At 42.4% G+C, this 144,179-nt stretch overlaps 4 protein-coding genes and 1 pseudogene across 4 annotated transcripts; all 5 read left to right on the forward strand.

Moving 5' to 3' along the window:
• Window positions 1-37,492: 37,492 nt before the first annotated feature.
• On the forward strand, window positions 37,493-40,102 carry LOC147418439 (uncharacterized). Its single transcript, XM_086507108.1, has 5 exons — window positions 37,493-37,628; window positions 37,743-38,022; window positions 38,195-38,968; window positions 39,065-39,672; window positions 39,795-40,102. Exons 1-5 carry the CDS (start codon window positions 37,493-37,495, stop codon window positions 40,100-40,102), a joined length of 2,106 nt encoding a protein of 701 aa, XP_086363234.1.
• A 7-nt stretch (window positions 40,103-40,109) lies between these two features.
• On the forward strand, window positions 40,110-41,507 carry LOC147418440 (uncharacterized). The gene has a single exon (XM_086507109.1). It carries the CDS (start codon window positions 40,110-40,112, stop codon window positions 41,505-41,507), a length of 1,398 nt encoding a protein of 465 aa, XP_086363235.1.
• Window positions 41,508-41,604: 97 nt separating this feature from the next.
• On the forward strand, window positions 41,605-51,520 carry LOC147418441 (uncharacterized). Its single transcript, XM_086506603.1, has 4 exons — window positions 41,605-41,662; window positions 41,749-41,821; window positions 41,899-42,116; window positions 51,420-51,520. Exons 1-4 carry the CDS (start codon window positions 41,605-41,607, stop codon window positions 51,518-51,520), a joined length of 450 nt encoding a protein of 149 aa, XP_086362729.1.
• A 418-nt stretch (window positions 51,521-51,938) lies between these two features.
• LOC147418442 (uncharacterized) lies at window positions 51,939-87,195 on the forward strand. Its single transcript, XM_086506513.1, has 10 exons — window positions 51,939-52,259; window positions 52,681-52,775; window positions 52,878-52,945; window positions 53,031-53,074; window positions 53,865-53,942; window positions 54,028-54,181; window positions 72,219-72,344; window positions 72,665-72,733; window positions 86,586-86,651; window positions 86,875-87,195. The coding sequence occupies exons 1-10, from the start codon at window positions 52,111-52,113 to the stop codon at window positions 86,956-86,958; spliced, it is 933 nt and encodes a 310-aa protein (XP_086362639.1). The 5' UTR covers window positions 51,939-52,110; the 3' UTR covers window positions 86,959-87,195.
• A 44,188-nt stretch (window positions 87,196-131,383) lies between these two features.
• LOC147418443 (uncharacterized) lies at window positions 131,384-132,655 on the forward strand (annotated as a pseudogene).
• The last annotated feature ends 11,524 nt before the right edge of the window (window positions 132,656-144,179 follow it).

Below are 144,179 nucleotides of genomic sequence, written 5' to 3' on the forward strand. Positions count from 1 at the left end.
TGCAAAAAGTTTGTCAGTGCCGTTTTTTGCATAACATGTCCCTTATAGTCTTCTACGGTTTGTGTTATATAGCATGTGTTGTTCCCACTTTGTTTCTCCTCTTTTCGGGCAGTTTTCACATCAGGTGCAGCATTTACCATGGCTAACAACAACACAGATGTGTTCAAGATGTTTGCTGTTGAGGACAGATTGGATGGGGACAATTACCCTATGTGGGCTTACATGATGCAACATGTTCTTGTGTCAAAGGGCGTCTCAAATATTGTGTAGGGCATTGATGTATGTCCTAGGACAGAGGATGTAGGCGATGTTGAGGATGTTGCAGGACTTGCTACAAGGATTGTTGTTGTTAGAGTTGTTTTGCCTACGGCAGAACAAGATTGTTGGGATGTAAAGGATGCGCCTGCTCATGTGTTGATTGTGTTGTCTATGAAGCGTACCATTACTCCTCACATTCGTTCAACGAAATCTGCAAAACAAGCTTGGGATATTCTGACTGGTCTTAATGCAAGCTGCAATGAGGCAAAAATTTCATTGTTGCGTAAAGATCTACAGTTGAATATTATGCACGAGGAAGATGATATGGACATTTTCCTTGTTGGTGTCAAGGATATCAATGAGCAAATTATTTATGTCGGTGAAGCCATTTCAAAAAGTTCCCTTGTGTAGACTGTTATTGATGCCTTGCCAGATTCTTACCAGAATTTTGCTAGTACTTGGAGACTTATGACCCAAGGAAATCCTGAAGTTGTCAATTTTGATGCATTATGCACATTGTTGTTGCAAGAGTCGCTTTCTAGAAAAACAGGACTAGATAGTGTGCAGTTGAACAGGCCTTTATTGCTACTCAAAGAAAAGGTGGTAACAGTAATGCAGCCACTTCTCATGGTTCTTCTGCAAGTGGAAAATCACCTATTCCTAATGCTTCTGCTGGCAGCAATTCGTCTGGAAATTCTGGTGATAAGAGCAAAAAGAAGATGCGTTGACATTATTGTAAAGCTAATGATCACTTGATCAAGGAGTGTCCTAAGTTGAAGGCCAAAGAGGCTAAGAAGAAAGAGGGTGGTTCTACTGCAAATGTTGGTTCCACTACAAATGCAGTTATTGTTGAGTCTTTCATGAAAGGAGACTATGATGTTGATGTTGATGTAGAATGGACTTTTAGTGCAGAGTGTACCTATAATCCCGATGTCCATGATGCATGCATGTCAATTGCTGCAGATTCAAGTGTTGGTATTTTGACAGTGGTGTTACAAAGCACATTACCTCACATCGTGATTTGTTCACCTCTCTTGAGTCTATCCCTCATGGAAATTTAGTTGCTTGTGCCAACAATGCCTCTTATCCGGTTCAGGGAGTTGGAAAGATTGTGCTTACTACTACAAATGGCAGTTCTTTCACACTTGTTGATGCACTTTATCTACCTCGGATCAAGAAGAATCTTTTGTATGTATCTGCACTTGGTAGATTGTAGTCAAAATTTGTGGATGACAGATGTACAGTACATGATCTCAATTTCGATGATGAAATTTTTGCATCCTGCATTTTATGTCGTGGGCTATATAAGCTCACTTTGTATGACAAATGTGGGCAAAATTTTGCAAATGCAGTTTTGGATTCAAAGGCTATTTCAGATGCAAATCTTTGGCATGCACGTTTTTGTCATCTGAATTTTGCCAGTTTGCTGCGTTTGCAGAAGTTTGATATGGTTGCTTCTTTGCCGCCTCTTGAAGCACCTGTCAGACACATTTGTGAAGGTTGTATTTTGGGTAAGATGCAGTGTTCTAAGTTTCCAAAGGATGGTTTAGTTAGGGCCACATGTAGGTTGCAGCTTGTGCATAGTGATGTTTGTGGGCCCATGCAAACTCTGTCCTTGGGCAATTACCTTTACTTCATGACTTTCATTGATGATTACTCCAGGCATGCATGGGTATTTCCGCTTAAAAGCGAAGTCCGAAGTGTTTATATGCTTCAAACAATTTCTAGCTATGGCTGAAAATGACTCAAAATGTACTATGGGCTCTCTACATTCCGATTGAGGGGGGGAGTATATTCCTCATGAATTTAATGCATTTCTGGCTAGTCGTGGGACCAATGTACGGTGCCTTATATGCCTCAGCAAAATGGTGTCGCTGAGAGGAAAAATAGGTCACTTACGGAAATGGCACGATGTATGGTCAAAAGTCAACCTTTGCCGCATTCTTTTTAGCTTGAGGCCATCATGTGTGCCACTTATGTACTAAACAGATGTCCTAAGAAAGCTTTGTAGTCTATTACTCCATATGAAGCATGGCATGATAGAAAGCCTTCTATTGAGCACATGCGTGTTTTTGGTTGTTTGGCATATGCTTTGGTGCCACAAACACGGTGCAAAAAATTGGATGATAAGGCTGTCAAATGTATTTTGGTTGGTTATAGTGCTGAAAGAAAAGCTTACAAGTTGTATCATCCACAAACAAAGTGTATTCTCTTTTCATGGGATGTTCTGTTTGTGGAAGATTCTGTTCATCCCTTCCTGTCATGTACTAGAGACAGTAATGTAAGCTCACAAGACATTTATGACACTTTGTTGCCTCTTTTCAATGGTGGAAGTACGAATGTAAATTCCAATGAGGCAAATGTACAGCCTATGGGGGTTTCTGAAAATGTTACAGATCAATGTATCATTGATGCAGATGTACATGATGTACTTGATGAGAAAAGGATTGAGAATGAGCAAGCTAGAGGTATGCCTAAATGGCTAGTGCATACTTTGCATGACAGTAAATTGGATGCACCTTTGTCTAGTCGTACTCGTTCAAGTTATCACCATGCATCTTATGCATCAGATTGTTATGCTTTGGCTGGGTCTAGCTTACATGATGTTGAGGAACCTCTGTCTTTTGATGAAGCACAGAATTCAAAAAATTGGATGGCTACCATGCAATCAGAATATGATGCACTTATAGAAAATGACACATGGACTTTATGTGATTTGCCTCCTGGCAAAAAAGCCATTGGTGCGAAGTGGGTTTACAAGTTGAAACGCAATCCGGATGGTGAGATTGATCGCTATAAGGCTCGACTTGTTGCAAAGGGTTATGCACAGCAAAAAGGCATAGATTATGAAGAGACTTTTGCTCCCACTTGTCGTATGACTACTGTGCGTTTTCTATGTGCATTGGCAACTCATTTTGGTTGGGATGTACATCAATCAGACATTGTTACCGCTTTCTTGAATGGTGACATATTTGAGGAAGCTTATGTAACACAGCCTCGCGGTTTTGTCAAGAAAGGACAAGAGGATAAGGTGTGCAAATGTAACAAAGTTTTGTATGGGTTGAAGCAATCTCCTCGTGCTTAGTATGAGAAGGCTGACACTCATTTGTTCAAATGAGGCTTTCGTAACAGTTCAACAAAAAGCACATTGTATGTAAAGCATGAGGGTGATGTACTTCTCAGTGTGGTTCTTTACGTAGATGATTTGCTGATCGTTGGACCAAATGAGAGACATATTGTTGAATTTAAGACTGATTTGAATGCTACTTTCAAGATGAAAGATTTGGGGTTGTTGCATCATTACTTGGGTATACAATTTAAGAAGTGTGATGGTGGTATTGCCTTGTGTCAGAAAAGTTACATAGAGACATTGCTATGTAAGTTTGGACTTGAGGATTTCAAACCTATTGCCACTCCCATGGAAACAAGTTTAATATTGAGTCTTCATGATGTTGGTGATCATGCAGATGTCACTCTTTACCAAACTGCTATTGGATGCCTCATTTATGTATGCAACACGAGGCCGAATATTCAATTTGTAGTCTCACAGGTCAGCAGATTTATGCATAGCCCAGGGTCTAAGCATTGGTACGTTGTGAAGAGGATTTTTCGCTACTTGAGTGGCACTTTACATCTTCGCTTGTTTTATCCGGGGGGGGGGGTTCATTGCCGCCAGACTAACATGCTTTTTCGGACTCAGATTGGGCTGGTTGTTTTGACATGAGAGTGTCCACAAGTGGTTTTTGTTTCATTCTTGGTAGTTCATGTATATCATGGTTGAGCAAGAAGCAACCTACTATGGCCACTTCTAGTTGTGAGGCTGAGTACAGGGTAGTCTTCAAAGCTACGGTTGAGTGTGTATGGCTCAGACGCCTTATGGTTGATTTGGGTGTTGGACAGTACAATGCCAACACTATCTACACTAACAGTCAGAGCGCATTGGCAGTTGCGAGGAACCGAGTTTTTCATGCTCACACAAAGCACATTGAGGTGCATTACCACTATGTCAGGGAGAGGCTCTCAACAGGAGAGATCAGCTTGGCTTATGTGCCAACACAAGACAACCTTGCAGATCTTTTCACAAAGGCATTGTATCGTGAGAAGTGAGAAGCTTTTTGCAAAGCTTTGAGCTTACTCCCCTTTGTGGACTGATCATATCCTCCGGGCATGGCACTTCCCTTTACTCATGTGCCAGCTCTCGTTCACCGTATCACTCAAGCGGGAATTTGTCACCATATACATGTGGTAGTGATGTGTGTGAACACACTTAGGACTTGCGGGGCATTTTTTCCCTCACTAGGAGGTTTTTTCCCCCGCGCATTGTATATACGCCCATCATTCTAGGGTTATCCATATTTCCATTGCACACTAAGTAATACACTCTCTATTGTGTGCCTTGAGCTTCCTTCATCTTCTCCAAGAAGTGTGTGTTTTCTTGCAACCCTAATTCCAAGAGACTTGTCAGATAAAGAGGGTTGCCATATGGTGTGATTTAATAGTCTTTTTGACCAGTATGAAAAGCCTTTGCTCGGGACAAGGCTTTTGGTCCACCTATATATGCATCCACCCATAGGTAAAGCCCTTGAGGTCTCCAAGTTGTCTTTCTCAATCCTCCTCTTATCCCACTAGCTTTTTTTCTCCACCTTCTTATCTAGGGCTCACACACGCCCTGTAGCTATTCTACTTCTATCCAATCTTCTTTGTGTTTTCTATTTTTTTAGTGTGGTGTCCAAAAAACTTCTTTGTGAGTAAAATGAATTCTATGAGTGCATTATATGTAGTTGATACTCTTGTGTGAGTTGGCACTGAAGCAATAGGAAATCAATTCAATTATCTACACTTCATATTTACTTGATGAAAGATATGAGGGAACCAATACAACATCTGAATAATCCAATAAGGCTTCTATAACTTTTTCTAAATACAAAGGGGATTGGACTTGAACATGATCCAAGGAGCTTTCCTTAAGTGACTACATCTTGCTAGCTACCCCAGGGTGGTCACTCATCAAAAGGTCTTTATATCACATGTGTTCAAGAGATTATTGATAATACCCTATTTACATGTTATATTTACATTGTATGCCTTTTTTTTTTAAACCCTCCCTCCTCTAATGTATACATAAGAGTAAACATTTTGGAGTAACCCTCCCTCTCGATAACTCGCATGATACGATACACATTTTAAAAAGTAACCACGTACCCTGGGCCTTAGACTAATTGACATGGACCTCCTCAATGGGATCAATGGTCCCTATTAAAAGGCGCGGGTGATCTACAATGTGATCCTCATGTGAGCTACACATGGGGGTGATCCAAATGTGATCCATGTGTAAACTAAAATGTGATCCCTGTGTAATCCTCAAAATGTCAAAACCCGTGATTTACTTTATATTTTCTATTCATGCTATGTCCATCACGTGTCGCGAGCAATAGCTTATTGGTAAGGTGGTCGCCTAATAGACTTATGGTGGTGGATTCATGCCCCAGTGTCCCACCCAGATGGCGTTTTTTCCTTTCTAAGGGAAAAAAGATTCCCTTGTTATTCTTAAATTATTCCCCTTGTTCATCTAACGGTCTTGGATACAGATTATCTCCACGTCATTGATCCCCACTAGAATTGGGGTGTCAATTAGTCTGGTGGACCCTGAGGATAGCTAGTGGGGACCACCACCCTCGCACCAACATTGCCCTATTTGACCAAGTTCATAGGGGCATTATTTGGGCACACTCTTTTAACACAAGCTTGGTAGCAATAGCTATTGTATGAACAATTTAAACATTATAATTTATGTGTGTTCTTGAATATGTGATTACATTCTAATAAACATTTGTACTAGTGTGACGATTCTAATTATAGTAACACTTTGTGGTACTTAAACATGTAACATGTGGAGCGCAATGTCCAGGTTGGTCTTTTTTCCCTAAACGGCTAGAATTCATCCTATAAACATACAAGTTGGAAATACAAATAGAATGTTGAAAATTTGCAAGATTTTTGAACTATTTCCTCCCATTTCTACGAGTTTTTCTTCGTGTTGAAACGAGCTAATCTAGATTCTCAGCATGATCTAAGCTAAGTTGAGACAAACCTTTCCCAAACAATGGTGGAAAGGACATGGAGATTACTTCAACAACTTCAAAGTTAACTATATAATTACTTCATCGATGGGGAAGATGTGGGGAGGTCAATGAAAGGAAGATAATTTTAGCATTAACTAGCATTGAGAGGCATCTCTAAATTTCATGCAACAAAGAAAGTTTGTGGAAATATTGTGCTCTTGAGAAGGCAAGGTGGGGGGACATTGATTAACATTAAGATTAATAAAGCTAAAGACATAATCTTAAATTAAACTCTTCTACAGAAGACGAATTAGATGAATATGGTGAGCTTGCATTTGACAGCATTTCCTGTGACTCATCTGGATCTTCGGGAATCGTTGGGAAATGGACAGGATTTCTACCGTCCTCGCCTCCATTGAGCCGCTGCCATTGGTGCTGGCACAGCTCAAGGCCGCGGCCATGGCTGCGTCATCTTCTCTGCATAGATCGCTTACCTTGCCGCCGTTCAAGCAGAGCAAGATAAGGATTGCGCTTTTGTGCATCCTTGCCTGCAAGATTGTGATTGAGCTGCCTAAATTGGATACAATGAGAAGGATTAAGCGTGAATTTCAGATAGCCGGTTCCTTAATCACTGAACCTTTATATTGTGGCGTACCCAAATGTAGAGCAAGATTGAGACCAAATGAGCGTGCCTCTTCTGGAGCAAGCACCTCCTTATATTATGCTAGAGAGTTGGTTACAACCATAGCATGTCTGACCACACTAGGTGGCCGGACTCTACCTACACGACCTACACACCATAGCACTCGTGCGTGCGCGCACACACGTCATCGTCATCTCTCTCCCTTTCAACAAAACAAAGGCTTCAGATTCGAACCCACCTCTAGCCTAAGAGAATTTTTAACTTAACATTGGTGCATAACACTTGACCGCATGCGGATCTGGTCATCGAACTAAACACCGGATATACAAAAGAACTCGCCTCTTGGCTTCCCCGGCTCCTGCACGAGACATGCACCCTTTTTTTGCCCCCTCACCCTACACATGCAAGGCAAAGTAGCACGTCTTCGCGTGGCTAGGAGGGTGGGCCTCCACCTTTGAACAACAGCCCATTGGGGTGGCCCTCAGTGCGATAGCCCATGAGTGTAGCCCTGCTCTGCTGCGACATCCCATGAGAGTGACCATGCTACGATAGGCCATGAGTGCTCCCAATATTTTCATTACTTTTTCTTTGCCATAAGCACGCTTTGAATCAATTAGAGATAGACAAAATGGTACTTCGATTGATTTCAAGGAACATTCTGTCAGGTTATCATTTTACAAGGGCTCAAAAAAGAGGGAGATTGCGTAAGGTTGTAATACACATCACCAACATTATCCATTCATAGCTAATGTTATTAAAAAAATTCATATAGGGGGAAGGATAGAACCAACATTCAAAAACCATTCGGTGCAAGGGAGAGCATTGAGCTCCATTCGTAGACTACTTTATGCTCTTGCTCTTCAATCACGGGTCCATTCATCCATGTGGGCATAGTTCCCATCTTCGATCCGCTGCACCTCAGCCTTCATCTTGCAAGGTTTCATAGAGCTTGGCCATATCCTTGAGAATGACACATCTCCAAGTTTGAGAGTATTTTTTGATGGTATATTCTTGCAAAATAAACAACTATGTGAGGGCTATATTCGAATTTGAGTCTACTAAGCACCTTCATACACATAAAAGTTTCTCTACCTCCAAGTAATCCACAAGAACTTTGATCCGACTTTGTTCCAAAAAACACAAAGAAGGCCAACACTGTCTCCTAAAGTAACTATTGTAAGGAAGGATGAAATCCTCGCACTTTAATAAAGGCATCAGTAATGGGTTGATTGAAGTGACAACTCATGAAGAGATGAACAATATCCTTAGAACCTAACTTGCATCGATAAATGGCTTGCCCGATGCCCACCATTTTTTAGTAGCCTGAATCATGTCCAGAGAGATTTATGCATGATGAGCCATAGGAGGACATATCTCTACGGGTGAATGCATGTAGCCCATAAACTCTAAAATTTGAATGACCACAATTTCATGTCCTTCTTCCTAAGCCATATCTTGTTGAGAGTGGTATGAATAGAGGGGGTAGGGTGAGACAGGCCAACATGCAGGTGCTTGAGTTTTAAATCCTCCTCCCCATATGAAATCCTTGAAGGATAGAGGGGCTGAGTGTGAAGAGTCCACAACATATTTCCAGGGAAAAGGACTCATATGGAGCACATATGGACCTTATGAGCTGGATTTCCCAAGGTGTGAGACTTAAATGTGGAGATAGTTATATGGCAATGATCTATGGACTCATAAAGGGGACCCAAATATCTCCCGACATCCTGATTAATCTTTGTTGTGAAGTTTTAAGCCTTGTATGAGAGGACCCTCCCCAATCTCAACAATGTGGATAGTGGGCCACCAAATAGAGTCCACCATAGGGACTGTCATACTATCATGGGAGTTCGAGTTGATACTCGGTTTGTCTTTGTGCTTATTTCATGGGTAGGACGTCAAATTTACTAAACAAGAGGGAAGTCAAGGGAGAGATTTCCATCCCTTGGCTTGTGCTAACTTAAACTTGTCTAGACTCCTCAGAAGGAGGATAGACCATTTAGCTTATGGACTAACCAAAGTAGAAGTAATATTCTTAATGGCCATTTTGTCAATGAAAATATTGACATTTTCTATCCCAATACCTCCTTTCTCTTTAATGAGATAGCAATATCCCATTTGACCTTTGTAGATTATGATGAGAATCGATCCTAAGTCCACAAAAAGTTCATACACACCTCAGTGACTTGTTCAAGATCGGAGCCTGAAGGTCTCCAGTAGGCCAAAAAAACCACATATGTGAAGTCGTGGAGCGGATCTTAGATCGAATCACACACACACACACTCACAAAGATACACAGACAGAGAGCTTACATAGTACGCAGAGAATTCTGTTGAAGGGTTATCTCCCAAAACCTATTATTCACACAAGTATAAGTGAGTATATACAAAGAGTTTGTGATAATCGAGTTAGGCGGCCGGCCGGCCATATCCATATAAGAGTCCACTTGGGCTTTAATCCCAACAACCTCCCACTTAAAGTCCAATCTGGCACTTTAAGTAACTGTAAATCTATGAACATAAATGTACAAAGATTTACATGGCTGCCATCTATCTAATGCCCAATAACTCACGACAATGCACAAAGCCCTCTCCTGGAAGTCCCTTTATGAGTAGATCAGCAAGATTGTCCTTGGTGTGGATCTTTAGCAGTTGTATCTGTTTGTCTTCAAGTATTTCCCTAATGAAGTGATATTTCACATCAATATGCTTAGTCTTCGAATGGAACACTAGATTCTTTGCAATTGTATAGCACTTTGACTATCACAATATTACTCTGGCATATCTACTTTGATTCCCAAGTCTGCTACCAATCTACCAAGCCAAATAGCTTCTTTGCATGCCTCATTTGCTGCAACATACTCAGCTTCTGTAGTAGACTGCGTAATACAATCTTGTAATTGAGATCGCCATGATATGGCACCTCCAGCCAATGTAAAGACATAGCCTGATGTAGATCTCCTCTTATCCAAGTCTCCTGCATAATCTGAGTCAGTGTATCCTCTGACACTCAAATCCTGACTACCATAGCATATGTGCATATTCTTTGTATTTTTTAAGTATCTTTCACTGCCTCCCAATGTTTCTTGCCGGGATTTGACATATATATGCTAACCACTCCCACTGCAAATGCAATATCCAGACGTGTAGCAATCATTGCATACATCAAACTCCCACATGCAGACGCATACGGCACTGTATCCATTTCAACCTTTTCCACCTCAGACTGTGGACAATCTTGGTTGCTTAGTTTCACATATGACGGCAATGGTGTCATCAATGCCTTTCCCCTGTCCATATGGAAACGTTGCAACACCTTTCAATATACTCTTCCTGAGATAAGTAAAGCATCTTCTTTGACCTATCTTGTTGGATACGCATACCCAGTATATGACTTGCCTCGCCCATGTATTTCATGTCAAAAACTTTTGCCATTTTTTACTTAAGAGCTGAAATTTCTGCCATTTGTCTACCAGCAAGTAACATGTCATCCACATACAAGATAAGGATTATCAAGCTACCATCCTTAGCTTGTCGAGTATGCAGGCAATGATCTGTCTCACTTCTCTTGTATCCTTGAGAAAGCATAAATTGGTGAAACTTCTTGTACCATTCTCTTGGTGCCTGTTTCAAGCCATAGAGACTCTTTCTCAAACAACATACCAATTTCTCTTTGCCTTTCTCAACATACCTTTTGGCTACTGCATATAAACCTCCTCATGCAAATCTCCATGAAGAAATGTCGTTTTCACATCCATCTGATGTAAATGCAGATCATGTTTGGCAACCAAAGCAAGTACACTTCTCAATGTTGTCATCTTGACAACTGGTGAAAAGACTTCATCAATATCTATTCCGTGTTCTTACTTAAAACCCTTAGCAACCAACCGTGCTTTGTATTTTGGTTGTCCATCATGAGGAGTAAGCTTATACCTATAAACCCACTTACAAGGTAGAGCTTTCTTGCCCTCTGGCAATTGCACCAAATCCCACGTTTGATTCTTATGCAGAGCCGTCATCTCTGATTGCATGGCCAGCTGCCATTTTTTCGAGTCAACCACTTGTAATGCCTCCTTGTAAAAAGATGGTTCTCCACAATCTGTGAGCTTGACATAATTTAGAGGTGGCACATAACGATCAGGTGGTTTGGAGACACGCTCAGAACGTCTCACCACAACTGATTCTGCCTCTCTAGCTATGATAGGTTGTTCCTGAGCCTAACCATGTTGTCTTGATGTGCTAGCACTAGGTCCATCTTCCTTGAAGACAACTCTTCTGATCTCCTCTGTCTTCTCTGGCTTAGCGTGAAACTTGGCTTCATTGAAATGCACATCATTGCTACGAATAACTTTTCTAGACTCAGGATCCCAAAGTTGGTAACCCATCTCGCTTGACTCTCCATAGCCAAGAAATATACACTTCTTGCTCTTTGGTTCTAACTTATTCCTGAACTCCTTAGGAATATGGCTATGAGCTTCACAACCAAAGACTCTGAGATGCTTATACGAAGGTGCCTGCTCTGTCCATAGCATCTCGGCCACTTCACTCTTATCCAGAACCTTACTAGGAGACCTGTTGATCAAATAGACTGTTGTAGCCACTGCTTCCGCCCAAAATCCATCAGGAAACTCAGCATTTGACAACATGCTTCTGACCTTCTCTTGTATGGTCCTATTCATACGTTCTGCAACTCCATTTTGTGAAGGATTTTATGGTGCAATAAGTTCCCTCTTTATCCCTTTTGCTTCACAAAAGTCTTGAAAAGCCTTGGAAACGTACTCTCCACCATTGTCTGTCCTTAAGCATCTCAACTTGTGACCACTTTGATTCTCCACAAGTTGCAAGAATTTCTTAAAGACCTTGAGCACCTCATCCTTGTGCTTCAAGAAGTAAACCCATACTTTGCGAGAATAGTCATCTATGAATGTACAAAAGTACGCTGCTCCCCTTACTGACAAACTAGGCATTGGTCCGCATAGATCACTGTGCACAAGAGCTAACCGTTCGTCCCTATGATTCCTCTTTGATCTGTGTGGTTCCTGTGTTTGCTTACCATAAACACAATGCTCACAAAACTCGAAATTGTGAAATGAAAATCTAGGAAAATAACCATAACGAGAAAGTATTTACATTCCTCTTTTTGACATATGTCCCAGCCTACGATGCCACAGTGACACACTTGGCTGCTCAATCACATTAATTACATGGTTTTTAACCTCTGAAACATGTAAAGTAGACAGAGTTCTTGACTTGTTGCCATGTGCCACAGTCATCGAACCTTTGGAGATCTTCCAAGCGCTGTTCCCAAAAACTGTCACATAACCTGCATCATCCAACTTCCCTGTACTGATCAAGCTCTTTCGGATTACTGGAACATGTCTGACATTCTTGAGCCATAAAGAAGAGCCATTCTGAAACTTCAACTGCACGTCTCCCACTCCAGGTATGTCACAAACCTGCTCATTGCCAAGTCTCACATAATCTTTAGTAGCCACATATGATGTAAACCACTCTTTGTGCGGAGAAACATGTAAAGATGCCCCTGAGTCGATAATCCAATCACTCATAGCATGTCCATCCTCTGCAGTCAAGAAAATAGAATCAAGATTTCTTGTGAGGAAGATGTCACCAGCTTCTATACCAGAATCACTGTCTGAACCAAATCCTGTGACATTCACCTCTTCAATCTTCACTGAACTCTTCTTTTCATCTTGCTCAGAACTCTTTGTTTTGCCTTTTTCTTGTTTCCACTTCATACAATCTCTCTTCATGTGACCCTTCTTGCCACAATGGTAGCATTCTATGTCATCCTTTGACTTTGAGTCATGAGACTTACTTCGGTTTTGTGCCTTCTTACTCTTCTTCTCTTTAGACTGTTGTCTCCCTCGAACAACCAAAGCACTATTGCCTGTGTCAATGTTCTTCTTGTTCACTTCCTCGTGAGCAAGCTGCCTTCTACATTGGCACTTGTAAGACCTTTTGGCACGACAGAATTACTTAACGTTGTGCGAAAAGTATCCCAACTGTCTGGCAAAGTGATTAAGAGAAACATAGCCTTCAATGAATCTGGAAAGACTATCTTCTGTGTTGTTAACTGGCTGAAAATTGTGTGAAATTCATTGAGATTATTTGACATGGCTGTCCCTTCTTTCATCTTCAAATCCACCAATTTCTTGAGCCAGTAAATGTGAGAAGCAGCACTTTGTTTCTCGTACATACCACATAGCTTTTGCCATACGCCATACGCTGTAGTCTCTTCTACTACATTGAAGTAAACATTTTCTGCCAGTGTCAGCATGATTGTGGAACAAGCTAACTCGTCAAGCTCTTCCCAGTCATCTTCAGCCATACCTTCTGGTCTCTCCCCTTTAAGCTTCAGTGGCTTCACTTGTTTTTTCTGCACCAAAACCTGCCAAATCTACTTCTTCCAGAATGGAAAGTTTGTGCCATCCAGCTTCTTTATATTGTAAAGAGTCTCACTTTGAGAAGATGCCATATCTGCCAAACTGTTTACTTTTGGGAAAAATTCGGCAGAGTTTCCCCTGTAAACTAGTCTCTGTACACAATAAACGAGCTGCAAACAACAAGCTGAACACCTCTCCTCAAGAACTGTCAGTATTTTGAAAAATTTTGACAGAGTCTCCCTTGTAAACTGAGCTCTGGAAACCAAAAGATAGCTCAAAAACAACCATAAATAGCTAACCAATGACAAATCTAAAAATCTTTGTAATATGGTATCCTGTAAGCATACACTGTCTCCTATCTGGGCGATGACAGAACCTGTATCTGTCTCAAGACTGAACCCTGAACAATGCCTCAACGGCCTGACGCATAAGATGCAATCCAGTGTCTACACAAAGTCATACATCCTATGGGATAAAAGTTGCCAAAGAGGATGTGTGTAGAGGGGAACTCCAGCAACCTAATCCACCTCACACTGGGTAACCCAGCCCCCAATGCTTGGCTTCAAAAAACCTCACACACGACCCTCTCAGATGGCTCAGCAAACTGCCTAGAACTAGCATACATCCTACAATAGACCAATCACTGTCCTATGACCGTTGTGGTGGTCTATCTACTAGCGTGACTCACAACTAGCAGACCCACAATCACAGTATATCAATCTGCAATACATGCCAGTGGTGTCAAGCCGTCGTATGGCCACACCTCCCCTGGAACCTGGCAAGCACAAGAAGTAGCAATGCAGACTGCAATATATATATACGTGATTATATATATGTGAACCTGGTCTATAGATGATGCTTTGAAGACTAATGAGTGATGTATGTCGATGCCGATATTGATGCCGACCACCTCCTGCTTGCCAATCTACACAAGACGGGTTTCTTTGCGGCTGAAACCTATCTTTTGATGTAGTGCTCAAAACGAAATTCTGAGGGCATAAACAGCTTCGAAAGGGGGGTAAAACCTTAGGTCACCTTATGGAAATACTCCCGGAGCGCCGAGTGTGAATTTCTAAGCTCTGGATCCAGAATCTGCCTGAAAAGTGCGCGCGCGCGATTATGTGAAAACGCACTGAACCTTGCTCTGATACCAATTGAAGTCGTGGAGCGCAGCTTAGATAGACTCTCACACACATTCACAAAGAAACACAGACAGAGAGCTTACATAGTACGCAGAGAATTCTGTTGAAGGGTTATCTCCCAAAACCTATTATTCACACAAGTATAAGTGAGTATATACAAAGAGTTAGTGATAAGCGAGTTAGGCGGCCGGCCGGCCATATCCATATAAGAGGCGACTTGGTCTTTAATCCCAACAATATGCAACTAGAACATGGTTGATGACCATGACCCTTCCTACCATGGAGCCTTGGAATCCCACCCACCAATTAAGTTTCCTCTCAACATTGGTACACACACCCAATTCCAACATTGTTTTGAAGATATCACAAACACCATAGGAATCCCCAATAGCCTAAATAGTTTTCCTTCTCTGATGGCAGAGAAACCTTCATTGACGGACTACTTAGGAATATTACAATTACTAGCATACACTCCAGTCTTGTTGTGTTTTATCCTGGATCTTGAAAAAGAGTAGAATGTGTCAAGGGCTGCCTAAAATATCCTCAAGGAGTTGGCATCATTGGCCAGAAGAGCATTAGTATCCTTCATAAATTTTGATAAGACATTTTGATTTGTTAGAGTTGGATTCCATTGACCAAACCTCTAGAGATTTTTATCAATGATGAGATAGTTGAGACCATCATGTGCAATTGAATATAGGAGAGGGGCTACGGGTCAACTTGTCAAACCAACCTTTGAAGAGAAAATGGTTCAGATAGAACCCCATTGGCGACTAGTCTTGACCAAGAGTTGCCGAACAATCAAGCAAACAATGTACATATTCTCTAAATTTGGGGTCAAAGCCCATTTTTTCCAAGGTTTCCAATATGAAAGAGCATTCAAGTCCATCATAGGCTATGTCAAACTCATTCTTGAAGAATAGAATCTCTTAGGAAGATTCTTGTGCATATTCAATGCCTGCTGAAATAGAGATGGATGCTTTGACAAGCTTTCAACCTCTTCTAAAGCCTTCTTATTCTGTAGAAATCCATTTCATCATATGATTTGATATTTTAGTGGCTAAAGCTCAACCAAAGATTTTGTAAGCAATGTTAAGCATAGTCAAAGGTCTCCAAGTAGCAAAGTCTTCCTTAGGCCCTCGTTTATACAAAATCTTGATGACTCCCCAATGTTGATAGAGCAGGGGAGGGTATGATGCTTCAAAGATTCCTCCCAAACATGGAGAATAAGGACATATCAAGGCTTTGAAATCTTTGAAAAACTCAGTCGATAGCCCATTTAGACTAGGAGTCTTCTTGAATTTGAGGCCTTCTATAGCTACTTGAATTTCAATGGTAGATAGGTAGGTCCATCAATATGGAGATGCAAGGAGGGATAACATTTTCTAGGGTGGTACGTATACTCTCTCTACTTGCTACCTTGTCTACAAAGATAAATTCCAAAGGGTTGAGTCTGAAAAATCTCCTTGGATGGTTTGTCCATCTTTCTTGCCCACCACTCTTTTCATGTCGGAGGGAAACCCACTATTCACCACACTTTTTCTGCTTGTTGTCGCTCTTGCATGAATTTAGCATAGTTGGATGTCTCTTTGAGTAGCCGATTTTTGTGCAAGGAGAAACCCTCTATTCAACTTAATTTTTTTTGCTTAGTGTGGCTCTTACACAAATTCACCTTAGTCGAATGGTTGTTTGAGTCCCAAGGTATCGACCATGGAATGATTATAGTACCACCTAAATGCATGGAAGGGGGGGGGGGGGGGTTAAAAGGCTACATTAGTTTATAAGTTAGGGTAGGCCCCTAGAAATTAACCTCCTAAAGTTGAAAATAAGGAAGGGAGTGGTTAAACTGAGAAAGAGGGGAAGGAGGCAAAGAAATGGATTTATTGTGTCTCATAAGAATGGCTACTCAAGTGAGAAACATCCCTCTCCTCTAAATTGTTTGATAATATAGGCGTGTAGATACAAAGGGTACTGGTGTCATTTTGTATCACATCCACTTTGTTCCCCCAAGGAGTTCTTGTTTAGTTCATAATTTTTCAAATGACTTTCTTGTTTCTTCTTGAAAACCGTCCTTTGTAAAACAAGTGAGAGGGTCACGGTGGCTTTCTAAAACAATAAGAAAGTGATAAAATCATTAAGTTGAGTTCAACTGAAAATTAAGTGTTCGGGAAAGGAATGCCTCAGCATAGCCTTTAGCCAATTGAAATTCGAGACTGCTGGTTGCAAACCATGGTAAAGAAAAGAAAAATCGGTGAAATATGTGAGAAAATAGTTCAGCAATCATGCAAATTTTAAATTTTTGCTAGTATTTCTAGTTTGTTTCTTTGTGAGGAGGAAACTAGGCCAACGGTCACTTAATAAAAGGGACTTTCCCAAATATTGACTAGAATTAAGTTATAGAATGCAAGAAAATTCAAGCCATGGAAGGTTGTGAAATGAATGTGAAATAAAAAGAACTTATCAATATATATATGTTTGTGTGTCTGTGTTTGTGTGAATATAAATATGTGTGTGTGTGTGTGTGTGTGTGTGTGTGTGTGTGTGTGTGTGTGTGTGTGTGTGTATAGAATTTACTAGAATTATGCAAGGCCATGAAGCTTCATTTTAACATTCTAAAACTATAGAATGCAAGAAAAGTCAAGGCATGTCATATGTGAAATGAAAGGTGAAATAACAAGTGAAAGGGTCACGACGGCTTTCAAAAACCATAAGAAAGTGATAAAAGTATTAGGTTGAATTAAACTGATATCAGTGTTTGGGAAATGATTGCCTTAGCTTAGTCTTGAGCCGATTGCAAATCTCAAAATTTATGTTAGTATTTTCGATTTTCTTCTTTGTGAGGAGGAAACTCAATCAGCAGCAGCCGCTTAATCAAAAAGACTTTCTCGAACGTTAACACTGACTGGAATCAAGCTATAAAATGCAAGAAATGTAAAGGCATGTGAAGTTGTGAAATGAAAGGTGAAATAAAAATAACTAATTAATATATGTGTGTGCGTGTATAGAATTTATTAGAATTAAGCAAGGTGAAGCTTCACTTTAGCATTCTAAAACAATAGAATGCAAAAAAAAAACATGTGTGCGTGTAAAATTTACTAAAATTATGCAAGGCGAAGCTTCACTTTAGCATTCTAAAACAATAGAATGCAAGAAAAGTAAAGACATGTAAGAATGTGAATTTTGAAATGAAAGGTAAGTCTCCATCATGCACTAAAAACTATGAAAGTCTCCCTAACCCACCGTCCACCCAACACTAAGGGTTTCTTTTAGAAAGCCAAAAAGATTCATTTACTATTTTATAACTAAAATCACATTTAAAGTAAGTCTCAATCATCACTGAAAACATTGAAAGTATGCCTGACCCAACTCCTCTCTAAAGCTTCTTTTAGAAAGCCAAAAAACGCCTATATATATTTATTGTACAAGGATTTCCACTTTGATTCATCTTGTTATGTAAATTCACTGGAGTCCAACTCTTATATAATAAGTCAAGGGTATAATAGTTCTTAGAATTGAAAGCCATGTAAGCGTTCTCAGACTATCTTCTTGCAGATGGCATTCCCTTTTTGGCTTTCTAAAAGAAACCCTTAGTGTTGGGCTTGGTTAGGGAGACTTTCATAGTTTTCGGTGCCTAATGGAGTCTTACCTTTCATTTCACATTTTGACCATGTCTTTACTTTTCTTGCATTCTATTGTTTTAGAATGCTAAAGTGAAGCTTCACTTTGCATAATTTTAGTAAATTTTACACACACACACATTTTTTTTTTTTGCATTCTATTGTTTTAGAATGCTAAAGTGAAGCTTCACCTTGCATAATTCTAATAAATTCTACACACACACACACATGAATTAGTTCTTTTTATTTCACCTTTCATTTCACAACTTCACATGCCTTTACATTTCTTGCATTTTATAGCTTGATTCCAGTCAGTGTTAACGTTCGAAAAAGTTTTTTTTATTAAGTGACTGCTGATCAAGTTTCCTCCTCACAAAGAAGAAAATCGAAAATACTAGCAGAAATTTTGAGATTTGCATAATTTTTGGACAACTTTCTCACATATTTCATCAATTTTTCTTTCATTTACCATGGTTTACAGCTAGCTAGTCTCGATTTTCAATTGGCTCAAGACTAAGTTGAGGCAATCCTTTCCCAAACGCTGATACCAGTTTAATTCAACCTAATAATTTTATCACTTTCTTATTGTTTTTGAAAGCCGTCGTGACCCTTTCACTTGTTTATATAGAGAGGATCTTTCGACATCCGAGTAGCCTAATTTTGTGCAAGGGAGAAACCCTCCATTTAATTTATTTATTTTTCTTTGTGTCTCTCTTGCATGAATTTACCTTAGTAGGATGGCTCTCCCAATAGCCTAATATTGTGTAAGGGGAAACCCTCTTCAAAAACAATAAAAATTGGTGTCACTCTTGTGCATATTCACCTTAGTTAGATGGCTCTTTGAGTAGCCTATTTTTGTGCATGAGGAACCCTCCATTCAACAAAATTATCTTAACACACTTTTTTAATGGTATCCTAAGTTGAACATTAAAATAAAGTATTATCATATAAGTGATCATTATTGTCACTTATGCTTTGATCTTCATTGATGTTGCAGGGGGTAAAATTTGATTAACGTCAAGACTCAAGGACCAAGCAAAGTGCTAGGAAGGTCCCAAAGGTAGACATTGGTAAAGAGGAACCACTTGATGAGGACAAAGCAAAGAAAGAAGAGGGATCAAAGCAAGCAAAGAAGCCTCCAAAAAAAATAAGCAACCAAAAAAGGGCACAAAGGATGATTCACACAATGCAAGTGATACATACAAAGATCCCAATCAAGCGTGTTTCAAAGGAGTGAAGGTTTTCATATAATGGCTATGGAAATTCCTAGGCTTCTTTTTTAGAGACTTTCCAATCAAGGTGGAGAGCAATTCAAAATAGATATGAGATGGACAAGGAGTGCATTGAATTCATGCACGAGGCTGTTGAAGATTTCTTAATTGAGATTTTCCAAAATGCATACATATGTGTAGCTCACTTCCATAGGGTTTCACTTATGGATAAAGACATTATTATCATGAGGTGTTTAGTAAAAATCTAGACCCCACATCCTTATCCATAAGTGAATTCAAGAAATGGCTCTCCAATGTTGATTTTGCAACATGCGAGCTTATTTTTTTCCCTTATCATGAGAGGTATGTTTATTCGCAAAGGCTATCCCAATTTGATGGTTTCATCTTTGATTTTAACCAACTACTTTACTTTGGTCACATTTCACATTAGAGTTTCATGGACATTGATATCATTGACAAGACATACTACATTTTGAACTCTCTTGAAGGAGCCCATGGAATGGATATGATGCTCGGGAGGTTACTATGTATAAATTGTGTATATCGTTTGCATTTGAGGACTATTTCTAAAACTTCTTGTCTGTGAAATTTTGACATATAAAACATCCTTTTCCTATTCAATATGTAAAAAATGTTTCCACTTCCATTCTATGGTACCCTTTTGTATGTGAAAATGTGAGAAAAATGAAATCAAATAAGCCCTTCTGTTGTACTAACATGATAGTGGCATAATTACAATGTGACCCCCCTGAGCTAGGATGTAACACTTTCAACAAGCACGCATGTCTACTAAGCCATCAGATTTCAAACTCGTTGCATTTTGAGACATCACAATCTAACTCTTTTTGAAGCTATGTCAACTCTTCCATTCTATTAGAGATGCCAAAAAAGTAGTTTGCAATCCCATTTACCAAAGAGTCAATTTGTTTAGCATAAGGTAGTTTTGTTGATGTGTACGATGTGGCTAAATTGGTTGAGGAAGAATCAAACTCAAAACCATCCTCAAACTCATTTTCCTCCACAATTATTATTTCTAAAGATACGTTTCGATGTATGTCCACGACCTGGTGTTTCTTTGCCATTATAGACAAATTTCCAAACTTTAGCATTGTCTTTTATTTGTCTCTCTTAGAAACTTTAAGATCCAAAATCCAATGCGTAGCTTGTTATGATAATGAAGCTTGTCTTTAGAAGAATAAACTAAGAAAGTCTTCCAAAGGATAATGTATACCTTTAGTGTCTCTATTTTTTATTTTACAAATGACATCCTTCAATGTACAGTATGAGGTATGAGGATAAATTGCATTAAAAAAATAAAACACATTGTTAGCTCCATGTATGCTAGTTGTGCCTCTCTAGCATCTCATAAGAATGCTAGAACATGCAAAAATGCAGCTTGAGCATGCCAGCTATAAGCTGCAGGCTATCCATGGGCACCCTGGCCTTGCTACACCCTTGCCTTGAAGTAGCAACGAGTCATGCAAGCCTCGTGCAACAATGCCTAATATTGTCCTATATGGGAACACCCTTGATAAAGATGTAGGGAAAATAGGTTGCTGACAGGCCACCATGAACAGTCAATGGGAACTAGGGCATGTTGTTCTCCACCCAGCCTCTCTCTATATAGACCTTGGCTTAGAGACCCCTGAACTGGATGCTTCGCTTAGGACCGTGGCTCCCTCTTCCCTACCATTGCGCTAACACTACTCCCCCTTGGAGAAGCATTTTTGTTTTTGAAAACAAAAGTGACATATTTCTTCTTAAGAACACTAATGTTTTCCCACTTGAACTATACCATGATAGTCAAGAATATGTTTAGGGTCATGTGGTTGAGTGAGAGGTTCAATGAAAACAAAAATAACATCTTGATTGATGACATTGTTGTCCTTATGCAGTGTTTACATAAACGGCTTACATACAAACCTGGATGAATATGAGAGTGTATACACAAGATCTCCAACTCACTTGAGTATTTTGAATGGGTCAAAACACCTAAGAGGTAACTAGATGGATGACCAATTTTTTAAAAATTTGAAGGCCCTTGAACACATAAGAATGCCTCTTCTTGACTTTCAATGAAAGTGACTTGCTAACATTTCTCATTGACATGCTTCTTGTATTTGTATGTGGTTGTCAAACATTTTGACGAGCAATTTGTAGCACATCCATATGGTCTTGGATAAAGTCCTTGACTTACTAAATCTTCTTCGTAACCAACCCCACTGTAACTGGTGATCTAGGTTGAAAACCTTACATAAGCATAAAAGGACTAAACTTGGTCGTAGCACGCTTTGCACTATTATAAACAAACTCCAAAATAAGGAGATAATCTTCCCAATTGGATTTAGTCTATATAATCTATACAAATTATCAACAAATAGCTTGGTCAACTCTAGAGTTTTGATAGTGGACTTAGTTGGATAAAGTCACAGAGTTTTAGTCAACCTATCTACAATCACCCATATTGAGTCATGTCCTCGTACGATGGTTGGTGGACCCACAATAAAATCCATAGAGATACTACACTTATCGTGCCTAAAAAGTTGAAACAACGATCTATGGATGTTGTTTACAGTACTTGTTACATTAACAAGTCTTACTACATATCCAAAAATATCATGCCACTAAAATTGTTCTCAATATCATATGCATAAAACGGTCTAATCAACGGATTCGACTAGCACACATAAGGATTGTGTCGTGACACATAACGAAGAAAAAGGTGCACGTGTTAGTCCCAGAGATGCATATTCTCCACATGTGGAATATGTCTCATATAGTATGTCAGTAGATGTGAAATCCATCCAAGTGCAGTAAGTACTTGTGTGTGGAGGTAACTAGAAACACTCAGCGAGACAGGAGTGAGAGGGACCCTCATAAACCTTGCTCCACACTAGCTAAATCGAACTCCATGAGTTCATAAACCATGTTGTACACCTTGTGTTTGACAACGCTTGCCAAAAATGATCCCTACCTCTTAGGATGATGATCGTCGTAAGAGAGGTAACCACTAAAAGAGTAGATAATATCCAAAGTGGACGCTCGATTCCATCATAAGGAAAATTAACAGGGATAAGGAAAAACTATCATAGGAGGTACCCGATACAATAACCTCTAACCCTTCCTGTAAATTGTTACCATGTAGTGCCCCCTAGTCCTACCATTGCTCATGTCGTAGGCTAGTGGAAGGCCAAAATGATACTGCTTAAACCACTAGGTAGAGGGGAACCATCATAGGCTGCCTTACTACCATTAGTGGTTGTAAACTGACCGATAAAATGAACTGAACTTCTGTCACTTGATAGTTCATAACTTCTTTCCTTGAAAGCACAAGTATGAAGGGTCAATCAAGGGACCATCCACACTGATTGAGTGATTGGTCATTTACAAGTTGGGTCATACCCAAGAAATGCTTCTTCTATAGATACAATCGGTTCTATAGAATAAAAATTAGATCTTCTCAAGTTGGAATCTTATTCACAACTGATCATTAAAACAATCATAGCCTCCATTGAAAGAAGAGGAAGATTCTCAATAAACAACAAAAACTAGTCGGACGAGGTTTTCTCCAAATATGCAATAAGAGGTATGGCTGACAACATATCTCAATCATGAATGTGGGATTGCAAGTCCATAGATTCATAAGCAAACCAAGAGATGGCCTGCCTCGAGGCTCTCTGGAAAGATCCATGTTATCACATGAATATGTTTCTTGATGTATAATTTGAACAAATAAAAAATAGAACTTGAAAATTTACGCATACCATGTTTGCAACATTTTGCGGATATCACCTCATTGAGTTTGATCAATAACCATTGCAAAATGAGATCCTTGAAAGAATCAACAATTGTGTAGTGCTTTTGTCGGCTTCACCAAAGCACATCAAACCTTGTCATTTTTGAGTGGTATGCACAAGAACTCAACAAATGCCTTGATAGGCCATGTGGCTTGTAAACTTTACATGCCCCAAAAAATCTCATGAGATCTAAGCCTTGCTATATACAAGCAGTTGATGCATATCGTGCTTGAATTTTTTAGAACTGTGCAAAATTTAAAAAGTTCAGCATGTTTAAACTCTAAATGCATCTATGGAAAGTCCAAAAGAGAGTTCCTTGCCCTTGGTTTCCATGAATTTGAATCAAAAGCTCAGCTTCTTTGCCCTTAGTTGCCTTGGTTACCATGCCTTGATGGAAACTCCTAGCTCCAGCTCTTGTTGCCACTTGCTTGATCAGATAGTCCACTAGTATCACTCAAATACCGCGGCAAACTTACTTTGAATCCTTGAGTTGAAACCTTACTGCCCAACTAAAGTTGAGACTTATGATGTCCAATTCTCAAGACTGGCCCTCTTCTTCGACACCTTGTGTCCCTGGCTTATGTACGTGCTTGTCAATTTTTTGCATCACCTAGTGCCGCCATTGCTTCCTTTAATTTCGCTTGCTATCGCATTTCAACAAACAGTTTCACATGGCCTTTTTTGCTTGTTGCACTTTTCTTTCCAAGGTTAGAGTGTTATCCGCCTCCATTGTACGACCTCACCTAGTGTTGTCATGTCATAAAATCTAATATCTAATATCTAACCAACCCAAATGATTTCTCATATTAAATTGATCACTTAATGTGGGAGAATAAACGGGAACAAGTGTTAAGATATAGACATGTGCTTATAGATCTATCTCAACACGGGGCCAATGGTAAAGGGGCCAAAATGAGAGATGGTCTATCAAAGAGCAAGGCTAACAAATGGAGCATAAGACCTTAGGGTTAGCTTCATTGAAGACCTCCAATAATGTGTATAAAAGTCCTTTGACCTTAGGTAAGCTAGGGTTGAGCTTGAGGCGCGGGAACCCGACCCAGCTCGAGGTGCTTGTCATGCTTGATGACTAAGGTGCTTGAGGTGCTTGATGATTGAGGTGCTTGAGATGCTTGAGGTGCTTAATGATTGAGATGCTTGAGGTGCTTGACATGCTTGAGATGCTAGGGTTGCACTTGAGGTGAGAACCCACCCCAAGCTTAAAGTGCTTAAGAGCCAAGCTTGTGGTGGGAACTGGGCCTATGCATGAGGGGCTTGAGGTGTCAAAAAGTCAAATATTCAATCCCTACAAGGAGGGGGTGATCCCTACATGAGGGGGGATGAGAGAGAACACCCACACACTCACACAAGGTATGCATGGTACAAAGAAAGCAAAAGGGACACTTGTCAAGTTCCTCCTCATGTTGCCCTCATGGTGTGCCTGAAGCCTATTGGTTGGCCACCCAAGGGGTCCAATGATAATTTAGGAGATTTAATTAATTGATTTAGCATTTATCTAGCCCTCTCTCTCAAAGGGGAAAGGGGGACACTTGTCTCAAGGCTACCCTTACTGCTTGTAATGCCTCCTGCTTATGATTGGCTAGGCCTGGAAGGGTCCAATGAGCTTCAAGCATGAGCTACAAGGGGGGGGTCGACCCAAGCAAGCTAGGGGGTTGCTTAGGGGGTATACTCACCCACACACACTCACAAACACTCTCATTGTGTGCTATGCAAAGTGCAAGAGCTCCCTCTCCTTCTCCAAGCAAGTAGAGGTTGAGAGCCTACACCAACACTCTTGGCTATGGAGTGCAAATCCAACCAAGAGCCTTGCTTCAATGCTTAAGCTTTCCATCTCCTTCTTCTTCATTACTATGCTATTATGTATGCTAGCAACAAGAGTTATGATAAGTGAGGAACTAATTCTTTCTCCTATGAAATGTTTCTTCTTCCTCTTCCCTACCCTCATTCCATGCTAGCTCTCTCCACCTTCGAAGGTGTTTGAGGTCTTGGGATTGAGGCTTGGGATAGTTAAAGATTTCTTCAAGTTTATGTTATGCTTGTGATGCATGAAGCTTTCCATCTTCATTGCATCACCTAGGTCACAAGGAACACAAAGATTGTATTGTAACAAGTCTCTCTTAATGGGAGAAACCATAATACAAATGCCTATTGGAGGGGGGACCGGCTCCACATAAATCCGGTCCTCAATTGTTGTCATGTTCTCTAAATTCTCTCTCTTGCAAAAGTATTGATCATGCCAAGTTAACTAATTGCTATGATTATGTTGCTATCTTCAATTATGTTCACCCGCTATGCTCACAAATTCATTTCTCAAAAGTACTCTCATTAATTTCCGCTACTCTCAAGTTAGATAGGCCAATTCCATTACATGTCATGCCTTTTGAACCTTGCATGCCTTTCCCTTGAATGGAAAAGACCCCCCCTTAAAGGGGTGGCCACTTAACCAACCCAAAAGGGCACCCCAAAACCTAGTAATATGAACCAAGTGCTACAAACGGAGAACGCGGTGGCCCTGCAAAATATTGAGAACGACATACTACAAGCAATCAAACCGTGAATTTGCATACCTAATGAATCGCATAACCATAATCAAGATTGCACACGACAAAGAGAGACAAAGAGCGGTAGCGATCGAGAGGGCACGTGCGGATGTACCTCCTAGAGTGGAGTGCTACACCGACACGGTGAGAGAGAGAAGAGAGGAGAGGAGAATAACACAGACACTGGGTGCAATCTCCCCCCGTGCAAGAGTGAGCATTTTCCTCTTGCACGTATTTCATTTATAGATTCTTCAATGCTCAAAATATGAGTACACATTGGCCGGCCGACATAAATGACCATAGCCCTTGAGTAATAAATGTATAGATCCCATATCCATAACATGCATTTTCCTCGTGCATGTATTTCATTTATAGATTCTTCAATGCTCAAAATATGAGTACACATTGGCCCGCCGACATAAATGACCATAGCTCCTAATGAGCACTTGAGTAATAAATGTATAGATCCCATATCCATAACACCAAGAGCCGTTGCTCTCGCCATGGCGATTTCGTGTTGTGCAGAGAGAGAAAGTGATTCACTCAGGGTTATGGAAGTTGTTTCTACGCTTGATGCAGAGATGCAATTTGCTAGGCATGCCGAGACGCCCACATTCAGCCCCACACACATGCATTTCTGTGCTGCTCGTCATCAACTTGTCATGCCCACGTTGCAACATCCGAGAAGAAACCCCACCACGCAAACTTCCTTTCCCGTGTTACTCCACTCCTCCTTCCTCACCATCAAAGCTTCCAAAGGGAGAGCGAGAGAGAGTTCATGCACATGCAAGGGTCCATGACACCCATCTTTTCTAGAGACTCTCCCTTGCTCTGATACCAATGAAAGGGCAAGGGCCATGTCCCCTTAGTCCTACCATTTCCCGGGGCTCATTTAAGACCTTGGGCCCGAGTGTTCGAGAAAAGTGTGTCTTGACTCTCAGCTTAGCCTTAAGGCAACTAGCAATTAACCCTTTAGCACTTTCACTCGCATGTCAAAAGGAAGGTGGTGAAGACGGAATTTTAATAAAGTAGGAAATGTGAAGGATGGCAAGGCATCCAAAGGGAGATATTTTTCAGTAAAAATATTTGATAAGGAAATATGCCTTTTGATAGAAGGACACAAAGGAATTGAGACCCCCCCCCCCCCCCCCCCCCCTTCTCTCTAAACAATACATGTGTGTGTGGTATTCTGTAGAGGTTATAGAGCTTTTGAAAAAAGTTTAAAAATTAGAATAAAGATAAATAAATTAAATATTTGGATTATGCTCCATGGGGATACTATATGTTGCCACACCTTGATGCGGCTCAGCCATCACCACAAGATATCATATCTGTCCATTTCCCTCCCTTCAGCTTCCTTTAAAGTTTGAACTATTAAAATGGCACCATGCAATGCTTACTAGCCTTGAGCTCACACATGAACCATCATCTCCACGCTCCAAAAGCTCTCATTTCCCATCCCTATCTTCTCACTCTTACACACCTTTGCACCCTCAATTACAAGTAAGTTTGGCTCTTGAGCTTTGGAGGAGAAAATCTATACGAGCTCAGTTGGGACTCAAGAGTGCCTCCCAAAGTTGAATCTCGGTTTTGGGACGTCTGTATGTGATACACGTTGGTTGTTTGCTCAATAATTACTTTTGTGTGTGTGTGTGTGTGTGTGTGTGTGTGTGTGTGTGAGTGAGAGAGAGAGAGAGAGAGAGAGAGAGAGAGAGAGAGAGATAGATAGATAGATAGATAGTTCTATTATCGTCCTGGGAGGTCAAATATGACCTATGGGACCAAATGAACATGTCACGTGGTGTGAGTGGAGTTCATAAGTGACTCTCGATGCTCAAAAATGGCTGAAATGAGCGTCGCAATAGAGAGTCCACATCGTGGTTGGGAGAGGAAGGTATGTAGGGAGAGCTCATGGCTGAATATATGGGGAAAAGAGGACCTAATGTGGTCAAAAGCTGAGCACTCAAGTAGTGTGTGGTACTCACTCTCTCGCACTTGACGAGGGCATAAGGTGCAAAGTCGATGACACTCCTCGCCAGTGCCCCAACGTCCTGTCTCGCAGCGTAGAGAATGGGAGCTAAGACGAATGGAGGCAATGGTGCGGATCGCACTCAACGGAATGGGCTCAAGGATATAGGAATGAGAGAGAGAGAGAGAGAGAGAGAGAGAGAGAGAGAGAGAGAGAGAGAGAGAGAGAGAGAGAGAGAGAGAGAGAGACCACCCTAGTTGTTTCTGAGTTTAGAACTTTTATCATCCATGGTGAGCATGATAGGATAGTGATCTGAGATGCAAGTATTGTATCTATGTTTGGCTTTAACTCTGGAGAAGGAGTTTACAATAGAGACATCTAGGTAGTGCCTGTCAAGCTTGGCTTTCCTTGCTAGATTACCCTTGCCATAGTTTTGCTAGGTGAACTCTCCTATCGTCCCAGCATCCCACAAGTGATTACCTTGCTTTAGGGACTCCAGGCTTTCTACTCAGCCCACCTGACTGTAATGCCTTTGGCCAGAAATCTATCATCCAGGGATTCAACCATGTTAAAATCCCCGATTAAAATCAGGGGATCTTGAAGGACAACAAGAGATTCCCAATTTTTGGTATAGTCAGCCATCGAACCTCCAACGTAGACCCCAACTAGTATGGCATTAACTGGGTGAGGGATGAAAGCTGAGCACCAGTTGTGTCCTGAGAGAGGAGCAATTTTGGAGGACCGAAACTCTTCGGGGATACCTAGGACACATCCACCCGATCCGTGAGAGTGAGAATCATGGATCCATGAGTGTTTGTTAGATATGGCATCCAACATAGAGGTCAAGTTTTGACCAGAGCTCTTGACTTCTTGGAGGACTAGAAACTCTGAAGGATTATTCTGAACCTAGGAGGCAATCCTCTTCACTTTGTTTGGGTCTGAGAGGCCCTTGACATTCCACAAGAGGACTTTCCTTTAGTAACTCTCTTATTTTTGTTGTTGCTCGCTTGCCTAGGTGGAGTCTGAGCCACGCTGACATGGTTTCTTTTGTTGTCCTTCAAAACCTCCATGGGGGAGGGACCATTTGGGATAGGAACCAGGGCCATTTCATCAACAGGAACATTCTCTTTATTGAGATCAAGAAGAGATTGGTTGTCAAGTGCATTAACTTCATCTTCCAGACTTGTATCTACAGGAGGTTGTTGAGCTTGAGTGGGGGGAATGAATTCCCCAAAATCGTCTGAATCAAAGTCTATGAACTCATGCAGTTTGGCCAGGATAGCAAAACGATTGGGGGGTTTGCTTTTGAGATCTTGTCTCTTGGCTGAATTAGGTTTATTAGTAGACTGGTTTGTACGAGGCCTCCCCTTGTTCGGGGGGTTGGCCGGGTGAGCAGATTCAGAGCTTCTGACTGGAGGGTCAAACTGTGCTTGAGGGTTAGGTGCAGGGCCCGAGGGATTCACTCTATATATAAAATGGGACGCCACGTGCGAGCAGACAACTTTGATAAAACCCCTATATACGACTCATATTAGGGAATATGACCCCCCTTTCTACGCTTATACGACAATGAATGCAGAAAATTATCATACCCCTATCTTACATATAGAATTTAGTTCTCACATGATCTAACTGAGTAAAAATAGTCAAAGAGCGTGTAGCATAGTGACTGGCAACGTACTAAGGAACCACTTATGTTGATAACTAGATGTACCCTCAATGTGTCTTAGTTTGACTTTCAAATTATGTACTCGTTCAGCTTGCACTCTAGCTACTCATCCAATTTTGTCCGATCTAAATTACTCAGAAAACATTGTCATATAGTTGTGCTAGGTTCTTTGTGTAAATTTGCATCTATCCCTCAACAAATGAACTGTAATCACAAAACAAGCAATTGATACAAAGAAGTGTTAATTCTTGCATGGATCTTTGTAGCTATTGACTCAAAAGTTCAAGGGCAAACTCTTTTGGGAAGCCATGATTTTTAAACACAAAAACAACCTCTCATTTTTTCCTTTTCTCACTTTCCCTCCCCCCAACCAATAAATATGATACCCCCTCCCTTATTTTTAAGTTTGGGAGATAAACTATCGGGGCCTGCCCCTAACTTATACGCTTATGTAACTTGTTTAAAAAAAACCCTCCCTTGCACTTACGTGGTGCGGTAAGTTTTCCATGGTGAATCCCCCGGGGGTGCAAGGGGGGCCGGGGGAGCTTTGAGAGGGCACGCTCTCACAAAGTGGGCTCGTTTGCCACACAAGAAACAAGTGTCTGGCAGATACTTGTATTCAATGGGCTGGTCAATGACTTCACCATCATCAATTCTAATTTCGATTGAGGGAGGAAGCTAGTATGGCTGGGAGCTGTCCATCTCCACTAGAACCTGAGGGTGCCAGGCTGGGTTATAAAAGTCTTGTCTTGGCCGGCCTCCCAAGACTTTACCAAGCTGACCTTCAATCGGGCCCAGATGGCAGTATAGATGCAGAGGGAGATTAGTAAACTCCACCCAGACATGGTAGTTCCTGGATGGAGAGACCTCAGGGTTGAACTCTTTATTCCATCGAAACAGACAAAGCGGGGAATTTCTTATTACCCACTGATCGTAGCTCAAGGCTTGAACGCCACTTCCGACCCCCAAAAGACAAATAGAAAGTGGTTCTTGGGGAGACACTGGATGGATTCGACTTCCAGACCCCTAGACGTCCTTTGGTGCTTCACCCAGGCCTTGTGAATGTTGACAGGGGGACGGGGGCCTGCCAAAAGCCCTACCAGAGCCTTGCTTTCCAATTCCCTTTTGACTTTTCTGACTTGAGCAGACGGTAAAAGAATCGAGGGCTTACCTTCAACAGCTTGTCCATTGCTAGTCTGAGGATTTCATGAGCCTGGTCCCATTGAAACTCCAGGGGGGACTGATGTACACCTCTTCCGGGAGGAGTTCCAACAGCTTCTTGATGTCCTCCTGTTGGTTGGCGGGGAGGGACGGTGCCATCGTGGAAAGTTTTTTCCTGCAGGAGCTGGTGACAAGCACAAAGGGCCTGGACAAGTTTCTCTTCTAACTCTGGGGGGAGCACCTTTGCAATCAAAGGATCAGCGCTTGACAGGTCTTGGGGAGGGCCGATGGGCGCCAGGTGGGCAGATGAGACATTGGGGAGTAGAAGTGATGTACGATGAGGAAGAGCGTTCACCGCGTCCCATGCATTGGAGGAGGACAACGCATGTGATGGGAAAGGGGGGGCGCTAGGGTAATGAAGAGGGGAACATCCTGCCCTCACAGGCAGGTACGGAGGGGAAGGCAGGCTAAGCCATAGCTAGGCCTCGCTAAGCAAGGGTAAGTTTGATTTCATCGTCTTCTGTTGTAGAGGTCTTGCGTGGGTTTGCTTGTCAAACTTTTCATTTCACATTTATATAATCTAAACGAGCGCCCATCCAATGACCAAAAGGTAGACAGTTGAAGACTCAGTCTTTTTTTTTTCCAAAACTCACAATTGTGAGTGAATTATATTAATCAACCCAAAAAATTACAATGTCTTGTCATGCTCGTGTTGAGCCATGACATCATCCAGGGACCATAATTACATCCCAGCCAACTCGCCCCCTTATCCTTGATACAAAAGGTCCATTATCATGTTCTTCTGAGATCTTTTAATTACCGATAGCCAAGATTTTTCCCCATCCTAGGCATACCCTCTGCTGACATCAAGGCACAAGTAGTCCTAGACCAATCCTCCGAGTGTTGCTTGTGCCTGAGCGTCCAAATTAGCACTTTTCTTTCTTGTATAATTTTGGCGAAGCTTGCCACCTCAATACCTCCTTCAAACACACGGCGGTTCCTTGTCTGCCATACATTATGCAAGACTCAAAGTCTTAAGTCATTACTGAAGTTATAACTTATCTATACTCTATATGAATGAGACTAATATTCAAGCTACTACATGTCTTCAAAAGCACATTCCGGCTCAAAAAGTACAGGCGGGCAATATGAGGAGTTAAATTGCAAGAAAACGTTAGGCGAGCACTTCAGCCAACCTTGCAAGAAAACAAGAAGAGAGAGACCCTTCAATTCACCTGGCCGACGTGCTATAAAAGCATTGATGAGCGAAAACTTTTGTTGCTGCTAACCTACGACATTGTGCAAGGTGAGCTAGATTATAGAGTATAGATAGATTTGGCTCTCTCCCGCCACAGTATGCAGTAGCCAACTAATGTTCTTTCTGTTGCTAGGCGGTTCTCTCCATTGGCTTCTGTTGCTAGGCAGTTCTCTCCATTGGCTGTAGGCGGCTCGCTTCTCTCCATTGGCACAGCCACCTGACCTACAACGACCAGCTGCCCAGGTTCTCTCTCTCTCTCTCTCTCTCTCTCTCTCACACACACACACACACACACTCATAATGTAAAGATACTCTGTCGGGAGGGAAGTAGGAGCCGCTTATAAGCCTTTCTCAACCTTTCTCTCTCTCTCCTCTCCCTTCGGCCAGCAGGGGAAAGAAAAAAGGCAGGCCCCTGCAAGCCTTTCACTGTGTGGTGGGAAGCTGTCGCTTGCCACTGCTTTCTAGCCCTAGCCTTTCGTTTTTTAACTTTAGGGCTATGGCGCTGGTTTTGGATGTTGCCTTTTGCTTCAGTGAGGTCCTTTTCTAGGCCTGGTTGCCCGTCCACTTTCGAAGCTGTGAGGAAAGAGGGAGGACGCAAATTGAAATGACTCATGAGGATGCTGTCTGCGCGCCAATTCCAAGCAAAACACTCTACTGGCCTCTACAGTTCCACTTCTACTTTGGAGCCTTGGCGGATGACGGAGATGGTAAACGCGCAAACCAACAAGACGAATGCGCTTTTCAGCACGAGCCAGTAGGGGCACTTCAACGTAGGGGCACTTCTCTCCGACAGTGAGGCGGCATCTTCTGGCTGCTATAACTGCAGTGACGGATGTCGGCTCCATCTGCAGCAGCAATATTTCTGGTTGCATGGCAGCACGTAGGGGGAGGTATCAACCAAGGCAACTGGCCGTGGCTGTGTGTGGGCAGCTGCTTCGTCAGTGGTGTGCGCGTGCGCGGCTCGGTAGAGTAGGGAGGTGCAGCGAGTGTTGGGCTCCGGCAGGCCTGCAGCGAGATGCCCTTGCATGGAGGAGGGCGCTCCACTAAACCCATGCGGCCAACGCCGCTGCCACCCCAGCTGTAGCATGCGCCCATGAATTGCTTCATTATTTTTAGTGCACTCAGTAACGAAAACGAAAAATAATGAATTGCTTCATTATTTTTAGCACTAGCGCACTCAGAAACGAAAACGAAAAATAATGAATTGCTTCATTATGTTTAGCACTCATTATTTTAGAATCTCAAGAATAAAGTCTTTAACAATCCAACCAAAATAAAAACAAGGGTATTTTGGGAAAAAAAATGAAATTTGAAGGGTATAGTGGGAATTCCTACAAATCAAAGGGATATTTTGGTAATTTTCCCTAAATGTAATTATGGGCGGCACCCACATGTGCGTTCTTGCGAGAGTAGAGGAGAGAGAGAAAGCCTTTTGCCAAGCCAATACTGGGTTCATCGAGGGGTGAAGAGGCAAGATTAATTATATTATATAGATAATATATAATATGGAAGCTCATATAAAGCAGTGTCCTACTCCTTGCTCTCCTTCAACCACTAGACTGCTCACAATCCCACGGAGCACTATTGAAGGCGTTCACTCCTCAGCATACCACACCCTCTCCTCAAAAGATCACACAATCCCATGGATGACGCCATCTCAGCAATCCCAAGGTGCACTATTGAAGGCATTCACTCCCCCCCCCCCCCCCTCTCTCTCTCTCGCAGGTGGAAGAATAAAGGTTACTTCTGCACAAAAGGTACAGCATTGCCCGTAGGTCCACCATTCCACTAGCGAGCCCTCTCCTCAAAAGATCACACAATCCCATGCATGACGCCATCTCACAATCCCACGTTGCACTATTGAAGGCGTTCACTCCTCAGCATACCACACAGTCACATCCCCTGGTCTCCAAGCGTACTGTCAAGCTCCTACACAGTCCTTAGCAAAGCAATCGAGCAGTGCAATTTGTTGCCATGGGTTTGCATATGGGCAACCGTGTTGTTTTAACTCTCTCTCTCTCTCTCTCTCTCTCTCTCTCTCTCTCTCTCTCTCTCTCTCTCTCTCTCTCTCTCTCTCTCTCTCAAGTCCTTAGGACTAAGTAACACCTATATTTAATGCGGAGCCGGGTAATGGGATCGACGGTCGGGGTTGGGGGCAGGATCTCGAGGCACACTAAACCTGGTCAGCACGAAAAACGAGGCGCATCGCCGAAAAAATGGGGGGTGCTAAACTGGGCCAGCACGAAACTCTCTCTCTCTCTCTCTCTCTCTCTCTCTCTCTCTCTCTCTCTCTCTCTCGTCCTTGGGACTAAGTAACACCTATATTTAATGCGGAGCCGGGTAATGGGATCGACGGTCGGGGTTGGGGGCAGGATCTTGAGGCACACTAAACCTGGTCAGCACGAAAAACGAGGCGTGCCGTCGAAAAAATGGGGGGCGCTAAACTGGGCCAACACGAAAATCGTCCACGTGTCTTGATGAGGCAAGGGTTGGCGCAAAGATGCCTGCAGCATGAATCTTTCTATACTTATGCTGCCAGAAAAATGGGGGGCACTAAACTGGGCCATCACGAAAATCGTCCACGTGTCTTGACGAGGCAAGGGTTGGCGCCAAGATGCCTGCAGCATGAATCTTTCTATACTTACTCTATGTATGTAAGTTAGCTCAAAAAAATAGATAGCACCTTGGAGCTACTCTAAGCAGTGGGATGTTGGGGCTTATTCCTTTCCTTCGGTTTGCCAAGAGGAAATTTTCAAAAATTAGGGTTATTTTTTGGGTTTTTACACTATTTTTCGTATCCTTTTCCTCTTGCCCTCAATCGGCATTTTTGAAATAGTTGAGACACATTTTTCCCAAACACTATTGTTCACTGTCCAAGTTGTTATATTGTGATGATACGATCGCAAAAAAATGCTTAGTGCTCATTTCGAGTAGAACTCGAAGATGTCAATGGTCATGGTGGAATGCATTTTGAGACATCGACAAGGTAATAATGACTATATATACATATGGGATAGGCTCAACACTTTGTATAGATGGTATTCATGACTAAACACTTTGTATATATGGTGTCATGGCTTGAACCTATCCCATATTAATTTTCTTCAAACGAGACCCAAGATCTTGCTTTGTTTAGTCATAACGTTTTGCACAATGCCATGACACCAAAAATTAGTTAGCAAGTCGTGAAAGTAGATGATGGATTTGGCCTAGAGTCCGCCCGCTTTGTTTGCATTTTTCTTGTCAAGTAATACTTTGAAACATATTCCATGAATAACTCTAGGCCCGACTAAGTTTAGCTTAAGGTTTTAGGAGAGAAGTAGGTGAATCTCTACGATGGCCAGACACCTAAGTTTAGTGTATTGTGACCTGTTAAGTTTAGTGTACTCTAATCTGTTAAGTTTTTGAAAATAAACCCTCAAAAAATTAATAAACAATCAGGAAGAGTAAGCTTATATAATTTCTACTTCATTTTCTCTACCCATGAGAAATACTACATCTAATGTCTTGCAATGACAAGTTTGTCCCTCCCTCTCTCTAGACAATGACAAATCTCTTTCTCTTTTTATACCCAGATTTTCCCACTTTATCATAATTCACTTATACATGTTTCTCTCTCCCCCCCCCCCCCCCCCCTCCATCTATCTTTCTATCTCCCTCTCTATATATATCCATGTTATATGAATCTAATGAATTTGTCACATGACGGGCTTCCCCACGACTGTCCGCGTTGCTACAAGAGAGCGCGGCCGAGCTATCTATCTATCTATCTTCCTCTGTATATATATGCATCTCCATGACTAAGCAGTGACAAGTGTCTCTCTCTTTTTAGACCTAGGTTGTTCCACTTCATTATAGCTAGGTTGTTCCAATACATCATAATTTGTTTCTACTTAACCATACATGTTGTTACCAACATACATTTTCACGATCACTTGCAATTAATTGATGCATATATTCTCTTTCAATGATGGATAGCCCTTGTTTTGAATCTGGGAACGTTTCTCAAGGAGATCATGATGTAAATGAAGTCATCATGCCTACACCTCCAGGGCGCAATAGCGTGCGAGCCGCAAAGCAGTTGGCCAGATCCGGGGGGAAATTGAATTGCGAGGGTCCTTCAAAGCGTTTACAAATCATTCATAGACTTTGTGAACGCAACGAAGCTATCCAACAAGAGTGCAGAAACTTCTTACAAAAGGTTTGCAAACAAGTTCAAGGTGAAGAAGACCACATCACCTTTCGAGAGGAGGTGATTTTGGCATTACAGGGTATCAAGGATGAAACTGCACGTTTAGAAATCAATCAACATGAACTCTATACATTCATGGAAAATTTCCAGAATGAGGTTGTGCAACAATTGTCTTTGTGCTTCAAAGAACACAAGGACCAAGTTGAAGCCTTGAAAGCACATGTAATAGGTTTGGGGTTTGAGATTAGGACCTTTAAAGAATACAAGGAGCAAGTCGAAGCTCTAAAAGTGCATGTAGCAGATTTAGGGTCTGAGATGAAGAACTTAAAAATTGCAATTAATCGCTTGAATGCCATCGATAGGAGACTTAGTCGTGTTGTCATGCCTAACGCACAGGGGGGTGTTGTTGCATCCTATCCTAAAATGTAATGTTTTTTGAACTATCCTATCCTAAAATGTAATGTTTTTTGAACTAACGATGTAGCAAAACTTCAAATTATCATTGTAGTAACTCTCTCTCTCTCTCTCTCTCTCTCTCTCTCTCTCTCTCTCTCACATGAACACATGCCCTGTGAAAACAGGTGTGTGTGATGTAGCAAAACTTCAATTTATCATTGTAGTAACTCTCTCTCTCTCTCTCTCTCTCTCTCTCTCTCTCTCTCTCACCCCCCCCCCCCCCCCCCCCACACACACACACACAACTTTTCATGCATGTGTTCATGTGAGAGAGAGAGAGAAGAGGAGAGAGAGAGAGAGAGAGAGAGAGGGAAAACATAAAAAGATATAGGGAGGGGTAGAAAGACAAAGGGACCAGGTAGCAAGATGGGGAGGAAAGAAGATATGGAATGAAATGTAATTCGTGCCATATCTCCTATTTAAAAGACACAAATTTATTGACAACCTTTTGGTTGGTGTTAAACCGGTCACCTTAAGTGATTACTTTTTAAAACTTTACATTTACCACAGATGGTGTCCGGACCACGGATTTTGTCCCCAAGACACACACATCGAGCTAGATTGTGCAACATTTCTCGAAAAGCTAGGCGAGAAATAGCACGGGCTAGGGCCCAACAATCTTTGCAGCGGATCCCATTGGGTATTTTAGGAGATTGTGTGAATATCATGCATCTAAGGCATGGTGGTTAACAAATGGATGCAATGGCTATGCATGTTGAAAATTGTACTACAAATTCTCAAAGCACTAGACCTTTTAGAAGTACCTTCCGTTATTGGAGTTGCCAACAATTGGGAGGGACAACAACATCCTTGCATTGTTTTTGAAGAAGGAGGATTCTCTAAAATTGAGCATCACTGTCTATCTATTTGTTGCATTTATCCAAATGCAACAATCTTGAAGTATGACTCTATGCTTGCCCTCTACCATGGAAAATGCTTGGTCCACAACCTGGGTGGCTTAAATTTTGTGGTGCATGTGCTTGGAAGGTTGAAGGTAGGTCTATACGCACATTTATAGGTAAGTATTGTTGCTTATCAGGAAAAGTCAAATTACTTCCTTTGAGTGATCCGCCAATGGAGCTCAAAGAATTGATGCAAGGTGCTACTACCAAGAGCAAAAAATTTCTAAAACACATCAGAGCATATAATAATGTATTGGCTTTTCCTTCTTTGGGTGCTCATGTTGATGAGAAACTTACGCGAGGGAGAGGTGTGTGCACATTTAAAGTTCACGGTGCCATCTACCATAATATTGGGCCCATGACACCTTGCGAAAGAGTGGATCAGATCCCTCACTTTGCACAATTGTACTTTTTTGACACAGAGAATGAGCTCAACAATAGATTGCATCATGTGCCAGATTTAGATAGAGATTCCTTGCATAGTTTGCAGGCTATGATGCATCGTATTAACCCATATGCAAATGCCTTTCGGTTTGCTGCTACAACAATGGGGAATGAAGAAATCCCAAACATGAAGATGGTAATTACTGAAAAGCGTACAAATGGTTGGCAATATTTAGCCCCACGTGGATCTGAGGTTGCAGCAATTATGCCTTGGCAAGGAGATGAGAGCACCATCGGCCATCGTGATATTGTATTGCAGTATTGTGATGGGGGGCTTAAAAGGATCTCCAACCTACATCGATCATATATGCCAGTACTATATGTTCTATTATTTCCTAATGGAGAGGATGGGTGGCATCCATATATACCGCAAACTCCCAATGAGCAGCAATTTGTTACACAAAAACAATACTACACTTTTAGGTTGAAGATTAGGAGTGACCACAAAATGCCTTTTACGTGGAGGACGATTGTTGCAGCAGTACATTGTTGATGCCTACAGTACTATGGAGGAGTCAAGGTTATTATGGTTTAGAAACAATCAGAGATCAATTCGTGCAGAAGTGTATCAAGGCCTTGCAGACATGGTTGCTTCCAGTGACAATGCGCATGGGGTCATGGGTGTTAATGTTGGAAGAAGAATTGTATTGCCTTCATCTTTTGTGGGGGGACCTCGGTACATGCAGCAACTCTATCAAGATTCCATGGCAATTGTACGTAAGAGAGGAAAGCCTGATCTATTCATAACTTTCACATGCAACCCAAAGTGGAAGGAAATACAAGATGCGTTATTGCCAGGACAGACTGCTTCTGATCGTCCTAACTTGACTACACGTGTCTTTTATCATAAATTCAAAGATTTGATGGACTTGATTCTTAAAAGGGCTATCTTTGGAAAGGTTGTTGGACATGTTTGTGTGATAGAATTTCAAAAGAGAGGTCTTCCCCATGCTCATATCTTATTGATTCTTGCATCCGAATATAAGCCGACAGAGATGTGGCATTACGATAGAATGGTTTGTGCTGAGGTTCCAGATAAAAATTTATTTCCTGATTTGTATGATGTTGTGAGTCATTGCACTGTTCATGGTCGATGTGGCACATTGGATCCAAATGCTCCATGCATGGTGGATCGAAGATGTAGATTCAAATACCCACGTGAGTTTTGTGAATCTACTTCTGTTGATGGTGACAGATATCCAAGGTATATGCGGTGAGATGATGGTCAATATGTGGTTCAAAAGCAAGAGAGACTTGATAACAGATGGATTGTTCCCTATAATCCATTGTTGTCTCTAAGATATAAAGCTCACATCAATGTAGAGATATGCTCAACCATATCAGCGGTGAAGTATCTCTATAAGTATGTGTACAAAGGACATGATAGGGCCACAGTTGTGCTCCAAGATGGAGAAGGTGTTCTTGATGAAATCAAGAGTTATTTAGATGCACGCTATGTATCCGCATCGGAGGCAATTTGGAGAATTTTTGGATTCTCATTGCATGAGGAAAAGCCTGTTATATTGCGTTTGCAAGTGCATCTCCCGCAACAGAATATGGTTGCTTTTGGAGACTCTACTGACATATCCAATTTGGTGAATAATGCTGATAATAGGAAGACAACACTTACAGAGTGGTTTGTAGCGAATCAACAATATCCAAAAGCAAATGATTTATTATATATAGATTTTCCCTCCGAATGGGTTTGGAACCCCACTAATAAAGTGTGGTCACATAGGCAAAGAGGTGATACCATCGGGAGAATGTACAATGTTGTTCCCAATGCTGGCGATCTTTATTATTTGCGTATGCTACTTACAATATGCAAGGGTTGTAAATCATTTGAGGAGCTTCGCACTTTCAATGGACAAACATATGCCACTTTCAAGGAAGCTTGCAGTGCCAGAGGTTTGCTACAAAATGATGATGAATGGTTTATGTGTTTGCAAGAGGCATCATGTACAAGTACCGGCTTGCAATTACGACAACTATTTGTTGTGATCTTGGTATTTTGTTTGGCTCATGTCCAGGTACATTGTGGCACCGATTCTCCTTGGAGCTTTCTGAGGATTATGTCTATGATTTGCATGAATGTACAAGTGATGAGGGTGTATGTCATGAGATAGCTAAGAATCAAGCATTATGTAACTTAGAGTCTCTGCTTCAATCATATGGGAAACGACTTTGTGACTACTCTGGGATGCCCGAAGTAGACCGTTCTGTATTATCTGGATGTGGGAGTGGTTTGATAGCAGAAGAGAGGATGTTCAATGCAAACGAGCAAATGACTTTAGCCATTCATATGGAACTTGAATTGTGGACAAAGAGCTGCTTATAATGAAATCATGCAAGCAGTTGACTCATCAAATGGGATAGTTTTTTTCTTGGATGGACCCGGTGGGACTGGGAAGACTTATCTCTATAATGCACTACTTTGTCGTGTACGTGGTCAACAGAATGTCTCTTTAGCATGTGCATCCTCGGGAATTGCAGCTTTACTCCTTAGCAATGGACGTACAGCACGTTTGAGATTTACGATACCAATAGAAGTGCATTCTGAATCAACATGCAACATCAAAGTAAATAGTCAGCTTGCAGAGCTTTTGAGATTAGCATCATTGATCATCTGGGATGAGGCTCCCATGGTCCATCGTTATGCTTTTGAGGCCTTGGACATGACATTGAGAGATGTTATGCAAAGCGATGCATTGTTTGGGGGAAAGGTGTTTCTCCTTGGGGGTGATTTTAGACAAATTTTGCCAGTTGTACCCAAAGGAAGTCGAGCAGATATTGTTGATGCCTCTTTGTGCCGATCTTATGTATGGAAACATGTGAAGACTCTAAAGCTAATAGAGAATATGCGTGTACTTCATTGTTCCAATGACTTGGTTGAGAGAGACTTTGCAAAATGGGTACTAGACATTGGCAATGGGAATGTATGTCATGGGGATTTACTTGATATTGTAGCATTTCCAAGTAGTATGATACTCGAAGATAACAATGTTCAAGGCCTACTTCACAGTATATATGGTGACTTACAAAATGTCAAAAGACATGCAAGCTTCTTTAGAGACAGAGGTATTCTTGCACCACGCAACAAGGATGTTTCCATTATCAATGACTTGGCTATGTGTAAAATGAGAGGACTTGACAAAAAATACTTGAGTGCAGATTCTCTTTGTACATCAGATTGTAATGGTGGGTTATATCCGATAAAGTTTTTAAACTCATTGGACCTTGGTGGTGGCTTCCCACCACACTGCTTGCACTTGAAAGAGAATGATCCAATCATGCTCCTTCGCAACCTGGATCCAAGGCGTGGTTTATGCAATGGGACAAGATTGATATGTAAGCATTTTTATCAAAGGGTCATCGAGGCGGAAGTAATCACATGTTCTCGTGTTGGAGACAATGTGTTCATACCAAGGATCGACTTTATCATAGGGGGTTCTCAAGGATTACCTTTTGAAATGAAGCGCAGACAATTTCCTGTGAGACTTGCATTTGGAATGACCATCAACAAGGCACAAGGTCAAACACTTGGATTCTTAGGTTTATACCTTGCTACACCTGTTTTTACTCATGACCAGCTCTATGTAGCAATGTCTCGTGTGCGTTCTTCTACTGCCATAAAGATTTTGATAGATGGTAGTCAAACATCGATAGCAAATTCAAATGCAAATCCAATGGCTTGCAGCCCAAACATTGTCTACAAAGAAGTGCTAGAGGTCAAAAATGTTTAAGGTATCATACTATCTTTCATCCATGCATTATTCTTTGTCATTAAATTTTTGTTAAATGAAGTTTTATATTAATCCTACTTTTTTTTATTGTTTATAGATGGCCAGCCGATCTATAATCAAATACACAATGGATAGGGTATCTGAATATATTCGAGGTAATTTGTTGAAACTTTCCAAAAAATGAGCCTCACTTTAAAGTTTGAATGATTAAAGCATACTAACCATGTTGTATGAAGCATAGATCCACTTTTTTGGAGGGGACCCATACCTGCAAATGATGTTGTCCATATCTTAGAAGACTTTGATGTCATAAGGTATGGCTTTGAATTATTATTATTTATGTCTTGCAATAAGTTTGGATTTTTCTTAACATACTTTTCCTTCTTTGCAGAAAACACTATTATCCGGCCCATCTATTGGTAGGTCTATATGAGTCCACGTGCTATTTAGGACTCATAGGATACTATCATGTTGCCTTAGAGCTAGCCGAGGCAGCAGGACGCGATCATGTCTCTCTTAGAGAGATAGGGTATCAACGACCCATAAATGCACTACCTTCCTTTGGATTTGAAGCAGAGAATTGGAAAGTGAGAATGTATGTTGTCGATGATACTTGTTAACCCTCACGGCTCACGGACTCGCTATCACCTACAACGGACGTTGTATTATTTACTTTGTAGAGTGAGGTACCGTGCTTGTCGGTCCAATAGGAAAAGGGTAAGAGTGATCGCCGATGAGAGGCGCACTCTAATTGGAACATTCAAGGGATTAGTTGGCTAAGCATGGGCGCCCAAGTGTGAATGGGGCGAGCTCATATAAAAGTCAACTAAACCTAAAATTCATTTATTCTCTCATTTGTGCAATTGAAGAGTGCTCTTGCTCCATCTCCATCTTCTCCTTCTTCTTCCTCTCCTTGTGTGTGTGTGTGTGTATGTGTGTGTGTGTGAGAGAGAGAGGGAGTGAGAGAGGGAGAGAGAGAGAGAGAGAGAGAGAGAGAGCTTGTGAGTGCGATCGAGCATTACGAAGGCACGACGGCGGCGAAGCAATTGAGCGCGGCATGACTGCAGCTTCTTCTTCATCGTGGCGAGGAATCCACCACGAAGGCGAGCGTGGAGCCGTGAGTGACACACCCTTTGCTCTCTCTTGAGCTTACTAGTTTAGGCTAGTTGTGTGCTTGGAGCCATTTGTGGCTCGCACACGGTGTATGGTAAGTCCCTTGCATTGACACGTGCGACACACGCGCACATTTTTGGCGCCACTGTCGGAGAATCGCCCTCCACCAAGCTTGAGAGGCACTCTATGCTTCTTATGTGAGTGTTTTTGTTAGGAAAGAAGAGGAGAAGAAGTCAATTCTTGCAAGCTTTCATTTCATGTATAATCTTTGTTTTTTGTCAATGCCTAGTTGCACATAATCTTTTGCACAATTAGTAGTTAGAATGTTAGTATTGAATGAATGTTTTGTTTCAATTTCTAGTTACACAGTTAGTAGACAGCTTGATTTCTTTCAATTTCTATCTTTACACAGTTTTTTTATTTGCACAGTTAGTAGTTAGTGTGTTAGTTAGTGAATGAGTAAGTAGTTACTTGTAGTGGGTAACTTCATAGTTCACTGTCAGTTAGTAATTAGAGAAGAGAAGAGTAGTTAGTTGTTGTAGGTAACTTCACAATTCACTGTCAATTAGTAATTAGCAGAGGTGTTAGTTGTAGAAGAGTTAGAAGAGAAGTTTAAGTTAGTGGGTGTGTGTGTCCCAAAAAAGACCATTGAAAAATTAGTGGTGTGTGTGTCCCAAAAAAAATACCATTGAAAAGTTAGGAGAGGTGGAAGGTTAGTGGGTGGGTGGCCCAAGGCCATTGAAACCGCGCAGCGCAGCGCGACGACCGACCGACAAAAAATAAAATAAAAAATAAAAACTTTTAAAAAAAAACTTTTAAAAAAAAAAAAACGAAAAAGTAAAGCGCGAGTGCGGTCAGCATGGTCCACTCATTCCTCCAAGGCCAAAAAATAAAATATTTTTTTTTAAAATAAAAAAAATCTGAAAATTAAAGGGTGAGTGTGGTCTACTCCCTCAAGCCCAAAGAACTCACCCTTTGGACTTACTAATTTTAGTCCTCTCCCCACTAGGAAAAGACTAATTTTAGGATTCCGAGGGTTGTACGTAACCGAATCGGACGCTGTAAAGCACGACGCATTCCTCTAGCCAAGACGCTCATTTTGAGCTATCGCACACCATATTTTGTGGTTCGGTTAAAAAAGGGACAAATTTATATTAAAAATTTGGGTTTTGTAAACACGCTAAAAACTAGGTGAGCGGCCTTCACGGGCACTCACCAACACCTCTAGTGTGTCGAGGTCATATGCACCTACGCTTTGGTCGTGTGCTAGAGGACGATCACATTGAGAGTGTCTCCATTTACGCAAACACTCATTATTCCTCTACCTTAGGCTCTAGGCCCTCAGCAGGAACTCAAGGTAGTACCACTCAGGACCCGCATATAGCGTCTAGTGACTCTTCTTCTGACTACGACGTCATGGAGGGTTATCCAATGCTTAATCCTAATAGCTCAAGCGAAGACATGCATGCCATGGGTCCACGGTCCGGGCCGAGCGTGCTTAACCGCTTGAAGGAAACCTTTAGTAGAGCCACTCGCTCCGAACATGAGGCTAATGATGTAAAAGAGGGGGGTGGGGAAGTAAATTCTCCATTCGTGACCAACACGGACCCTATGCCCTTAGAGAGTGTGCACGTAAATACTCCATTCACTGCACCCCCTCACTTTTCAGAGCAATTTCCCTCCAAGGTTATATTACCTGATGGTAGAAGCCTTGCCGAAGTACAAGAAGTTGAGTGGTATATCATTGCGGCTAGGGAAACAGAAATCGAGAGCTTACGCAAGGCGGAGCAACGAAGAGAGCTAAAAGCAAAAGCTCCTATGTCGATATCATTGCTAGGAGAGCGATCCAGTGCTCCTGAATTAGCGACCACTAAGGGTCAACCTATAGAGAGCCATATTGCATCTAGTTCAAAAGACACCCCTAGCACCTCAATCCTAGATGGAGCGTTCTTAAATAAGAACTGGGAGTACGAACTACAAACAGAAACTCTAACCGACCTATACACAGGTCACACCTATCACGTGGGTTGGTTAGATGTCCTACAATCCACAACGGGTGCTACTAGTGTGGAGGATCAACAACAAAGGGTTTGTGAGGTCATCCATAGGGTTATTGAGTTAGAGAGACGGAACAAGGGGATCCATATGCCTTCAACGGGTCTCATGAGATTCTTGGATACAGGGAAGGCTAAACAACCGACCTTATCGCAAATGGCGACTCCCTCGGTAAGTCCGATGGATCCTCCATATGTGGTTTCGCCAGGGGTCTCAATGCAATCTGAGCCCACAAGTGATAGCTTTACCTTTCCAAGTCTAGCTCATCTTTCCCTTGATGACACCACGGCTACCATGCCTACCCCAATGATGGGCATGCCGAGAAACACGCCATGGACTTCATTTGTTAGTAAAGTGCCGCTACATGGTAGCTCAACTCCTGCAATAGTACCTACAAGTGTGTACCAATTGTATACACCTATGGGTCCACGTACTCATGTAGTTCCTACCCCTTCCATTGTTTCAACAACATATGCTCCACAACCACAACACCCAAGCTCCTATTACCATGGGACCATACCGGCTAGCATTAGCATGTCACATCCGACGTCTGCTATGCCTAGAGCCACACATATGAACTTTGGGCCGCCACATGGCACAACACCGTACCAAACATGGAACCCAAGGGCTTCCTATATGCCAAGCCCAATGCCAATACCTACTCCACATGTAGTCTCTGGAGCGCCTTCACCCATGATGCCTGCTCACTTAGGTGACTCGGCAACATTTGCTCAAGGTATCGGACGATTTATTGCTGAGAATATGTGTAACACGCCTGATAGAGAGCCTAGAAGTAAGGCAGTACAAATAGCCAAGCTCACACAAAAATTTAGTGGAGACGGGGATGTGCGAAAGCATATCGAAGTGTTTGAACAGATATGTGATTCTCTAGGAGAACACAATGACTTGCACAAGAGTAATGCTTTAAGCCTAACCTTAAGTGGGAAGGCAGGGGATTGGTATAGAACCCTAAGGGTGGAAGAAAAAACGATTTACCCTACTCTTAGGAGACTATTTTTGAAAGAATACATACGAGAGGGAGTGCTTTGGGGTGTAGCCTCTCAGCTCTAGAAAGCCAAACGAGAGGAAGGAGTGTCAGTGAGAGACTTTATTAGTCGCTTGAAGCATTTGAATTATTGTTGTAATCCAAATGAGCGCTTCAATAATAATCAATTGCTTGATAGATTCATTAGAGGATTACGACATGAGGATATCTACAATGGCCTAGTCATTAGAGGTATCACCACTTGGGAAGCAGTCACCACCAACGCTATCCAATTGGAGGATAATTTAATGATTCAAGGAGAAAGAGTGTTTGTTGAGCCTAAATCTTTTAGCTCGCAAGCATCGGGGCATCAACCAATGACCCTAAAGCCTATTGCTAAGGAGCCAAAGATATCTGAGATGACTTTAGCAGATCTCACCAAGGCTATTCAAGAGAGTCTTAAAGACAATCGTGCTCCGCAAAACAATCACATGTATCCAAGAAGGGAGCAGCAATGGTGCTCAGTATGCTATGGTCCGCATAGTACCAGTGAATGCCCTACTTTTAGAGTGAAATTCAATGGGAATGGCAATGTCTGTGGGAGGTATGGTCATCAAGCTAAGGATTGCATAGTATTTAAGCGTGCGATGGCCAATAGACCAACCTTTGCCTGGACAGACACACCTAGAGTGCCTGCATTGATGCCGGCCTCACCTCTTGAACAAACGTCACAACACATGGTCCCTAGGGCCCAAAATGTTGTTCAAACAACACCCTTACCACCTCCAATGCTAGGACCGCAACCACCACATTCGAGAATCACTTCTGTGAATCAAGTGGGTTGTGAGTCATCTATTTCTTGTTTGGAAGGTTGTGAGGAAGATATAGACCCTAATATTTCCTATGGGATGTATGCGCTTGAAGAAAGTCCACAATACTACATGGAGGACTATTGGGGACAAGTCAAACCTGTCTATCAGGTAGCTGCTCTTGCTGCAAGAGGCCAAAATATCAATTACACTACCAAGAGACCACCTCTTCAATGCTATGAGTGTGGAGGTCCACATCATGTGGCCGAGTGTCCTATTAGGCTACAAAAGAATGCCATATTAATGCAAACCAATCAAGTGAGCACGTCTACAATGCCGATACTTATGTGTAATCGATGTGGCATAGATCATTTGATTTCCCAATGTTTGAATAATCCAAATGCGTTGAAGATCACACCATTAAACTTGATTGAGGTTACTGAGGAGCCATCACAAAGTACACCTGTGGTACCAGTGAACATACTCACACGATCGATGCTCCAAAAACAAAATTTTATTCTTGAAGAAAGAGACACAGCATCAATTGTCCAATCTCAGAAGAAGAAGAAAACACGAAGGAAGAGATCACAAAAAGCAGCAAAGTCAGACCCTAGTTCAAAGACCAACATAGGAACTGGTGACGACCCCGTATATATGAACGACGCTGAAGAGGATTCTGATTCAGGTGAAACCATAGAGACCAAAACAACCACTAGGAAAGAAACTAACAAGGAAGATTGTCATGAGCCACAATGGCCACGATCCAAGAAGAAGATAGGAACTTACCCAAACCCTACAGAGGAGATCGAGCGAGTCAAGCAATTAAGGAGTTTGGTAGAAGATACCCAAAGGGATCTAGAGCCAGCACCTAGGCAGATCGAGATTACAGACACAGTGTTCCCTACGCAACAACAACCTCACAAAGTCCATAGACCCCTAGCCATACCTAGTGTCATCCAAGAAGAAAGTGACTTAAAGTCATGGGAAAGTGGGCGTACTCACTTCTTGTTGGAAAGAATGTTTACAGAGGGACTACCTGACCCTATCGAAGAAATGGAGATCCCATCTTCCCCACGTCAAGGGACTGAAGCCCAAAAGGTGCCGTTAAATATTGCCAAATTGATGGATTTCATGGCTTCCGAAGTTAGAACCACCATCATGTCCAAACTATATGGAGACCCTGAGCTATTCTTAGCTCTTCGAGCTTTCCTCAATGGAGAACTGAAGGTCGGGCTACCACAATTTGCACAGATGGATGGAGCTAGGGAGACGCCAATAGAGGAGGAACACTTAAATCCACAACCCAACCTAGATGAGAACCCTATTGTAGAAATACCTCTTAACAAGTTGGGACAATACTTTGAGGGAGATGAATCCAATGCAACCATACCAATCACTACCAAGGGATTAACTGTGAAGGGAATCCTTGATGGTGGCGCTGGGGTTAGCATTGTGACTAAAAACTGATGGGAAACTATGGGAAAACCTCCCCTTGGAACCACAACCATAGTAGTAAAGATGGCCAATGGGTCTACTGTTAAACCTATTGGGATGCTAGAAGATCTCAAGATCAAGGTATTTGGACATAAAATAAGAGTTACCTTCATTGTTATGGATTTCTCCAAGCACACTATGGCATCTGAGATGATCTTAGGACGTCCTTTCATGAGGGAAGCAAAAATGGTGGATGACTGGTCTAAAAACCATGTCTACTTGCAGTTCCAAGACTCTGTTATTCGAGTAGATCTTGTAACTGGTCGAGCACATCCTCTAGGAAACAGGTTTATAATTGATCATAGATCTGACACCACAGTTCACTCGGCCACATTGCAGTATTGTTACACGTGTAAAGCTGACACTGATGTTGGGGAAGATTCTCCTTATATGGATGTACTACCTGGGATGACTGAGTCGGACAATGTGGATTGGGTCCACCTAGCAGCAACCATAGACACTTGGGGAAACAGGGGGACGACCTGGGTAACACCTGAGGGGGATGAAATGCCACCACTCGTACCCTTAAATATGCTACAAGCAATGCATATAGCTTCTGACAAGACTCATCCTAATATAACGAAGAAAATATACAAGTGGGTCCCTAAATCTTCCTTAACGACCATAGCTAGTGCTAAAAAATAGAAGCCTTATAAGGAAAGTCCCACTCGCTCCAAGAAAAGTAAGAAAATGTTGCGATGGATTCCTAAAAACTATTGGAAGCCCAAGGCTACTATGAAGGGAATGATCAAATATGGGTGCCAAACGTAAATTGTGCTCTTACCGGTCACCTGACCCATGTGAGTCCAATCCTGTAGCTTCAAAACAAATTAACGATCGCGGAAAGAAAAAAATCACGGAATGCTACATACCCGTTCCAGAGCTAGTTTGGGTACCAAAGAAAGAACGATTTGTTCCATCTAGCTCAGGAACAGGGAAGTCAAATGAAGCATCATGCTCTTCATGTAGTTCTTATACGGAAATAGAAGCTTCAACACAATCTTCACCCACCATTGTACATATCCATACAAATAAGAAAGAGTTTGCACCTCCCGTTGCAAGTTCACCACCTACAAAAACGTTGCAAATAAAATCATGGGAGAGTACCTTACCACCCTTGCAACTAGATGAAACGCATAGGGAGGTCGAGAACTATTGGTTAAAGCCTTTACCCATAACAACTTGGAGCAATTGGTTTCAAAAGGTGACGACATCATTCCAAACGGTATGATCTACCCAAGGAAGGGGGGAGTGTTTGCTGATAGTCATCATTCACTTACTCCCCTCTCAACCTTTCTCTCTGAATTCTTAATCTCCAATCTTAGGGAATGTATATATAAAGCCTTATACTCACAAAAAAGAAAAAAAAAAAAGAGCAAGAGCAATTAGCAAACGAGTATGCACAATAAAAGTCATAACATTGACCAGACCTACACATTCACATCCGGTACACTGAAATAGAAACCAAGGTCATCAAACACCTTTGATCCTCATCACTCAAGTGATGGAGGGTAGGTAAGATTAGTACAATGGGAGTGTTTCTGTTTTAGAGTTGAGTGATTAGCAAAGTTCCTTTTTCCCACTGATGTGCCTCCTAGAGGTACTCTTTGTGTTTCCTCGTGTGTACAGGAACGTGTTACTGTTGTTAGGATCTGGACCTTCATGGAATCTTTATCTTGATCCACTTTTCAAATCGAGGGGGCGATCATCAAACAAACAGGTGTTTCTTGTCCATTAGCATTGCCCCTTATCTCTTTTGCATCTATGTTTGTCTGCTTTAATTGTGATTGGTAGCATTATATTCACCGCATTTGCTTAGTATCAAACATTTAATTCAATGCAATTTTTTGTCATAATCACTTGTCTAGGTTTAAAAAGCAAGCAGTCTGACTAAGCTAGTTTGACCAAGCTAGGCGTTAGAGATCTTCTCTTAATACCATGGGGAATGCCTTCCTAATAATCAATGGCTACTTAGGTTCTTAATCCGATTTAGGCAGCATTGTGTGAAATGTACTAGGGCTTAGTTCCTATTGACCTTTAGCTTAAGTATTATAAAGAGAGTTTACTAGTGTGATGAGCATGGGGAGGGTAACAGTGTTATATGACCCCCCAAAGTTACAAAATTAAAATGCTAAAAACGAACAAACAAAAAATCAAAGTGCCACAATGTAAAATCTGAAGCTGGAAGAGAAATCTTAGCTTGATTTGGTACTTCACTCACATGTATCGCCTATGGTACCAGAGCCCTAGAGGTTCCCAGTGTGGGCACTTTTCCTTGAAAAGCAAAAAACCCAAGGCATACAAAATAAGCACACACATCGAAATTGAATCATTGTGAAAAGACTTGGGGGGGTCAAAGAAAAGGAAATAAGCTAGGCGATGATTTCATGAGAAATTCCTTTTATCGTAGCTTAACTACAAGGTCTTCTAGGTATAGCCTCTAGTCAGCCCTCGAACATGAAATACTTGGCTCTCGCGATTAAACAACTTAATTGACCAGAGAAAATCAAGAAGCTTACCCATGGTATTAATAGTCGATCTCTAGTACCTTTCAACCGTTAAATTAGCGACCCCAGATTGTTTACTTTATACCTTTACAGCTATTTATGCATTTGATTATATTGTAATTTAATGTTTATTGCTGGCAAATGGTTTAAAATTCTGTTACCAATCAATTTGTCTGCCTAAAACTGCATATGCTTTTTAATTGTATATGAGAATGCAATTACTGTGCCAATGTTGTTTGATTTTGCAGTGACTGAAGAAGGCTAAGGACATTCATCTCAAATGCTCTTCCACCTCGACGAACGCGCCACAACTCAATAGCTTCCGAGGACGGAATCTACATCAGGAAGGGGGGCATGTTAACCCTCACGGCTCACGGACACCCTATCACCTACGACGGACGTTGTATTATTTACTTGGTAGAGTCAGGTACCGGGCTTGTCGGTCCAATAGGAAAAGGGTAAGAGTAATCGCCAATGAGAGGCGCACTCTAACTGGAACATTCAAGGGATTAGTTGGCTAAGCATGGGCGCCCAAGTGTGAGTGGGGCGAGCTCATATAAAAGTCAACTAAACCTAAAGTTCATTTATTTTCTCATTTGTGCAATTGAAGAGTGCTCTTGCTCCATCTCCATCTTCTCCTTCTTCTTCCTCTCCTTGTGTGTGTGTGTGTGTGTGTGTGTGTGTGTGTGTGAGAGAGAGAGATTGTGAGTGCGATCGAGCATTACAAAGGCACGACGGCGGCGAAGCAGTTGAGTGCGGCACGACTGCAGCTTCTTCTTCATCGCGGCGAGGAATCCACCACGAAGGTGAGCGTAGAGCGGTGAGTGACACACCCTTTGCTCTCTCTTGAGCTTACTAGTTTAGGTTAGTTGTGTGCTTGGAGCCATTTGTGGCTCGCACACGGTGTATGGCAAGTCCTTTGCATTGACACGTGCGACACACGCGCACAATACTCCAAGGCGGCTTGGACAAAGTGTGCGACACATTGGGCCCTGGGTGTTACGGGTGCGAACCCGTGTCCATCGCAAGCTTCACTTTAAGTCTAAATAATGCCTTCTACAATGGGCTTGGTTTGGTGGTGATCTCTTTTTGGGTTTGGGACTCCTCTCTTATCAAGAAGCTTCTTTTTTGCAACAGAACTATTGGCTCCTATTTGGAATGAAAACCATGTTGCACTCTTTGTGCGTGTGTGTGTCATTAATTTAATTTGTGTCATAATAAGAGCGAACGAGACCCGCTGATAGGCAGGTCGCGCAAGCTAGTAGTAGGTAAGGAGTTCCCCATAGTTCAGTGAAGACCCCTCCCCAAGACTTCGCACATGTATTAACTTTGTTTTGTTTTCGGAGTCGGGAGGAGCAAGCCCGGCCCCTCCCCAAGACTTCGCACATGTATTAACTGTGCAGTGTGGACCAGGCACGTGGAATCTATACTTTGAAGTTTGTCCCATCTAGGCCTAGGTATGATCTCAGCCTTTTCTGCAGGCCATGGGTCACATCGCCTGGGCTGTCGAGCCCGCCAATGCCGCCATTTACATCGAGTCTACGCATCTCGCTGCATTAGCGGCGCACCATTTCAAAGTGGTATTCGTCTTGGAGGGGCCGGGAGGGCCTTGATGATCTGCAGCACAGACAGTAGTCTACATGGAGCATTCTCAAGGGACTGATGGCAATGATCGGCCTTGTGTTTTGGTCACCAACGATGACGGTATCCATGCACCTGGATTGAGAGCTTTGGTGAGTGCCTTGGTCGACAGCGGCGCATGCCAGGTCTTTGTCTGTGCTCCTGTCCGGTAAGCTTTTCACGCTGGATGTTCTTCTTTTCTAGTTAAATGTATACTCAATACATGCATGTGCATGCTCAAGATGTGCATGAGTCACCAAAATGAAGCTCTCAGGGGACATGTGGGCTTGTGTGTGTATGTGCATGCGTGCCCACACGCACTGTAGAGACACCAAACATAGACAAAAACAAGAAAACTAAACAATACGGTGAGTGATTTGTGTTGACGTTTTCACAGTCATTAATTCATGCGTGTGCGTGCACAAGGCCAAACACAGATGTGGGACATAGACACAAACATGAGCACATAAACAGATGCGTGCATCCCAGTAAGGGCTTTGTGCTGCAAAATTTTTGTTGCCCGTGTAATAAGGCTGAACAACATTAAAGCTACTTGAATAACGCTGAACAACATTAAACCTACTTTGCAGGGATCAATCCGGTGTTAGTCATTCACTCACAATTCATGAAAATCTGGTAGCTAGGTCCATCGAAATCAAAGGAGCCATTGCTTATGCAGTCTCTGGTTAGTATCCACCTTCCTGTCCTGTGTGTGTGTGTGTGTGTGTTTCCCCTTTTTATGGTTCGGTGATTTGCTATAAGCATCACATCTTAATTTAATATTCAGGAACACCTGCTGATTGTGTCTCTCTCAGCTTGTCTGGAGTTCTCTTCCCTCCAATAAAACCTTCTCTAGTAAGGATTTTCTATCCTATGCACATCCAACATGGTTGGTCATGTCGCAACAATATTCCTTACTGTCTGGATTTTATGGCATTAGGTTCTCAGTGGGATAAATAAGGGATGCAATTGTGGATATCATATGTGGGTAACTGGCTTCATACCTTCCATAATGTTAATTCTAATCAGAGATTTGCATTGACTGTTGAATTCTGGGCAAACTTGATTTTGGGTTATTTTGATGCTCTGGTGCAAAGGAACTTGTTCTGATCCATATGATGTGCACGTTCAGGGTGTAGCTTCTACATGGTCCTCACAGGGTATTTGGTAGTGAGAAAGGAGTGCTTGGACATGTGACACTGTGGGGCTCCATATGTAGTAATCAGAGGCCAGGTTGAGCAAACACATAAATTTTCAAAATACCCTGCTGTCCTTAAAAATGGGAAAGTCTGAAAAATGGTGAGAATTGTTAATGTGGACAAATCAGATGTCAATCAGGTGTCTGCCCAAGTCTAGGTGGTCAGTCTCCAAGAAGTACCCCCCAGTTCCTAAAAAATGAGAAAGTTTAAGGCGGCAGAGTCCACACGTGTGTGTACTATTATGTGCACGAAGAAACCACTGCTTACAAGCCCACGTGTGCCTGGTTCACAACCAAGGGCTGCATGTGCCATATAAGACCAGGAATGGAGGCATTTGTAAGGTCATCCACATCTCGTTAGTGATGAGGCATTGACCTAACTTGACTTCGTTCATCCTTTTGCTCAAACTAATAAACAGCATACATAAATGGTTGAGATTCTATTTTGAATATTCATCCATTGTTAGACCTCCTGGGCACCTTCGACACATTTGTTGTTGAGAGGGTTGTTGAAGGTTCTTATTAGTTATGTTTCTCAAGGTGTTTAATGTTGTTGGTGGTATGCCAAAACTGCAGATATTATTCAGGAACAGTAGCAGGGGCTCGTGAGGCGGTCATTTGTGGGGTGCCTGCCATTTCACTTTCACTGAATTGGTAAAATGGCCACCATAATATGTATAAATTTATGAAAACTGATCTGCTTAAGGTGTATGCTCACTTTAGTGCTGGAAATAAGCAGGAATAGAAGGGAAAGTGTTCCAAGCGACTTTGCAGCAGCTGCAGGCATTTGTCTTCCTCTAATCAAGGCAGCCCTTCGTGACCTTGATAAGGGCATTTTGTCTGCTAGTCTTTTTCTCAACATTGACATTCCAACAAGTCCTTCAAATCATAAGGTCGTGTTAAAATCGTGTTCTTGCTTGAATGTCAGGCTGGTTGCATGAGTGTGTATATTGTAGGATGGAATGTTCAAATCTCCACCTTAATTTTCATGGCACCTCACACACTATAAAGGCAAAGATATGATACATTCCAACATTTTGGTGGCACATTTATGGGTGTATGTGTGTGTGAGTGCATGTTATGGAAAGAAACAAAGGTTTTATTGAAACCTTTATATAGGGCCAATAAAACTCTCCTATAAGACAAATCCATATGGAAGCACTCTGGACATGATAAAGGTACAACAATAATAAACAGTTCCCTCAGGGGTGTGGGGCAATAGAGTAATCAATGATTAAGTAGGGAGGGGGATGGAGCTATTTTACTAATACAAGGCTTGACTAATGATCGGTCAGAAATCCGGTGTGGATTAGGATATGCCCTAGTGCATGGTTAGTAATTGTGCTGTCCTGTGCAATGGTCAATGGCATGTTTACATGCAGTGAGTGTCTACCTCTCACGGATGTCTCAATGTACTAAATTCATCATTATCAATATCCCCCCTACTGGTGAACAGAATCAAAATGTTGCAAAATCTCTACCTCACACACTCAGACAAACATGCAAACTTGAAAGAGTAAACACCTTTCACTCAGTTCCATTTGATATCGAACCATAACATTTGTAGAATCCACATCTTAGTCCCCTCGGAACTTCAGATGCAAACTATGATCCTCAAACAATCCTTTAGCCATCTCATCCAAGCCTCCCGGGCTCTTCCTATATGGCTGATCGGGTGCGGTCCTGGACATGATTGAGAGAGAAGAAGCTTGCTGTTTTTTTTTGGTTTTCTCCAAGTTTGGGTATGTGGAGGCCTTGGATCTTCGTCTACGACTTCCCCGCCTTTACCCTTGATTACCCCGACCTATCTTCACTCCAGGATGTGTAGCAATGCTGGATTGCTTTAGTTATCCCAAATGGAGTCATGTTACCGTGCTTTCCCGCAAGGAGAGCAAGCATGCGGTTGTTTGATCCAGAGGGGGAGCTACTCATTTCCGGCTTCTTCTTCAGAGAGAAGTGTTTGGACGGCAGTAGGATCTTCTTCATTCCTTTTGGAGGAGCTTTCTATGGCTGTGTTTTCTTCGAGAAGATGGAGTGGCAGATTTGCTTTGCCTTTTGCAAATGCACGTCTTTCTTGGAATTGTCGCTGGAGTTGTCTATCCCATGGGTAGCGGGTTAATGATTCAATTGCACTTTTGTACAGATTGCGGATAGTGGATAATATCTTTCCTTATTGAAGTAGGGATGTTGAAGTCCCAATTCCGGCTTTAGGTGACTCGGTTATCTGGTATGCAATAGTTCCGACGCATGTTACAATGCATGTGTCAGAGTTGGCTTTGACAGGCAAAGGGGGATACTTCTATCTTCAGATCCACTTCGTATTTGATCATCCGACTTCCATTGGATGAGGTGTAGAGGTGGAGCATGTGGTGCCAGACCGTTAGCCAACAATGACAAGGGTACGAGGAGGTTATGTTGGAGTATGGACCTTTCCTTTCTCCACGTTTTCTCCTTTCCCCAATGGTAGTGTGGCCCTACAGATTTGGTCACTTACTTGTCCTCTTGTGAGGTTGTCAGTTTCAATTGTGGGACAATTTTCGATCCTTGTCAGCTAGTCTACACCAGTTTTGGGACAGATTTTCAACCCTTTACATTCTTCAAAGAGGGGAGACAATCTTCTTGCTTCTTCCACATTTGGTTCCAAGTTCCACAGGTATATCATTATTATCATTTTTCCTTTCGGATACACCTATCCGTCTGGTGGTTCCATGTGCAGCAGACAGGATTGACAGTCTATTTGGTTGCTTTCTACAGCACCCTGTTCTTCTCTTGGAGAGCTTGGGAGGAGGATCTTCCTTTGATCTTCCTGTGTTAGCTGCTGTCTCAGTATTGATGTGTGTTTCCATTCTGATGGATGTTTGTTCCTGATTCACTGTGAGAGTGGGGTGATATTTCTCGAGTGGTGTTCCAGACAGATTAGTTACAGTTTCACTCTCAGTTCTGATGAAGTTTCTTCAGATATAGTTTGTAGATCATCATTCTATATGGTGGTTGGTGCAGTTTTTTGGTTCCTCATCATTGGACATATAGTTCCATTGGATTGTTCCCTTCTTTGGACTTCTGTGGCAGCTTGGAGTTTCTGGCATGTGGTATATGACCAGAGGTGTAGATTTTTGACTCTTTCCTCGAGGATGGAGTACTTTAGAGTCGGGAAATAATCCGGATACCATTCTTTTTGATGCCTTTTACCCTCAATTTAGATGTATACTCTTGGAGCGGTCAGTAGCAGTATCTTCTGCAGATGTTGGTTGTGCGACTTGTGAGTCGGTTGGCTTGAGAAGATTCTTCATAGAGTTGGATTTACTTTTAGTAGACAACAATATACTTTTCGAACGTCTTTTGGGAGTAGCGATTGGATGGTATACTGGCCAGGTACTATTCAACCTCGGAGTTCTGTAGCAGATATCCTCGTCCATGAAACCCTCTCTTTACAGTTGCAGATTGCTCACTCCAGCTCCTTGGATCCGTTTCTCGTCCAGGATCTGAGAGGGGGTGTTAAGAGTTCATATTCCTGTCTGGTGGTAGCTTTGGTATCTCCCATGAGTAGATTAGGGAGTGGGGGCTGTTTTGTGGCTGTGCCAGGCCAGTGTGAGGTTGTTCACTCATGTCGGGTCATGTCTAGCCATGTTTAGCTCGGGTTTTGGCTTTGTTCCATGGTCATATAGGCACAATGCAGTAGCCCTAGTCAGGGGCGCCCTCTCCTGGGCACCCCATGGGGCAGCCTGGTGTTTTCTCATGCTGGCAGCCCTGGCGTTCCTTATAGAGATCAACCAACGTTTATGCATGGATCAACCAACGTTTTTCATGCACATCAGTACAACCCCAACGTTTTTCCTTGGGTAGCACATCATGGGCAGTAGGACCAGTTCCCTAGTGTTTTTCCCCCTCATAGCTTTACCACGAAGACGACATGATCACCATGATGCAGAGCACCACAACAGAGGTGTAGGCACATGAGAGGAGGTTCATGCTCTCTACTCGAGACATGTTTACCTCTTCTCTTCGGATCGGTTCTCTTACTAGGAGGAGATCCCGCGCCTTGGTGCGACAGGAGGCTAGGGCAGCCCATGACGAGATTGTGGCAGTGGTCTCGTGTACAGGAGCAATTGGCAGTGTCAGTAGCAGTCGTAGTTGTGTGTGTCCTCGGGTCTATGCATTGGCATGTCAGTTCTATGTCGGACCACCCTTGGTCACTTGTATGAGCAGATTGTTATCAGCATGGAGAGCCTTTCTTAGATCTCTCTCTCTCTTTCTCTCTCTCTCTCTCTCTCTCTCTCATTCTCAGATGTCCTTTCTCATTCTACTTATGTGATCTCTCTTCTCCACAGGTGTGCCTTGTTCATGTGCTTGGCATTGCGAGTGTTCTAGATCGGAGTCGAGGTACCCACCGGATCAGGAGCCAGGTCTTGTCTTCATTGCATCTTTTGTTGCCACCTTTGACAAAGGCGTCACTAAATACTTGTACAAGCCAAAAGATGTCCTAAAAGCTGTCTTGTAGACATCTTCAGGAGCAATTCGGATCTGATGATAACCTCTGTTCAGATCGATTTTGCTGAAGCAAGTAGAACCTTGAAGTCTGTCTAGTATATCATCGATCCTCGGAATAGGGAATCTGTTCTCGATGGTAATTTTGTTGAGAGCTCTATAGTCAATGCACATTCTCCAAGATCTATCTTTCTTTAAAACTAGTAACACAGGCGAATAGAATGGTGAAGTACTGGGCTAAATGAGACCCTTCTCAAGAAGCTCTTTCACCTGGCTCATTATTTCTTCATTTTGGCTCGGCTAACTCAGTACGGTGGCCGGTTCGGTGGTGTACTACTTGGAATCTGTAACAAACTTGGACACTCCAAGTCGAGAATCAATCACGACAGCACCAAATAACCACTTCACAACAATTCACAATTCACAATAGATTTGCACTGGCCCAACGGAGTTCCGTGCCTAGAGATATTGGCCCCAGAAACTGGCGCCCCTTTCGGTATTTCTTTATGTATTAACTAATGTTCAAAGTACAAGAGAGCGGTTAGGGTTTCACTCTCAGACTCTGCGTTTAGATGCCCTCCAGAGTGTGTGCCCAAACCGCTTATTTAAAGTTTACAAGGGTTGCCAAAAGTAGAGCCCCAAAAGCTTCAAAATCAAAAGCTTAAAATAAAAGCAAAGGCTCTTTTTTCTCTCAAACTCACTTGAGTTTTAAAATAAAGCAAAGAATTCTCTTTCTCCTCAAATTGCATTGAGAAAAAGCATCAGCTGTCGCAACCCTAAATCAGCGCCGCAAATTACGGGATTCTGCTACGTCATCAAGTTGGCGCTTTTTCATTGTTGCCCTTTTAGGGTTAGGGTTATTGTTGGGGTTTCTGCTGTTTTTAGGGTTTTTGGCAGATTTTAGGGTTTGCAGGTTTTAGGGTTAGGATTAGGATTTTTGGCAGTTTTTAGGGTTTGCAGGTTTAAGGGTTAGGGTTTGCAGAATTAGGGTTTTCAGCAACAGTCATGGTTTCAGCTCCCGGGCAGACACGTCATCACTTTGTGACATACTCCCCTCTTGAAAGCATTGTAATCGCCCTCGATTACGCCTGCAAAACAGACAGAGGCCATAAACCGTCTTAGCGGACACTGACTGTTAGTACCTATGTACTAGGAACACACATCTAGCACATGTACCAATCGATAGTCACATCACACGACATCACAGGATATCACTAGACATCACGGGACATCACATGACATTCAACATTCATTCCGATCTTAGACCATGATTTATCGGCAATGTAGCTAGCAATCGCATCTAGGTCCAGTCTGGACCTCATCGATGTCCGATTGACTAACCCCTATTGCAACCATGTCTATTCGAGATCAATCAGACCAAAATGCTCCAATCATTTCGTCTATCAGTTCCTGCACTTAAAAGAAGTCAAGAACAAATCAATATCATAATCAGGAATTCCATTTCATAAAGTCATTCAGCAGAATACTGTCAGTTGTCAGTATCCCTGAAGCTCAAAGAGACATTAGTGACTTTAGTATTAAAATCGAGGCATCTGTTGACAAAGGAGCGGAGTAACTCCCTTCTTGTGCATTCCACTGCACCAGATCTCTGGCCAAGCTGAATTTTGGGTTCCATTTGGAGTAGACTATGCTAAACCAAGCATCGAGGTAAAGTTTCACAATCTGAGGAGTATTTGCTAGGTCCTCCTCCTCCATCCACTTCGCATCAAATGCAGGATAGTTCTTGAAGTTAACCAAGAACCGCCTTCAGACTTTACCTTTCGTCGTATCCTTATGTGCCAAAATCTGTTTAGGAACAAGGATCTCCTCGTTTTCTTCCAATTCGGGTTGCACCTCTGGCTTCCCATCATCGGGCACATCGCCTTCAAAAGGCTTCAAGAGACTCACATGAAAAACATTGGAATCCTCAAGTATTCTGGCAGCTTCAATCCAAAGGAGATATCATTCATCTTTTCCGAAAATCTGGAAAGGTCCACACTATCTCATGCTAAGCTTTCAAAAAAGCCGGTCCTTTCCCTTTTTTGTCTTTTTTGGTAGTGCCTTCCCATAATGTAAGTGCACCCAATCATTCTCCTTCAATTTCAAATTGCGTCAATGGCGATCTGCTGCCTTTTTCTGTCTTTCCTGAAATTTCTGCAAAGCCTTCCGGACCAAGTCCCTCGTGAACTGGTCGGCTTCAAAGAAAAATCTTATCTTTCGCGCTAAGGAAGAGTAGAACCTTCGTAGCAAATTCAAAAATCTCAAATGGCATCTTCCCCATCAAAGAGTCAAACGTGTTTCTGTAGGCATATTCCACCGAAGGTAAAAACCTTTCCCAAGTAGTCTTCTGATCCAAGATATAAGACTTCAATAAATCTAAAACCACTGAATTGGCAATCTCAGATTGCACGTCAGTCTGCGGGTGGAACGATGACGAGAACTGCAACAGCGTGCCTATGTTCTCCCATATTGCCTTCCAAAACAAACTTGTAAGTCTTGGGTCCCTGTCGGAGACAATGTCTCAGGCATGCCTTGTAATCTGAAGATCTGGGCAATAAACAGTCGTGCCCACGCTGTGTTCTCGGGAGATGAAATCCATTGCAATACTTTCCCAGAGGCGGGTGGGTATGGGTAAAAGGTTGTAACAATCCTTGTGCTTTATGCCTTTCAAACTTGACCTTGTGGCATACCAAGCAACTGCGCACAATCTTGTCCACATCCTTCTTGAGTCTCGGCCAAAAGAAGTATTTCTCTACCCCTTTCAAGGTGGAAGCAATGCCACGGTGACCTGTAAACGGTGGACAGTGGCATTCGGTCATAACCTTTTCCCTCAACGGTTGTGTAACGCACAACATGGTTTTCTTCATCAAGTAGCCATTCCAAATGGAATAGTCCGCTACTATGTCCCATTTCTGTATTCAAGTGAATACATTTGCAAAATCTGTTTTGTGGCGTACTGACCGACCATATCCTCGAAGTTCCTATGATGTATCGCGGAAATAGCCAAAACCAACGGTTTTCGGGGTAAAGTATCTGCCACCAATTACTTCTGTCCCTGCACATGGACAATCCGGAAGTAAAAACTGTGACAAGATGTTTGCCCACCGCATCTGCTATTTTCGATAGCTGCTTCCATGACAAGTAGCAGCATAAACTTCCATCATCTGTGAAAAACCGTAATATCGACTCCGAGTAGGGAATATCGCCACTGAATAAGAGCTTGGATAGCCACCAAAAGCTCTTTCTCACATATCTGTACTGTCAATTTCGGCTTTGAAAACAATCGGCTCTCATAAAAAATGACATTGGCCTTCTTGTAGTAAGACCGCATCTAGACTACGATCACAAGTCAAAAATTGGTCCTGTAGTCAAATTCTGTTTCAATTCCTGAAAGACAGTCACTTTTGTGGGTCTCCACGAGAAAAGGACTCCTTTTTGTGTCAAGATATGCAAAGGGGAAGCAACCTCCGCAAACTTTCGAATGAACCGCCTGTAGTACGAACACAATCCCAAGAAACTTCTAACTTCATGGACATTCTTCAAATCGGGCCAATCACGGATAGTCTCTATCTTGGCCGGATCCATTTGCACTCCTGTTGCTGAGACAATATGTCCCAAAAAGTGTATCTTTGGTAGGAAAATTTCACTTTTCTTTGCATTAATCACTAACTCGTGATCTCGTAATGCCTGAAAGACCTGAAGGAGATGATCTCTATGTTCTGCCTCATTCTTGGAGAAAACAATGATATCGTCAAAGAAAGTGCCAACAAATAGCCTGCGCTCTCGAAAAATCCTGTCCATCATCCGGTTAAATGTCTTAGGAGCATTGGTTAAGCCAAAAGGCATCACCAAAAACTCAAATAACCCTAAAGTCGTCCGAAAAGCTGTCTTGTAGACATCTCTTGGCGCGATTCTAATCTGATGATATCCATTCTTCAGATCAACCCTGCTAAAGCACGAGGAACCCCGTAATCTGTCGAGTATATCATCGATCCTAGGAATCGGAAATCTGTTCTCGATGGTGATTTTGTTGCGAGCTCTATAATCGATGCACATTCTCCAAGATTCGTCTTTCTTCAAAACCAATAACACTGGAGAGCAAGACGGTGAAGTACTAGGCTGGACAAGACCCTTTTCCAAGAGGTCTTTCACTTGGTTCATAATCTCTTCATTCTGTGCTTGGCTCACACGGTAAGGTGGTCGGTTCAGTGGTTTGCTTCGAGGTATCAGATCAATGGTATGATCTTCAGGCCCTCTAAAAAGCAATCGGCATGAGAGTGGATAAAAATCTTGGCGTTCTTTTGTTCAGGTCAAAACATATTCGACCTTTATCCATCGTTCAGTTCTCTCCCAAAAGAATGAGTAAAGAAACTGAAATTCATCAAGTACAATCTCTGAGCCCTTCATTTGTCAAAGTCGCTTTCTCGGCCCGGTAGTCAACCATGGCGTAGTTCTTGTGGTACCAAGGGATTCCGAGTAGAACGTCACTCGCGTGCCCTAAACACCCATGTCATTGCAAACGATGTTTGCCAATGCTCGGTGTAATGGCAACATCCCGTCCGGGTGCCACCCGAACTACCTCCGCCTGTGGCCTCAGCCTGTCGGGCGTAATTGAGCCGCCAATTCCAAGTGAAAAGAAGTTGGCCTTGGCTCCTTCAAAAGAGCTCCCTGATCTTTCATTCATTTGATTCGGTTTAGGTCCCACGCCATGTGGTACCAGTTCTGCTTTTTATCTGCCTTTTCTGCCACGTCTCTCAGCTGCTTTAGAACTTTCTGGCCTTTCTTCATCTTGTTCATTCGGTGCCTAGTTAGGGCACTTTGCGGAGATATGTCCATGTTCCCCGCATCCAAAGCACTTCCCCTCCCTGATGAAGCGATCTCTCTCCTCAGGAGTAAGCTTGGGTCGTGCATCCTTCTTTTTTGGGTTACTCTTTCTCTTTCTACTTTCATTCGTTGAAGTCTGTTCGGCTCGTTGTTTCATGACCTCATCGGTGGGATAGGTCAAACTGCTATAGTGAATGGCGAAACCCCGCTTCGCATGACTCATCAACTCCTGAATAGAAGCTGACTTCTGTTCCAAGCAGTGATCCGGATCTCTGTAGGTAGACCCACGGTAAACCGCTCAATCTGTTCTGTGAACGAGATCTTCTTGAATGAAGAGGCGGGTAAAAAAAGAGCTCCAGAATCTCTCGCACTAAGCATCCACTGTATCTCTCTTGGTCATCCGAAGATGGTTCCAAGCACAGCTCGTATATCGCGTTCATACTCTTGTGTCAGCCAAGAAGAAATAAAAAGCTTCTTAAATTTCAGCCATTTAACTGGCGCAGTCTTGTTTAAAAGAAGCGTGGACCACCAAGTTCGAGCATTCCCTTAAAATAAGAGGCAGCTCTCCGAATCTTGGAGAGCTCTGAATAGCGTCCTCCCGCGAAAGCGATGTCAAACTGCTGTATAAAAGACAAAGCCTTCGAGCATCTTTATATCTTGAAAAAGTGTCAAATTTGATTGATTGTCCACCTTCCTTAAACTCTTGGACTTTCTTGCTTTTATCTTCCAGAAAGTCATATTGGTTGGCTTTATAAAAATTCTTCTTGTTCGCATAAAAGTTGCTGTCATTAGAGTCTGAACTGTCTGTAGACGAGTCCTCTGTAGAACTGTCACTCACTAGGCGAGATTTAGACTTCTTTGTCTTTTTCTTGCCCTTTCCAAAGCGTTGTTTCTTGCTTCGCTTTTTGCCTTTTCTGTCTTCTTCGCTCGAATCTGTCTGAAGAGCTAGAAGAACTGTCAGAAGAGGAAGAAGAAGAAGAAGAATTGGGTACTCCTTCAAATCGAACACGCTTCTTCTGTTTCTTTGCCTTATCAAATGTCGATTGACGACCCAAATATCCCGGGAAGTCAGTGCCTTTCTTCTGCTTTTTGCCGTGCTTTTTAGCTTTGTTCTGCGCGTCAAAAAGTTGAGCAATCCGTGCATCAACCACCTTTTCTAATTCCTTCTCTGTATATTTCTTGTGAGCAAAAGGTTTCTTGAGAGCGGGTTTTCGGGGTGGTTCTGTGGTTTTCTGCCACTGCATGTGCACCTCTTGGAAAGAAGTCTCGCTTATATATTTTGCAAACTTTGGATCCTTCCCAAAATTGAGCATCATCTTTGTTGCATCGCCGATCAACTGACGAAGCTCCATCTCTCGACGCTCCACTTGAGTAGGCTGAGGCGGGCCATACTCTCTGCCTGAATCTTCATTGTGATCCCTGTCCGCATCTTCGGATGCAGAGGGAGTTGACTGATCCTTGCGTGAAGCCATAAGTGCCGCGGAAAAAAATTTTGGGATCGGATTTTCCGTAGAAGAGAAATTGGCCTTGCTCTGATACCATTGTAATAGAGTTGGACACTCCCAAGTCAAGAATTAATCACAACACCACCAAATAACCACTTCAAAATAGTTCACAGTTCACAATAGATTTGCACTGGCCCGGCGGAGTTCCGTGCCTAGAGATATTGGCCCCAAAGACTGGCAACCCTTTCGGTATTTCTTTATGTATTAATCAATGTTCAAAGTACAAGAGAGCGGTTAGGGTTTCACTCTCAGACTCTGCGTCCAGATGCCCTCCAGAGTGTCTGTCCAAACTACTTATTTAAAGTTTACAAGGGTTGCCAAAAAAAGAGCTTCAAAATCAAAAGCCTAAAATAAAAGCAAAGGCTCTTTTCCCTCTCAAACTCACTTGAGATAAAATAAAGCAAAGAATTCTCTTTCTCCTCAAATTGCGTTGAGAAAAAGCATTAGCTGTCGCAACCCTAAATCAACACCGCAAATTACGGGATTCTGCCACGTCATGAGGCTGGTGCTTTTTCATTGCTGCCCTTTTAGGGTTAGGGTTTTTGCCGTTTTTAGGGTTTTTGGCAGAGTTTAGGGTTTGCAGGTTTTAGGGTTAGGGTTTGCAGAATTAGGGTTTTCAGTAGTAGTCATGGTTTCGGCTCCCGGGCAGACACGTCATCACTTTGTGACAGAATCACGCGAAGGAGGTAACTCCCTTGTTGGTAAGCCTTAAGAGAAACAATCAGCCTGAGCTTGCAGAAAATCTTGTTGTTCTTTTTATAGGTCAGACATATTGACCTTTGATCATCATTCAATTCTTTCAAGAAGATCGAGTAAACAAAAAGATTGGATTTCATTACTTTAGAAACAACTGAAGCCGGTACAAGTTGTCACGTGACACATCCCAACCCTGTGTTCGTGGACAAGCTACACTATAGCAGGGTTCACGTCAGTCTAGATTAGCAGTGATCTAGTGATCTGACACTTTTGTGAGTCTATTCGTAGACCATGCATGCCCAGTCACTGAGTATAGATGCATATCCTCCGGTTGCACACAACATGATCATTGGAATTCCCATCAGAATCCATTAGCATCAGTTAGGGGAATTTTCCAATGCATTTATATTATTTTCCTATTTATTGGGATTTTCACTTATTATTTTTAAGTGACTTTCCAACAAAAGTAGGTAGGGCAATTTTGCTAAGTTAATATATAAGCAAACCCAAGTTACATACCTCCCACTTCCTTGGCGTTTTCACAGAGCATCAGCATCGCCTGAAGTCTTCCCCCTTCTGGCGTTAGTCTCTTGCAGATCAGCCCCGCCTCGGTGTTTTTTCCGCGACAAAACCACACCAACATTAGCGTTTTCCCACAGTTCAGCCTGGTAGCGTTTTTGCCTTTCCTCAGCCATACTAGATCCCATGGCGATTTCAGCCTTTGCTTGATTGCCATCACACCCCAAGTCATCTAGCGGTTGCAGATTCATCCCGTTTGCAGCAGCAGTACCCATAGCCTTAGCGTTTTTTGAACCAGCGTTTTCAGCCAGAAAACGCAGCAGCACCTCTGCCATTCCAGCGTTTTTGGATCAGCAATTCAGCATTGGAAAACGCAGGATCATCAGCAGATGAAGCACAACAAGCACAACAGATCAACCCCAGATTGGTTGCAAAAGTTCCCCTATCTTCAGCCCAAGAAAACACAGCCAAAACAGTCATTTTCAACCACCGAAACAATCCCCGAATTCAGCGATTAGAAGCCTACAGATTTCAGCCATCGAGTCGTCGTCGTCATCACCGTCGTTGTCATCGGCATAGTCCAACTTGCATCAGTCCATTGCATACTCATTGTACACCTTGTGCAATCAAAGTAGACCACTCTCGCCGACGAGAGTGGGGCCTTCGGAGGAGGGTTTTACAACCTCTCGGTGTCGTATCTCTTCTCTCTCCTTCTCTCAGTCTCATTCACTTGCATGCACAATATCCACTCACTTTGTTCGTGATCATGGCACTCTCCATGGGACGGAAAGCTCTCTCTTTCTCTAAGAACTAAAAGGAACCTTGAGCAATAAAGATCACTAATCTTGAGAAAATACAACATTCATTCCACTGCACCTAACATTGGTATCAGAGCTTTGGAAGTGTTCTGCATTACTCAAGGAAAGAACCACAAGAATTTTTTTGCTTCTTGTGATCGCACGAACCCAAGTTTACTTGGGCGTGGCGATTCCTAATCGTGTTTTGTTGAAGAGTGACAGGAATCCCAAGAAAGAAGGGCTTGTCCAGCCTCCCCTTGTGTCTCTTTTCACTCATTGAGAGCGGACCGTGCACTTAGCGGCCGGCCAATCGACGTGAGGTGGGAAAAAGCAACCTTGGTGTGAGCGCAAGGCCGCCAAGGGGTGCGCCTGCAGAAAAGGGTAGAACTCGAGTGAAGAGAAGATCCTTCTCCAACGCGATTTGCAAGCGAAAGAAACGCTCAAGAACCTCAAGATCTTCAAGAACTCAAGAACCTAAAGACCCTCAAGAACCAAGTTCCTCGTGAACTTAAGAACCAAAGATCCTAGTGCATGGTCGTCACCCGAAGCGGCATGGATACTTCGCATTCAGGTGACGAGCATGAGAGAGGCGACGAAGGATTCTCCCCACCAGGAGATTTTTCCAACCCTCCCCCTTTGCCATCTACGCCACGAGTTGTCCTCACTCCTATGGAGATGATGGTCAAGTCGATGTAGGACATGATGGCAGAACAACAAGAAATGAATCGAGTTGCATTGGCACAACTTGCAAGCAAAACAGAAGAACAAGCAGCAAAGGACCGTGCACAAGAAGCCAAGGATCGCGAGCGCGACGAAAGAAACGCAAGATTGGCCGCACAAAAAGAAGAAAATCGACTTGCTCAGGAACGTGAGCGTCTTGCTCAGGACCGTGAGTGCATTGCTCTTGCGGCAAAACAAGAAGAAAATCTACTTGCTCTCGAACGCGAGCGCGATGAACGAAATGCACGAAAAGCAAAAAAGGACGCCAAGCGTGAAGCTCAAAGGGAGCTTTGCAATCAAGAATTTATTGCCCAAATCCTAGTCTCGAAGACCGAACCACCCAAAGATCGTGGAAGTTCGTCAAGTGGCGTAAGCCACGACGCGGATTCTAACCATCCAGTCACTGAAAAATTGACTTTCAGTAAGTATGACGGTAAGATGGATGCTACAATTATTCATTCTTGGTTGCATCAATTTAATGCTTATTTTGCGACAACTAAGAAGACAGGAAATAGCAAAGTTTTGACGGTAGCTATGTATCTTGTCGGTGATGCCATCAATTGGTACCACGCATGGCAAGAGGCACAGCTAGCCGTGCACCTAGAGGCAACCGACGATTTCATGCCCCCCTCTTTTAGTTGGGTTGATTCCAAGACAAGCTCAAGGCGCGGTTTATACCACCTAAGTACCTTGCACGATTTAAGGACGATTGGCGCGCTCTCAAGCAAAATGGTATGCCGGTTATGTCTTTTTCTAATCGTGTTTTGCAGCTAGGTACCCAATTACGCATGTTGGATGATGAACGCAAAGAGGCTTTTCTCTTTGGATTGGACGAGTATATCAAGTACGATGTCGAGGTATTCGATCCAATTGATCTCAACAAGGCGGTAGCGATTGCTCTCGCATAGGAGATGAAGCACAACAAGGGAAAGCCTAAGGAGAACAAGACTTCCACAAGTACCTCGCAGACTCCTCAGAACGGTAAGAATGGTAAGAATGATAACTCTTCTAACCAATCTACCAACAGTATCTCATCAAAGAATTCTTCCAATGAATCTAAGGGTAAAGCTAACACAATTGCTAAACCTAAGCTTACTCCAGATGAAAAGGTAGCACAAGGAATCGTAGGAGGATACATCACTTCGGAAGAACAAAGCACTTATTCTAAGGAAGGTCTTTGTTTTCATTGTCACATTAAGGGTCACATAAAAAGAACATGTCCTAAGCTTGAATCGAATGAATCTAAAGAACCCACAACACCCACTACATTTGTCAATGCAATGAATGATAACACGATTGTGTCCAAAGTTTCTCAGGACCCTCCCATTGATGATTCTCTCATTAAATGTTATGGTCGTACGTCGGGGCATCGTTTTGTCATATTGTTTAATCTAGGTAGTATGCATGATGTGATCAGTTCCTCTCTTGTTGAGAGAGCCCGCCTCGAAGTTAGTCCGAGATCTTCTATCGAGGTCTCTGGCTTTCGTCCTGGTATGGACGCTCTCATCACAGAGGAATGCCTTGATGTGTTGTTTGCAATCCAACAGACTGCCTTCACTAGAAGATTTGTTGTTTCTCTTCTCTCAGGATGTGATATGATTTGAGGCATTAAGTGGTTTCGTGAGACTGATGCTGTCATAAAATTTGCGGCTAACACTATAACTCTCAATGCCGACAGTGATTCTCCTACTGTCTTTCATGGAGTGGACACTGTTCCTTCTCCATCTCCCATTGCTAATATGCAGGACAAGATTGAAAGGATTCCGGATAAGGAGATTCTCTCAATCTCTTTTTCTCCAAAACATGATACACAAGATTTGCATGATTATGAGAAGCATGATGATTTGATTGACCTTGATTTGCACGATGATTTGGATGACAATGACAAGCATGATGATTTGAATGATATTGCTAAGCATGATGATTTGGATACCAAAGACAAGCATGATGATTTGCATGATCAAGATGTGATTTCTCACGAGCATGATGATTTGCATGATCAAGATGTGATTGCTCACAAGCATGACAGCGGGAAATCTCCGTAGGCCATTCAAGATGACCAATCCATGTGCAGTCCCCATGTCTATCAAGTGTCGTCCATACTCAGTGTGTTCTGAATCCTGTGATAGTCTGGATAGGCCCGTCTCTGCAACATCCAACTCTCTCAGCATCTCCTCTGAAGTATCGTAAAATACTGTCTGATGATGTGCAATCCTAGCATTGAAATCCCCTAGAATGATGATGTCACCATCTCTAGAGAGCTCCCATATGTCATCATCCAAAATAGAGAAAGGGGATTGTCTTCTGGGTGGTGCATACATTGACGTGCTTGGGGGAAAGTAGCAAATAGCAATGTAAAGATGTATGTCTGTCTCTGCTCTCAATCTCACCCACATGTAGCTAGCTTGCTCATCTCTGTGGGCTATATGTATCAATGGCTGCAACTCCTCCTTGAATAACACTGCCACTCCTCCTGATCCCCGCCCTCTGGCTTTGATCGTGTTTCTTGTCTATAGGCAGTCTCCCATCTATATCCACTAATGTGAGGCATAGATTGCCTAGGGGCCGGATGTGTCTCAGATGTAGAAGACGATGTCTATTCCCGTGAAACTATCCTCAAAGGCACCCACATCAAGTCGCATAGATCCATTACAATTCCAAGTGGCAACTTTGAGTGTGGTCCCATGGGTCTCGCACCGTCATGTGGAGCGCCGCTCTACAATCACAACCCGGCGATCTCTGTAGAAGGCTTTCTTTCCCTTCTCCCTTGCCGCTTGAATCTCTGGCATTACCTCTTACATATGTGCAAGCTGTGCGAGAGTGAGGTCATCTCCAAGGAATATGCCCGTTATCTTTAGTGTAGGACGCTTCTTCAAGAAGTCCTTCTTTGCCTCCATGGATGGGAAACGGATGATTAAAGCTCTCCCTTTTGAAGTCTCCCCATTGCCTTGTGTCTTCTTTCCTACCCTCCATGCCTTTGTATGAGTAGCCTCACTACCCATCATGAGAGAGAGAGATATATGATATGATATGGTATATTAACGTCTTCAAAAGGCCAAAATGACCTATGAGACCAGCTGATACAAAGTGGTGAAACTAGTACAATGTCTGAATACAAAAGTACAAAGGTACAGAATGCAAAAAATAAAAATGAGAAGTGAGTAGTGACTGTGAAAATGAAGTGTAGAGTAAGTTCTCAATGACACTCCGGATGTCGTGCTAGGATGTCCTTGATCCTCTGCTGAAGTCTCCGTCGATAGAGTGTGCTCTTGTGTCTCGGTCGTGGTCGCCTCGATCTCCCAAGCTCAATCGCCCTGTCAATGAGGGTGCCTCTGGTATGTACGCGGGCTCTGGTATGCACGCGGGCACAACTCTGTGCTGGTGGTTGCTCTCCTGGCTTTCCCGATCCAAAGAAATCTGTGATCGGTCTCTGTGACTGTCGTGTCCCATGTTTCCTCAACCGACTATCCCTATGCCGCTGTAGCTCAAGTAGATATAAGCCAAGGCATCTCTGATCCTCGTACTTCATGACCCTGTCTAGGGGTTCAAAGCCCTCCCTGAATAAGCAATGGAAGCGCCCTCGTATCTCATAATACACAGTGCAGTGGCATATGTAACGTAACTCTGTCTCTGGCTCTGTATTGCATAATTTACATATCCTGCTCTCTGGTGGTATCCCTCCGAATCTGCCCGTCTCAATCTCCAAATGGTGTGAGGATGTGCGAATCTGACCTATAGCGCATCGCAAACTATGAGACAGATGAGTGTCCATGTAGCTCGGACGAATCACAAACCCATCTCCCGAGAGTTGGAGAAGATGGTCCTTGTAGAAAGCCATCTTCGTGCCCAACTCCTGCACAGGCTCTACCCATGTCCTCCTGGTGTCCAACTGTATAAGATCCTGACGAATAAGTCTAGTGATCTCCATCCGTGTGACTGTTAGTGAAGGTGCATCCAGGGAATACTGAAAAGGAGGCAGTCTATCTAGACTGAAACCATGCCTCTGAAACCAAGAGGTCATCTGCGCATACCAACATGATGTGTCTCCCTGTGTCGCTAACTGTCTAGAAGACTCCAGAGCCAATCTAGCGTATCTGCCTCCACGTGTATCCCATAGGCTGTGCAAGAAGGACACTGATCTGGTAATAGCCTCAATCTCTATAGGAGGGGCTGCTAGCTCCTCTCGAATAATCGCATGTGGTACGGAGGACTTGGCTCTAATCATACGAGAGATCATAGATACCAAGGGCCTCTCCATGCTTCTCCACCTGTCATGATCCACAGATGGTCCCCACACCTGTACCCCATAAAGCATAGCTGAAGTAACCAAAGTATCAAAGAGCCATAGCGTTGTTCGTGGTTCCTGAAACTGAACCTGCGAACACATCCTCTCTAGCCCTCCCAGTGCTGCATATGCTCTAGACAGTCTAGTCTCTGCTGCTCTCCTCAGAGCAAACCTCGGTCCCGAGAATACCACCCCAAGATATGTATATGCATCTGTGTATTCCACAGTGTCCTGACCATATACGAGTGTAGGTGCCGATCTCCTGACCTACTGCGGAGTAGTGTTAAACACCATAACCTTGGTTTTACCAAGGTTCACAGACAATCTACTATCCTCCGCAAAGCTGTGTAATGCATCCAACTGTCTCTGCATACCCTCTTGTGACTCTGATATCAACACAATATCATCAGCATATAGTAACAAAGGGATCCATGTCCCTGCTAGCTGAGCACCTCTGTCGCCTTCTCTGTCAATGTAGTCAGAAACCTCATCTACATACATACCAAATAGTGTAGGGGACAGAGGACAACCCTGCTTCACACCAATAGTGGACTGCACAATGTCAGAAATCCCCTCAGGAGTGCGTATGTGGCCAATCACTGAGCCGTATAAAGCCATGATCCCCCAAATGATCTCTGTGGGCACTCTCAACTCCTGTAACCTGTGCATCAATCTGGCTCTCGGTACTGTGTCGAATGCTTTGCGGAAATCCACAAAGCAACAATACATCCGTCTCCCATGTGCCCTACCTTCCTCAATAATGGCTCTGAGTGTAAGAATATGGTCCAAGGTGGAGAAACCCCTCCTGGATCCAGCCTGTCCTGCTGCTCGTATGCCCTCATTTTCTGCCCATTTACTCAGTTTCTGCTCCAGGATGGACGCATACAACCGTGCTAATGTGTGCCTTACCATAATAGTACGGTAATTCCCTGGTACCTTTGAGAGAGAGAGAGAGAGAGAGAGAGAGAGAGAGAGAGAGAGAGAGAGCATGCTTTGTTCTTCAGTTGAAAGGAGAGAATTCAAAGGCTGAATTTAGTCATGTAGATGTATCGGAAATTTGCAAGGCTTAATTTACTCATGCTACCTTCGGACATCTCAGGGCTTTAAAGTCACAAAACAAGGGACAGCACGTTATCCACTAAGGTGGCGTACGGCCTCTCCTCAAGTAAAAGGAGGTGCTATTGCAGCTGGTGGTTGGGATGTTCATTCAACTATGTCTGTGGAGGTATGTATCTTTGCAGTTAAAAAGAGTCATTATATGAGATGATGTTACTTCCAATACCAATGGTACATTAGTATAGAGGAATATTTTGTGTGTCATGCTGGCATTATCCGCAAAACACATCCTCACACTTGGGATACCAAGAAAAAAAAGTACTTGATTATCACTACTACTGCAAAGTGCATGTTGATCATTGCCTATGATTAGTGAGAGTAACTTTGTTATGACAGTTTCTTTGGAGCAATTTCATTTCTTGCAGATTCTTTAGGCTGGTGCATAATAGAAGACTTTGATGTTCTGACGAGGCAAGAGTGATTTTGTAGGGCAAACCGCTTGCAGAAAGTTCTCCCTTTGGAAACACTGAGATTGCTGATGTGCATTTCTGTATTGATGTGAGTATAAGCTTACATTTTGCTCTTTGCTTTCCAACTGTGCAGTGACTTGTTGTTAATTATGAGTATATGCAGTTTAATGTGGCATTTCTCTGCGTGCTCTAGCATCAATCCTTCACTTCACCAAAAACATTGCATAATTTTATTGTTTCCTAATGTTATTGGGCATTCATGATAGTGAATAAGGTAAGTCATGTACTGTGGATGGTCCTGCTATCTGTGGTCTGAAAACTTTCAGTAGTGTTCACCCTTTCAGCATTCAAGATGGGGGATAAGGGTGAGTTATTTACTGAATGGTCTTGCTATCTCTGGTCTGACCCTTTGGTATCTACAAGAGACAGGCCAAGTGCCATCACATATGCGATTGCCTCTTGACACAGCAGCTTTGGGGCAAAGTCTGCAATTGATGGTTTTGTTGACAACTTGGTTTATGTGAGAGCCTGTTGATAGCTGGACTCTCTCCAGCAGAGATGGCAAGGGATAAGTGCATAGGGATGATTTAGACATGAAAGAACCATTTTGAAGTGGACAGATGCATGGGACCGTAAGATTGGTTAGTTTAGTCCTTTGTGACAAGTGCTTTGGGTATTGAATGGGTCTTGAACTGTGGAACTCTTTTTTTTATAGCATGAGCAAGATCCTTCTTTTGAAGCTGCCCATAATGCTACAACTCCCCTATCAAGAGGGTACATGGTACAAGAACAAAAGAGGGGGGAGACTCCCAAGCTGCACAATAGATATATATAACGACTAGATTACAAATGGGAGGAGTTAAGAGCCACACAGGTGACCAATAGTGCCAGTGAATGCCTTGGACATCGTGAAGAAAGGTCCTGGCTGCAACAGCTCTATGAAAGCTTGACGCTATCTCTCTCTGCATTTTCAAGAGCTGCCTTCAATCCTGTTGTACCGGCCTCGGTGTGTGTCTATGAGCTCCAACCAAAAAGCACGCACTATCACTACTGGAGGCCTGGGTTTGCCCTTGAACACTCTAAAGCAATGAGCCACCAAACAAACTGCTGGACAAAGCTACTACTGATCAGCTCCCATCTGAGGTCTCTCTCCTGTATCCAAGCTGCTGCTGTGAAATCAGGCATTGGGCACTGCTGAGGTCGACCAGCCACGTGCTTAATGCCATGGCTGTCATGCTCTTTCTCATATCCCGGGGCTGGCCCCGAACTTGCTGGCGCATGCCACTGCGCGTGTGCCCCCCCCCCCCCCCCCCCCCCCCCCCCCCCCCCCACCCAACCCAGGTGAAAGTCATCTCTGGCAAGCAAGACGAGCCAAATCTGTTGGGCCTGATGGCAACCCCAAAGGCAGTGCCGCTGATCCTCTTGAGGATATCCGTATGCAGGTCAAGCCGAGGAGTGTCCGCCATGTGCAAGCCACACCCCCACTGCAGTCCCCTGTGTGCGACCAGCCATTGTAGAACGATAATTCTTGTAGCCTGACGTCCATCCCAAACCTGAGTTCATAAATTTTTCAGGAAATTGTATGTGATCCCCTGCTTGTGCCAATGCTCAAGTGCTGCTGGGGTAGTTTGCTGCTTGGACATCAAGATATGCCTCTCAAGCAGAGCAGTGTACTAGAAAAATGGGGCCCCATGGTGGGTTAGAGAGGCAAAAAGATATTGCTTAGCTAATGGCTGAGCTCCAAAAGCCGATAAACGGCAATCCTCATAGACTACCTTCATTGGGTCTATTGGTTCAAGCAACCATTGACATCCATTGAGGCAAGCACTCCAATCCTTTGAAAAGTGGACTCCAAGAACAGAGCCGTCTTGCACTAAATGTGGCACACCTGGCCCTCTGCCTGCACCTTGAAGAAAAAGCTCTCCCCCTCTAGCCTGCACATTTGTTAGCCTGCACATCTTCAAGCATGCTGCAAAAGTGCATCCATTGTCCATAACTTTGAGCTGGTCCCGTTGTCATGGCCCTCCAGGCTACACGTGGCTGAGTACCTAGCATATATCTATGCCCTCTACAAAGCAGGGAGCTCGTGATCAAAGGCTTCCGAAGCCGCTCCTCCAAGCAAGTAGGTCTACTTTGACTCAGGCATGTGTGCAACATATCTTGGGCCCTGAGTAGACTCAAGGTGAATCTATCCACCTAGTGATGACTCAAATCAGCACCTCTGTGAATATCCAGTGAGTCTTTGGGCTCCACGGGCCACTTGTTAAGGGAACTCAAGCTTGAACCTTGGCAAGAGGAAGCTCCTTCCATAGCTCAGTGCTTGGAAGGCGCCCACGGTTAATGAGCTTCCCTAGTTCCACAGCTAAGTGCTTGGAAGGCGCCCACGATTAATGAGCTTCCCTAGTAGGGGCCTACTCTTGTGAGGTTGGGCCAATGAGTCCAAACCCACCCTTAGCATGGGTAGTGTGATGATTGACCAGACAATGCCACAGGTTGGTGATGTGGCAAGCAGAAACTGTACTCGCAGAAAGATTTTGACAAAACTCTTGAAAAGAAGACAAACCAGTTCATGAAAATCTTAAAGCACTCTCGGAAGAAGAATTTAGCGGATTTCCCCAGTTAATTGGGTCGGAAATTGACTTTTGAGGTGGTGAACAGATCGATGTTCGTTTCGAGGATGAACCAAATTTTTCTTCGTCTTTAGAGAGTTCTGCCTGTTCCTCTTCCTCTCGTTCTAGAGAGGATGAGAAAAAGCTGAATATGTCACAAAGTGATGACGTGGCGGACAGCAGAAACCCTAAAAATCCTGCAAACCCTAATTTTTGCCAGAAACCCTAAATTCCGGAAATCGCGGAGGCGGATTATTATTATTATTATTTTTTTTTTTGGGAAAATGATGAGCGACGCGAATTTTGCTTTTGCTTTTTTTTTATAAAAAAAAGAGAAAAGACTCTCTAAGAGAGAGAGAACTGATGCTTTTGATTTTAACAGCTTTTGGGGCTCTGCTTTTGGGCATCCCTTGTAACCTTTAAATTAGTGGTGAGGGCCTCACTTCTCAGAGCATCTGGACGCAAAGTCTGAGAGTGAAACCCTAACCGCTCTCTTGTACTTCTGTAACAGACTTGGACACTCCAAGTCAAGAATCAACCGCGACAGCACCAAATAACCACTTCAAAACAATTTACAGATCACAATAGATTTGCACTGGCCCGGCGGAGTTCCGTGCCTAGAGATATTGGCCCCAAAGATTGGCGCCCCTTTCGGTATTTCATTGTAACAAACTTGGACACTCCAAGTCAAGAATCAACTGCGACAGCACCAAATAACCACTTCAAAACAATTCACAGATCACAATAGATTTGCACTGGCCCGACGGAGTTCCGTGCCTAGAGATATTGGCCCCAAAGACTGACGCCCCTTTCGGTATTTCTTTTTGTATTAATCAATCATCAAAGTACAAGAGAGCGGTTAGGGTTTCACTCTCAGACTCTGCGTCCAGATGCTCTGAGAAGTGAGGCCCTCACCGCTAATTTAAAGGTTACAAGGGATGCCCAAAAGCAGAGCCCCAAAAGCTTTTAAAATCAAAAGCATCAGTTCTCTCTCTCTCTTAGAGAGTCTTTTCTCTTTTTTTTTATAAAAAAAAAGCAAAAGCAAAATTCGCTATTTTTTCATTATTTAGAGTTCAATTTCGAACATATTCGATCAAACCTGGCATTTTTAGCGTTTTTTATCATAGACCAGCATAATAATGAGCTGTAATGACAAAATCCGGAGCATTGGGATGCTTCTAGAGAAAATATATGCTTAGGGGTGAGTATAATAATTTTGGCTAATTTTTGCCAGTTAATAAGTATTTTTAATTTATTTTGTTTGATTTTCGTTAATAAAACATTAAAAATTTAAAAATATCGCTCACAAGTGTCGGAATCAAGTTCTGGAAGCAAACGTCGAATTATCATGATAAGGTTATCAAGCATGAAAGATATGAAGCTAAGCACATGTACAAAATCGACAGTCACAATTAGAAATTTGAAGCGGATGAATATTCGCGAGATTTGGATACGGCTTTTGCCAAGGTTCGCGAGACTTTGCAGGAGTCTCAAGAACGACAGAAAAAGGCAGCGGATCGCCATCGTCGCGACTGGAAACTGAAGGAGGATGATTGGGTGCTCTTACTTTTGAGAAGGCACGCCTAAGAAAGAAAAAGGGAAAGGAGAGGCTGTTTCCAAAGCTTAGTATGCGATACTACGGCCCTTTCCAGATTACTGAAAAGATAAATGAAGTCTCCTTCCGACTGAAACTGCCAGATACTTGGAGGATTCACAATGCATTTCATGTGAATCTCTTGAAACCTTTTAAAGGTGATGTGCCTGATGATGGGCAGCCTGATGAGCAACCCGAAGTGGAAGAAAACGAGGAGATCCTTGTTCCTGAACAGATTTTGGCACATAAGGATACGAAGAATAAGGGTAAAGTTCGAAGGCGGTTCTTGGTTAAGTTCAAGAATTATCCTGCACTTGATGCGAAGTGGATGGAGGAGGAGGACCTAGCATATACTCCTCAGATTGTGAAACTTTACCTCGATGCTTTTGGTTTAGCATAGTCTACTCCAAATGGAACCCAGAATTCAGCTTGGCTGAAGATCTGGTGCAGTGGGATGCACAAGAGGGGAGTTACTCCACTCCTTTGTCAACAGATGCCTCGATTTTGATACTAAAGTCACTGATGTCTCTTTGAGCTTCAGGGATACTGAGAGCTGACAATATTCTGCTGGATGACTTTATGAAATGGAATTCCTGATTATGATACTGATTTGTTCTTGACTTCTTGTGAGTGCAGGAACTGGTAGACGAAATGACTGCAGCATTTTGGTCTACTTGATCTCGAATAGACATGGTTGCAATAGGGGTTAGTCAATCGGACATCGATGAGGTCCCGATTGGACCTAGATGTGATTGCTAGCTACATTGCCGATAAATCATGGTCTAAGATCCGAATGAATGTTGAATGTCATGTGATGTCGTGTGATGTGACTGTCGATTTTGTACATGTGCTAGATGTGTGTTCCTAGTACGTAGGTACTAACAGTCAGTGTCTGCTAAGACGGTTTATGGCTTTTGTCGGTTTTGCAGGCGTAATCGCGGTCGATTACAATGCTTTCAAGAGGGGGGTATGTCACAAAGTGATGACGTGGCGGACAGCAGAAACCCTAATTTTTGCCAGTAATCCTAAAAATCCTGCAAACCCTAATTTTTGCCAAAAACCCTAAATTCCGAAAATCGCGGAGGCGGATTATTAATTTTTTTTTTTTGGAAAATGATGAGCGACGCGAATTTTGCTTTTGCTTTTTAAAAAAAAAAAAAAGAGAAAAGACTCTCTAAGAGAGAGAGAACTGATGCTTTTGATTTTAACAGCTTTTGGGGCTCTGCTTTTGGGCATCCCTTGTAACCTTTAAATTAGTGGTGAGGGCCTCACTTCTCAGAGCATCTGGACGCAGAGTCTGAGAGTGAAACCCTAACCGCTCTCTTGTACTTTGATGATTGATTAATACAAAAAGAAATACCGAAAGGGGCGCCAGTCTTTGGGGCCAATATCTCTAGGCACGGAACTCCGCCGGGCCAGTGCAAATCTATTGTGATCTATGAATTGTTTTGAAGTGGTTATTTGGTGCTGTCGCGGTTGATTCTTGACTTGGAGTGTCCAAGTCTGTTACAGAATATGTCACAAAGTGATGACGTGGCATGACCAATTGAGAGAGAAATGACCGAGTGGACAAGAGAAACCAAACCGACCAACTTAAAGAACTTTTGAGCACCGGCCGTGTTAGGTGCAGCGGAATGAATGTTTGCGCTTTGCTCAAGATGAGTGCTCCATAATGTGCTCAAGGTTCCTTATCCTTCTTATGGAAGGGAGAGCCTTCCGTTCTTAATGAGAGAGTGCTATGATCACGAACAAAGTGAGTGGACACTGTGCGTGCAAGTGAATGAGACTGAAAGATAGAGAGAGAAGAGAGATACGACACCAGAGACGTTGTAAAACCCTCCTCTGAAGGTCCCACTCTCGTCGGCAAGAGTGGTCTACTTATGATTGCACAAAGTGGTACAATGCGGATGCATGTGATTGATGCAAGTCTAGGCTATGTCGGCGATGATGACGGGAATGGCGAAGCCGACTAAGGGCTGAAATCTGCTGTCCAAAAACGCTATGAGCTGAAATCTGGCCTTGCCGAAAACGCTAAGGAAAACGCTGATTTTGCAGGTCTTTAGGGCTGAAAATCTGCATCTAGTGTAGGGCTGAAACTGATGGTCCTTTCGGGCTGAATCTGCTACTCTCTTAGGGCTGAATCTGCAGGTGCTTTATGGCTGAAAAACGTTGCATGGCTGAGGTTGTACCTGCTGAAAACTGCAATCGCAAGAGTCTCCAAAAACGCTAGGGCTGCAGGTCTTCAAACGCTAGATCTTGGGGGGGGGGGGGGGGGGGGGGGGGGGGGGGGGGGGGGGGGTGATGATAGGTTGTACCTGCTGAAAACTGCAATCGCAAGAGTCTCCAAAAACGCTAGGGCTGCAGGTCTTCAAACGCTAGATCTTGGGGGGGGGGGGGGGGGGAGGGGGGGGCGATGATAGCCTCATGCAAAAACGCCAAGGACTGGGACTTGCTTGGCGATGGTGCTTGATGAAGAAAACGCTAGATGCTGAGTCTTGCTAGGAGGGGTGACCACCAAGTTCTTGCTTGAGAAGTTGCCTGCTGAGCTTGGCTCTTGTTGCCTCTTCTACCATTTAGTGCTAACTTGGGTTTGCTTATATATTAACTTACCCGATTTGCCCTACCTACTTTCCAACAAAAGTCACTTAAAAATAATAAGTGATAAATGCCAAAAATAGGTAAAATAGGCTAAATGCATTGGAAAATTCCCCTGATTGATTCTGATGGATTCTGATGGGAATGCTTATGATCATGTTGTGTGCAACCAGAGGATATGCATCTACACTAAGTGACTGGGCATGCATGGTCTTCGGATAGACTCACAAAAGTGCGAGATCACTTCCAATCTAGACTGATTGGACTGACGGAACCCTTGTTATCGAAGTAGCTTGTCCACGGATACATAGGGTTGGATGTGTCATGTGACAAGCCGTGGGGCCTAAAACCCTAAAAACCCAAAGCTTGAGGCTCGAGGTTGATTTCAATAAAATGCGTTGACATGTTGACGCGGGCAAGTAGTACGGATGATGACGTAGCAATATCGTACATATTTTTTGCGTTTTATGCTACTGGTGCCATGTAGGCCTGTGGGCCGGCTCTACGAATTTTTGCAAATTATGTTGGTTGCTTTTGGAGTCTCATGCCCTAGCTTTTGGGAGCATATGCTTTTGGGGTTTAGTTCTTTTGAGAGAATTGCTTTTGGGGTTCTGCTATTAGGCAACCCTTGGATTGTTTATAAGGAGCCCTTGGTGCCTTACTCTAGAGAGCATCCGGATGCAGAGTCTGAGAGCAGAGGACCCTCGGGAGTTGTATTTTGCTATGAGCAATACTCAGAAAGGGGATAAGTTGGCAGCCTTGTGTGATCGATCTCGTCAATGCAAATCTCGGCCCTCGCCCCCCTGCAATCAAGACCTGGCTGTGAACAATAGTGTACAAAGCAAAAACACCTCAAATCCAGGTCGTAGAAACACCCATCCTCAGCATGGTACCTTCAAGAAAGCTCCAATCTACATAATCGTACGCTTTCTCAAAGTAAAGATAGCTATTTAGGGGGATCGACCTACACTTTAGCTTGCCACAAAGCTCATCCCTATGGAGTGTGAAAGCGCGAAGTAGAAGGTACCTGTAGGTGCGTGTAGCGATGTAGTGGAGGATTGGGGCAAGAAGTAGGAGGCGGAGTGCAGCAGAGAGAAAGCGCTAGGGATCGAAGGAGGGAGAGAGAGAGCCGCAATCTAGATACTAGTTGAAAGTGCAAAGTAGAAGGTACCGGTAGGTGCGCGTCGCGATGTAGTGCAGGATTGGGGCAAGAAGCAGGAGGCGGAGTGCAGCATTGAGGAAGCGCTAGGGATCGAAGGAGGGAGAGAGAGAGAGAGCTCACGTTTTTGGGGAAATCTCAATAAGTGAGTTTTGGGTTTTCCCACTTTTATTATAAGTGACTTTAAAAAAATGTGTCCATGTTCAATGTGAACCTGGACCAATGTTGCCAAGAAACGCGTTTCTTCACTCATGAAACGTACGAAACGTTTCTCTATGAGTTTGGACGTTTCAAAGGTAAAGTCAAGGCTCATGTTACATGTAAACCTTGAAGTCTCTTGTTCTTTGTTTCGGTCATGAAATCTTCAATGTCATGAATGTAGCTTCTGTCTTGCTTCTAATGATGAAAGTTAGTCCTATTCTCCCTCTTTTTCATGTCTAATTGTAAGGTGATGCTTAAAACATAGATCTCAGCTTATACCACTTAAACTTACGTACATTTCTTTACTTTGCACGAAACTTCTGTTTTGGCGTTTCTTTCTCTGACGAAACGGTTTTGAAACTTCTGAAACTCGTTTCAAACGAAACGTTTCGAAACTCCGTGGCAACTATGACCTGGACACAATATAAAAATGTACAAAAAGGGGTTATTTAGGCCTTTAACCTAACAACCTCCCACTTAAAGGCATAAATGACGCCTTTAAGTTAACCAACTCCCACCAGCTGTATGCAATGCTCATGTTGAGCCTTAGCAAGGCTCTTGGTGAGAACATCTGCAGGGTTATCCTGTGTATGGATCTTAGTGAAGGTGACTAAACCATCCTCCAATACTTGACGTATGAAGCATAGTTACCCGGAACGCGGAACGGGAACGGCGACGGGATCCCCGCGGAACGGGGGAACGGCTAGGGGTCCGGAACGGGAGCGGCGCGGAACGGGAGGTATAAAAAACACCCAAATAGTGCATTTTTTAGCTCCTTGTGTTTAAATACAAGGAGTATTAGAGTGCTTTGACTCTAATACTCACAAAAAACTCGTTTTGAAGACCATTCAACCTTGCTATGACTAGATGATGAGAGAGAGAGAGAGAGAGGGAGAGGGAGAGGGAGAGATTTGAGAGAGTGGGAGGGAGAGGAAGAGAGCTTGAAGGCTTGAACCCTTGAGCCTTGAGAAGGATTAGCTTGTGGAGAGAAAGGGGGAGGGGGGTACATTTTATGAGTCCTTGAGGCCTTGCACACTTCAAAAAGAAGCCCAAACATTTACTTCAATTTTTTCATTTTTTGCCAAATTTGTTTATAGCCATTGGCTGTTCCAGGGGCATTTCGGAACGTTCCGGAACGGCCGTTCCGGTTTGCACTGGCCACTCGGAACGTCAGACGTTCCGGGACGTTTCGGAACGTTCGGGAAGGGAACTGCCTCCCGGAACGCCGGAACGGGGGCTAGGGGGCGTTCCCCGGTAACTATGGTATGAAGTGGTACCGCACATCTATGTGTTTGGTACGTGCATGAAACATGGCTTTTTTGGCTAAATAGACAACACTCTGGCTATCACAACCCAACACGGGTGTATGAGCAGGCATGCCAAGTTCTTTTGCAAGTCTGCCCAACCAAATGGCCTCCTTTGAAGCCTCTGTGGCTGAAATATATTTAGCTTCAGTAGTATTCAATGCCACAATTTTTTGCAACCTAGAACACCAAGAGATTGCACCACTAGCAATGGCAAATACATATCCATTGGTAGATTTCTTGGTATCCGTGTCACTTGCCATGTCTGCATCACAATATCCTTGCAACTTTAAGTCACTTTTTCCATAACAAATACACTTTGATTGTGTACCTTTTAAATATCTCAAAATGCATTTGACAGCTTCCCAATGCGCTTTGCCAGGATTCGACATGTATCGACTAACAACTCCCAGTGCATAAGCAATGTCGGGATGAGTGGCAACCATAGCATACATAAGAGAACCACAAGCTGATGCATATGGGATTCCCTTCATTGCTTTCAATGCCACCTCATCCTTTGGGCAATCTGCTTTGCTAAGCTTAGTGTATGGAGGTAAAGGTACTCCAAGAGGCTTAACACCAGCCATATTAAACCTGTCAAGTAGTACTTTTGCGATATACCTTTCTTGAGATAAATACAACAATTTCAGCTTTCTATCTCTTTTAATACGCATGCCCAAAATATGCTCTGCATCACCCAAATCCTTCATAGCAAATGCCGAATTTAGCTTACGTTTAAGAGCATCAAGACTATTCTTATGTTTCCCGGGAAGCAACATGTCATGAACATAGAGAACAAGAATGATGGGACTACCATCTTCATCCCTTTTCGTATACAAACAATGATCTGCATGGCTGCGTTTAAAGCCTTGAGACATCATAAAAGTGTCAAACTTCTTATACCACTGCCGTGATGATTGTTTCAAACCATACAGAGCCCTTTTCAGTGTGCATACAAGTTCCTCGTGTGTAGGAACTACAAAACCTTTAGGTTGTTTCATATATATGTCCTCTTCAATGTCACCATGCAAAAACGTTGTCTTTACATCCATTTGATTCAATTCCAAATCAAGCACCGCAACGAGAGCAAAAAGGACACGTAAAGTCGTAAACTTTACAACAGGAGAAAAGATTTCTTGAAAATCAATTCCATCTTTCTGTGCATATCCTTTTGCAACCAATCTTGCCTTGGTACTTTGGTTTTTCATCCACAATCTTAATCTTGTACACCCATTTGTTAGGAAGAGCCTTTCTTCCTTTAGGCAATGGCACAAGATCCCAAGTGTCATTTGCATACAAGGATTTCATTTCCTCTTGCATTGCAAGCTCCCACTTACTGCTTGACGTACATGATTTGGCCTCTTTATATGTAAGAGGTTCACCCTCATCTATCAACATTACATAACCCAAAGAGGGATTAAATCTCTGCGGTTGCCTTCTCAAACGAGTTGACTTGCGTACCCAATGATCTACATTCTCAGGCAACGGTTCTACATCATAAGGCAACTCATTTTCAGCTCTATCATGCTGTTGAAAATAATTTTCAGCCAATTCAGGTGGCTGTCGTCCATCCTCATTAGGAGCATCAAAATCATGTCCTACCTCTTCTGTCTCAAGGTTAACCGGCTGATTATCAATTTCAGCTTGCGGTAATGCATCATGAGGCTCTTTTTCAACATCAATGGGTGGCACGAAAGGTTGAAATCTGACTGTTTTCTTGTCAGCATCAGATTTTGTAGCATTCTTAAGCAATTTTGCCTCATTGAACACTACATCTCGGTTGCGTATTACCTTTCTAAATTGTGGTAACCACACTCTATAGCCCATTTCACCTTCTTTCCCATAACCTAGGAAGACTCCTTTAATGGACTTTATATCAAGCTTTGTTCTCAAGTCATTGCGTACATGAACAAAAGCTTCGCAACCAATTACTCTCAAATGTGATGAGCGTGCGGCGGTGTGTGCAAGTGATAGAGCACGCGAGGAAGTGCAGTGTGTGTGCAGAGAGGGGTGGCGAAGGCCAGCAGGAGAGGAAGCGTTAGCAAAACGAAGAGGGAGAGAGAGAGAGCTCACGTTTTTGGTGAAAACTCGCTTAAGGGAGTTTTGGGTTTTCCCACTTTTATTATAAGTGACCTTTAAAAAATGTGTCCAGGTTCAATATGAACTTGGGCTACGTGACTCCCACCATCTCTATGCATAGACGATGTTGTGCTTTGGATAAGCACTTAGTGAGAGCATCAGCTGGATTTTGTGATGTATGGACCTTAACCAATGTAATAAGGCCATCCTCAAGCACTTCTCGTATGAAGTGATACCGCACATCAATATGCTTTGTGCGTGCATGAAACATGGCATTCTTTGCCAGACATATGGCACTCTGGCTATCACAACCAAGCATAGGTGCCTTGGCAGGCAAACCAAACTCACTGCATAGGCGTGCTAACCAAATAGCTTCTTTGGAAGCCTCAGTGGCTGAAATATATTCAGCTGCCCCAAGGTCTTTCATTGAAAACGCAGATTTCAGCTGCCCTTTAAGAGCATCTACAGTGCTTCTTTTCTTTGCAGCTATCAACATATCGTCTACATAGAGCACAAGAATGATAGGGCTGCCATCCTCATCACATTATACAAACAATGGTATGCATGGCTTCTTTTGTAACCATGTTTAAGCATGAAGCGATCAAACTTCTTGTACCACTGTCTACATGATTGTTTCAGCCCATACAAGCTTCTATTGAGCATACATACCAAATGTTCCTTGCCAGGGATAACAAAACCCTCGGGTTGCTTCATGTAAAGCTCTTCTTCCACATCACCATGCAAGAAAGCGGTATGTACATCCATTTGGTCCATTTCCAAGTCAAGAGCAGCCACTATGGCAAACAGTACACGCAAAGTGGTCATCTTTACAACAGGAGAGAACACTTCCTGAAAGTCTATGCCCTTGGTTTGAACATACCCCTTTGCCACAAGCCTTGCTTTATACTTGGGTTTTGCATCAACAATTTTGATTTTATACACCCATTTGTTAGGAATAGCCTTCCTTCCTTAAATCCCAAGTATGATTAGCATGCAAAGCTTTAATCTCTTCCTACATAGCAAACTCCCACTTGTCGTTGTGCTCACATGTCTTTGCCTCTTTATACGTAAGAGGCTCTCCCTCATCTGTCAACATAATGTAAAGATTTGATGGCTCTTTCGCACACGAGCCACAAGAGATCAGAGATATTGCCACAGCTTTCTACAGTGTGTTGCTACATGCAGAGGAGCCTTCAGAGTGTACTTATTTAAAATTAGTCCCCTTTAATGGGCGCTTAAAATAGTTCCTTTTTGGTTGGTATGCCACATCATCACATTTGTAACATACTACACCCCCCCCCCCCCCCCCCCCAAAAAAAAAAAAAAAGAACCTAATCTCCCTCGGTTACGCCTACCAAATGGACAGACTTTTTTTCAATTTATGTCTTATAGCTGCTCCTTAATTAAGGTCATGGAATGGCTTATTATCCAAATTTCATTCCGGTTTAATGATTACCAGATGAACCTTGCTCATGAGCATCTGCCTTTTTAGGCTTAATTATTTCCATACCTACTTTCAAGAATTCACAGATCCAGACCATTTAAATGTGGCATACCAATTGCATGTGCTCATGGGCCCATTGTTTTTTGAAACTTACTCAAATTGCAAATTTGTAGCTCTGGGCAGAGAGTAATGTGAACATCTGAGGTCTTGGCTCTTGTGAGTTTTTGGACTTTGCTTTAGTTCAATATTTAGTCATATTTGTCAATGTATGATTGTTTGCTGATTAGTTGTACCTCTGGTGTCGAAAGGCAATTGAGTCCTCGACAGAGTTTCTGAATTAATGGCAAGAATGGCTCAAAGTATGCTGGTTATGAATTCTAAGCTGGACACTGTTGCTGCATATTTATGCATAAATGATACAATTCAGTGCTCGAAAAAAACCTAGGTTTATAGAATTTTTTAATAGAAATTTAGTGTGAAAGCCTTCAAATTTTAGTGTGAAAACCTACAATTTTTTATAGAAATTTAGTGTGAAAGCCTTCAAATATGTACTGAATGTACCATTAAATTTGTGTGTAGGTTTTCCAAAATTTTAGAAAAAAGTTTGTTTTAAGCACTTCTTACAATCTCTCTCTCTCTCTCTCTCTCTCTCTCTCTCTCTCTCTCTCTCTATACACTATACATTGTACACCACATGCACCACCCTACCACACCCTCTTGCATAGTATAGGCTCATTTCAGTTTGTACCCTTTTTTTATTTTCCGATGCCTAGAGCATCAACACATGTATATGATATTGTCTCATAGGTCGAGTTCGGCCTTTCGAAGACGTTAATAAAGCTTTCTTTCTTTCTTTCTTTCTCTCTCTCTCTCTCTCTCTCTCTCTCTCCAACTTTGTTTATTTTGAGTTTTTAAATATTCAACAAACGAATTCTAATACACTTTTGTGTTTCAGTATACATTGGCAGACACCCTGAAAATGGGAAGCGATGATGATTTTGGGGCTGTGGAAAGCGGCCTTGTGAGTACCTTGTTTCTTTTTTCTTTTTTTTTGGCCATGAGCACGCTTTGAAGAAAAATTTGTACAATGATGAGTCTTTACAAGGGTTCAAAGTATTATGGTGATTGGGTAAGGCCGTGCGTACTTTTTTAGTGCTTGTGGAAGGCTCTAATAGCTTGAGTGACACTGGTCTTGTGTCACCTACACAATGAGGTTGGTTCAAATTTGTGGCTTTTCGTTGCAGGTAGCAGTAACACCTTTGGCATTGGTGAGCCAAGATAACTCCGACTTTTTCAATCAACTAATTGATTGGATTTCCACCTTGTGATGAGTCCCTTATGGCCATTTACTCAATTACCTGCCTCCACCTTCGATTAATTTCTATTGTTATATAATAAGAGGCTACGGTATGCTTAGGATAACCCCATTGAAAGTATTGTAGAGGAATCTTCAAAGATTCTAATAAAAAACGATTACCCACGCTCTTTTTGGGCCATTTGATATGCCAAAAGTGCCAAAAACAATGAAGGGGTGTGAATGGATAAGCATACAAGTTGAAATGTCATCAAGCTGTATGGGAACTGTGCTTTTGAATGCATGACGTGTTGTAAATAAGGCACCACATCTGAAGTTTGCGCTTCGAAAAACCCGAATATCCCCCTTCACTTTCCATTACGAATTGAAAAGGTAGTTGTAGTTGCTATTTTTATTATAAGAGTCCCCAACTTTCTATTTCCAACTAGGCAGGGAGGTTGGTGGCACAGACTTGTTTTTTTTGGAAAAAACAAGTTAAGCCAATCAAGTATGAAGGGTTCAAGCATGAAGGTATGCATTACGGTGTCTATCTAAGAACGTCCAACTGAGCGTTTGGAACAAGTTGTTTAATTTATTTATGAAATAAGATTTTTTTTTCTTCACTGCAAACATGTGAAAGGATGTATTTCCGTGGTTGCATGCTGTCCGGATCTTCTCTTTTTTGGCTTTTGGTTGTCATGAGACAATGGTGGTTGGTGATGGTAGCTCCCTTGTGGTGGCACCTCGGAGTTCCAAGGGGGGGTGATGGGGACTATGGGCCTTGCCCCTTCTTCGTTGATATGGTATCTTGCATTTGTAAAGGGTGGCACCCTAATTAGCCAATGTATCTGATTGTCTAGTTTGCTATGCCTTGATGCATCTTGGGGATGACCTGTCATCCTCTAGATGTCTCTGCTCGGTATTGGTCGATGTTGGTTTTGCCCAAAAAAAAAGAGGAGTAATTACTGGTATGATTTTGTGGTGGCGATTAATAATATGCACTGTGCAAATGAAAACAATAACAAAATTGTAGGTGGACTAGTCATTGCAGAATTTTGGCATTGCTATTCCACGCACTATATTGTTGCATATTTTGTCGTTTTAGCAAGTTGTATGGTATGGTATGGTATAGTAAAGAAGATATGAAGCGTCAATTAAAAAACTAGGCATTGTGAGGAGTGTTTTAGGATTCTATACAATCCAAGAATCCTCTCGATTGTATCTACACAACCATAATTTCATTCTGACCTCCATTCTTGAACGTGTTTGTATGAAAGAACATACAGGTTCAGGATTCTTCAAAATCTCTCGTAGTGGTGTTCGCTTTGTGTGCTCTCTTGAGGGTGTTTGTGTGTGCTTGCAATAGCTTAAGCGCTCTCCTTTTGTATCCTTTTGCTTGGTTACGGCCTGCAATTAAGAGCCGTGAAAGAATTAGTTGGGGGTAAGGGTTTCTCGGGTGTTTGTACTACACTCGACCCTACGATTCTTGGGAGGCGTAGGTAACAACCTTCGATTTTGGTGATTTTTTATGGATTATCACGCATTTCAGGATTGTGTTATACAATCCAATAGTCCTTTGGATTGTACCTACATTTCATTTTGGGTTCGTTTTGACCTCCATTATAGAGTAAGAGTGTTTGTGTGGAAGAACACAAAGGTCGAGGGTCTTCAAATCTCGAAGTTTGGTGTTTCAAGAAGCTTGCTTGGTGGTGGTTTTTTTTTATAGATATTGCATTGTAGTGTGAAATAGCATATCCAGTGTATGTACACATATTGTGGTCACATGTTATAACTAATACTGGAAATTTTTAGTCTACATCAGGTTTTGTAAAGATTTTTGGTTTTCTAAAAACATGTCTAACAATGATGGTATCATGCCGTTGAGAAGTTGGGCAAGAACATCTTTCATGCTTAGGAGTTCAAAATGACTAATTTTTTGATCGGTTATTGGGAGTAGACGAGGAAGACGCATGAGTGTTGTCCGAGGAGAATCCTAGTCCTCAAAACATGTGAAAGTCAATGTATATGAGGAAGACACGCAAATGTTGCTCGAGGAGAATCCTATTGGGAGTAGGCGCATGAGTGTTGCCTGAGGAGAATCCTACTCCTCAACATGTGAAAGTCAATGTAGACAAGGAAGACACTTGAATGTTGCTCGAGGAGAATCCTATTGGGAGTAGACGAGGAAGATGCATGAGTGAGAATCCTACTCCTCAACATGTGAAAGTCAATGTAGACGAGGAAGACACACGAATGTTGCTCGAGGAGAATCCTATTCTTCAACAAGAGAAAGCCTTCAATGGTAGGAACCAAGAAGCACAAAAGGTTTTGTAATGATTATTTGTGTCAAAGTCAACGAAGCAGAAGTGAACAATGCGTAGGGAGAATACGCGAGAGAGAGAGAGAGAGAGAGAGAGAGAGAGAGAGAGAGAGAGATGTACTGTTGAGCCAACCAACTGAGCAATGAATTAGTGAATATATAATGGGGCTAAGATGTTCCTATTATACTAGCTTGGGGGCCCTTAAGTATTCCCCTTAGTAAATTGCCCAACCCAAGACTTTGACAAATAAGTAAAATAAATACCCCCAACTATCGGTGCTGGCAAGTGTGCCCCCGCATTGCATGTCAATGCTGCCAGGCATTGCGTTTCAAAACACAAGGAGGTGACTCCATTGTTGTCACACTTTCAACTCACAGAATGCAGCGTTAAAGAAAAACTAATGGAGCCCAATAGCGCTACATGAAAAAATGCCACCAACAATCCTCTTTAATCCGTGTAGCTACTCGCCAAACAAGGCTCTGATACCATGTCAAAGTCGAGAATACGATAGCATACAATGAGTAGGGAGAATACGAGAGAGAGAGAGAGAGAGAGAGAGAGAGAGAGAGATATGCATTGTTGAACCAACCAATTGGGAAATGAATTAATGATTATACAATGATGTCAAGGTGTTCTTTATATACTAGCTTGGGGCCCTTAAGTACCTCCCTCACTAAATTGCCCTACCCAAGACTTTGACAAATAAGTAAAATAAATATCTAACACCAAAATTAATATTGGGATTACATTGGGCTATTCACTTGAGATGCTATAACTTCAACAATTATACCTTTGTTTGAAAAATACTATGATTGGGTATATATAGGATGGAAATTGTCACAAGGAGGCGTGGAAGAATTTGGTGTTGTAGACATAATCAACAATAAGGCAAGGATGCTATAATCCAAGACAAAGCTCAACACAATGCAAAAAATGGGCATGCCAATGAACAACTATGTTTTAGTAATTAAGGACATATATGAGTCCCTTGTATCTATTATTGTCACAATTAATAATGATGACAAAGTGGAAGCATGCCTGTGTGGTTAGGACTAGTGAACAAGCAGATCAAGGCCTATGTTCAAACTTGCAAGAACACTTTCTCATAGATCTTGTGTCTTTGGTGCTTGTGAAAGAGGAAGACATTGGTGAATATTTCTATACATAAGGTGCAGGTAATCTTGAATAGGTCTTCCATAATAACAAAGGTAGAGGTAAAGGATGTGGTGTAGGTCAAGAAGGCGACAATAATGTGGAAACCAAAATCACGACAAGCAATAGATGTTTTACAATCAACATGGAAAGATATAGGTGGAAGAGGAATTTGGTGTGGAGAGACATAGATTGAGGAAACTTTCAAAAAACAATGTTCTTAATAATGGCAAGGGATGTAGAACATGTGGCAATCAAGACCACTCTGAGCGTGTCTGTCCATGAAGAAGAAACAATACAATTATGCAAGTACTAGCAGCTCGATAAAGATGATCTAGAAAGACTGAATTATGAATCATACAATCGGCACTATGTTGCTAATGTATCAAACTCTAGTGATACCATATGGTGTGTGGATTTAGATGCATAAAATCACATGACTAGATAAGGTTAATGGTTTAAAGACCCGCAAACTTTGGACCTTTCTAGTATGTGTGAAATCAAGGATGGTACAATGCACCCAATTGCACATACAACGAATATACCATTTTATTTGGCAAATGGCAAGGTGAAGTATTTGACTGATGTATTGCATGCACCCAACATTACAAAGAACATGGTGTCTCTTGACCAATTGGTTGAGTAGGTTTTGTAGGTTAGGTTTAACTATGATGGTTTGTATGTAAAAGTGTACAAGCAGAATGGAAGGCTCAATGCACATGGTAAAAACATGGGTAGAACGTTCACTCTTAATGTAAATGTACCTAAGATGAAAGTTTCCATGTTTTCACAAGGGTTAAGAGTTTTTGCAATCACAAACATTTAGCTTTAGCGTAGTGAACATCCAATTGTGAAAAGGTTGAAAACAATGAAGATTCAGGAGCTTGTGACATGTGTACTATTAGAAAAGTTATTGTGATTAACTCTTTCATGATTCCCTACATATTCTTTCTCTGGCCTACTCTGAAAATGGTCAAATTCCATCAGAAAGAATTCCTAAAATGTGTCAATGTTTCTTGAGGAAAACTGAAGCAAAAGACACGACTCAATGGCAATGAAGGAAATGGGATGGGGTGATGAGACCCAAGGAGCAAGGAGACATTGGAATCCTAGACCCAATGATTCATGCAGAAGCTATGTGCACAAAGTTAGTAGTTGCCTTGAAAAACCAAAGGCAGGATTGAATGAAGCCAACCCGTATCACTTTAGACTAAGAACCATCACCTAGGACCAAATCTCGCGAAGTTGGAGTCCTTCATGCCAAACTTTCTACATGGGCATCTTACCAACTTCAACTTTACTTTTGAGGGCATAGATGTGTTCAAGGGCATGTAGCGAATATGTAGGAATAGCCAAATTTATATTTTTAGAAAATGGTAGTAAGCGTGATTCACAACATTTATGCATATTGGCACATTTTAGCATCAAAGATTCGTCCCTATAGTCTTGCTATAAGTACATGAAGTTTCAACTCATTAGGGTAACTAAAACCAAATCAACCAAGTAGGAGAGAGAAAAATGAGAGACTACAAGTAACAATTTGATTAAAACTCAAATTTGTGATCCAAATTAGCTCAAGATCACACAAGTGGTATACATTAGCATGGTGAACCTATTGGTAGCATCAAAAGTATACAATACAAATAGTTTTTATAATCACAAATTTTTACATTTCTTTATGGTAGGAAATATTACAAGATTAATCATCATCATCTAATAGACGTGCTTGCAAAGTTTGGATACATTTGGACGCCAAAATCATCACGTCACCAAGAGAGCCAATTTTAGAGCTTGTAGACGTGTTTGGGTCTATTTACCAACCTTTATTGGTCCAAACCAAGTGATGTTCCACACACGACCCATTTTTACTACTTCTATGCATTATCCTACTCGTATAGACATGTCTTGTGTTGAAATGTGGGGTCCATAAATGCTAACTAGTGAATAGAAAATGTAAACAATAGCAATGAAAATTGATGTACAATGTCTAAATTCTAGAACTTACATAAGCTATTGACTTCTTGACATCTGCAAGAACCACGTTAGGTACTAGTAGGGGGAAGAACTTCCTCAAAGGGAGTATGGCAAAGCTACAATCCTACCAGTTTGAAGATGAAACAATCAAGCAAGCACCTAGTTGTTGGATGGACAAGGAGCAATTTAGGGTTGCATCAACCAAAATGTTTCAAGGAAAATTTAAAGATGCACAAGGCACGACTATGAAGGTGCCTATAATGCCAAAGGAGATCGAAGATATCCTAAACGTTTCTGAAGCAAAGAGATTCTTCTAGAGGAATAGTCTAGATACTTACTTTGAGCTACCTCTTGCTAGAATGGACTTAAAGAGAGCCCATGAGATGCTTTATACAATCACAGAGGAGGGCATAATGCAATTATTAGATTCCAACTTAGAGAAGATTGAGGTAAGAATAACTGAAGATGTCAATGTAGGGGCCCTAAAGCTACCAACAACTAGAGAGGTAATGAAAACTAGAGAGGTCTAGTGTAGATTCTTTCATAGATTTAGAGTTACAACCACCCTAAGTAATTCAAAGGGACCAAACTTATAGCTACCATTGAAGCTCTACCACTAGCCTCTACACTTTGCAAATACTACACCTACAAGGTATATACAACTGCCAACCATGTGGTGGCTTACTTTTTTACTCATGTGATGGAAACATGCTTTAGAAAGCAATAAATTTTTTCAAAGTACATCAATGAGTCCTTAACAAAGATGCCTACATTAAAGGGAGATAAGGTGGACTGAGAAGTACGCACCAGAATAGCATATCATGTCGTGGGCATGGTAGACAAGTTGCCTCCTACCTCGGAACAAAGAGTGGTTGGCACAAGAAGAGGAAAGCCAACAACAAAGGAAAGCACCTTCTATCAAAACAAGACTTATTGGAAGATCGGTGACTGTGGATTCTTTTGTGTATTCTTTTGAAGAGTATATAGATAGAGAGGAAAAAAGCACGATGAGAAAAATGATAGCTCTAGTTTTGAAGGTAAAGAAGGTCAACAAGGTGGGGGTGATGAAGAGAAACTAGAAGATGGAAAATTTGATGAGATTGATCTACCAACACTCTCATTTTTGGAGACCACAAAGGTTCACTCATCCAAGGAAAGATTTGGATTTTGTGCTCATAAAGAGCTTGACAATGCATAATCAAAAGCAGTTTGATCTAGCCAAGTGGGTATATGAAAGAAATTTTGAAGCAATGAACAAGAGGAAATGGGAAACAAAGACAACACCATACCTAGGAGGAGCAAAATCTATTACAAGGATAGGGTTAAGCCTGTGGCAAAGATGATGGCGTCAAAAGAATGCACCCAAGTCAAATGATTGGGAAACCCTAATGCAAGCAACAAAGTGCAAAGGAAAGAAAGCGCCAACTTCAACTTCAAAGAAGAAGAAAAAGATGAGCCCTGTCTTGCCTGATGCTTGGAGGGGTTGGAAGCTCTGTAACCACTAGCTAAAAGGATCCCTCTGAGGGTTTAGAGTGCATGCAAGGGTTGGATACAACCCTTGTAATTGCTACAAAACTATGCTCCAAACCCAATTTTTATAGCGCATCAGTAGTATATGAGCTCAAAATTGGAAAACACTATTGAATTTGTCAGCACATGTTGTTGATGGAGAATACGATGTTGGCCATGCAATAAGCTACCCATCACATAAGCAAAAGGTTTGGCTTAGTATGATTATGCAAAGAGATTGTGGTGCGTGAGAAGGCTATTTTTGTAGCCCCTCCTTGCACTAAGTGGGATGGGGCTCTAAGATCTAAAAATCTAAAGCGTCTTCGTAGATTCAAATGAAACTGACAAAGACAAACTTTCAAGATTGCTAGATGAAGAATTAGACTTAGAGAAGGATTACGGACCAAAGAGTGAGTTGGAACAAAAATTGAAGAAAAGAGAAGGTGCAGCATATGAAAAGATAGTCAGGCAATAGGAATGGGAACTCATGTGGCTCAAAGAGAAGAAATTATTGAATTTCATTAGCCTGCTTTAAAGGAAATTTTAATGAAGCAAATCATTGATGCAAAAAAAAGGGATAAAGAAGAAAGACCCGTAGCTGCCATAAGACAAAGAACTACTGGTAGTGGAGCCAATGGAAGCAAGGAAAAGAACTTCATTGAGGAGCCACAACCTAGTTCAAAGAATCAAATTCAAAATCAGACTCATAGCAAGAAAATGAGAAAGAAGATGAGCGAGAAGGTGAGAAAGAGATAAAAAAGGGGGCTCAAGATCAAAGGGACTCTTAGACAAGTCTGCAAACACAAAAGGACCAAGAGACAGACAAGGCAATAGAGAGAGAAACCGAGAAGAACAAGATAAAGAAATGGAGAAAGATGATGAGGAAGAGAAGTAGTACAATAGACATAATGATTAAGGAAAAGAGGAAGATGAGAAAGAAGATGATGGAGACAACTCAAATAATTTAACTATGCCAAGATATCCTTCTCCTATCAAAACTCCAGCCCATAGTCCTCATCCTTCTTTTGAGTCAATCCAAGAGGACGAGACTTGAAATAGGTGCAGCTTTGACCATGACAATCCCACCCATGACACTACAGACGGGGCCCATCAAAGATGAAAACCAATAAGATAGAGAGAAGCTTCCAAAGAGAATAAAAGTCAAGCTCAAGATTTCCACTACCCAAGAGGAGAATGGAGGAAATGCAATGGAAACAACAAAAGAATGGAAACCCAATGTGATGCAAGAAACTCCTATCACTCAGACTTTAGGGACAACCCAAGAAAAATGGATGACAGTCAACAAAAAATAAGAAAGACAACATGAAGAAACCACAAATCTGGTTATGACCGACACATCGACAATGAAAGCCTTGACTGTTGGGTCTAATCCTAAGTTCACCTCTGTAAACCCGCTCTAGTTTTCCGTTAGACACCCTAGTAGGAAACTACCCTACACCTTGCATGCTACCTATTTTCCACATCCTCTTCTAAATGTGCCACCTATTATGCCACTTAAACAAGATGTGTTGCTTGATCCTACACATGCCACCCTACCTCCTATTGTGCTATATGTATGCACATCCGTTGTACAAATCACTATCCTAATCTTTCACAGCTTTGTGATGATCTCTCGGAGGGTGCACTATGTAATCATGTTAATGTATAATGTGAGTTCGAAAGGAGGGGTTTTAAAATACAAAATTTTTAGAAAATTTAACAGAGAATCGAGATACATTAAAATAAGGGTTTTTTATATTCAATTTTGAAAAAAAATCTTAAAATAAGAGGTCATTTTATTCATTCATACCAAGCTTATGCTCAAAAGTTGGTGAATGAATAAGGTTCTTAATTTTTGACTATCATGTAATTTGGAGTTTAGATATAGCTTGACAGAGTCTCTCAAGTAAGACCAGTGCCTCACCATGAGTATCAAGAATCTATATATTTAATGCGTGAAATTTCCACGCATGGCAAGTTAAGGTCAAGGGACACTTAATGAAAAAGAATCTATGGGCCATTGTCAAACCTAATGGGGAAGGAGAAAGTAGCACAACAAGTGGAGCATAAGCATAATTTTCATTTAGAGATGAGTGGGCCCTAGGCATAATAATCACCAAATTAAAGATGAGCGAGCCCGCCCTAGACATAATAATCACCAAATTAGTAGTAACTATGTACACTACATAGAAGAATGTAGCATTTCACTACAAGCATGTAAGAAGTTGTCATAGATGTTTGGGGCAAAGGCTAAGCACTTCAGAATTAGTTTGAAAATTCAATTTTATGGGCTTGTTATGGAGTCACATGAGACATTGCAACCCTCATTAACAAGATTCAATCCATTTGCACTCAATTAGTATCCCTTGATAATGAAGTAGATGATGAGGATAAAATTGATGTTTTGCTTATGCCATTTCAGCTGAATATGTTCAAGTTGTAATGATACTAAAAGAAAAGAGAACCTGCTAAAAAATGTGAAGATGCTGTCAATTCATTTCAAGATGAGGAGAAGAGGCACTCTAGGACAACTTTACATCAAATGGAGTGCTTGTTATGCAGAAAGCAAAATGCAAGCATTGTGGCAAGCGTAATCACAAGTCGAGCGATTGTTTCAAGGTCAAAGCATGAACCTTATGTGGAAAACCTAGACACACTCTCTCAAGGTATTTCAAAAGGACTCAAAACAGAGATATGCATCAACCTCACTAACAACGAAGAAGGCGAAGAGGAGCCACCACAATCTCTATCCTTCACCAATGTTTTGTAAAAGGATTTAATCATTGATCATTTATCCTTTATGGATTAAGAACTTCCCTATAAGCCATTTCATGATGCGTTTGAGTGTGAACCATAGCATGATGTATCCATTTGAACCATGTTATGATGCCATCCAACTGTGAACTCTGCATGATCTTGAATTCCTTGTATGAAACATGACTTAATTGAATCCATTGAGCTCTAGGCATGATGTATCTTGGGCATATATAGGATGAAGTTAGGATTAAGTGGGTGATTGTTGGGTCTAATCCTAACTTCATATTTGTAACACATCTAGTTTTCCTTTTCACACCATAGTAGAAAACTATTTTTTAAAGCACCTTTCCATTTATCTCAATGTGGGATCGCTAATGGCCACCAAGGGATATATATGGGGCTGATTTATGCTTCACGTAATTTGGGTCATGGGAGTACTTCATCAAGCTTGTTTAATAGGTAAACCTATGGCCTCTGTTGGCATTAGGGTTGCATGGAAACACACACAACTTGGAGAAGATGAAGGAAGCTCACGGCACACAATAGAGAGTGTATTACTTAGTGTGCAATGGAAAGATAAGATAGCCCTAGAGTGATGGGTGTATATACAATGCAGGGGGGGAAAAAACCTCCTAGTGAGGGAAAAAATGCCTTGACAGTCCTAAGTGTGTTCACACACATCACTACCACATGTATATGGTAACAAATCCCCCCTGGGAGTGCTGCGGTGAACGAGAGCTGGCACATAGAGTATAGGGAAGTGCCATGCCTTGAGGACATGATCAGTCCACAAAAGGTGAGTAAGCCCAAAGATTTGCAAAAAGCTTCGAACTTCTCACGAGAAAATGCCTTTATGAAAAGATCTACAAGGTTGTCCTGTGTTGGCACATAAGCCAAGCTGATCTCTCTTGTTGAGAGCCTCTCCTTGACATAGTGGTAATTCACCTCAATCTACTTCGTGCGAGCAAGAAAAAATGGGTTCCTCACAAATACCAATGTGCTCTGACTGCCAGTGTAGATAGTGTTGGCAGTGTCCTGTCCAACACCCAAATCAACCATAAGACATCTGAACCATACACACTCAACTGTAGCTATGAAGACTATCCTTTACTCAGTCTCACAACTGGAAATGGCCACAATAGGTTGCTTCTTGCTCAACCATGAGATACATGAACTTTTGAGCATGAAACAAAAACCACTTGTGGACACTCGTGTGTCAAAACAACCGGCCCAATATGAGTCCAAAAAAGCATGTAAGTCTGGTGGAAATGATCCCCCCCTTGGGATAAAACAAAACAAGATGTAAAGTTCCACTCAAGTAGTGAAAAATACTCTTGACAGCCTGCCAATGCTTAGACCCGGGGCTATGCATAAATCTGTTGACCTGTGAGACTGCAAACTGAATATTTGGCCTTGTAATGCATACATAAATGAAGCATCCAACATGGTAAAGAGTGACATCGACAGGATCACCAGTATCATGAAGGCTTAATTTCAAACGTGCTTCCATGGGAGTGGCAATAGGTTTGCAATCCTCAAGTACAAACTTCATAGCAATGTCTCTATGTAACTTTTCTGACATAAGGCAATACCACCATCACACTAGTTAAACTGTATACCCAAGTAATGATGCAACAATCCCAAATATTTCATCTTGAAAGTAGCATTCAAATCAGCCTTAAATTCAGCAATATGTTTCTCATTTGGTCCAATCATCAAATCATTCACATAAAGAATGACAATTAGAAGTACATCACCCTCATGCTTTACATACAATGTGCTTTCTATTGGACTGTTACGAAAGCCTTGTTTGACCAAATGAGTGTTAGTGTTCTCATACCAAGCATGAGGAGATTGCTTCAACCCATACAAAGATTTCTTACATTTGCACACTTTATCCTCTTGTACTTTCTTGACAAAACCGCAAGGTTGTGTTACATAATCTTCCTCAAATATGTCACCATTCAAGAAAGTAGTAACAATGTTTGACTGATGTGTATCCCAACCAAAATGAGCTGCCATTGCACATAGAAAATGCACAATAGTCATACGACAAGTGGGAGCAAAAGTCTCTTCATAATCTATGCCTTTCTATTGTGCATAACATTTTGCAACAAGTCGAGCCTTATAGCGATCAATCTCACCATCTGGCTTGTGTTTCAACTTGTAAACCCACTTTGTACCAATAGACTTTTTTCCAGGAGGAAAATCACATAAAGTCCATGTGTCATTTTCTATAAGTGCATCATATTCGGACTACATGGTAGCCATCCAATTTTTTGAATTCTATGCTTCATCAAAAGACAGAGGTTCCTCAACATCTTGTAAGCTAGACACAACCAAAGCATAACAATCTGATGCATAAGATGCATGGTGAGAACTTGAATGAGTACGACTAGACAAAGGTGCATCCAATTTACTGTCATGCAAAGTATGCACCAGCCATTTTGGCATACCTCTAGTTTGCTCATTCTCAGTCCTTTTCTCATCAAGTACATCATGTACATCTGCATCAGTAATAGGTTGATCTATAACATTTTCAAAAACCCCATAGGCTATACGTTTGCCTCATTGGAATTTACATTTGAACTTCCACCAATGGAAAGAGGCAACAAAGTGTCATAAAGGTCATGTGAGTTTACATTACTATCTCTAGTACATGGTAGCAAGGGCTGAACAGAATCTTTCACAAACACAATACCCCGTGAGACCAAGATACACTTAGTTTGCAGATGATACAACTTGTAACCTTTGCTTTTGGCACTATAACCAACAAAAATACATTTGAAAACCTTATCATCCAATTTTTTGTGCTGTGTTTGCGGCACCAAAGCATATGCCAAACAACTGAAAACACGCATGTGCTCAATAGAACGCTTTCTATCATGCCATGCTTTATATGGAGTCATAGACTGCAAAGCTTTTGTAGGACACCTGCTAAGTACATAAGTGGTACACATGATGGCTTCAAGCCAAAACAAATGCGGCAAAGCTTGACTTTTGACCATACATCATGCCATTTTTGTAATTGACCTATTTTTCCTCTCAGCAACACCATTTTGTTGAGGAGTATAAGGCATTGTACATTGGTGGTTCATCCCATGACTAGCCAGAAATGCATTAAATTCATGAGACATATACTTCCCCCCTCGATTGAAATGGAGGGTGCCCATAGTACATTTCGAGACATTTTTAGCCATAGCCAGAAATTGTTTGAAGCACATAAATACTTTGGACTTCGCTTTAAGCGGATATACCCATGCGTTCCTGGAGTAATCATCAATGAAAGCCATGAATTAAAGATAATTGTCTAAGGACGGAGTTTGCATGGGCCCACAAACATCACTATGCACAAGATGCAACCTGCATGTGGCCCTAAATGAACCATCCTTTGGAAATTTTGAACGCTACATCTAACCCAAAATACAACCCTCACAAACATGTTTGACAGGTGCTTCAAGAGGCAGCAAAGAAGCAATCATATCAGATTTATGCAACCGTAGCAAACTGGAAAACTTCAGATGTCCAAAATGTGCATGCCAAAGTTTTGCATATGAAATAGCCTTAGAATCCACAACTACATTTGCAAAATTCTATCCACACTTGTCATACAAATTGAGCTTATATAGCCCACAACATAAAATGTGTGATGCAATAATCTCATCACCAAAACTGAGATCGTGAACTATACATCTATCATCCACAAATTTCACAACAAGATCAACTCTAGCAAGTGCAGATCTAGACAAAAGGTTCTTCTTGATCCCAGGTACATGAAGTGCATCAACAAGTGTAAAAGAACTGTCATTTGCAGCAGTTAGCACAATCTTTCCAACTTCTTGAACTGGATAAGAGGCATTGTTGGCACAAGTGACTGAATTCCCATGAGGGACAAACTCAAGAGAGGTGAATAAATCACGATGTGAGGTAATGTGCTTTGTAGCACCACCGTCAAAATACCACACATGTGAATCTGCAGCAATTGACAAACATGCATCATGGACAAAAGGATCATAAGTGTACTCTGCACTAAAAGCCCATTTTGCATCAACATCAGCATCACAGTCTCCTTTCATAGAAGACTCAATAATAGATGCATTTGTAGTGGAATCAACCTCTTTCTTCTTAGCCTCTTTTGCCTTCAACTGAGGACATTGCTTGATCAAGTGATCATTAGCTTTGCAATAATGGAAACACATCTTCTTTTTGGTCTTTTCAAAATTATTCCCAGACAAATTTTTGCCATCACAAGCATTAGGAACATGTGATTTTCCACTCGCACAAGAACCATGAGAAGTGGCTACATTGTTGTTACCACCTTTTCTTTGAGCATTAAAAAAGGCATGTTCAACTGCACGCTGTCTAGTCCTATTTTTTCTAGAAAGTGACTCTTGCAACAACAATGTGCATAATGCATCAAGCTTGACAACTTCTAGATTTCCTTGGGTCATAAGTCTCCAAGTACTAGCAAAATTCTGGTAAGAATCTGGCAAAACATCAAGAATAGTCTGCACAAGAGAATTGTCAGAAATGACTTCACTTGTAGAAATAATTTGCTCATTGATATCCTTGACACGAGCAAGGAAAGTGTCCATCTTCCTCATGCATAATCTTTGACTCTAGCTCTTTATGCAACAATGCAATTTTTGCCTCATTGCGACTTTCAGAAAGACCAACTACAATATCCCAAGCCTGTTTTGTAGATTTTTTTGAGGACTAATAGTGTGCTTTATAGCCAATGTAATCAATGCATGAGACTACGCATCTTTTACATCCGAATGAGCTTGCTCAGCGGTAGGCAAAACAACTCTGGCAGCAGCAATCCTGTCACCAAAACCTGCGACATCCTCAACATCGCATATATCCTCGAAACCAGGACGTACATCAATGCCCTGCACAATTTTCCAAATGCCCTTTGATATAAGGACATGTTGCATCATGTAAGCACATGTAGGGTGATTGTCTTCATCCAATCTGTCCTCAGCAACAAACATCTTGAACACATCTGTGTTATTGTTGGCCATGGTGAATGCCTGCACCTGATGTGAAAACTGCCCGAAAAGAGGAGAAACAAAGCGGGAACAATACGTGCTATATGCACAAACCATAGAAGACTGTAAGGGACCTATTATGCAAAAAACGGCACTTATAAAAATTTTGCACAAAATGACAAAAATGCCTGCACAATATTGCATGTAATGGAAATGGATCCGGAAATGAGCCTGAATCAAAAATCTGAGCAGGCGTGTATTGGAGCTACTGGCGACTAAGCCCGGAAGGATGCAACCTACTCTGATACTAGTTGTTGGAACTAGGGTTGCAGGGAAACACACACAGCTTGGAGAAGACGAAGGAAGCTCAAGGCACATAACAGAGAGTGTATTACTTAGTGTGAAATGGAAAGATATGATAGCCCTAGAATGATGGGCATATATAAAATGCATGGGGGAAAAAAACCCTCCTAGTGAGGGAAAAAATACCTCGGCGGTCTTAACTGTGTTCACACACATCACTACCACATGTATATGGTAATAGCCTCCATGCTCTATGTGATGTTGAAGAAAGTAAGGCATGTATGATATCCAAAGTAGCTTATGCATGCTTTCATGTGGATTTACACTCTCATCATATCCTTGTTTAGCTACCATGCTATTGTGGTTGTACTTTGATTTATGCATTACCTCTAGGTCTACCACTTCAATACACAGATTCTTTTTTTAGCACATTATCATGTTAGCATGATTCTTCATAGTCATCATTTGATTCAAAGTATTGAGCCCCCCATGATGATAGGGGTTTTTATGCAAAGCATCTAAGTGGATTTGTGTGTAAAGAGAAGTAATTTTATCATAAATGTGTGTATGAATATAAAAAAGCTAATGTGCCTATGTCAAGGTTCTTATGTAACTTTTTGGTTTTCTCTCTAATATAATTTCTTTGTACACTTATGGGAAAAAGAACTCGGTTTTTGTATCACGATGAGAGAGAGAGAGAGAGAGAGAGAGAGAGAGAGAGAGAGAGAGAGAGAGAGAGAAAGAGAGAGAATGCATCTTCATGGCTTATCATGTGTGTATATCACTTAAATACTCATGGCATAAAACCCTAAACCTCGGGTTTAGGACAAGTTTGACTTTACTCTGCTGCATCTATATGTAGCATTTGATGCACACACACACATACAAACATGTGTCATGCATGCTCACATATGCACACATTTTGAAAAATTCTCACAAAGAGATATGAGAAAAATGGCTTGATTAGATACTACATTAAATGAAGTAGGACCAACTACATTTTAGATCTACATAATTCTGATTGGAGTAGTGGTTCATAACTAGGTTTCATCCCATGGTTGTGTAATATATTGAAATTGAAACGAAAAAAATACATTAATCAATAAAAGAAAAGAAATAAAGAGAGAACTAATTGAAAAGAGGTAAGAAGAATTGAAGAGATAGGCATGCAATTAGGTTTTTGAATGAGTTGCATATACAAGAAAATTTGAACAAACAAAAAGCGCATGTTGGAGAGGGGGGATGGGGAACACACCCAACACACAATACAATGCCTCCCTATAGCTCAGGGCATCCACATCACCCCTAACCTCTCAGATAACACCTTCAAATCGGTTAATTTGCAGTAATGGAACAATCCTTACACACAAAACAATAATCTCCTGTTCTGCTAAACCACTACTCATCACGAATACACCCCAATGGCTCCAACTCACCTTTCTCGACTCACACAATACCCCAATTCTACCCTCTTTGCACCACACTATACTCCGTAGGCACACACCTTTGCAGGCACCAACATGCATGCAAAGAGCGAGAGAAAAGGAAGTGGAGGGGGAGAAACGACACAAGGAAGTGGGGCAATGGCTTAGTATTATTTAGCAAAGAGATAGTACAACCATTCGAGAGCTCCAATGGAAAGCTTCAACACAAAACACCTCCACAACGGGAGTATACATGCCTCCACCGTGCAAAAAAATCCCCTCAATTGGCAAAAAAGCCCTTTGAAATTCATGTGCAGCCCCTTTTATATGAATGGCTAAGCCCAAAAAAAGGAAAAAATTGAATTCCCTAGCTAGTGCAATTCAAGTTGAGCCGTCTTTGCTATTTTTTGTCCATTGCACCCACTTGGCATGCCCTTTTTAGTATTATCCCTACATGGTGGACACCGCTTTGTTCTTTGTACGACTGGAATTGCCCTCTTGGCCGCCCTTTGAGCTCTCTCTCTATCTCTCGTATGCTTCTTCCCTTGTACCTGGGGGCCCACCGGCCTTTTCCTTCGCACACACCTACCCCTCCCCAAGGCACTAGCGACCTCGCTAGTGGGGGGGGGGGGGGGGGGGGGGGGGGGGGGGGGGGGGGCACTTTTCTCTCAAAAGTTAGGCCGCCTTGGGCCCGTGTGAACCACCGCTTGGCAGGCACCACTACCACGTCATCACCACTGCGAACCACCTATTGGTGCCACCAGCCACTGCCACTGCCACACGCCACCTACATTGGCCAAAAAAGTGCCAAGTGCCGGATGCGCCGCTAGGGCAGTGCCATGTGCTGACCGCCATGGACACCACGTGAGCAAGTTCTCTCTCTCGCTTGCAAACATTATAGGCCTCATGGCCTAGGCCTTATACCCCCCATCTTCAACTGCATACCTTGCTTACGGGTTCATTGAGCACCACGTGGTAGCTGCACGACGTTAATCCCTTTAGAACCCCCCAAAATCCCCTTTGCATTTCTCATTGGAATCCCTTTTGCCCCTCATCTTCATAGCTATACCATTTTGTGACTTCGAGATCCGGTTCCCGATCCGTAAAGCCCTGGCAGAAGACCACATGACTATCTCAAACCCCCCCCCCTCCCCCAGCTTTTCCGCATTCCAAGATTCTCAAGACCTTAAACAGAGGCCGCAAAACTGTGAGAAAACCATATGTAGCCAACCTTGAGCAACCGCACTCCAACTTTGGCCTACCATAACTCGCAGTCCGTAACTCCGTTTGGTGAGCAGTCAGTTCTTGGTTAGCTCCATACATCACATAGAATACATAAAATCCCTGGCAAAGGTCCCAAAGTCTCAGATGGCACATCGACCGAGGGGACCCAACCAAAAAGGTATTGGCCCCTGGTGAAACTTTACCTGCTAATATCTTGACATTAGATTGCCGATCTAGAAAGATCAACAGGCTTCATAAATCAAGCACTACACATCTATCCACTGAAACTAGCTCGGACTACCTGGCATCACTTGCCCTGTCCGTCTCAGATCTGGAATGCATTGCACCTTCAAAATCAAATATCTTGGGCTCTGTAGCTCTGTTTGATGTGCCATGTGAACCTGCTTCCTCATCATTTCAAGCTCTACATTTCTAGGCAAAGAGACTGTACCTTGAACCTCTTTCATTTTGCCACCCAAATTAGCCCTTCCTAGAGCCCTCCTTGGCCTATAAACCGCATCAACCATACACATCCGCTACTACATGCGTGCCCAAGATCTTTGTAGCTGCTCCTGTCCTTTGCCATGCTTCTGCTAGCCTACACATACCTGCCCATGCCATCTTCTATGGTCGACCAACTTTGGCTACACCATCATTGCCCACCCCCTAGTTGAGCATTTTTGCTCAACTAGAAAAGATTGTTATTTCACTACAAATTGCAAACACTGAACACACTATGATAAAACAAAAAAGAACTCGACTGTATGTACATAATTTTATTTCTTAGCATATTAGAAGCCTGCTTAGGTTGGTTGTCCAACCCCCTCCGTCAAAACCTGATGTATCGCTGGCACCAATTCCCTTTCGAAATAAAGCTTGAGACGCACACCATTTACCATGTTCTTGAGAGAGCAACCATCCATCCTCATTAGCGAATAAGTACCATTGGGAAAATCCCGGTGGACCTTGTAAGGCCCTGTCTATTTTTTTGAATTTCTTTTGAAAGGCGAAGTCAAGATAGCTCTCGTACTTCATCACCAGATCACCCTTCTTGATCAGCTTTTCTGGCAAATGTTGTTTGAACTTCGCCACTCTTCTCTCGCATTGCTTCACATAGAGATCTGCTATCGCTTCACGATCCATCTTCAAAGTTTCAAGACTTGTAATTTTATCCTACAAAAAATCCCGATGAGCTTTATCATCTTGCCACAAACCTTTGAGCGCTCCTAATTGCACATGCACATGCAACACTGCTTCCTTGCCATAGACCAACTCATAAGGACTCCATCTCGAACCATACGTCATCCAATCTTCTTCCACTAGAGTAAACCTTTGGGCCCTTTGAAAAATCCTCCTCTTTTGTAGCTTTGATAGCCCTTCTGAACATTGACCTGTGCTCAAGAAATTGTCATTGTCTTTTAAAAGTCTCCCTTCCTGTATAAGTAGCCGGTGCCACATACAAACTTGACACTTGAGTTTGCACACGACTGCTAGCCAACCGATCCGCCTCTTGGTTTTGCTCCCTTCTAACATGTTTGAACTGCACTAATTCAAAAAACTTCAGCTTCTTTATAGGAAAAAACTAGTTCTTGAGAGAGTCCCTCTTTACCTAACATTGGCCTAAAAATTGCTTGATAACCAAGAGAGCATCACCTTTTACTATCAACCTTGATATGCCAAACTCAATACACTGCTTTAGACCCAAATATAAAGTAAGATACTCCGCCTCAGTGTTGGTATGAACCTCTTCCAAGTCGTAAGATTTTGAAAAGATTACTGTGCCATGGGAATCTTGGATCATCACACCTCCACTTGCTTTTTGGGTTACCCTTCTGTAAGCACCATCAAGCCACATAGTGAAGGCCCCTACCAACTCTGGCTCCTCTTTATCTTCCTCTCGCACCACCCTTGGATAAACTGGTAACTCGACCTCTTTGTTGACTTGGATATCCACCAGATGAGGCCGCCTAGTGTGGTCAACTTTGAACTCAAACTCAAACTCTTGGGGCTCTATCACCCACTTCATGATCCGCTTCCTTGGCTTCAAGTATAGCACCTAATTCTTAGCCATCAATACATAAAATTTACGAATGATCAAATACACTTTGAACTTATTGTAGGCAAGGACTAAATCCATCACCCACTGCTCCGCTTTCATATAGGTAGCTTCTCTCAAGCTTATTACTCTACTCTCGAAGTAAACAAGCTTGTAGCTTCTCCCCACTTTTTGTAACAGTACTGCTCCAATGGTCACCGTTCCCACTGTCATAGCAATATAGAAGTCATCCTCTTGGTTGGGAGGGCACACCGTAGGTAGCTGATATAGAATACCCTTCACTTTGTCAAACGCTTCTTGAGCTTCATCATCCCACTGTAATCCATGTATGTTGAGCCCTCTTTTGAAGAGGATAAACATACCGAGACAACATTCCAAAAAAACATGATAGATATTTTAACTTATGCAATGAACGATGACAATCCTATCGCACTGGTGGGAGGCTCCATCAGAACCAAAGCGTTCACTTTCTCTGGATCCACTTCTATACCATTCTATGAGACCACATGGCCCAACAGCTGAGCCCACGGTTGTGCCAATTTGCACTTCTTTGGGTTCAATTGCCCTCCTTTCTCATCTAGCCTTTAGAAGCACAACTTCAACTTGGACAGGTGTTCTTCCCTGGAACTATAACAACCAATATCATCATGAAAACTCTAATGAACTTACCGGCATGAACACTTTGTTCATCCAATCTTGAAAGGTAGCATGCACATCACCTCTTACTCGGGGAAGCCTTGTGCTGACAATGGTTGACCATTGTCTCCTCAATTTTGGGTTTAATGAAAGCAGCTGTCCAAAAGTGATGTTAGCTTTTTGATTTTGAACATCTCTTACCAGGTTGTATTCAGGATTACCACTTCCCAACTGAAAGTCCATTTGTGTAAGATTTTGTCTTCATCTTCTCTTGCTTGGCTTTGGTTGCTCTTGGACTTCGTTCATATTCTCTTTACCTTTCCTTGCTCTAGTTTCTCATTTTGTCTGTGTCTCCCTTTCACCTCTTGCTCTTTTGTTGGCCATAATATCGACCTCCTGCTTGTCAACGTTAATATTATTAATGTTTTGCACTTCATCATTACCTGACAGAGCCAGTGGTGCTTGATTTTTAACTTCTTGCTGCTCCCTTTGACCATTAAATTGTGCTTGCCCCCTACCTTGACCAAATAGAGGATACATGCCGCCCCTTTCCCTCAGTGGATGAGGGTAATCCGGAGCATAGTGGCCCTCCTCTCCACAATTATAACACCTGCTAGGAAGTTGCCTAGCCTTGCCTCTTCCTGCACTTGCCCGACCTCTGTCCATAACACTTAAACACAATTATTGTATTTGCTCAGATAAATCTTGAACCATACATACCAATTGTTCAGGAATGGTTTCCACCCCCTGATTTGTATGGTTCTACACTTGAACTTCTTCCCTTGGACTTGGAGTAGGATTGGGAATCATCACCTCATATCCCAGTGCACCTTGCTTGATCTTCTTTTTAATTTTCCGGCTATTTTCCCGTGCAATAGTGACCGCTCTGTTGAAATTCTCTGGGCTCTCAAAATCCAGATTCTCACGAACTTTGGGATGCAAACAAGCCATAAATTTTTCCAATTTAAAGTACTCACCACCATTAGCCAATTGCGCGGCAATTGCAAAATCCCTCTTGCATTCCTCAAAGCAGTTGAGGAAAACACAATACTCCTCGTTCACATCTTGCTTCAAATTCTTCAATTTTGTATCTAAATTGACGAGGGACACCTCCTTACAAAAATCATGCAGAAAAAGGGCCCGCAAAACTGACCACATAAGTCTGGGTTCCCCTTCCAAAGCATAGAACCATGTTTTTGCTCTTCCTTGCATCAACAACGGAATCGTCTGCATCTTGCTATCTTCATTTGGCATATGCAACAATAACATATACAACTCAAAGTCGGACATCCACTCCTCCGAGGCTTCTTCCCTAGTGAAAACTGGTCCATAACTTCGTGCTGCCTTCTTTGCTTGATGAAAAAACCCTTCTTTGATCAAAATTGACGAGCAATCAATTGCTCCTCAGTGGGGGCACTAGAAGATGGAGAGCAGGAATGGGCAACACACCCAACACACAATAGAATGCCTCCCAATAGCTCAGGGCATCCACAACACCCCTAACCTTTCAACTAACACCTTCAAATCGGCTAATTTGCAGTAATGGATCAATACTTACACACAAAACAATAATCTCCTACTCTGCTAAACCACTACTCTGCATGAATGCACCTCGAATGCACCTCTGGCTCAACTCACCTTTCTCGACTCACACAACACCCCAATTCTAATCTTTTTGCACCACACTATACTCTGCGGGCACACACCTCCACAGGCATCAACATCCATGCAAAGAGCGAGAGAAAAGGAAGGGGAGGGGGAGAAATGACACAAGGAAGTGGGGCAATGGCTTAGTATTATTTAGCAGAGAGATAGTACAACCATTGTAGCTTCAATGGCAAGCTTCAACGCAAAACACCTTCACAACGGGAGTATATAGGCCTCCACCGTGCAAAAAAATCCCCTCAATTGGAAAAAAAGCCCTTTAAAATTAATGTGTAGCCCCTTTTATACGAATGGCTAAGCCCAAAAAAAGAAAAAAATGAATTCCCTAGGTCGTGCAATTGAACTTGAGCCCTCTTTGGTATTTTTTGTGCATTGCACCCACTCGGCATGCCTTTTTCTAGTATTATCCCTACATGGTGGACACCTTGCTTGTTCTTTGTTTGGATGGAATTTCCCCCTTGGCCGCCCTTTGAGCTCTCTCAAAAAGCTAGGCGGCCTTGGGTCCGTGGGAACCACCGCTAGGCGGGCACCACTGCCATGTCATCACTGCCATGAACCGCCTACTGGTGCCACCAGCCACTGCCATTATTGCACGCCATCTACACTGGCCAAAACAGCACCAAGCGCCACCCAAATGCGCCGCCAGGGCAGGGCCCTCTATGATGACCGCCATGGACACCACAAGAGCAATCTCTCTCTCTCTCTCTCTCTCTCTCTCTCGCTTGCAAACATTATAGGCCTCATGGCCTAGGCCTTATACCCCCCATCTTTGAGTGTGGACCTTGCTTATAGGTTCATTGAGTGCCACATGGAAACTGCACGGCCTTCAACCCTTTAGAGCCCCCCAAAATCCCCTTTGCATTGCTCATTGGAATCCCTTTTTCCCCCCATCTTCATAGCTCTGTCATTTGTGACTTTGAGATCCGGCTCCTGATCCATAAAGCCCTGGTGGAAGACCACATGATTGGCTCCAAATCCCCTTGGATTTTCCACATTCCCAAATTCTCAAGACCACAAACCGAGGCCGCAAAAATGTGAGAAAACCATCTATAGCCAGCCTTCAGCAACCGCACCCCGACTTTGGCCGACCATAACTCGCAGTCAGTAGCTCCGTTAGGTGAGAAATCAGTTCTTGATAGCTCCATACATCATATAGAATACATACAATCCATGGAAAAGCTCCAAAAATCTCAAATGGCACACGACCAAGGCGACCCAACCTGCTACATATGAGAGCGCGATGGCCCTGCAAAATACTCATAATAACACAATACATACCATAAAACGATAAATCGGTATACACGAATCGTTGCACATGCACATTATCAAACAACATACGGGAACAGAGAGAGACATAGAGCGAGAGAGAGAAGAAGAGCACGTGCAGATGCGCCTCCTAGAGCGGAGTACCACACCAACACGACAGGAGAGAGAGAGAGAGAGAGAGAGAGAGAGAGAGAGAGAGAGAGAGAGAGAGAGAGAGAGAGAGAGAGAGAGAGAAGAGGGAGAATAATAGACACAGGTGCTGGGTGCAATCTCCCCTCGTGCAAGAGTGAGCATTTCCCTCTTGCACATATTTATTTATAGGTTTCTTGAATGCCTAAAAATGAGTACAAACTGGCCGGCCGGACATAATTGGCCAAAGCTCATAAAGAGCACTTGAATAATCAAATATACATAAAATGTAATATCCTTCTGCATAATCCATTATCTGCTGATTCTTTTGCCACTTGTCAGCTAAAATAGATAATAAAATATCAATTCTATAACATACCTCTCCATTGGAAAGCAATGGCCTCAGTTGCGAAGATAAAATCTGCAAACAATATTTGTCAAAGACAATGATTAGAAATCCGTATCAAATAGTAAAATAAAATCCATAAAATTAGACACATTGGTTATGCCTACCATCATCAACATACTACCTATTCTAGTGTCCCATACCAATAGAATAAGTAGTATATGTGATACCCTAATGAATCAGGATATCATTGGTCACACTCATCATTGTATAAATCAATTCTCATCAATCTCAAGTTCACTTCATAAATACTGTCGCGACAGAAAATCATCATATACCAATTCCAAATCCAAATCCAAAATATCTTTCATTTTCTATACCCGGGTAACAAAATCATACCAGTTATAGTGGTGGCCAGCCACTTCAGCATGATTTTGTGATCGGTGTTGCCTAAATCGGCGTATCTACACCAATAAGACGTGCTGCCTAAATCGGTGAATCTGCACTAATGCTGCCTAAATCGGCAAATCTACATTTGTTATAAGTTTAAAAATCATGAATCTGCAATTTATCAATGTGCTGCCTAATTCGGCAAATCTGCACTAGGATGAGCATTTACACACTGCCTAAACCGGCGAATCTGTGTGCTTGTGACCAATGGACTAGACAAGACATAAAGGAGAAAAAGTATATTTACTACGTTGTCGACATCACAGTGTAGTATATCACCAAATGACTTACAAATGGTTGTGCACTATCCCAGAGCACCTTAGCTCGCATAAGTAGCTGCATAGCTTACTAACAAATCATCTCAACAAAAATTTCTTTCACTACAATTAGGGGGCATGACCTTAGTAGTGTAAAAGGGTATCATAAAATCGGATAAAATATGGTTAGGAGATTAGTACGAAAGCTGCAAAAATGAGTTTGCAAAATAAAGTAAAGAGATTACTTATCTGATGTCCTCGCATTATGGTTTGTATAGGTTTTTGTGAATCCTTAAATGAGTTAGAGAAATGTAACAAAAACAAGTGAAGATCATGATAAAGACCTTTTGAGTAAGGTCAATCAAGATAGCTACTTTATTTCCTTGAAATTGTGGTAAACGAAATACAGGTAACGGTGTGGAGCAGTGCTATTGTACAACAACTAGTAAAATATACCATTGAGTCATACAAAGAGGAGAAAACCCAAAAAATCTTCAGAATTTTATAAGTGCAATAATTTTAAGGCCCATTTATGAATGCTTGATATTGAACAACCGAAATTGATGAACGGAATCACAGAGAAGATCATGTGATATAGAACATTGCTTGTGTAATTTGACCTTAATGTCATTGAAAAAAAGGAAATACATTGGATAATAAATATGGGGAATGGGTGGGAACTTGGAATAATCATGAGTAGATATAGGATTTGTTTCAAAGTGTTATCTATCTTCTACACATACAAGAGTAATCATACCAATTGTAGTTTGGAACTGCTATTCTTATTGCACTTGTTTCATGCTAGGAATTGTCTTCTAAGGTGTGTTCTAGAACAAAGGAAAAAAGTCTAATGAAATTCAATCCAATTACAGTTCGAAGAATCAGGAAATGATAATGCATGACAAAATAGATTGTCTTGTGATGATTTTAAAACTTCATATCTCACGTACCGTAAAACCCTAAACATTTCTTGATGTTATCCTTAGAGTCTTACATAAACATGAAGAAGTGGATTACTATGTGCATATTTTGAAGTAAGAAAGAATCCTACAAAATTATCCTTACTTGAACCAACTTTCTTTCGAGAAATAAATTGACTTATCTTAAAATAATGAAGATAGACAACAATCAATCAACAATTTCTCAATCCACGATAAATCAAATTGGTGATATAAACCAAACAAACCCCGACATAATGGCACGAACAATTGATATATAGGGATTCCGTTGAGTGTATTTTTTATCTTGATAGTAGAAGGCCCCTTGGGAGATACCATCCCAGAAGAGGATGAAACCCGACCAAAGTCTTTGAAGACAATTGTGGCTAAGCATCATCATCATTGACTTACATATATTGAGAGTATTTCCCCACATGGGGCCGCTTGATATAAGCAATTATACGAGCGAATTGTGAGGTGTGCATTACCCACAAAGTCTCGCTTGACAAGCGAACACCAACTTAGTCTATTGTTGTGTCGTGTCTTGAAACTGTCTCGAGGGCATACAATATGCTTGCTAGTAGCATGACAAAGTTAGCAGCCCTGGTGACATAAAGTAGCCACTACTACTCACAAGCTAAGCTATTATTGATGTCAGTCATGTTTCCACGTTATATATATATATAAAATAAGTTTTTTTTTTTTTTTTTTTTTGCATGCTAGGGACATACCTAGATTTCTATTCATTTTGCGGTAAGCCTCAATGTATTGGTTTGGCGAGTGATATTTGTGGTGGACGTTACAGGGCACGGTGAGAGTGACATGCACAGGTGGAGTTTAGACGTTAATGGACATACATGTTTTTGGATAGCTTGTCCAATATGTTGTCGGAGAAGGTATTGTACTAATCGATGAATAACTTCGTCAATGTTTGCCGCTAGAAGTAGCGGTACTGGGAGGGGAAAGCGAGAGAGAGCGAAACAAAATGAAATGTTATATTACGAGTCTTCAAAGTCCTATGGGACCAAACACAGACAACCTTTATGGATTTAATACAATTTCTGGATACAAAATAAAATGAGGTAAAGTAAAAAAATAAATAAATAAAATTTAAAATCTTCAGGCTGAAATCATCATCGTCGTTGTCGTCGTCACTGCCCAAGGATGCCTGATAGCGCCCTGTTGTCACTGAGAAAGTATTGAGTCCATCCGCAGAAGAGCTTTGTCAATGTTCGTGTCTGTAGGTAGTCGTCTAGGGGGAGAGAGAAATAGCCGGGGGAGCACGGGGACAGGGGGACTCTTTTGTAGAGAGATAGAGAGTTTTGAGAGTTGATTGAGCTTCGTTATTAGTAATATCCTCATCAGAAACCTCAAGGAAAACACTACACTCGAGTGATGAGTGTCTCTGGAAGCCCGGAACCATGCACTCATGGCCCTTCAACTCTTCGCCATGCACGCTTGGTGACAACATGGCTACATCTTTGAATGAAGGTAGTTCGATGCTGTAGGGCAGTCGCCAAGAGGCTAAGGTCTGTGTGTAGTTGCGGGTGTGTGCTACAGCTCAGAGCGAAGGCCTCCATGTGAGTATTGTGTCTGGTGTGGGCGCCAATTGCAGACGAAGGTGAGAGAAAGTGATCGCTAGATGGGGAGGGGGGGAGAGAGGGAATGCAAACCTTTGTAGGGGCATCAATTTTGATGAGAGGGAGACTAGAGAGAGAGGTAGTTGGAGTGTGAACGCCACACATAGACTGGGAAGGTGCTTCTGCCCTGTGCCATGCAAGAACGAGAGAGAGAAATCTGCTTACGAGGGTGTGTGTGTGTGGGTGAGTAGGGGAGAGAGAGAAAATACATGCAGACTGTAGACAAAAAGCAATGTTCGAGAGAGATACAGACCGTGTGTGTGTGGTCATGGACTACCAATTCCATGCACAAAAAAAACAAATGGGTGACGTGAGGGGGTTTGAGAGAGAGAGGGAGATAGACAGAGAGTTTGACCGGTCATCTGCATGAGAGTGGCTGGCGGCCATAAAAAATACTTGTTTGGAAGGAAGTTGGCGGTGTTGCTCTACTGCATGGGTAAAGTGGCGGGACAGGCCGCTCGTTTGCTGCATGGTGGGCGCCACTAGGGTATTGGTGACGACATGCTACATGGGTTGTTTTACTTGCGTCCAGTGGTGGGCGCCAACGACGACGAGGGGGGTGGTTGAAGACGGGCAATTGAACTGCGGTCGATACGAGAGAAAGAGAGAGAGAGAGAGAGAGACACCACAAAGCGCATGTACTGGCTATTGATCCACAAAAACAAAATTAAAAATAAAAACTTTTAAAATAGAGGCGCAATGCTGTTAACGCTCGCATGCTGGTATACATTTTGCTGTTTGGACATTCTTGCTAGCGTGAGGCTTCCTGCGGTGTGGTATGTGGTATGTGATTGGTAAAAGGGGTGTGCTAATCATGACATCAAGCTGAAAAATCTAATTCGGAATGGCTACATCAGTATCTTGTGCACACATGGTCACAAAGGTGAAGGATGTCGCTACTGCTGCCGAGCTGCTGGTGCCCTTGCGAGTTGGGAGCTCATAGACACACAATGCATGGTGCAAAGGCTTACCCGTAGGGTTTATTCCTACTAAATTGAAGCCAAAACAAATTATTATTATTAATATTATTATTTTTCTATCTTCTTGTAGCAGATCTCTCCTTTATCGTACACATCTATCGCCATTGCAGACCAAACTTCCTATGTGTCCATTACTCTCATAATTATTCACACAGATGATATTGAAAATGAACTTTAGTGCTAACGAATTATGTATTAATTCTAATATAGCTAGCCATTGCGAATCATAAACAATTAATTCTCCGTGATGCAGTTCAAGCAACGATGCACTAAGGAAAAAAAAACATTTATTCTGAAAACATCATGATACAAACTTAGCTTCGTTATATGGAAGCGATGAGGATCGCCATAGCCATAAGTTGGTCGCTACGTCTTCCTTTGTTGTTCTCCACAGTATGCAGGAGCATCTCCTTGAGCCCTGATACCACTGCTACATATGGGAGCGCGATGGCCCTGCAAAATACTCATAATGACACAATACATACCATAAAACGATAAATTGGTATACTTGAATCATCGCACACGCACATAATCAAACGACGTACGCGAACAGAGAGAGATAGAGAGTGAAAGAGAGAAGAAGAGCACATGGAGATGCGCCCCCTAGAGCGGAGTACCACACTGGCACGTCAAGAGAGAGAGAGAGAGAGAGAGAGAGAGAGAGAGAGAGAGAGAGAGAGAGAGAGAGAAGAGGGAGAAGAATAGACACAGGCGCTGGGTGCAATCTCCCCCCGTGCAAGAGTGAGCATTTCCCTCTTACAAGTACTTATTTATAGATTTCTTGAATGCCCAAAAATGAGTACAAACTGGCCGGCCGGACATAATGGGCCAAAGCTCATAAAGAGCACTTGAATAATAAATTATACATAAAATGTAATATCCTTTTGCATAATCCATTATCTGCTGATTCTTTTGCCACCTGCCAACTACAATAGATAATAAAATATCAATTCTATAACACAACCGGAAGAACTCGCCGCTAGTGAAACTTCATCTGCTAATATCTTGACATATGAGACTCAGATTTCCGATGTGAAAAGGCCAATAGGATCCATAAATCAAGCACTATGCATCTATCCAACTGAAACCAACTTGGACTACCTGGCATCACCTGCCATGTCTGTCTCAGATCTGCAATTGCACCTTCAAACTCAAATATCTTGGGCTCTGTAGCTTTGATTGATGAGCCATGTGAACCAACTCCCTCAGCAATTCAAGTTCTACATTTCTAGGCAAAGAGACTACACCTTGAATCTCTTTCATCTACCACCCAAATTAGCCCTTCTTGGAGCCCTCCTTGGCCTATAAATTGCATTAGCCATACACATCTGCTGCTACCTGCCTGCCCAAGATCTTTGTAGCTGCTCTTGTCCTTTGCCATGCTTCTGCTAGCCTGCACATACCTACCCATGCCATCTTCTATGGTCGACTAACTTTGGCTGCACCAACGTGTATGTGTGTGTAAGCAACATACAAAACAACTTGAATAAGACAATTCATAGTAATGGAGGAAGTGAAAATCACTACAAGAGGTACTTAATATTAGCGACACTCACAGTGCGATGCTCAAACGGGAAAACCCACGGCGATGAGGATCGCCATAGCCATAAGTTGGTCGCTACGTCTTCCTTTGTTGTTCTCCACAGTATGCAGGAGCATCTCCTTGAGCCCTGATACCACTGCTACATATGGGAGCGCGATGGCCCTGCAAAATACTCATAATGACACAATACATACCATAAAACGATAAATTGGTATACTTGAATCATCGCACACGCACATAATCAAACGACGTACGCGAACAGAGAGAGATAGAGAGTGAAAGAGAGAAGAAGAGCACATGGAGATGCGCCCCCTAGAGCGGAGTACCACACTGGCACGTCAAGAGAGAGAGAGAGAGAGAGAGAGAGAGAGAGAGAGAGAGAGAGAGAGAGAGAGAGAGAGAGAGAGAGAGAGAGAGAGAAGAGGGAGAAGAATAGACACAGGCGCTGGGTGCAATCTCCCCCCGTGCAAGAGTGAGCATTTCCCTCTTACAAGTACTTATTTATAGATTTCTTGAATGCCCAAAAATGAGTACAAACTGGCCGGCCGGACATAATGGGCCAAAGCTCATAAAGAGCACTTGAATAATAAATTATACATAAAATGTAATATCCTTTTGCATAATCCATTATCTGCTGATTCTTTTGCCACCTGCCAACTACAATAGATAATAAAATATCAATTCTATAACACAACCGGAAGAACTCGCCGCTAGTGAAACTTCATCTGCTAATATCTTGACATATGAGACTCAGATTTCCGATGTGAAAAGGCCAATAGGATCCATAAATCAAGCACTATGCATCTATCCAACTGAAACCAACTTGGACTACCTGGCATCACCTGCCATGTCTGTCTCAGATCTGCAATTGCACCTTCAAACTCAAATATCTTGGGCTCTGTAGCTTTGATTGATGAGCCATGTGAACCAACTCCCTCAGCAATTCAAGTTCTACATTTCTAGGCAAAGAGACTACACCTTGAATCTCTTTCATCTACCACCCAAATTAGCCCTTCTTGGAGCCCTCCTTGGCCTATAAATTGCATTAGCCATACACATCTGCTGCTACCTGCCTGCCCAAGATCTTTGTAGCTGCTCTTGTCCTTTGCCATGCTTCTGCTAGCCTGCACATACCTACCCATGCCATCTTCTATGGTCGACTAACTTTGGCTGCACCAACGTGTATGTGTGTGTAAGCAACATACAAAACAACTTGAATAAGACAATTCATAGTAATGGAGGAAGTGAAAATCACTACAAGAGGTACTTAATATTAGCGACACTCACAGTGCGATGCTCAAACGGGAAAACCCACGGCGATGAGGATCGCCATAGCCATAAGTTGGTCGCTACGTCTTCCTTTGTTGTTCTCCACAGTATGCAGGAGCATCTCCTTGAGCCCTGATACCACTGCTACATATGGGAGCGCGATGGCCCTGCAAAATACTCATAATGACACAATACATACCATAAAACGATAAATTGGTATACTTGAATCATCGCACACGCACATAATCAAACGACGTACGCGAACAGAGAGAGATAGAGAGTGAAAGAGAGAAGAAGAGCACATGGAGATGCGCCCCCTAGAGCGGAGTACCACACTGGCACGTCAAGAGAGAGAGAGAGAGAGAGAGAGAGAGAGAGAGAGAGAGAGAGAGAGAGAGAGAGAGAGAGAGAGAAGAGGGAGAAGAATAGACACAGGCGCTGGGTGCAATCTCCCCCCGTGCAAGAGTGAGCATTTCCCTCTTACAAGTACTTATTTATAGATTTCTTGAATGCCCAAAAATGAGTACAAACTGGCCGGCCGGACATAATGGGCCAAAGCTCATAAAGAGCACTTGAATAATAAATTATACATAAAATGTAATATCCTTTTGCATAATCCATTATCTGCTGATTCTTTTGCCACCTGCCAACTACAATAGATAATAAAATATCAATTCTATAACACAACCGGAAGAACTCGCCGCTAGTGAAACTTCATCTGCTAATATCTTGACATATGAGACTCAGATTTCCGATGTGAAAAGGCCAATAGGATCCATAAATCAAGCACTATGCATCTATCCAACTGAAACCAACTTGGACTACCTGGCATCACCTGCCATGTCTGTCTCAGATCTGCAATTGCACCTTCAAACTCAAATATCTTGGGCTCTGTAGCTTTGATTGATGAGCCATGTGAACCAACTCCCTCAGCAATTCAAGTTCTACATTTCTAGGCAAAGAGACTACACCTTGAATCTCTTTCATCTACCACCCAAATTAGCCCTTCTTGGAGCCCTCCTTGGCCTATAAATTGCATTAGCCATACACATCTGCTGCTACCTGCCTGCCCAAGATCTTTGTAGCTGCTCTTGTCCTTTGCCATGCTTCTGCTAGCCTGCACATACCTACCCATGCCATCTTCTATGGTCGACTAACTTTGGCTGCACCAACGTGTATGTGTGTGTAAGCAACATACAAAACAACTTGAATAAGACAATTCATAGTAATGGAGGAAGTGAAAATCACTACAAGAGGTACTTAATATTAGCGACACTCACAGTGCGATGCTCAAACGGGAAAACCCACGGCGTCGCTAAGTCCCATAGCGACACCGACGGGGGTTAAAAAAACCGAGAGCGTCCAAAAACTCAGATCTCAGATCTGAGTTTTCGACGCACGCTCAAGCAAGCAAAGGTAACCCGCACTCTCTCTCTCTCTCTCTCTCTCTCTCTCTTTCTTCTCCACACACACACACACACACACACACACACACACACACACACACACACACACGAGGAGAGGAAGGAGAGCCATGTATGCTCCTTCCCTCTCCTCACTCTCATGTTCCCTTCCTCTCTTTCTCTCTCCCTCTCTCTCTCTCTCACACACACACACACACACACACACACACACACATTGTGCTTTTGAGAGAGAGAGAGAGAGAGAGAGAGAGAGAGAGAGCACATGCATACACAAAAAATGCACACACACATGCATAAACAAAGAATGCATACACACATTGAGAGAGAAGAGAGAGAGAGAGAGAGAGAGAGAGAGAGAGAGAGAGAGAGAGAGAGAGAGAGAGAGAAGAAGAAGAAGAAGAAGAAGAAGAAGAAGAAGAAGAAGAAGAAAGTCTTAACGTCGTAGGAAACTATCCCAAGAGAGCTTAAAGATCTAGTCGATGAGGAGTTGAACTCAAGACCTGTTATTGAAGAGGGAAATGGACTTTCCAATCTATCACACTTGGGCGATAGAAAGGTTATACCATTTTCTTCCTTTTCTTGGCGTGCACACAGACCCACACACACACACACCCGAGAAGAAGAAAGTTTAATTTAACGTTGTAGGAAACTAATTCAAGAGACCTTAAAGATCTAGCCAATGAGGAGTTGAACTCAAGACCTGTTATTCAAGAGGGAAATGGCATAACCAATCTACCACACTTGGGTGATAGAAAGGCTATACTATTTTCCTCTTTTTATTGGCACACACACACACACACACACACACACACACACACACACACACACACACACACACACACACACACACACACACACACACACGAGAAGAAGAGAGTGTCGTAGGAAACTATCCCAAGAGACGTTAAAGATTAGGTTAGATGTAGACTTACGTTAGATTAGATTTAGGTTTATTTAAGTTAGATTAAATTAGATTTAGGTTTATTTAAGTTAGATAAAATTAGATTTAGGCTTATTTTTAGTTAGATTTAAGTTAGATTAGATTTAGGTTTATTTATGCTAGATTTAGATTTACGTTATATTAGATTAGATTTAGGTTTATTTTGAGTTTAAGATTAAATTAGATCTAAATTTATGTTCGATGGACTAGCTTTTTTTAGATTTAGGTTAGATTTTAGTGCATGTCAATGAAGGTGCGCTCATGATGGTAAGCATTGTATGAAAAACACTTGCTCATATGAAAAACACTGAAAAAGACTCCGTTTTCCTACATGAGAAAATTTCCTGCGCTCACAGCCTCAACAGTCCATGCGGACCAGCAATTCCACCTGCATGTTTGACTGCTGCTACCATACAATAAGCCGTCATGATCAGCCAATGGAAGAGAAAATTGAGCCTACACAGAAATTAGTGATGCAAGATGACGATTCCAAGGGTCTCTCTCTCTCTCTCTCACACACACACACACACACACACACACACACACACACACACACACACACACACACACACACACACACACACACACACACCCCGTCAAATCTAGAGTAAGAATTAAGTGCTTTGAGCAGGCATCAGCTACATTGCAAGAATGGCGTACCTGCATGCTACAGAAAAGATCTACTGTGAAAAGAGGTTAAGATGCTATGAAATGCTACAGCTAGAGAAGAGGCAAAGGGGTTTTGTCCACTACATGCACTATCATGTAGACGTGGGTTTGTAGATTTCTTGTACCCACAAATATAGGCATTGACTGTAAGAACTAGGGAAAGCTAGACCTAGGATCCTCCTCCCCCCCATAATATAGGCGGGCTCCTAGCCCCTTGCCCTAGATGGATCCCCTGTCCACACTGTCTAGCCCGCGGCCCTTGGCTGAAGTCCTTGGCTGAAGTCCATGACCACCCTAGTCCTTAGGTTTGACCCTTGTTTTGACATTACTCCCCTATTAAGGAAGAGTTTTCGTCCTCGAAAACACAAGTAGTAATATCTTCTTAAGAATACGGATGTTTTCCTTATTGATGTCCCATACGTGGGCTAGTTGTCTGTATGTCCGATAATTGGTGCAGCGAGGAGGTTCAATGAAACCAAGAGCAATATCTTGATTTTCAACATTGTTGTCCTTTTGCAACCACTTGTATCGAATTGGTAACTCAATTTATAACTTACTTGAGTACTTAAAAGGAGTAACCACAACTAAGAGTTATCCAAAGGCATAACCAGTTTTCAGATCTTCTGAAGGTACTGGAATAATGCAAGAAAACCTTGGTGTAACTTTCCATGCAGTTGTGAGCCAGATTTCCTACTCACGTGAGTATCTTGAAAAGCTCAATATCTTGATTTTCTACATTGTTGTCCTTTTGCAACCACTTGTATCGAATTGGTAACTCAGTTTGTAACTTGCTTGAGTACTTGAAAGGAGTAACCACAACTAAGAGTTATCCAAAGGCATAACCAATTTTCAGATCTTCTAAAGGTGCTAGAATAATGCAAGAAAACCTTGGCATAACTTTCCATGCAGTTGTGAGCCAGATTTCCTACTCGCGTGAGTATCTTGAAAAGTTCATAGCTACTGAGGGATAGAATAGGGAGTGTCCTCTTGTCAGACTTCTGAATAGTTTGGAACACAAAGAACTACATGTTCATCCCTAATGAAGGTTACTTGCCAACATACTTTGTCAGCACACCTGGTAAGTCCTTGACTTATGAAACTATTGAAACAATATCCAACCCCACCACAACAGGTGTTCAATGTTGAAAACCTTACTTAAGCAAATTCTAGAATAGGGAGAAAATCATCTATTCAGAAATGCATTGTGATAACGTATGCTCTTAGCAGATCCTTTAGCAAAAGAAATATTTGTAAGCTGCCCATCCAACACGAGATGAATAGCAACAGTAAGAGTGAGGTGCTTTTCCCCAACCACTTACAGACAATCTTCCATGATTGTCGATATACTAGGACTCAATCATTGAGTATCCAGCCATATATTTGATATGGAGTGGAGACAACCAACTAGGTTGAAAGCGGGTTGGGCTGGAGAATCTTATAGGGTTTAGACCATCCAACCATAGACACCCATCCTGAGCCAGTACCTTGTATGGCAGGGTGTAAACTCATAATAAAGCTGCAGTAGAGATTGCACTTGTAATACAAACAAGGTGTAGAAAGAATAAAGTCCATGAATTTGCATGCTGATCCAAATAAATCAGTGTTAAACACTAGGGCCCATAACACCTAGTGTGCATGCATTTAACACAAACTTATTCAAACCGCAATTCCATGACGAGACTTTCCACGGTGCATTCGGGAAAGCCTAGCAATAAAAGTTGCACCATAACAAAATGTGACAACCCAGTCACACCTAGGTACCAACTATGAGACATTCTCATGAAGGTAGCATATTTGTCTATATGTAGAAACGAACCTCCGTTGAGGTGGTTTCACATCACTTGTAATCAGAACAAGTCTTTACTTAGTACCTGACAATTTCTGGCCATTGAAATTGTTCCTGATACGGTGTGCTCCAAATGGTCGAATGAACGAATGAGACCAGCACGTAGGGACTTTGTCGCGACACATCATTAAGAATTAGGCGCCAGTGTCAATCCCAGAGACTCATATTCACCACATGTGGAATATGTCTCAAATAAGGATGGCCAAAAAAGCGACATCCATCAAGTACAAGATGTAATTGTGTGTGGAGGAAACTATGAACACTCCACGATGCGAGTGAGAGGGACCCTCATTATCATTGCTCCACATTGGCTAAACCGAACTCCTTGAGTTCTTAGAACATGTTGTATCCCATGTGATAACATGTGCCAAATCGAACCTGACAAGTGGGTTCATAACATCATAATGTACAGTGGACACTATGGCCCAAAATACTTTGTTCCAACATGCCCTTGGCATGGCTCTGAAATGTTCAAGCATATTTAAACAACTTGAAAAAAAAACCAAGCAATGCATACTAAAAATTGGAATAACACCAAATCAATAGATGCGTACCTAGAGATTGAATGAATGTTCACTTACCCGTATTCAAATACAGAGGACCACGTTGTCCACCTGTGAAAAAACCAACAACATTGCAGTGGAAACCCTAGGTGTTGCCTTTGCAATCCAAACCCGTTGATTAGAATGTACGTAGTCAAACCCCTTGGTAAGACCCTTTGTAGAAACTGCTCAACTAGCAGGTAACGGTAACCAACATAGTCAACTGTGTACATAATAATTGGAATCAACTTGAGAAGGTGAATTCGTTTGCTAACACATGGTATATTGTGGAATTTTTTCCTTGAAAGTATAACGAGAATAGATCAAACTGTGATCCTCCAATCATCCGCCGGGTCTTGCTCCAAAACTGTGTTGCCGGGTCTTATCCCAAAACTGTGCTGCTATAGACACTCATAGTGCTATAGAGAGAGTAGGAGATCCACACAAGTAAAATACCTAGCTCATATGGACGGCCATGCTGTCTCAACTGATTGCTGCATCTATACATCGTGCTATAGATCTGCCTATGCGAGTGTTAGTTCAGTCAAAACTCAACTCCATCATCGCACCAAAACATGTAGTGCCTATGAAGTACCCAAAAGATTTGTAATGGCAAGACTCTTGCTTGGCCAATAACATCAATGGGAACTACAAGGGATAGATCTGTTCAAGCTGGAGAACAATCACCCAAGAAATACCAGCCTTGGGTCTTACCCTAGGTCTGACAATGGATCTTAGCCTGTGTGGCTCATAGCCCTTATGCAAATAACAAATGAGTGTTCAATCCAGAAACCAATGAAGACAAATTGGAGTGGCGTCTTGACCACTTACTAGCTGAGAGTGAGAGCACTTTGGCCCAGGCTGACTCTTGAGCAAAACATGTAGCAAAATTTTCTTAAAAAGTTTTTATTATTCTTTGAGAGGAATAAGAAAAAAGAAGAGCATGCTGGGCTGAGGAATTGTTCGTAAACGACTATGACATGTATAGTTGATTGCCATGCTCCTGTGCATCTTATGCCTAACGTGCAGCTTATCCTATAAGAATGCAATAATTTTCTGCTATGACTCTTAACGAGAGAGAGAATAGAAAAACAAGTCACAGACTGACCCACCTACCGTGTATGTGGTTGTGACGACACCAGTGTGACTTAGCAGTTTGCCTTGAAATTAAGTCCAAGTTTTAGGTTCTTTTTAGTGGTGTTGTGTTTGGATAGCAACCTAAACAATCCAAAATGATTCATAATTAATATTGTCTTTGACAGAGTGACTGTGTGAGAGCGTACTGTATACCACCTGGGTAACATGCCTTGCATACAAAAGTGGAAGCCAGTGGCTACCGTGACAATTATAAACGTAAGAGTTAACACCAGAAGTACCTTGCATCGACCTGATTGGGAGGGATTCAGTGAGATGATGTCCTGATTAATGTAGATGCCCTAAACTTGGTTGCCACTGCTCTTGACGCTAAGTTAATGGTAGCATGAATTAGAAGCTGTGTGTCACATGAAATTGGTCAACCATTTGGCTGTGCACAAAAAACAAGATTGTGACATGTATATCATATACACCCTAATGCACTGATCGGGTATGGATCTCATAATGTTGTCGGCTGATTGTATAAGCTGAGATTATGAAACTGGTCTTACCAAAAATGATTATATCAGAAAAGAAATTGGGGCATAACCCTACCAAATTCAAAAAATGGAAAATACTCTGAAAAGCCACATGCACGTATGAAGACATATAACTACTGTGCCCTGCACCAAAACTAGAGTTTATGTCGAATCACGAACTAAAGCAACATCCTTACTTTGTCGGACATGTGGACACTGCTTTTTTTTATGTGTTCCTAAGCAAATAAAGCATAATTTTTGATTTTTTGCACGTCGAAAGTCAGATTGTGATAGTCGCTTCTTGACCACGTTGGTCACGACCAGATATGTTCCTACAACCAAATTATTTTGTGCATGTTGGACCTCTTTGGTCATAACTGGTGGGTAGACAACCCCTTGGGTTGCTGGCAAGTGAGAAGTTGATTATGGTAGCATTTTATAAATTAATCGTGTGAGATTTTCCACTTGCGTAGCTAATATCTGGACCTGTACAACTAGCTTGCAAAATCGGGCATCAAAAGTTTGCCAGTCCTGTCGAGTGACAAACTCCCTGGCATCCGACAAGTTATTGTCATCCTCTATAATATCAAACACACTCTGAGGAAGAGGAGATAGACTGCCGAGGTATGCATTATATGTCCCTGTTGCCACGTGGGTACCCTCCGTGAGAGTATCCGGCCACACGACATCCATAGGTGGAGCCGATTCCACGTATTCGAAGTCAAACATATGTTGAGCATCAATTTCCGTACTCATGGCAAAATGCATTGTACGAAATAAAGAGAAAACAATACCTTGGAGCACCGAAAAGTTTGTAGCCGTATCGAACACAGAAACTCGTAGAAGCATAGGCTGATAATTAGTCGTGCTAATTATGCCTATGGTCGTAAAATAGGTGAATTCCAAGCCGCGGTAGAATTCGTGAAGAGTGAAAACTGCCGAGGAACTTCAAATCGTCGTCAACGAAGGTTGATGCAATGCTACAATTCTGCAATATGGAAGAAGGAACAAGAAATTGACTTTTTTGAAGAAGTTCATGGCCCGGTGGCGAGATTATGTTGCCCTTGCTATATTGTGATTAATTTGAAAAATTATGCAGCTTATTGATTCTACGCCTGCTGAACGGGATGTTGTGAATCGAGTCCCGTGCCCCCTTGTTATATGCCGAGATGCCTTTGGCTTGTATGGGTGTATGTCGGGGTGGGCATGTACCCTATTGAAAAAAAATTTGCCCAAGGGTTTTGACCTTAGGGTAGCATGTGAAAAAACCAGGCCCACAATGGCGATGAAGTTCTACTGCAGGGCCGCCAAGAGGCGAGGAGGTTCATAGAGTGGCTTGAGGTGCTCGGTTGCGCCCGCCACAGAGACGTATTCTCCTTAGCACGGGATCGCACACAGTTCAAGGCCAAAACCATTCGGTTTCGCGCAGGTGATGCAGTCACCCTCCCTCCTCGCAAGCGGGGTTGCCCACCCCAAAGCTCTGTCAAGTTTCCTGTGTAGAGAAGCGTCACACCTCATGCACATGCAAGCTAAAGATAGAGGTGGCTCTCCACGCCTGTGTGTCCCCCAAAAAAGAGTGGCTCTGATACTAGTGTGAGAACTAGGGAAAGCTAGACCTAGGATCGTCCTCTCAACCCCCCATAATATAGGCGGGTTCCTAGCCCCTTGCCCTAGACGGATCCCCTGTCCACACTGTCTAGCCTGGCCCCTGGCTGGCCCCTGGCCGAAGTCCATGACCACCCTAGTCCTTAGGTTTGACCCTTGTCCTGACATTGACCAATAAAGACGAGATTATAACCCGGTGGTTCTGATCTCTGTGCACCTCTAGACCGAGGTGTGCGGGGATTGGACATGACTAGAGAATGTGAGGTAGTTTATAGTGTGAACAAAGAGAGAGAGAGAGAGAGAGAGAGAGAGAGAGAGAGAGAGAGAGAGAGAGAGAGAGAGAGAGAGAGAGAGAGAGAGAGAGATAAAAGACAAAGAATGCCAATAGAAGATTAAATTTGTTGTCCAGATTATAAGGGTTTTACCCTCATTATGAGTAGTGACGAGGATGTGGGGCCGTCCAATCGAAACACCTATCTTTCAACGAGGATCTTATGTCCTTGTAATCAATGCAAGCATATTGTGCGACGCACAAGACGCGTTTCTTTGCAGCACGTTCGCGAATTTGGAGAGTTCGATCCATCTATTATAGATCGAGTTGTTGCCAATTATAACTCGTCAGACTCTAACATTGGCCAACAGGCACAAATCTTGCAACCGAATAGATGTGTTTGTAGGCGCTTTGGTCAAGCAGCATATGTGAGGCCACAAGATGTAGCCTCTGATAACTCGGGGGATGATCATGCAGACCACATTCCCAACGAGGCAATGTTTGAGCCCGAGATTGATGAAATGATCGAGACAATCATGGATTCAAAAAAGCCTTATCTATGATGATATGAAAAGTGAAGCTGATACGCCATTGTATAATGGAACAAGTGTGTCTAGATTGAAGGCGCTCCTGGTTCTTCTCAACATGCAGGCAAAGTTTGGATGGAGTGACACTAGCATCACAACGCTTTTTAGGTGATCTATTACAATTAGTTTACTTTAATAAAAATCTCTGGATGTATAATGATCTGATAGATTTTTACACAATTGTACAATATTTTTTTCGTTGTGTAGATTGCTCAAAGAGCACATACTGCCAGCTGATAATGTGATGCCAGATTCCCGAGAGGAAGCAAGAAAGATTTTGCGAAACTTGGGGATGGATTACAATTTGATCCACGCTTGTCCTAACGACTGCATTCTTTTTAGAGGGGAATACATAGACATGGAGAAGTGTCTGAAATGTGATTCCGAGAGATATCGAGTAGATCTCCAGGAACAAAAAATTTGCAAAAGATTTTGCGACATTTTCCTCTGCTTCCTCGCATCAAGCATTTCTTCGAATGTAAGTCCATGGCTGCCCTAGCATCATGGCATGAGGAGAATAAATCTTTGGATGGTGTGCTACGGATTCCTACAGATTGCGCAGCCTGGAAACATATAGATGAAACATGGTTGGATTTTGCCAACGAACCTCGAAATTTGCGCTTAGGCCTGGCTATGGATGGCATAAATCCATTTGGTCAAAGATCAACATCTTATAGTGTATGGCCCGTTGTCACTGTCAACTACAACATTCCCCCGTGGTTGACTACGAAGAAGGGGCACCTATGGCTAAGCTTGATTGTGCCGGGGTGATATAAAGTGAAGAATATGGATGTGTATCTTCGTCCACTATTGGAAGAGCTACAACAATTGTGAATTGGCATAGAAGTGGTGGATATGAGCCAACGCACAGGTCGTCGGAATGCTTTGATCAGAGGCATTCTAAGGTGGACCATGCATGACTATCCCAGACTAACAAAATGCTCATGTGATTTACACTCCTCACTCAAACATTGTAAATCTTGATTTTTTTCAAGCTTATCTATTATCATGTATATACATGCAGGGCTTCAAACAAGCGGATATAGAGCATGTGTCACAGGTGGACCTAGACTGAATGCACGTAGGGCGTCCTCATTGAAGAAGCAAATCTACGAAGGTCATCAAGCGTATCTTCCAGAGAATCATGTGTTACGCGATGGATTTTTGGGATGAGAGCCACTGAGAATGTCCGCACAAGCATGATTAGAGCAGAAGGAGATATGTGATGAAGGATTGTCCCCAGGGATGAAGAGACTATCTCTATGGTACGAGTTACCATACTGGACCCGACTCATGATCAATCACTTGCTTGATCCAATGCACATATTCAAGAATGTGGGTAATCTACTATGGGACCATCTAACCGGCAAGAAAGATTCTTTGGGAGCCAGGGTTGACCTTAGAAATGTGGATCGTATGGAGCAATATTGGCCGCAAACAACATCAATCACTTGCTTGATCCAATGCACATATTCAAGAACGTGGGTAATCTACTATGGGACCATCTAACCAGCAAGAAAGATTCTTTGGGAGCCAGGGTTGACCTTAGAAATGTGGATCGTATGGAGCAATATTGGCCGCAAACAGCGATCAATGGATCGATAAAACTCTCTAAAGCACCATGGATTTTCACAGGAGCTCAAGAACGCAAAGTAAAAGAGACCATTCAATCTTTGCGGACCCCCACTAGCGTAATGCACTCGCTCCGAACGTGTTTTACTAAAGAAGGAAAGCTTATCGGTTTGAAGTCACACGACTGGCATAAAATGTGTCAAGTATGTTCATAGTGGAATATATCATCGTGGGAGTTGTGTAACAAATTCATGTGCAGACTTTAATATCATTGCTTCACGTGTTTTGTAGTTTATTTTACCGGTGGCCATTGAGGGATGTTTGTCTCTTGACGTCCGTAACACAATCTACAAACTTGCGAAGTTGGTGCAATGGATCTCACAAAAGGAGATCAATGTAGACTCCATACCATTCGACAAACTAAACGCTGTGGAGGTTGTGTGCATGTTTGAGAAACATTTTCCTACTACCATGCTAACCATTCAAGTGCATCTTCTTGTTCACATAGTTGATGAGGTGGAAATAACTGGCACAGTACATTCCAGATGGATGTTCTGTTTAGAACGTTTCATGAAAACACTCAAGGGATATGTGCGTTAGAAGGCATGTCCGGAGGGTAGCATGGCAGAGGGTTGGCTGGTATCAGAGTCCCTAATGTACATTAGAGAGTGGCTAGATGGATTTGATAAAGCCCGGGACACGCTATGGCGAACCATAGATGATGAGCACATATCTGGGATTGTCATGTGCAATCTCGATGTTGAGAAGAAGACGACGGAAGATCTAAAGGCTAAAATCAACCGATTTTGCATGCTTCACAATCTAGTGATGCAAAAGTGGATTTTACAATATGAGGATGCAAAGCAAGAACGACAAAGGACATGAATCGAGTGGAGATGGGAAAGACGACCACCGATGCACTATTCGACGGGTATGGAGAGCCTACCAACATTCATGAGCTTAAGATGGTTGCACAACCAATTGAAAAGCGCATAATAGTGCGGTGAAGAAGTGACTGAGGAAGAGTGGGAGTAATCTCGGGGTTGCGCGACCAAGGTAAGTTTGCAATGTACGACTAGTGACTTTCTAGATGTTTGAACGGCCACTCATAATCTTTGTTCGTTGTAGTATAAGTCATACACAGTAGCATGGTGTAAAGGTCAACATTTTAGGGTGGAACGGATCGACAAAAAGCGTTTTACTCAAGATTGTGGAATCATGGCAAAATTTGAACAGTCTAGTCAACGACGGTCCTCTGATGTAGATCTTGTGGTGGCAGAACTCACTTACTTCCGCAGGCTACAAGAGATTTTGAGGATCGATTATAGAGGAACTTTTGTCGACTTGTTCGACGTGCAATGGTTCAAGATAATCATGGAGGGTTGCAACGCTACTGTGCATAGAGGAGATTCTGGTTTTCTTGAGGTGGATTCAACTAAGAAATGGACTGACCTAAGAGACACTTTCGTACTACCCGAGCATTGTGAACAAGTAAGTATGTAAATAGTTAACATCCTATTTTAGTAGTTATGTGCTTGGAAGTTCTCATGTAAGTTATGTTTGAACGACAAGTGATATTTCATCCTACAAGTCTGCATCAAACTGGTGGTACATCATAGAGGTAGCCCCTCGTAGTGCACGGACGCATGAAAGCTACCATGTGCCAATCACAGCGGCATCAATGGAGAAGATCGGAGATGATGCTCAGTCAGAAGCTGCTGAGGTGGTGCCAGATGAGCATCAAGCTGCTACTCTCTATGGGGTGCATGCAGAGGATCTACAAAATGAAACAGAGGACATATGTCTAAACGAAGAGCTCTATATAGATATAGAAAGTTATGCTGAGCTATGAGAGGATGAGAGAGAGACCTCTTAAAGCCATAAATATTATATTTAAACAATTTTGCTCCGTTTTATAAAAACTTTGGCGTCATTGCATCATTGTATTTAATGGTCTTTGCGTCCATTTTTGTTTATATGCGTCATTGTGTCATTGTATTTAATGGTCTTTGTGTCCACTCTAGGTACGTATGCTTTAGGTATGTTCTCACAAGCAGGGATGACGAGCACTGCGCTCCGAGTGGGATGGATCCTGAAGCTGCAATCGCGAAGGTAGTGATCTGTCTTTCCTCATAGATACGGCTTGTCCCATCGCTAGATCTAATTGCTCGGGTGAAAGAGACGCTAAGAAGCACTACTACTGCTTCTTAGTGTCTCTTTCACCTGATCAACTAGATTTAGTGGTGAAAGAGACGCTAAGAATCACTACTACTACTTCTTAGCCTCTCTTTCACCCGATCAACTAGATTTAGTGGTGGGGCAAGCAACATCTATGAGCTAATACGGACTTCCTTCGCGATTGCAGCTTCAGTCTCCATCGCACCCGGAGCGCAGTGCTTTTACAAATTCACAGAAATTCAACGAAAACTCTCTACACAGGAATCCCCCCCCCCCTCCCTCTCTCTCTCTCTCTATCTATCTATCTATCTATCTACTTGTCCATGTTTTCTACTCCATTCATTCAATATTAAGTTTAAACGTTTGTGTGTTTAATGCAGGTATGGATGATGAGCAGTTTCTTTCTTCTTTGTCACCCGAGCACAGACAGTGGTACTTGGATCGTCATCGCTCTGGCGCACCATCACGTGTTCCTACTCCGTCCGCGTCTCCGTCAATTTCGAAGCATTCAGCGCGCTCCAAAGCTTCGGTGTCGACAAGATGATCTTCACACTTGTCTAGGCACTGGCGCTCTAGTGGTGGCGGCGGCGGTTGTTGTGGGGATGCCACCGCCGATGCCTCCACACCGCCTCATGTTCGATGAGGCTCTTTACCCTCCCCTTCTTTGCCCGCCCCCACACCAGCCACAACATCGCCATCTATGCCAAGTTTTGCGCGACTGACTATTCCTAGCAGCTACACACCACTACCTACTCCTTCGGGAGCCCAGACTCCTAGCTTCGGGGCCTTTACTCTGGTGGAGACACCTGACGTCCGTACCCCCATCGACACGCTCCTAGAGACCCCTGTCGGGACACCCAGGTTCACACGTCACCGAAGAGAGGGCTTGCCTTACTCCGTCGACTTCAACGGCGGCATTATCATGGATGATGACAGCAAGAAGGTGATCTCACGCATGCGTGGTCTTTGCTCTCCGGTGTTTAGACACTACATACTAAACACTTGGAGTGAAGGACCAAGTGATTTAAAGGACAGAGTCATCAACATACTTCATGACGAGTTTTCCGTTTCAACACGGGATGACCGTTTCAATGAAGACCTGATGAAGGTTCGAATGTGCGAATACTGCAAGCACAAGCGTTCTAAAGTGCAAAAAGCAATAAAGCATGGGTGGAATAGACCAGATTGGCTGGCCAAAGAAGATTGGAAGAATGTGAAGAAAGCAACATGCGAGAATCCTGACAAGTGGAAGCAACAAAAGGAGGCAGCCAAAGTGCGAGTAGAGGCAAGGAGCTCGCACCACTTGGGGAGCGGCGGGTGGGCATCATTTGAGACCGATTTTGTAAATGTTTTTCCATTGCTATTTAGGTTTGATAGTTTAGGGTTTAGGGGTTTTTAAATTCTAACATAATGGATTCTTTGTATGTTTGGGCAGTGGACGTGACCCCACACCGTACAAGCGCGAGTACGCAGGCAGGAAGGGCTTAAACGCCCCGATGAACATTTTGAGTTCTCGTGGTGGCATGATTAGTATTATGGTTTACTCTTTTCTATTTGTTGTATTGTTTTGTAAATAATATGTTTATACTTACAAAAAGCTGTCTTATTGTTTTTTTTCCAGAATTCGACAGATACACCGCTTGGATGCGATTAGACGTTTGATTAGACGACGTCAGTCTAATCATAGCTAGTAGCTAGATATAGCATTAATTTCCTTTTTTCATATCATATGTATCATGAGATGACGTGTATACGTCTTTTTGTAACTATTGAAAAACCATGTATATTTTTTAAATAGTGATAATGGTGTTGTAACTATTTACATTTGTAAAGTTTAATTAACAATCAACTGATTTTGCCTATGATGTCTACAATTGTTATGGATTTACTTTCATCAATTTACTTTTGTAAGTTTTGTATCTTTATTCTACAAACAATACTATGGATGATGGAGTTAATGGTTATATTGTCTTGTGAGTGACTACTTTGGGTTTATATCTAAGCTTGCACTTTCTTTCAAAGGTGAATCTTAGCTTATCTTGGATTCAATTAGGTTTACTCTATTATTGGAACATTCAATATGGTTGATGGGTGAATGCCCTGCCACCAAATGTTTTTACTCTCGGGAATCGCTATAAGCATCGCTATATAAGGATCTACAGCATCGCTATGTGCGTTGTTATAGAAAATTTGTAAACGTCGCTATGAGCGTTGTTATATAGCGACGCAGATAGTGACACTCATAGCGACCCTCATAGCGACGTTCCCATATCGACGCTCATAGCGATGCCGGGGATTATAAAAACCTAATGTATTTGCGTCGCTAACAGCGTCACAAGTGCACACAACCTCTTGTAGTGAATATCCAACTTACTATCAAGGCTTGTGGTACAATAATCTATGCTCCCATGGCCATGGTGGATGATTCGCCTCTACTATCCAAAATGCCATTCTAGGAAAGAATTTTCTTTGTTACCTACATCCATCATAAACCAAAAACTTAATTAGTATTTTATTTATGGACTATAGGTGTCTTTAAAAGAATGCACTTGCTATTGATGTCCACATAGCTTGGACTATAGGCTTTAAGTGGACCTGATTAGCCATATCTGGGTAGCTCTTGCTAGAGAAGTAAGGGACAAATAGTATATCTTCCAATCGTAAGCTCTGTGGATTCTATAAACACTCTTTTAAATAGCATTAGATAGGTGTGGATCCATTTCTTGCAAGCTTTAGTTATGATGGCAATTTCTTTGATTAAGGAGTGGGGTGATGGGGGTGAGAATGGAGGAAGACCTCACCATCAAGTAATGGGGGAAACTCACGCATGCGGTTTTGTCAGCTCCTACAACTTAATTTTTATCCTATAGTAACCCAAAAAAACCATCTTTATTCATGTTGAGATTGCTTTTGGTTTTAAACCAAGGCTTGTAAGTGTTTTTTTAATCTCCTTAGGGGTCAATGATCCCATGATCAGAAATTCTCATTCTACTGTGTGTATGTGTGTTTATATGTATGTATGTGTGCGTGTTTCTATGTGTGTGTTTGTTGTGTGATACAAGAAATATGAACATACAAAAATTGAGATTGGACTGCAAACATTACATTCATGCAAGGATGAATCAATGATAGTTAAAGAAATACAGAATATGAAGAGAAGTACCAGCCTCAATCAAGGCAATATAAAAGCTTTATCCCCATGCCTATCCTTTGATATATTTTACTCCCTTGTGCCAATGACCTAAAGACCATATCATGCAAAACCTACAATTTTTTTGGATTAGAAACACTATACATTCCAATACTCATGGATAAAATTTTCATGATAATAAGAGCTTTTAGCTTTTATATACTACAAACATCAAAGAGAGGATCCCGTGCACACACAAACTAAACACAATTTAGGCACCCATGCAAGAATGATAGGTAAGGTAATGAGAGCACATTGGAGAGAAAAAAATCACTAACAAAGCAGCAACAAGGAAGCATTTTCAAAGGCTGAGCATGATTTCCCAAACAAAGGAAAAAGCAAGTGGCATGAGGTCATAAAAAAAGAAGCATTACATAAGTCTTTTTTTGGTGCAATATGATGCTTCACATCAACTAGTTTTACGGGATTTTTTTCCACACACTCACAACCTGTATGGGTTGAACCATAGCGAGTATGCTTGTGCGCTCCTTGCCGCACTGTCGAAGCAAGGGACTTGCCGATACACCGTATGCGAGCCACAAACGGCTCCAAGCACACAACAAGCCTAAACTAGCAAGCTCAAGAAAACAAAGGGTGTGTCACTCACCGCTCTACGCTCGCCTTTGTGGTGGATTCCTCGCCGCGATGAAGAAGAAGCTGCAGTCGTGCCGCGCTCAACCGCTTCGCCGCCGTCGTGCCTTCGTAATGCTCGATCGCACACACACTCTCCCTCTCTCTCTCTTTCTCACACACACACACACAAGGAGGTGAAGAAGAAGAAGATGGAGATGGAGCAAGAGCACTCTTCAATTGCACAAATGAGAGAATGAGTAAAAATTAGGTTTAGTTGGCTTTTATAGGAGCTCACCCCATTCACACTTGGGCGCCCATGCTTAACCAACTAATCCCTTGAATGTCCAAGTTAAAGTGCGCCTCTCATCGACGATCACTCTACCTTTCCCTATTGGTTCGACAAACCCGGTACCTGACTCTAAATAATACAACGTTTATAGATCATAGGGTGTCCGTGTGCCGTGAGGGTTAACATGCCCCCCTTCCTGATGTAGATTCCGTCCTCGGAAGCTATTGAGTTGAAGCTGGTTCGTCGAGGTGGAAGAGCATTTGAGATGAATGTCCTTAGCCTTCTTCAGTCACTGCAAAATCAAACAGCATTGGCACAGTAATTGCATTCTCTTAAAAAGCATATGCAGTTTTAGATAGAAAAATTGATTGGTCAAAGAATTTCAAACAATTTGTTAGCAATGAACATTAAATTGCAATGTAATCAAATGCATAAACAGATGTAAAGGTAGAAAATTAAACAAGTCTGGGGTCACTAATTTGACGGTCGAAAAGCACTAGAGATCGAATATTAATACCATGGGTAAGCTTCTTAACTTTCTGTGGTCAATTAAGTTGTTTAATCACGAGAGCCAAGTATTCATGTTCAAGGGCTGACTAGAGGCTATATCTAGAAAACCTTGTAGTTAAGCTACCATAAAAGGAATTTCTCATGAAATCATCGCCTGACTGATTACTTTTTCTTTGACCCCCCAAGGTCTTTTCACAGTGATTCAATTATGATGTGTGTGCTTATTTTGTATGCCTTGGGTTTTTTGCTTTTCAAGGAAAAGCGCCCACGCTGGGAACCTCTAGGGCTCTAGTACCATAGGCAATACATGTGAGTGAAGTACCAAATCAAGCTGAGATTTCTCTTCCAGCTTAAAATTTTACATTGTGGCACTTTGATTTTTTGCTTGTTCATTTTCAGCATTTAAATTTTGTAACTTTGGGGGGTCATATAACACTGATACACTCCCCAGGCTCATCACATTAGTAAACTCCCTTTATAATACTTAAGCTAAAGGTCGATAGGGTTAAGCCCACTAGAAAGCCCTAGTACATGTCATACAATGCTGCCTAAATCGGATTAAGAACCTAAGTAACCATTGTTTATTAAGAAGGCATTCCCCATGGTATTAAGAGAAGATTTCTAATACCTAGCTTGGTCAAACTAGCTTAGTCGGACTGCTTGATTTTTAAACCTAGACAAGTGATTATGACAAAAGATTACATTGAATTAAATGTTTGATACTAAGCAAATGCACTGAATATTATGCTACCAATCACAATCAAAGCAGACAATCATAGATGCAAAAAGAAATAAGGGCAATGCTAATGGACATAAAACACCTGTTTGTGTCGATGGTCGCGCTTGATTTGAAGTGTGAACGAGAGAAAGGTTCCATGAAGGTCCAAATCCTATCAATAGCAACACGCTCCTGTACACACTAGGAAACAAAAAGAATACCTCCAGGAGGCACATCAGTGGGAAAAATTAAAACTCCTAAAAAACAACTCAAAACACAATCTAGACCCCTAACCTACCTATCTATCACCCCTTTTAGAATCAAGGAAAGAGGATATTATATAAACCGGGTGGCCACCCTAAGGCTAGGCCTCTATCCTCATCATCTAGATAAATAAAATCGTTGTCCGTGAGGCCATAGTCTTCCTCGGTCTCTATTAGTTCCTCTTCATCATCCTCTTATGCAAGCATGCTAATCAAGAACCTCGTGATGCGTGGATACTCATCTTGTGCAAAAGAATAAGCATGTGCCATTGGAGACACATTCGCTACTGGGTAGGGATCACTAGTTAGCCATAGACGTATCAGCCATTTTAACTCCTCAAAATTTCTCTCACATGCAAGGCTCTCTATCAAATCCCATTCGCAAGAAAGTATAGGGTAGCATACGTAGAACACTTGTTGAAAAGACAAGGGGTACCTTTCATAAAAAATAGAAGTGCATGCCTCTGGTGAAGTAGCCATTTCTGACAAGACAGATAGATTTGGTTAGGCCTTTAAAACATAAGAGTTGTTTTTGTGTGTTGCTTGACTTGACACGGTGAATTTGGACTTATATGTAAGATCTGATAGGGTGCTCTCTCATTGCTAGGCGCTCTTGCTCTTTACTATTTTTGTTTTTTTGCGAGTATAAGGCTATATATATACATTCCCTAAGATCGGAGATTGAGAGGTCAGGGAAAAAGGTTGAGAGGGAAACAAATGAATGATGACTGTCAGCAAACACTCCCCCCTTCCTTGGGTAGATCATACCATTTGAAATGAGCTTGTCACCCTTTGAAACCAATTGTTCCAGTTGGTAATAGGTGAGGATTTTTGCCAGTAGTTTTCTATTACCCCAGGTGCCTCGTCAAGTTGCAAGGGTGGTAAGGTACTCTCCCAGGATCGAACTTGAAGTGGTTCATTAGGTGATTCTTGAACACTGGGAGGTGTGGATTCTTTTGTAGCTTCATGGAGGTCCACTACTATAGATGGAGGCTGTGTAGAAGCTTTTACCTCTATGGATGTATTACATGAGGAGCTAGAAGCTTCATGGGACTCCCCCCTTCCTGAGCTAGGTGGAACAAATCGTTCTTTCTTTGGTACCCAAACTAGCTCGGGAGCGGGTGTGTAGCATTCTGTGATTTTTTCCTTTCCACGATTATTGATTCGTTTTGGAGCTACGGGATTGGGCTCACTTGGGTCAGGTGATAGGTAAGAGCACACTTTACGTTTTGGCACCCAGATTTGATCATTTCCTTGATAGTAGCCTTGGGCTTCCAATAGTCGTTTAGGGATCCATCGCAACATTTTCTTACTTTTCTTGGAGCGAGTGGTACGTTTCTTACAAGGCTTCTGTTTTTTAGCACTAGATATGGTCACTAAAGAAGCTTTAGGGACCCACTTGTATGTTTTCTTCGTTACATTAGGATGAGTCTTGTCAGAAGCGATATGCATTGCTTGTAGCATATTTAAGGGTATAGGCATTTCATCCCCCTCAGGTGTTACCCAGGTCGTCCCCCTATTTCCCCAAGTGTCTATGGTTGATGCTAGGTGGACCCAATCCACATTGTCTGATTCAGTCATCCCAGGTAGGATATCCATATAAGGAGAATCTTGGCCAATGTCTGTATCCTTCTTACAAGTGTAACAATATTGTAGTGGGGCCGAGTGAACCGTGGTGTCAGAGCGATGATCAATAATGGTTTTACTCCCTAAGGGGTGTACCTTACCAGTCACCAAATCCACTCTAAGGACAGAGTCTTGGAATTGCAAATAGACATGATTTTTAGACCAATCATGAACCATTTGTGCTTCCCTCATGAATGGTCGTCCTAAAATCATTTCATATGACATAAGGTGTTTAGAGAAATCCATTACAATGAACGTATGTCGTACCTTGTGTCCTAGAACTTTGATCTTAAGATCCTTGAGCATCCCCATAGGTTTGGCTATGGTACCATTTGCCATCTTTACCAGAATGTTAGTAACACTGAGGCGGGGTTTTCCCATGGATTCCCAGCAATCTTTTGTAACGATGCTAACTCCCGCACCACCATCAAGAATTCCCTTTATAGTTAATCCCTTGGCAGTGATGGGTAGGGTCGCATTAGACTCGTCGCCTTCAAAATACTGCCCTAATTCATTAATGGGTACCTCGATCACAGACTCGTGTCCATCTAAGTCAAGTGATTGCACATGATTTTCCTCATCAATCATAATCGAGTCAGGACTATTTGGTTGCACAAACTGCGGTAATCTCGTTCGTAGCTCTCCGTTAAGGAATGCTCGAAGTGCAAGGAATAACTCAGGATCTCCATACAGCTTTGCTATGATCGTGGTTCGGACCTCAGAAGACATGAAGTCCACTAGTTTGGCAACATTCATTGGCGTTTTGCAGGGTGTAGGTCCTTGACTAGGAACTGGTGAGGATGGAATCTCATATTCCTCAATGGGATCAGGTATTCCTTCGTTAAACATCCTTTCCAACAAGAAGGGTGTATGCTCACTTTCTGATGTCCTGTCCTCACTCCCTTCTTGGATGATACTAGATATGGCTAACGGTCTATGGTTCATGTGGGGTGGATGAACTTGCGTGGGAAACACTGTGTCATGAATTTTGACCTGCATGGGTTCTGGTTCTAGTTTCCTTTGAGTCTCCTCCACTAAACCTCTTAGATGTTTCACCTGCTTAATCTTGTCTACAGGGTTTGGGTACGTCCCAATCTTCTTTTTACGATTCTTCCCTTTTTGCCCCTGTGGTTTATCTTGGGGGTCTTGGATTGGATTTGGAAACACTTGTGGTGTTTTCAGAGGCTCTTTATGGTTTTCTCTTATTCGGTTTTCATTTGGTCCCATGTTACGGTTTTCCTTGTCGGTCTTTCCCTTTGTGGTATTGGTTCTAGTCTCCATTGTCTCGACTGAATCTGAATCATCCTCGAGGTCATTCATATACACGGGGTCATCTCCAGTTCCTATGTTTGTTTTGGAACTTGGCTTTGAATTTTCCGTATTCTGCGACTTCTTCCTTCGTGTCTTCTTTTTCTTTGCTTGGATAATTGACGCGGTATCTCTCTCTTCGAGGATATGGCCTGGCCCTTGAAGCATGGACCGTGTAATCGCATAAGCGGGTGCGACGGGTGGTATTGGCGATGTCACACTAGCAATTTCGACCAAATTCAGGGGTGTGATTTTAGGCGCATTTGGGTTATAGGGGCATTGGGCAATCAAGTGATCTATGCCACAATGATTACATGTGAGTATTGGCATTGCAGACGTGCTCCCTTGATTCACTTGCATCTGTGCAGCATTCTTTTGCAGCCTAATAGGGAACTCCGCTACTCGATGTGGTCCACCACACTCGTAGCATTGAAGAGGTGGCCTCCTAGCCTGGGTGTTGATATTTTGACCTCTGGATGCGAGAGCAGCAGCTTGATAAACCGGCTTGACTTGTCCCCAACAATCTTCCATGTAGTATATAGGACATTCTTCCAATGTATCAAGTCCGTAGGCAATACTAGTGTCTATTTCCTCCTCACAACCATCTGCATAAGCATTAGATGGCTCGCAACCCACTTGGTTCATAGGGGCGACTCTTGGATGCGGGGGCTGCGGTCCTAGCACAGGAGGTGGTAGCGGTGTAGCTTGTACAACATTTTGAGATCTAGGGACCATGTGTTGCGGTAGTTGCTCAACAGGTGGAGCAGGCATCAATACAGGAGCTCGAGGCGCATCCGTCCAGGCTACAGGTGGTCTATTTGCCATCATACGTTTCATCATTAAACAATCCTTAGCTTGGTGACCATACCTACCACATGCGTTGCAAGTTCCATTAAATTTTACTCTAAACGTAGGGCACTCACTAGTGCTATGTGGACCTAAGCAAATGGAACACCATTGTTGCTCCCTTCTTGGATACATGTGACTATTTTGAGGGGGTCGATTATCCTTAAGAGACTCTTGGATTGCCTTGGTGAGGTCTGTCAAGAATGTCTCAAATACCTTTGGCTCATTGGCAATGGGCTTTGCAGTCATGGGTTCATACTCAATGGCTTGTGAGCTAGTGGATCTCGTGTCAGTAGACACCCTCATGCCTGCTATCATCAAGTTGTCCTCTAATTGGATTGCATTGGCAGTGACATCTTCCCAGGTTGTGATACCTCTAATCACTAGTCCATTATAGATTCCTTCATTCCTCAACCCTCTAATGAATCAATCAAGCAGTTGGTTATTGTTGAAGCGCTCATTTACAGGGCAGCGAGAGTTTAAGTGCTTTAGACGACTAATGAAGTCCCTTACTGACTCTCCTTCCTTACGTTCGGCCTTCTGTAGCTGAGATGCTACACCCCAAAGCACACCTTCTCGTATGTACTCCTTTAGAAACAACCTTCGAAGGGTAGGGTAGATTGTTTTCTCATCCACCCTTAGGGTCCTATACCAATCTCCAGCCTTCCCACTTAATGTCAAGCTTAAGGCAATGCACTTATGTAGTTCGTTGCGTTCCCCTAAGGAATCACATACTTGTTCAAACACTTCAATGTGTTTCCTAGCATCTTCGTCCCCATTGAATTTTTGCGTGAGTTTGGCAATTTGTAATGCCTTACTTCTAGGCTCTCTATCAGATGCGTGACGCATATTTTCCGCGATAGATCGACCTATGGTTTGAGCAAACGCTGCCAAGTCACCTATGTGAGGAGGTAGGGCCGGTGGAGGTACTCTTGGAATCATATGTGGGAGAGGAACGGGTACCGATCTTGGCATATGTGTAGATGATGCAGGATATGGAACATAACCGGGCATAGGTCCACTCGGATAAGAGCTAGGGAGCGGCACTCGAGGAGCATAAGCAAGTGGTACAATTGGAGGTGTGGGGGCCATGTGTGCATAAGGGGCTAAAGGCACATATGGTCGAGGCCCCATATTAGGTACTACAACACTAGGTAGTGGCACTGCGCTAACCGTAGATGTCATCGGTACATTCTCTGTTAGGCTTATCCCTGGAGTGAGCACTGTGTTTTCCTTGATAGAGGGTTGAGCCAAGTTAGGGAAGCTAAAGTTGTCGCTCGGAGGCTCAGATTGCATAGAGACCCCAGGTGAAATGACGTAAGATGGGTCCATGGGGCTCATTAGAGGAGTCTCCATTTGTGATAGAGTAGGCTGTTGAGCCTTGCTCGTATCCAGAAATCTCATGGGGCCAGTTGAGAGTATATTTACCCCTCGGTTTTGCCTTTCTGATTGAATAATGCCATGGATAACATTACAGATCATTTTCTGTTGATCTTCGATGCTCGTGGCACTAGAGGTGGATTGTACAATCTCTATCCATCCTACATGGTAAGCGTGGCCAGAGTGTAGATCCGTCAACACCTCAGTGTGGAGGTCGTATGTCCAATGATCATTAATGAACAATCCTTCTAGAGTCGACGTGTTAACGGTTTCTTGTGAGGTAGAAGCAATGTTGCTCCCCGTGGTTTTACTTGTCACCAACGGTACTCTAGAGGGAACTTCTGAAGGAGGCAGCTCAACAGGGCCTTCTTGGTAAGAAGTTGGTAGGATATCCACATGGACACTCTTTGGGGGTGTGGGGTCCACGTGCGATGTGAAAGGAGAGTCCACTTCCCCACCCCCTTCGTGTGCTTCATTTGCATCAGGTTCCGAGCGAATAGCTCTACCTAATGTTTCCATGAAACGGCTAAACATACTAGTACTAGGCTGTGGAGCTTCGGGAGGTGCATGGCCTTCTCTCTCAGTGTTTTGGGTAGGGTATGCTTCCATGATTTCTGAGTCGGAGGAGGAGTCACTAGCGGCTATTTTAGGGTCTTGGGTGGTGCTACCTTGTGTCCCCGCTGAGGGTCTAGAGCTTATCGTGGATGGGTAATGGGTGTCCGTACGAACAGAGGCACTCTCAATATGCTCGTGTTCTAGCACCCGCCCAGAGCGTAAGTGCATGTGCTTTTGATACCCTAAGGTGTCAAAAAGCTGCTCGAGGAGGCCTTGTGACTAGTTTTTAGCGTGTTTTTTGTTTGTTTTTTTTGCTAGATTTTTTTTGGAGCGTGTCGTGGAATGGGCCGTGTGATAGCTCGAAACGAGCGTATCGGTCAGAGGGTCGTGCCGTGCTTTACAGCCCTCCGTTTGGTCACTCTATGCCCTCGGAATCCCTAAAACTGTCAATTTCCAGTAGGGAACTAGGCCCAAACTAGAAAGTCTAAGGGTGCAAGTGGGAAGAGAAAGGAGGAGAGTGGAGGACTTGTCCCACATGCTCTCATTCTCTTTTGAGGGAGTAGGGTATATATATAAGAGTGAGTCTAGTATATATCATAAGACTGAGGACTGAGGCCTGGGCTTGGGCTTGGGCTTGGTCCCGATCCCGATCTATCTTTTATGCAAACCAACCCGTCCGTTTTAAGAGTCACGTTTTTTATTTTCGAAAAATATCGCCGCCCACTCGCTCGCGTTTTTAAATTCCGAATTTTTTTCCCTTTTTTTTTCAAAATTATTTTTTTTCCCTTTTTTTTGCAGAAAATTAAAAAAACGCAGAAATTGCAGAAAATGCAGAGAAAACGCAGAAATTGCAGAAAATTAAAAAACGCATAAATGCAGAAAATTGAAAAACGCATAAATGCAGAAATTGAAAACGCCGAACTTGAAAATGCAGAAATTGCGGAAATTGAAAAAACGCAGACAGTAGTAGAAATTGAAACTTGACAGCAAATGCAGAAAACGCAAAAAACAGAAATCTCCACACACTCCTTCCCTGCCTTTCCTATGATACAAATTGCACCACAAGGAAGCGTAAAGTGCTAACCGAGCTTAGTGTAGGGCATATCCCCGGCAACGGCGCCAAAAATGTGCGCTCCTTGCCGCACTGTCGAAGCAAGGGACTTGCCGATACACCGTATGCGAGCCACAAACGGCTCCAAGCATACAACAAGCCTAAACTAGCAAGCTCAAGAAAACAAAGGGTGTGTCACTCACCGCTCTACGCTCGCCTTTGTGGTGGATTCCTCGCCGCGATGAAGAAGAAGCTGCAGTCGTGCCGCGCTCAACCGCTTCGCCGCCGTCGTGCCTTCGTAATGCTCGATCGCACACACACTCTCCCTCTCTCTCTCTCTCTCACACACACACACACAAGGAGGTGAAGAAGAAGAAGATGGAGATGGAGCAAGAGCACTCTTCAATTGCACAAATGAGAGAATGAGTAAAAATTAGGTTTAGTTGGCTTTTATAGGAGCTCACCCCATTCACACTTGGGCGCCCATGCTTAACCAACTAATCCCTTGAATGTCCAAGTTAAAGTGCGCCTCTCATCGACGATCACTCTACCTTTCCCTATTGGTCCGACAAACCCGGTACCTGACTCTAAATAATACAACGTTTATAGATCATAGGGTGTCCGTGTGCCGTGAGGGTTAACAATGCTTAAAGGCCAACTCCCCTTGACCAAAGTCTCTTAATACATGGGAACAATTAAGGGTACGAAAAGTGACCTCAATATCAATACACATAATTTCCTATAGAATGTGGTCGCTTATAAATAGTTTACATAAATGAATAAAAGTGGTATTTACACTCTCTCCATCTCTCTCTCTCTCTCTCTCTCTCTCTCTCTCTCTCTCTCTCTAAGAAAAGAACCTTGAAGAG

Source organism: Adiantum capillus-veneris, chromosome 30 (genome assembly GCF_014529385.1).
Source record: "Adiantum capillus-veneris isolate H3 chromosome 30, ASM1452938v2, whole genome shotgun sequence".
NCBI classification, from domain to species: domain Eukaryota; kingdom Viridiplantae; phylum Streptophyta; class Polypodiopsida; order Polypodiales; family Pteridaceae; genus Adiantum; species Adiantum capillus-veneris.

Coding starts and splice junctions, on each gene's coding strand:
- LOC147418441 (XM_086506603.1), top strand. CDS start 41,605: ATGGCCAGCCGATCTATAATCAAATACACAATGGATAGGGTATCTGAA. Junction 41,822..41,898: donor GAAGACTTTGATGTCATAAG/GTATGGCTTTGA, acceptor CCTTCTTTGCAG/AAAACACTATTATCCGGCCC. Junction 42,117..51,419: donor GAGAATGTATGTTGTCGATG/ATACTTGTTAAC, acceptor CACACGCGCACA/ATACTCCAAGGCGGCTTGGA.
- LOC147418440 (XM_086507109.1), top strand. CDS start 40,110: ATGCAAGCAGTTGACTCATCAAATGGGATAGTTTTTTTCTTGGATGGA.
- LOC147418442 (XM_086506513.1), top strand. CDS start 52,111: ATGGAGCATTCTCAAGGGACTGATGGCAATGATCGGCCTTGTGTTTTG. Junction 52,776..52,877: donor CATTGCTTATGCAGTCTCTG/GTTAGTATCCAC, acceptor TTTAATATTCAG/GAACACCTGCTGATTGTGTC. Junction 72,345..72,664: donor ATTCAACTATGTCTGTGGAG/GTATGTATCTTT, acceptor GTGATTTTGTAG/GGCAAACCGCTTGCAGAAAG.
- LOC147418439 (XM_086507108.1), top strand. CDS start 37,493: ATGGAGCTCAAAGAATTGATGCAAGGTGCTACTACCAAGAGCAAAAAA. Junction 38,969..39,064: donor GATGGTGACAGATATCCAAG/GTATATGCGGTG, acceptor GTTGTCTCTAAG/ATATAAAGCTCACATCAATG. Junction 39,673..39,794: donor GGAAGCTTGCAGTGCCAGAG/GTTTGCTACAAA, acceptor GCTCATGTCCAG/GTACATTGTGGCACCGATTC.